Here is a 144,179-nt window from a genome sequence, read left to right on the forward strand (position 1 = left end):
TTATACATAGAGTCTAACTCACACACAGTCAACCTCGTATATGAGGTTAGAGAGAGGTTAAGAGATAAAAATGCCCTGACCCAGCAATACATTCACTTAAAAAAAACCCAACAAAAGTCACAAAGCAATAATTTTACCCAAAATACAGAAAATATATGAGGCTTACAGGGAGTTTTCCCACAGTAGCTTAAACCCAGTGAGCAAACATATGCTATGAGTGCTGAGTTCAAGTTTTCAATGAAGACTGAGACATTTTAGAAAACAAATATTATGTCGGATTTAATGTAACCCATTTAATCTCATCTGTCACAATACTGATCTGAGTTATATAAAGGTCTAAAACTATGTCGGAATTATATATCTATGCATTTTGAGCAGATATTGAAATAATAACACTTTAGCATAACTTGTCATATGACCAGAGAAGATGGTGGGTTCAAAGCCACCAAGCAAAAGGTTATTGATCACGGTAACTAAAAGAGGCTTATTTGTTTTGGTCATCATTATCCAGCACCCACTGAGAATGAGCGACTTATTGCTGGAATTGTGAAGCAGCAAACCACAACAGTTTGCTCAACACCCTTACTCCTGATTTACCTCCTACAAAACACAGGTAGACTGGGTGGGCAAATGTCTATGCACCTCAGGATGATATAGAGCTGGCCCACCATTACACAACCAGAATGAAAGCTGTTGTTCCTCCTGAATCTGCAGTTATAATAAACAATTTGCCCTTTTCTCTAGTATCTAGGAACATGCCTTTCTGAAGAGTGTGAGTAGAGTATACATGTTATCTCAGTAGTTTCAATTATGGCCTAACATAAAACAAACATTTCTACCTTATCCATGAAATAAAATAAAAATAAAAATAGGAGCTGCTCATTCCAAAAGGTGTTAATTGTATGCTTTGGGAAAATTCAGTATGAAATGGGATAATTACTCTGGGCTACATATTTACATACATTTGCACTTCCTATATTCTTTTTTACAGCCTCAGAAACATGTTCGACCTGTTCTGTCAGTATATATCCAACAGTCATTTGTTACCTTGCACATCTAAATTCAGCTTTGTGCTTCTCCATTCATGCGTGTATTACTACACTTGGAAGCAAAGGCAATGAATGCATACACTTGCCTAAGAAAGATACAACTTAAAGAATGCACTGTGGGCATTTTGTCTTGTGCGTCTGTTCAAGTGTGCCAGTAAACATTAAAATGCCTCGTGTGAAAAGAGGGCTTTTGGAGATATAAGAAAAGAATTAGTAAATATTTAAATAAATGCTTTTTTTTTAAAAATCAATCATCACTGCAGTTTCTCCTTGTTAGATGTGCACTTTTATTCCTGAGGGTGAAAAGGTCTAAACCAACAACAATAGCTGTGCTACAATGGCTTCAGTATCAAACCAACAGGCAAACAGGTCCGAGCAAAGATTTTCAGAACTGCTGAAACCTCATCACAGCTCTCTTTATCTGCTCGTAGCTCACAAACATCACAATGTTCCAGGAACCCAGGCGAAGGAATGAGGGCACAAAGCTGTGAAAGAAATCAGATGAAACAAGAATGTGTGTAGGAGTCACTCTGTCATGCTTGGTTTTCAAAAATACATTCCTTACCCCTTGTAGAAAGCTGTTGGTCCTTCTTTAATCAGCATGGTTATAGCACAGTTAACAGCACCGCTGTACTGCCCAGGCACTGAGTTCATGAAGCGTGTCTTTATCACATCCACAGGGGATGCTACAATCGTGGTGCAGAAACCGGCTGCACATGCTGCGGTGAAGTGGCACGGCATGTTGTCTGCAGGAAAAACTGATTTGTTATTTAAACAAACAAACACAACGCTGGAGAGAGCGTTAGAAAGATTTGCACTTACCTGTCATCAGGTTATACTTCAAGATGAGCTCTTTCATTATGTCATAGGTCACAAGCTCAGAGCAGTTTACGATGGCGTTACGAGTTATATTTGGAAGACAACCTGTAAGAACAGCAAACATATAGGAACACTTTTCTTTCTCTGGTGAACTCAGTCTTAAAAAACATCCTGCGCTGTCATCAAACAGTCATGAAAATCAGTCATGATTTTCACTTTGCTATAAAGAAGAAATTCTTCTACTGGCCTCAACAGTTAACAGCATCTCATTTTAAATCAGTTTCAGCAGCACACTCATGTCATTATCAGCAGAAATTTGCAATTTTTTTTTCAAAAAATGGAGTGAGAGGATAAAAAACAAAAGTAAATATAAGTTTAAATTTGTGGCATATTTGCTTATTCCTTAAAAATCTATTGTGTAACTTATTTAGGGCTTTCAGGGGAAAAAATGATCATGTAGAAGTTTCACTGGCTGCTAATTTATAAAAAATATCCACAAGTCCCTCTGGAAGCAAGTCTTGCCATTCAACAGCCATCGTGGTAACATCTCTGGGTACTTGCTGTATTTGGACTGTTGTTTTGAAGCATTGTCTAAATTAATTCTAGTTTTAATGGTTAAAGGACACAAAAAAATGCATATATTGAACTATTAACCCACACTGATTAAAAAAAGCACATAGAAATGTAATGACTTCACCGCCAAATAAGGTTTAGGGTTAAAAGTTAAAGCTGAGAGTCTGCACTCAAGAATGTAGAGTTATGAAAAATGTGTCACTGTCCAAAGATTTCTAGACTCTACTGTATGTCTTATTCACTAATAGAAATGGGAAAAATAATTGTCAATTGTGGGATTATACAGATTTGTCTTCCTTGGGGAAAACCTTGTGATTTGATTACCAACAATTCCAGGGAGTTTGTTCAGTTCTGTTATGTTGCAAGCAGCTAACGTAGTTTTAAGCCCTTTTTTTAATTAATCTTAATTTTCTTCACCAAAACAAATTCAAATCACTTGTTGTGTTTTTGTCAGTCAATAGAGGAAGCACTTTTTTTTCTGGAGCCACACAGTATTTTCCCAAACATACAGTAGTTTCATGAACACCTGAAAAAGACTCACATGTAAAATCACTGTGGTTCCCCTTTAGGAAGACTAATCTGAAAATGTGCTGGTTTATCCAGAGGTCATTGTGGGCTCTCTGTCAGATGCCTGAAGTAACGCAAGCGTCACATCTTTGTTTTGCAACATAAAATCTGCACATAAGGCAGCCGGTTTCTCTGAGAAATGCTCGGCCAACAGAAGACTCCGTAAAATTCTGGGGACAAGTCAGTTGAAGTCAGTCACCTGTGGTCTAATTTGTGACGTAACATAAGTGTTAGGCTGCAGAAACCATAAAAGCGCCACTAACTTGTGTAAGTATGATTTTTACTTTTGTTTCCCTCAGAGCTTATATTTTTAACATGACCCTAAACCCTTGCTTTTTGCTTTTTTCCTTTTTGTTGACCATGATGTTACAGCTCAGAGGCTGACATGAATCATCCCTGTGGCAATCTATGAGAAATATAATGATATAAGTCATAACTGCTACAAGATGACCGCTGCTCAGTGGTGTTAGGGATGTCATGTTGTGCAATAATAACACCTAAACCCTGTGGAGTGTATTTTAATATACCTTTCCAGAGGCCTTTAAAACCTTCGTCCCTGGCAATGGTCCTGTAGGCATCAGTCGTGCTGCTGTATCTCTTGACAGAGCCGCTCTCAGGCCGCAGGGCCTGAGCCTGGAACCTGACTTTCACCACGTCAGTGGGCTGAGCAAAAGCCACGGCCATCGCTCCTGTGGTGGAACCTGCCAGCAGTCGAGTCCCGAGTCCAGCATCTGTTACGCAAGCAATTGATTTATGACATGTTGGTGCCTCAAACAAAGACACACACAGCAATTAGAGATCAAACTTGGTGCAGTTCGGATAATCATAGTGAAACCTGGATGCACAAAATTTTTCAGTTATGCTTTTAATATGAAGCGAGTTAATATTTCACTTTCTATTTGGTAGATCCTCTTCTCTCAGGTTTCAAGCATCATTTCCTACTGGGGTAGACATACACTGTTTTCTTTGGTAGAACATTATTCATTCAAACTGGTTTAATTGATAATTTCACTAAATAAAGCAACAAGCTAGGCCAGAGATTATAGTTTGGAGATGTCCTCATCAAGGTCAGGCAGATGTCCTTATGCCTTTGGGAGAGTTTAAAAACCAGAGAAAAAGTGAAAGAGAGGGTTGGACATGGAAATGAGAACAAGCGGGTGTGTTGTTGTGTCTCTAATTTCTGAAGTTTTGTTGATCTGGGTGGAAATCTGGATTGCTTAATAATGCCACAGCGGCATAGTTAGAATAGGTGAGGCCTCCAGCATAAACACATTCCTTGAAAGAGGACATTTTTTCTCCATGGCTTACATCATGGAGGCATTTTCTGCAAAACAAGTTCAGGCGATTACGGTTTAGACTTATACTCATTTTAGTCTGAGTCTGATTTCCGGTTAGATGATCAGGACTTTTCAATTTCTGAAGTTTATTTTCAGATATTAGGAAGGGAGTGTTTGAGCTCATTAGCCCCTTAAGAAATCTTAAAAAAATCTAAACTAACCAGTTGCTCTAAACATCAGTTAAACGTCTCTTTCTGAACATAATTTCTTACATGTTTATACCTGCCGACTGGCATGTATTTCCTAAAAGCTGTGAAGCACTGACATCAAACTCACAGTAAAGGAATTTTTGCACATCTGGATCACCTGCAAGGATTTTATCTGTTTTCCATCTGTACCACCTTTAGCTGTGATAATTTTAATTATTAATCAAAACAATAAGACAGTGAGTCCTTCATAAAATAATTGTATTTGAAGCTCATTTTGGGTTTTTTTTTTATGTTTATTTTTACTTTAACCAGGAAGTGCCGTAAATTAAGATCTCTTTTACCAATGGAAACCTGGCTTTAAAAGTTCACCATTATAAGGTTTGTTTAAAAAAAATCTAAATTATAACATAAAGAGACATCGGACAGAAACAATAAATCCATCCAAACAAGGCAAATAATACAAAGTCCAGCTCAAGACCAGCAACAGGTTTAACAGGTTAAATTTGTTTGGTAGTTGTGAAACTCCTGAGGTACACTGGCTGTAAACTGCTGTGTACTGAGTTGTGGGATGTGGTTTTGATGCAGACATACTTTCTGAGCCTCGCGTGTAGAGCTGCTTCATGGTGTCATACATGCCGATGCGGATCGAGGCAAAGCTCATCTGCCTGTGCAGCCCTGCCACCAGGCCGCTGTACAGACTCCTCGGCCCCTCTGTCTTCACCATGGTGAAGATGGTGCCAAACACACCTCGGTATTCCGCCCTCTGGCCTTTCAGTAAGGGCTTGGATTCACCTTGCACCTGAAGAAACATAATAACAGGTTCAAGATGTGCCATCAGCCTCACTGCCTCACTTAGAGGGAAAATGTCCACATATGTCTGTGATCAGGCTGCTTTCTTAATTGTTAGGTTACATTCGTGTAACATGCAGCCGTGTTGAGATATTTCTGAGCATATGCTTGAACTAGGGGGTTGGACAACATGAAAAGCAGTTTATCTTCTAGTCAGCCAAAACACAGGTATTGGCTGACAACAATCTATATCTATAGTATCCTAAAAATGCTCATGTGGTAACATTATGAATAAATGTTATTTTTTATGCTCTTAGACAGATATGGCAACTTCAATGATTTTGGGAAAACTGACACTCACTGGTAATTTTGTTAGTTACGCCTGTAAAAACAAACAAACAAACAACATTGTTTTTAACAGGCGTTAACAGCCTGTTTCAAATAACTCCCAAGCATCTCAATAAGATTTCAGTCTGGAGTTTGATAACGCCAGTTCCTACTTTGACAAGGCCATTTGGGGTGGTTATAGCTCAGGTGCTAGAGCAGGTCATCTGCTAATCAGAAGATTGGTGGTTCCATCCCTGGCTGCTTTAGTCTACATGCCAAATATCCTTGAGCAAGATACTAACCCCAAGTTACTCTCCGATGCATCCATCGGAGTATGAATGTGTGTGAATTGTAGATAGAAAAAGCATAGCAAAAATTGCTTGCTTGAATGGGTGAATGAGGCAGAGTAAAAAAGCACTATATAAGAACCAGTCAGTTTACCATTTAGGAGCAGGATAAGGATCCAAAACACTAGTGTGTTTCTTGCATAACTCAAGTGTTTTTGGGTTTGAAGGGACAAACTTATTGCTGGACATTCTCCTTCAGGATGTTCTGGTAGAGAGCAGAATTCATGGTTCCATTAGCTACAGCAAGTCGCTCAGAAGCATCAAAGCAGCTCGACACCATCACATTCCCATCACCTCTATACCTCTGACCCTAGCTGAAGTGAGGCCTGCAGTTCTTCAGATGTTGTACTGGGTTCTTTTCTGTGGTTCACTGGAGTCCCAAAGCCTTAGAAATGACTTTCCATTTCCATTTCCATTTCCAGACTGATATCTTTCAGTGACTTTTTGTTTTACATGTTTTGTTTTGGTTTTTTGTTTCTTTGAATTGTGTCATATTTTAGCCTACTTCACTTTTTAGACTGGCAGTAATCACACCTGGGTGTGGCTAGTGAAATTGAACTTTGCTTTCTTAAAAATGTGAGTGGTCACAGTAAATTTTACATTTTCACACAAGGCAAGGTAGGTTTGGATATCTTGTGTAAAATGTGGCAGTAAATTTAAAGGTAATTTGATATACAAAAAGAGGTGTTTACAAGGGTTATAGAGCTAGTTATGCAGCTATTTGGTGGTTACCTGTTTTGGTATTTACATGTTTACACATTTGAATGTTTACACACGCATGTTCAAAGCAGTAATAAGTATGTGTTATATCTACCTAGTTGGTTTTTCTGCATTGATCTGAGTATAACATTTCCTGGCTTCTTAGAGCCCAGTGAAATATTGATGACGGCGGCACACAGGAAGTGTTGGTTTTTGTTGTTGCTGTGTGCTGAGAGTAAAGAGGCTGGTAAGACAGTTAACTGTCTCCATCGTGCTGTTCCTAATTATTCAGGGAGATTGCATCAAGTGAACCCTCACGTTACACTTGTTTCTTTAATAACTCAAATCATCAGTTAAAAACGGACTTTGGGGTTTCGGTAATTTGGTGATCTGAAACATTTGAGTGTGACAAATATGTTAAAAGAAAGAAAGAAAGAAAGAAAGAAAGAAAGAAAGAAAGAAAGAAAGAAAGAAATCAGGAAACAACACTTACACGATAAGCTGAGCCGGGTCGGGGTGAGGGGGGTGTCCCTGTGCACCAATTTTTCCACTTTTTTTATATTCTGAATTGTGTTACACTTTTTGTTATAAAATATAAAGCTCTTAATTACCGAGAATATTTTGAGGTGGCTATAGTTGCAAATACCATGAGGTGGGTGGGGCTTCCTGATGCCTCACCTGTAGCCGGACTTTGGCGGTGTCCAGTGGGAAGGTGACTAGGTCCGCCACGCAGCCTGCTGTTCCAGCTGAGAAGATTTTAACAGCAGTTGTGGGCACCAAATCAGCCGCTCTCCCTCCAACCATGATCAGTGCCTGAGCTCAACAGCAAGCCTCAGCAACAACAAAACTTAAATAACAAAGTGCGCATTGAAGGACTAATCATCATTTCATCCTTCGTGTACGGAAACGAATAAAAGCGATGTAGGTCAAGCTCCATGCAAAAGAAAGTTTGGAGTTTGAAGGGAACAGCGTCGTTGTGCCATTACACAGAAACGCTCACGACAAGAAGTCGAAAGCAAACTGAACTAAGTCGGTATCTTTGCATGTCAACAAACACCTGACTACGCAGCCGACGAGTGAAGCCTGGCCCACATTTACTGACTTTGAACGGACCTTCTGCACCGCCCTGCAGAACTCCAGATACTCATCACACACATGCGCGGAATACCCCGGATTGTTCTTTATCGGTGTTCTCTGTCATGATCCACCTGCTTTCAAATAAAAAACAATTTCAATGTCAGCGGACAAGAGCTGAGGCGTCATCAGGAAAGTTTTATGTATCTTAGTACGGATAATGTCCTCCCATTCTTATGGGAAATAATCCTGCTTTTGGTGTTTTTATGATGGCAATGGCGACCACCAACTCACAGGAGTTCACGTGGGTGTATATCTGATAAATGACCTGTATTTGTATAGCGCTTTTCTAGTCCCTAAGGTCCCCAAAGCGCTGTACACAACCAGTCATCCACCCATTCACACACTGGTGATGGCAAGCTACATTGTAGCCACAGCCACCCTGGGGCGCACTGACAGAGGCGAGGCTGCCGGACACTGGCGCCACCGGGCCCTCTGACCACCACCAGCAAGCCGGGGCTCGAACCGGCAACCTTGTGATTACAAATTGAGCCACGATCGATAACTATGAAGGGAAATAATATGAAATAATAGTCTTTTATTATAGAAATTGCACTTTCTCTTGATTGGCAGTGACATTTTCCTCTAAGAGGGACAAGAAGACTCAAACCATGGCAAAAAAAAAAAAAAAAAAATGCCCCCCAAAGTATAACAGAACCTCACAACATCCTCAGTACAGGAGTAAATGGTTCAGGATTAACTTTAACTGAGTTATGTTACTACATCCCCAAAACTACCCTGCAGTGTCATTTGGGTGTTGTATCATGGATATGTGGTTGTTTTTTTGTTTTTAGATCGATTCAGGTTTCATGTTTCTGCTATCATACATCTTAAGGATGATGTATTTAAACCCTCTATTTACAGGAATTGTAGGTGTGTTAATATTTCAGTAGGACCACTATCTGAAAATATTAAAGTCTGGAGATCACACCTCCCCACTCTTCCATATTTGTTTATCTTTTATATAGTTGTTTATTATCAACGAAACGTTCAACTTTAACTGCCACCACATATTCCATAAATATTCCCAGTTATCCTGACTTATGCCTCATTTTTGCATTTTTTTTATTTGATGCCAATTACGTGTATCACATTTCTCATATAAATACCCACACATATGTACAGGTGCCCTTCTGTTATGTCAGCTACTATAATGAGGTGAAGAGGTGATGTGGACTAGCAATGGCATTTTTAAACTGAACTTCAATGTTTTATTTCTTTAACAAATCAACATGATGGGAAACCCAAAAACATGAAATTAACATACACAGCTGTCTTATTCAAGAGAGAACCTGAAACAGTTACATCACCAAAACTTGTGGCCACCAGCCTGCAGACATTCAGCTTCAATAAAACATTTAAAAAAACAAAAACAACAAAAAAAAAAAAACTTCAGTAGTGAAAATGGTTAATATTTATTTATAAAAATACAACATGTTACATTTAATATACATGATTATTGTTGCAGGCTGAAACCAAACGTCTCTAATTAGTCTCATCAAAGTGAGCTGCAAAAATTTTTGCTATTCTCTCCGTCTCTTTCTTCATGGATGACGGTGACATGTTGGGACGCTGCCGAGGGCCTCTGGGAGGTGGGGCGCTGTGAACCGATGAGTTCTGGTCCTGAAAACATGAAGCGTTAAAGTAAAAAAAAAAAAAAAAAAAAAAAAAAAACACAAGACAGCTTAGTTGCAGGGGAGGCTGAAGACAAATAAGTTAATTGATCTGAATCTTTTTTTGTGATTATATGACTCACAATTCACACACAACAAACCTTTGTTTGGTTAGCCTTCATGTTGTGAGACTGTCAGCTGCATGTATCAGCAACAAATGGCATGCCTGAACTAGTTTTTTTGAAAGGTCTCGTCATCATGCAGGGAGGAGAGGTGGTGCCAACAGTCACACCACCTCTCCAAATAAGTTCTAACTCTCAACTTCTCTGTTTTATTGTGCTCTTCAAAAAGTTGTAAAATTAAAAAACAGGAGTGACAGTCATCTCCATTGATTCTTCTTTTTTGCATGTGACAGCATCTTATTGTATTGTACTGCAGTATTATATTGTGTTGTATATAAGACTTTTATTTTATTTTTATCTTTATATTGTTTTAGTGTACACTGAGGGCCGTGGGACCGTTTCAATTTCAAATTCTTGTGTATGGAATGTACATATGGTTTTTGACAATAAAGCTGTATTTGATTTATTATTTTTGTTTGTTTTAAATTGCATTAAAATGATCAATTACATTAGAAGAGAGATCCAATCAGTGGTTTTAGAATTCATACTTTTTACTTAATCACATCCAAAGTTTGCAAAAATACAAAAATGTGTTGTTGGTTTAAAAAACAAAACAAAAAAACCCCAACATTTAAATGCTGGGCAAACACTGTGAATGAGATCAGAGAAAGTCAACCTGTTAGTGCTGCAGAACTGAGTGTTAAATTACACCGAATGTCAGTCTGGCATCACGCACATCACACATCATGCGAAAGATTATTCATAACACTGTGTGTACAGAAGGTTGGGCAAGTATATTTGCAAAACCATTAAATTATGCAAACATGAACAGATACATCAAAGGTAAAGGTTAATCTCTAACACCACTGTAAAAGTAACAGGAGTGGAGAGAGTGAACATATAAGCAGGCGTGACGGCCAAAAGCACTGCCCGTGGACAAACACTCACCGGGTTGCTGGATGCCTGGGAGAACGTGGGTGCTAAACGTATAGCTCTCATCGACGCCTCCAGTTGGTGGGAGGGGAGGAAGAAGTTTAGAACCTCTGCAGGAACAGAGCTTAATGGATAAAGTTAAAGAAAACACGTTCTCAGTGTGTTTTGAGGCAGTTACAACTGAAGAGGAGGGGAACTGTGTTTAAACACTCCCCAAAAACATGAAAGTAAATGTTCAGAAAAACAAAACAAAAAAAAATATCTGTTTGACCTCCACGGGAAAACTATATTAAGGGGAAGCGCATCTGAAGGTTGCCGGTTCGATCCCCGGGCTCTCAGTCCTGGTCGTTGTGTCCTTGGGCAAGACACTTCACCTACCGCCTACTGGTGATGGCCAGAGGGGCCGATGGCGCGATATGGCAGCCTCGCTTCTGTCAGTCTGCCCCAGGGCAGCTGTGGTTACAACTGTAGCTGCCTCCACGAGTGTGTGAATGTGAGAGTGAATGAATAGTGGAATTGTAAAGCGCTTTGAGTGCCTTGAAAAGTGCTATATAAATCTAATCCATTATTATTATTCATTATTACACAGACTGTGAGCAACCACATGGGATTTAGTGTGTGTGAGTTTATGTTCAGCCTGCTCAGCAGGAACGTTTTCGCACTTCCACCTGTCAGTCTCCTTATGTCTAGATTGTTGAGATGAATGTTGAAATAAAACCCTAAAGACGCCACACAAGATGAAGCATTTACACACCTAACACAAGTTTTATAATGAATCACTGATTTGAACTGGCTCAGAAAAGCAAAAACCAACAGCATAACCTAACGGCCACAAATGAATCATGAAACACATTTAAAGATACCGTTGGAGGTGTGGCTCGTCTGAGGAGGCGGAAACACTGTGGGTGTCTGTGGTGTGCTGTTTGGCTGGTGATGAATCTGTGTCATGTGACCTCTTGTTAGGGCTGTTTAGTTCTTGTTGTTGTCTTTCACCTCCAGCATGTTGCGACGTTTCATCACCTCTCTCCAGATCTGAAGCATCTCCTGTGGAACCATTTAAGCTGCAGTCGTCTTCACTTTCCTCTTCCCTGTGCTTCCCACTGGGGTGACCCGATTCCATATCTACCAGCAGTTCCTTCTTGCCCTCATCTTCACTCAGGTCCAGGTGCTCTGGTCCCTCCAGGCTCTCCAGAGAGGCCAATTCAGGATCTGACAAGATGCTGGTCCAGGGACTGGTTTTGTCTGTTAATGAGGTCACCTCATTTAAAGGCCTCAGCTTCACTACAACCTCCTCATAATCCTCATCTGTCTGCTCATCCACATCATCGTCCTCTTCCTCTCTGCAACCTGTTTCTTCTTCATCACTCTCAGTCATTTTAGCCTTGCCACTTCGTCTGTCCTTTTCTTCCTCAGGCTCAGAGTCTGTGAGGTCCTCAGACACTTCTGCTGGTGTAAATGACAGAGGAGACGTGACTTCTGGGGAACAATGTGAAACTCTGTGAGGACTGGACGATCTCTCAGTGATTGCTTGTGTATTGCTGTCTCCAACAGGTGACACTGTTGAGCTACTCTGTGGGTTTGAAGGAATTGTTTCCAAGCGGTGTCGTTGTAGACCTGTGTAAAGAGACAGACAAAGTTTGAAGGGTTTGAGAAACACACATGCATGCAACATGTGTCTAAACCCAAAGCTGAATCTTTTTAGTTTTGTCTGGCTCACACAGAAGAAGTTAATAACATAAATGTAATTTGCATATAAAATAAATATAATGGGATATGAGAAAAACTGTACAATGAGCTCATTTAAATAACAAGCAGCAGAAGACTGTCAGTCTGCCCCAGGGCAGCTGTGACTACAACTGTAGCTGCCTCCACCAGTGTGTGAATGTGAGAGTGAATGAATAGTGGAATTGTAAAGCGCTTTGAGGGCCCGAAAAGTGCTATATAAATGCAATCCATTATTATTATTATTATTATTATTATTATTATTATAATAAATGGACTGGTTCTTATATAGGGCTTTTCTATTCTAAGCACTCAAAGCGCTTTACACAACTCGTTCATTCACCCAATCACACAAGCACTTTTCTCTTTTCTTAAGTTTTTTAGTTCTGTCTAACTAACATTCATACACACATCCACACTCCGATGGATGCATTGGAGAGCAAGCTGGGGTTAGCATCTTGCCTAAGGTTATTTGGCATGCAGACTGGAGCATACTAGGACCGAACCACCAACCTTCTGGTTAGGAGGTGACCTGCTCTACCAACTCTGCCAACTATGCATAAAAAAGCAAAACAAGAGAAATTAATAAAAAGCAGATTTAAAAAGTTTTGTTTTTAACTGGCTTTTAAAAGAGTCCACCGATCTTAAGTCTTGAGTCTGTGGGCCACTAAACAGAAGAATCTGTCTCCTTTTGTTTTCAGCTTAGTATTGGGCACCATCAGCAGGCCCTGGTCACAGAACCTCAGGGGCCTGCCATAGACATATGTTAGTAGAAGCCCTCTGGTATAACCTGGTGTCTGTCTGTGAAAAGCTCTCCAAGTTTGCCAAAGAACCAAGAGGTTCTAATTATTTCATTTTTCTCTTGATTTAGCTGAAGAGAACTGCCTGCCATCCACTGTTTAACAGTGTCTAGGCACTTCAATAAACTGCTAAGTTTTCAAATTTCATTTGGGTGAAATGAGGTGTAGAACCAATTATCATCTGCAGAGCAGAGATAAGAGATGCCCTTAAAGGTTGACAGAATGTGCCCAAGGGGGACCAAATACAATAAAAACAGCAGAGGCCCCAAAACAGAAACCTTGAGGTACACCAAAATGAACTGGATAAGGGGAGATCTGTGCTTTGAAGTAGCTACAGAAAATGATCTGTCAGACAGGTATGAAGAGAATCCCTCCAACCAGATACTGATATACCAACCTAGTACTTCAGCCTATTAAGCAGAATGAAACGTTCAGCTGTATCAAAAACTGAGGTAAGGTCCAACCTGAGCAGCAGAGAACAGTTTCCCCTGTTGCTCGGCCTCAAAATGTCATGTGATACTCTCAGAAGAGCCGTTTCAATTCAATGAAATCTACAAAAACCTGATTGAAAGTGGTCAAGAATGCTGTGCTGATCCAGAGCAGCAGTTAACTGGTTGACCACAACGTCCTCTAGGACCTTAGCAGTAAATGGATGAACTCACCACTGATGATGTTGTGGACTTCTCCGACTAACTGGTTTGACTTTAGTAGAAGCTGAGATGAGCTGTACTCCGAGTCCCTCCGTTTCTCATGTTTATTGTGACTTTCCTGCTCTGGCATAGGTGGGAATGTAGGAGTTGAAAGTTTGCGGCTGAAATATTTCTGAATGTTGTCAAGCTCGCTCAGTTTTTTCCTGTAAGAAAAGAAACAAAGCTCAGGCTCTGCATCAGTCATAAATGGTTAAACAATGCAGTGTCCATAAACTGGTACCTGAGTGCTGAGAACAGGATCGAGCTGGAAGGATTGATGTCACCTGCACTGCTGCTGTGAAAGGACTGAGACGCTGTTTGCTCCTGCAGACTTTGATGGTACAGGCGTACATTGTCCATGTGCTCAGAATGACGGTCACTCTCACTGGACCTGCAGCAGTCATTACAATAACATATAAATACAGTTGCAGACTTTATATTGTAGCATGTGGCAATGAATAAAACTATGCAAGGACCGGTTCTGCAAAGCACCAGTTCTGTGCCAATACCAATGTTTAAAATAATCTGATAGCAGACGCTTGTGTTCTTTTGTTTTGTTGACATTTTGTGACAGGAAAACGAATTAATCCCCATTGCACAAACACAGTATTATACACAGTACTTACACTACACTCATTTATTTGTATTTTGTTTCCAAAGGGGTCAGACTTGTAATTTTTTGAAGTGGTCTTGTGCAATAGTTCTCCAGACTTTCTGAAGGTTTTTGGAGGACATTGGCTGCTTTAAACTCATTTTCAGTCCATATCATTTTCAGAGACCAGTGTTTTTTTAATTTTATTTTTGTAAAATATTATTTTATTTTACACAAGAAGTGGAAACTAAACTAAACTGTGTCACCAATGTTAAAACTGTTTTTTTGCCTAAATGCTTAATTGTTTGTTTCCAGATTTATACGTTTCAACAAATCGCTGCACATATTTCTGATTTTCATGGCAAAATACAAAGAAATGAGGGGAGGCTTAAGGCTTACTTACTTACTGTAGATATACAAAAACCTGCCCTAATGTTTTTCAGTCCTCAATGTGTCTAAACTAAGTGATACACATTTATGAGACTGGATCTCAGGAATAAGGACCACAAAAATGATGAAACACAGCTGATGAACATCTTCCATTGCCTTACTGGCTGCAAATATTCTAACAGATGATCGGCACAACCATGGTGTGAATAAAAACCTTTCAGAGAACAGCCTGTCCGTGTGGTCGGGTGATGAGATCTTCTGCTCAGGGAACCTGCTGATGTGAGAGGGAAAGCTGCTGTATGTGGCTGTAGTCTGGTAGCTGAGAGGAAAGGCCTGGAACAAACCCTGCCAGACAAACACCTTCTGGTTTGTTTCAAATTTTGAGAAAGCCATCAAGAGTAAAAAAATCTGTTCAAGCAGTCTGAGTTCTCTCACCAATGAGTTTTTGGCAGCTTCTTCACTCACAGATAGTCTCTGCCAGCGTAAATCTTGGACCCCCTTCAGTGGAGTGATGGACACTTTAAGCTGGCCGTGACACTGGCCGCCAAAGTCTGTGATGTTGTACCAACCGCACACTGATGGGAAGCCACAGACTAAAGGGGACAGGTCTACAGAGGCAAATCCAATCACCCTGTCCAGCTCTATGGAAGCAAAATGAAAATGAATAAATTAATCCTTCAAAAACATTAAAGCAACACAAACAACGGGGTGAAACAGCTCCTGTACCTCCTTTATGCCAGACTTTAAACACAAGGGATTGTTGTGGATCAACCAGGAGCTGCTTTGATAGCCTGGAAATTTGAAACAAACACATTAGCCTGATGTTTGATCAGTAGGTTATTTAAGTTGAGGTCTGTGAAGTTATTCAACCTGCACTCGTGCTGATGGTCCCACACAGGGGAGTCTGTGTTAGCTATCACAGCCGTGGACACTGGTTCAGCAGAGTCAGCAGTGGCGTATGAAACACAGCAACATGGCATCCCTTCACTGCGTTCTGCGAGGGGACAGCCTGATGGAAAAGACAAACATGTTGTTGTTAGTGAACTGTACGTTTTGTTTCTGTTTTGCTTTCTTTTTTTTTAGAAAAAAAAAAGGCACAAGACATCAGGTCACACCTTTCAGGTTCAGGTGCATGGCCCGATCCACTGTGACTGTCACAGGGAAAGATTCATCTGTACTCTGTTCCGTGTGCTGCACAGATGAGATGTCTGGAGTGGCTCTGGAGGATTTATACTTGTGTTTGCTCTGTGCTGATGATTTTCTGAGTGTAGATGGAGAAAGGACTTGATCTCTTTCTTCCATGTCCTCTGATACCAGTTCTTCCTGACTGTCAGAGTCCACCTGAGTCTCAGCTCCAGTAGGTATTTCTCCTGGATCTGAACCACCTGTCAAGGTGATGTGTACCCTGAGAGCTGCTCCTTGTAGATCTGCTGCTGAGCGCCTGAACAGAGGGTACACTCCTGTGAAAATACAAAATTTATTACACTCTGAAATATGGAGACGATTTTACTAAAGCATTGCTGAGCAGTTATTTCATACCACTTAGCGTCAGCTTCTGCTTGGAAGTCTTTGCAAGCGAGGACAGATCGACGAATGCTGAGCCCACCAGTCGGTCTGTGTCACTGGGCCTTCTGGTTTTATTTTTCTTAAAGGCAACCCACACCTGCACCTCCAGCTTCTCCTCCCTTAGATACCACATTAAAGGCTGCGTACGTCTCAGTTCAACAGTCCTACTTCCTTCAAAACTCACTGTGGCCTTGTCTTCCCCTGCGCCTTCATCAGCAGATGGGTGTTTCAGGTGAGAACAGAAGGCGTCTCGGTCATAGAACTTGTACCTGATGTAGCAGTAGGTGGAGCGCAGCAGCTCACTGTGCCCAGGTAGCAGCAAACAGTGGATGGGTAGCCACACTCTAGGCATGGTAAAGGTCAGCGAGAGTTTTCTCATGCTCTCTTCAAACAGTTCTTCTTCATCCTGCATCATGGAACTGTCAGTCAGGGTATTTTCCCAGCCTAAACCCTGAGCAGCTTTAATGACCCTTTCTCTATCAGAGTGGTGAGCGAAGCTAATGGAAAGCTCTAGGCCTCCGACCAAGATGTGCTGGTGCTGAGAAGAACTTGCTTCAAGACTTATATAAACTCCAAACCAGCCAGAAATACCTACATATGTGGAAAAAGAAAAACTCTGACAAAGTCTTAACAAAAAATAACTGCTTTAACTATTTTAAGCCCAACATACCTGTTCTTTTGTTGATGAGCTCAGACAGAGGTATTTTCACAGTCCCCAACATTAAATCTTTAGATTTGGAAACGTTCACACCTACAAAAGAAAAAAAAAAAAAAAAAAAAAGGACAATATTAGAAACAAATACTGCTAATAAAATTTTTACACAAGAATGTTTCAAAAATTTTAAATACATGTTTGTTTGTTTTTTAACTTGACATTATGCTGCCAAAAAGCAAAGGTATCCTCCAATGTCCCATCCTGGATCAGCTCTTTTACAAACTTTTCCAACGCATTGATGTTTGTCTCACTGTTAAATGGTGTATAACGAAAAATATTCACAAACTAGGGCTAACATTCATGACGATTCTTAATATCTAGATCAGTCAGTTATTGCACGGGTGTATATGATATAATATAAAAAAAAAAACTATGACAATTTCTTTAAGGCTCCACTGATGGGTAAAGAAAAGATAAATAAAAAGTAAAATAAATGATTAATGGTCTCAAGTTAAACATAATCAGAAAACTGTAACATAATATACTTTAGGCAAGTTAAATGTAAGAGCAACCTCATTTCACAAGGAGTGCACTGAGCTCACTTAAACTTTTACGATTGTCTCGGTTCCACACAGTGAAGACAGCAGAAGCCTGTTCCAGCTGCTCAGCAAGGCTGAAGGTTTCTCCGCTGCTGGTCTGAGCAAGCAGATCACAGGACACCTCCATGTGGTGGTCGAACTCGGGGCAGAAAGCCTTTGCTGCTGTGCGGGTGCACCTCCTTTCACTCTCGGGCAAGAAAGAAAGCTGGACTGTGATGAAAGTGTTCAAACCAACGCCGACAAAGTAGCTGAACCTCTCATCTTGTTCTGATAATATCCTGAAATAGCAGAGGCAGTATTTCTAAATACTAATTTGGGCATTATGGTTTCAATACACATAAAGAAGAAATGAGCGAATACTTTTATTTTGATCAGATGAAATTTGCCACCAATCTCAGAATGAACAAAAATAAAACAGCAGAGTCTCAACAACTGTAGATTTGGTGCACATCATCAGCTCTTAATCCTACATCCTAACCCAAATATTTTTATCAAAGTGAGCAGGTGTACAGAAAATCTGTTCTAATTAATGAGCTTTATCATACATAGATGAAATAAAAAAGGCAAATTGTCCAGAGGTCAGTAATAGTGATGTACCTTGCGGCAGCCTTCAGACCACATGCTCTGTGCACTTGAACCACGAGTGTCACAACTCGAGAGGCAGCTCCTCTTCCAGTGTGTCCTTCAGGTCTCACAGGCCTGTGCTTGTATCGAATGCAAACATCTAACAGTCCTACAAAAACAAAAGCAATAACATTCAGATACGGCCTGTATCTATATATTCCTATTAGCATGCGTGCATAATTATGTGTGTATACCTGAAGGCTGAGGTTGGTGTACTGTGGGACTCTCTGTCCTGGGAATCAGGGGCAGAGAGAACATCTGAGCCTCATCAGGAGTTTGCCTCTGCATGGTAACCATGGCACACAGCTTGGACAGTGGAAGCATTCCTCTGGCCACGAGCTGATCTCTCACATTTGGATAGTAATATCTACAGAGAGACATTATATTGATCACAAAAAGAAAACAAGTTGAGCCAGTTACAATTAAGACTGATTACTTTCACATAAATTCTGATTTAAGTTAGTGGATCTCAAAATTCTGTCTGGCATGCCCCCACTACACCTGGTTGTCTGTACACACACATGCAGCTTGAGAATCACTTCACTAAAGACACTAAAGAGTAATGCTGCAGACCTGTATATCATTACCGTATGCACAACTGAGCATTTAGAAATAAAGTATTTTCCTTAACAGGATACAGTGTGATACTCACTGATTAAAAACATACAAAATGCACTAGATTTATGTAATGAAACAAAATTTACAAAAGCTGCCAAGGAAGTAAAGTTTTCTGTGCTCCTTGTACCTAATGAAACTTTAAGTAAAGTTTAAAACCTATTTTTACAGAGGGCACTTCAGCTAAAACAGGAAACCAAAACATTACCATTCCTGGGGTAAAAATATTAGGCTTATAATCAGCATTTTAACTGTGGTAAACATCATTTCATTATTTTATTAAAGTTTAAATGATACATGGATGACATAACAGCATCCACAAACCTGCACCACACTTCAAACTGGATGCCTCCACCGCTGCTGAGACCTTGACTTGAGAGAGAGCTGAGTAGCAGCCTCTGGACAGGAACTCCTTCAGGAGCCAGGAGCACATGAGTCTCTGTGTGACCAAACACCGGGTCAGGAACACAGAGCGTTGTGGTGGTACGAAATGGTTTCAGGTTCACAGCTGTTGGGATGTGATTAAGCTTGGAATGATTCAGAGGGAATAGAAACATCTTATGATGAAGATTTGAAATGATTAGGTGGCCTTACTGCTCTCTATGAGGTTTTGGTCCATGTCTGCAGCAGAGTTGCCCTCCTGACAGGGGAAGCTGTACTGGATGTAGCAGTCTGCCTCACCCCACACTGTGGACTGCAGAGGAGTCATCCTACTGACCCTCTCCACCCTTACCACAAAAACATGCTCTCTCATAGATTCTACATGTGCTGCAGTCACCTGAGGGAGCAGAGCAGTTAATGTTTGTTTGTTTTCATACCAACACATTAGAGAAAGAAAGGGAACAAACAAGTTGTGTTGAAGTTTGGTGTTAACGTTTTCATGAATATTTATTCTACCAAGTCACATTCATGAGTTGTGAGGTTTTAAGGATCTAAATTAACAAAAAACAACAACAACAAAAAAGCATTGCAGCGAGTTTCCATAAAAACTCAATAGGGACAAATGTAAATTGTGCAGATTTATTTATATTTATATTTTGGTCTGTATTGTGTGCCAGCACATATTTAAAGTGGAATTTTCTCTATACTTTCTATTAAAATAAAATAAAAAAAACTGCCAGACTAATCTATTTGACAAGTATTATGCAGCCAATGGTAACACCAACCTTTGTTTGTGAATGTGGATGGTGATCAAGCAGATGAACTGGTCTCACAAGATGAGGCAACGAGTCATATTCTTCATCTCTCGTACGCTGGAGGGAAACGATCTGCTCTGATTGGCCCATAGCCAAAACAACCCTGAGGTTTCCTTTACAGCTCCCTGAGAACACATCAATGACAGGCATGTAGCAGTCCACCCCTAAAACAGGGTACTGCGCCTGCAGGAGGAGGTGGGTGATCTTTGGATCCCTGAAGGGGACAGACATATTTTAGTAAACATGTTAGTATGTTCTATACTTTGTCATATATTTTAGGAATCCACTTAGTGACTAGAATGTAGGGTAACTGCCTTTTACAATACATTCTTGGTGTATGTAAACCTGGGATACTAAAAGTTTTCACTGCTCTTCCCTCTCAGATATTATTATTGTGATTCCAATTTATAGGACTGTCAGCTAAATAACAATTACAATTGTTAATCAGTGGATAACGTTCTCAAAGCGTTGGTATATGAACAGTCAAAAAAACTAAACATCAAAATATAATTCCCAGGCACAAATGGTGTAGCATTCACATTTAACTAATTCCTTCAGTCAAAAACTCAGAGATACTTTTTGCAAACAAATAAATGGTCAGCTGACCAGCTAGCAACTGTAATATTTCATAATTATCCTATATTATTGTTTACCTATCTTACCTGAATGACATGTAGAACTGATGAAGAGGCAATTTAACTAGGCCAAGGAGTCGATCCTGCCCTGAGCTTCTAGTCTTCTGCCACACTTCTATGACCATCATATTATTCTTCATCCTCTCCAGCAGCTTAGCTGTTAAGGCCACAGGTGTCACCTAAAACAGAGAAATGTAAAGAGTGTATTTAGATCAAGCTGCAGGCACTGAGAAATCATCAATGATCCCGACAACTAAAAATGCCAGACTAAAAAAAAAGGATTAAAGCCTGGAACATAAAACAGTTTTAAAGATAATAATAATAGTAATAATAAGTAATAATTATAATAATAATAATTATAATAATAATTATATTATTATTACTACATTTAATTAATCTACATTTACTTTTCACTAATTCTGAAGTGTCTGTTTGTTGCATCCATGTAGTTTTAATTGATTCAACAAACAGCTTCCAAATCTGGTAGCTTCTGGAATAAACAAATAAACAAAACGCCTGCCAGGTAAAACAGACTAATGTATGCATTGATTTTTATGTCAGATGCCTTTACTGAAGGAACCCCAAGAGGATTTGTTTCTCCTCCTGGTCTCCAACCAGGGATTTTTCCCATGATAGACAAACAGATAAACCACTACTCTGTGAAGCCACAGAATAATTTCTAATGCTAGTTTATGCTAATTTATTCTTATGTTAATTTTACTACTAGTTTCTTGTAGAATAGCACAGTATCACGTACATAAATAAAATATTAAAAAAACCATGTAACAATATGTAAAGCTTTTAAAACAACAGTCAAAAATAAAAAACTCATAATGCTCCCATATACTCCTTTATTACAAAAAACAGCTTTGTGCAAACTCTTTGTAGATCCAGAAAAAAGACTTAAGAGAAAAAGTAAGTTTTATGTCTTTTGTTTTGTGGATTCAGTTTGCAAAAACATTATAGTAATTTCCCTTCATAAATAAGATCATTCCAATGACGTACAAAGCCAGGCAGCAAACTTTAAATGTGGTGAGAATAATGGACCTGCAGCACTTACCTGAACAAAGTTAAACGTAGGGTTTGGCTGACCCCAGCTGACAACAGATCTTGCCGGCTCATCACACCAAAACAGTTTACAGTTCAAATAAACATTCGGAGCCTGCAGAGGCCCACAGTTGAAGTTCTTCCCATCTGGTACCATGAGTAAGGCATGCAGCAGGGCCTCAGGTTCCTCCTCCACCTGCTGCCACGATTTAGGGGGAGATGTTTGATAGCCGGAAATAGGAGCAGGTTCCCTGGAGGGTCTCTGAGGTGTCCAAACATTCAGCCTGGCTTCTTCAAAAGAACTAGCCGGTAACTCCTCTCTGCCATTGGTAGCATGCTGGGTTCTGAGGCTCACCTGTCTCTCAGGACTTTGTGACGGTGACATGTCTCTCCAAGTCACCTTGCTTTTACTTTTTTCAGAGGAGAAACCTTTACTGTGTGCTCCAAGTTCTAGTGAAACCTGCAAAACACATCAACATTACTTCTGTGACAGTTGCTTCCAAACATTACTTCCTGAGTAAAAGAAGCAAGCCAATGAAAATATATTGCCTTGAGAGGTCCAAACTCCCATGTTTCACTGTTGCCTTCTCTCTGAACAGGCAACACGACAGACTGACTCAGCTGCTCGTTCTGCAGCAGACTGCGCAATGGATGAATTGCCTTACCAATGGCAACAGGCTGCAACACAGGATATAGTGATTTAACACATAGTACACCCAAGCATTTAAAAGAAAACAGCAATGATCTTTTTTTATATTTAATGGAATCACAGCCATGTGTTTGTAGAACATGTTAGAAATACAATAACAGACTCTTCAATATTTTAATCACACTTGTGTTATTGTCTGAAAATGTGTATGTCAAAAATATTTTAACTTCAAAACAACCAGTTAATTAAAAATAATCATAACGTAAAGCCTTTGTTAAGAAAAACAGTAGCTCACATATCATGAAATAATTGACAAATTTCAACAAAATCAAATTACTAATAGTCAGCCTGAAGATACTTACTTTCCTTTGGTCACTCTTTCGTGAGTAAATCTTGAAAATCAGATCAGTTCTCCACCACTGTTCAACTGTGGCTGTACTGAAGTTGACAGGAAACACAGAGAGATGATGGAAGTTCACCACTAAAAAACATAATGTTTGTCAGTCACAAACCTGAAGCACCACAAGCAGCACTTTTCACTTGGGATGATTTCATTAAAGCAGATTCTCAATGGTCATACCTCTTCCTGTGACTTTACTGGAAACAACTCTGGTCACTTCCCCATCTCGGCTTGCCTTACTGCGATCATGTCGATTTGAAGTCACTGGGAACGAATACTCAACAAAATATGTACTAAAAGAAGAAAATGACATACGGTTTTGTCCCTAAATGTTTGTATTTTTTATAACAAAGTCAGTGATTTGCATCATTATCATTATTATTATTATTATCGTTATAATTATTATTAGCATTATGATCAACAAGATTTTAAATGTTTTCCTAACCATTTCCTGGCAATTAATGGCCGAAGTGGTTTTCCTTTATTTGAGGTTTTTCTGGGTGTTGTGGGTGAGCTGCCAGCTGGTACAGTCAGAGACTCAATCGTCACTCTTGCCAGCCGCACCGAACTCAGCAAAGTCAGCTGCTCTGCACTCAGGAGAAAATGGATATTCCCACCATCTCCTGACCGCTGATTCTCTGAATTGTGGCTGGACACAGAAAAACACAGTTCCCAACCATTTCATGCATCTAAGAACAACCTGAGCCTCTGAAAGAAGCTCTAGCTCTGACTTAAAAAGAATACGTAAAGGCCCTCACCCTTCACTAATCTTGGGTGCAGACTCAGTCAGCTTTTTTGCCTGATTTTTACTTGAAGACACGATCCCTTGGCACTCCTCCTCAGTGTCAGCTAATGTGGTACCTGTAATCTGAAAGAATGACAGTTATACTAGAAAATCTGTTAAACTGACAAAGCTTACTTTACCAAAATTTAAAAAAACAAACATATAAAAGTCATCTAGTTACAGGAGTTTTGTAGAACAAATTTTCCAGCAAGCTCTGATCATACTGTGGATCATTGAGCTCGCTATCGCTACAGACACTGCTATGACCAGAAAGAGAATCAGGGCAGGGGCCTTGTCCATCCCAGAGAGGAAAAGCAGAAGTAGAGCTTTAAAGAAAAGAGAAAAAAAGGGAAAACTTTAAGTAAAAATACAACATCGTACATCTGCATCTGGATATAAATTCAAACATGGATACCTGCCAAGTACCAGATCCACAGCTCTGTTGTCTATGTCAGCAGGTCCGTCCAAGCCACTGTCTGAGATTACAGTAACATCATCAGAGTGCTTCAGAGTTAAATCAGTGTGAAGGATATTTTCAAGAAACATCCCAGAAGGAGAAGACAAGGGCCTGCAAAGAAAAGAAGAAAGTCTTACAGAAAGTGAATTGGTAAGAGAGAGGAAGCACTATTTTTTTTCAACACTAACTTTGGCAGAGGTTGGATGTTATCCTTTGGTAGAAGCAGTGGAGTATCTTTCAGAGCCGCCGCACTATCGGTGTCAGATTTCAAAGCTGATATAACCATTGCATTTCTGAGTTTGTTTCCACGGTCGAGAATAACTGAGATGAAAGAAATAAAATTTCAAAATATAGATATGCGTTTCTGCAAACTGATAATGCATGGATGCTTAAACAAACCTGAAATGATATCATTAGTTGGTTGATTTAAAGGATTCACAGCTGTTTGACTGTTCTGAGATCTGTTTGTTGTTGGCATCTGATTTTCAAGCGTCTCTTCTTCGTCCCTCTGTGCATTTTGGAAATATAAGTGGTCCTTCCCTCTGAAAATATTATAGCAACGAATAAAGTAAGATCACTGTCCTCTGATTTAAAAATGGCACCGCGTATGCCAAGATATGAGATGCTGTGCAGGTGTTTGAATTCAACTCTAAACCTTGGTGTGTTTCCGCCACTGCTCTCGGCTGATTCTTTCCCGTTGTTGGCTGAAAGCAACCTGTGCTGTGAGGGCACGGTCATTGGGGTGACTTGTCGTCGCTCGGTGCTGAGGTCTGTGTGGGGACCGGAGCCGCTGCTGTCATAAGCTTCTGTCAGTGGCTCCAAACTAAGAGCTACCTGATGAGGGGTGTAAGAAAAAGCTTAGATGTGGACTGTCCTCAATGTCACAAACTGAGTGAGCAAAGCCCAATTTCAATACAGCCAATAATACTCAGATCCAAATAAGCACTTGGCAAGTAAATATGATTTTAAGTCTACACTCACCTGTAGCTCTCCCAGCTTTTCAGACGTTGGAGATACAAGAGTGTAAAATCCACTGATTGACTGTGATAGTGACAGGCGGGAGATGCCAGTGACCTGAGCTCGTGCAACTGGCAGATGATCTGGTTTAGTTAGGGCTTCCAGCACCAAAGAGCCCATATCTGTTGATGAACAGCATAATGGAGATTAAAAGGAAATCGAAGCAGCATAGCAAACTCAAGAGCATCAACCTCTCCTAACTACCTGTAAGGTAAGAGGTGAACTGTTTTGGGCCACAGCGGATGGGGAAGCGAGCTGTGGTCTTGATAGTTTTCTGTGCCAGCTGTGATCCATCTCTGGGAAAGAAATGTGTACCGTCGGACGACTCTCCCCACCAGCGCAGCCTGATGAACGTTGCAGATGGTGGCTTGTGAACTGTCCATAAAACTCGGCCTATGGTCACCTTCAGGAAGCATCTGAGCTGGCCCTCGACCAGAGGTGGGAGACTAGTGGATGGGGACACATCACTGGGGACTGCAAGAGATAAAGTGGAAACACAAAGAAAGTAATAAAAAGAATGGGATGTTCAGTTTACCTATATTTTCTTTTATTGCCTTGAAAAACATTGGACAAATATAACAGATTGGATATGACAAATTATATCAAGCCTTCCTCTAGAAAGAAAAACATGTACTGAAAGATTTTACCTAATGTTTTTCTTTAAACGAATGAAAAATATTAGGTTAAAGAGGGAAAATTTTACTGTCAAAGTTACTTTAACCCAAACTAAAAATCACACTGACAATACTGTTCTAACTTCAGCGGGATATAACTGGTTATATGGGGCTTTCAGTTAGGTCGTATGTTACAACATAGATCCACAGAGATTTAAATCAGACCTAAATAAATTTACAGCAAAAAACACCAATGCTTATACGTTCAATGGATATTTTATAAGTTCTTTTAATATCGCCCATTGCTCTATTAGATTGAGATCTAATGACTGTGAAGGCTAGTTACGTACAATGAACTCTTTGCCATGTTCAAGAAACCAACATTAGACAATTTGAGCTTTGTGACATTGTACCCATCAAAAAATGGATACAATGTTCAGTAAAGGGATGGACATGGCCAGCAACATTACAAAGGAAGGCTGTGTTTTGTTTTTTAAACAGTTCTCAGTAAATACATACTAAGGGGTTCAAAGTGTGCCAAAACAATATCCCCACAGCCTTACACCACCAGCAGCAGCCTAAACAGGCGTACTTTAATCTTACACCAACTTGCCATGTATTAGCAAGTATTTTGGTATCTCTTATGAAATCAATACAGTCTTGTTTATGCATAAACACCACAAAAACGAAAAAGGAATAAAACAGAAACCGATTGAAGGCGCCCGTTTTAAAGAGAGATTGTATACTTTGCCTTTAGCTTTAGCATATTTTGACAAAACCACAAACAAAGGTTGCATAAAGTTGACTGCTAGAGCTACACGTAAACAAACAAAAGAGATTTGTGAAGACCGGCGAAACAAACCGAAAGACAGTGCATACAAAACAGACAGTACATAGAGAAATGTAACTAATAAGTAAGTAAACATTTGAGGCTAATCTGAGGCTGACAGCTGTCGGTAACATTACAGTAGCTAACGGCTAGCTAAACTGAGTTTACCTTTCTTTTTGCTGCCTGCAGTTCTGGCGGACCTCTGCTTTCTGCTCTTCATCCCTCAGCTCAGTAAGCATGGACTGTAACTAACAGCCAGGCCAAAGCACAGTCAGAGACGTTAGCAGGCATGTTATCGCTCTGCAGCTAACTTATAATCCGTTAAACGCAGCTGAGTGAGCGGCACACACACACACCCACAGACACTCATAATACAAACAGCAGCGCGGAAAACTGTTCCCGAGCAACGAACTACCCCGCTTCCGCTGCCGCTGCTTTTCACAGAGGCATTCTGGGAAAGTGAGTTAATTTTTGCTGCGATGGTTTTTTTTTAGAGCTATTGAATAGATTCATTCATAATAAAAATGTGGAAAACTACGACTACACAATTACTGAGCAGCATGATAACCGCCACGAGGGAGGATTTATTACACTTATATTTATGGCATTTACATTGTGTTGTACTAATACAGTAACTAACAGTGTACAATGTCTATCTTAATTATGAGGTTTTTAAACCATAATGTTTAAATAATTGCTGAAATGGAAGCAGGAATACAGAGATTAATTGGGATGGGCGGGGGGGCAAATAATATTCTGTTTTAAGACTTTTCTCTGCCATTTGCTTTTTAGCCACAGTGGACACTTTTACTTTTTGCAGCTCAACCATTACATTGAATTGAAGCGATTCTAAAATTTGTGAAATATGTATCACAATGTATGTGACACACACATATGAAAGCTTTATTTGCAATCATTTTATTCAGAAGTGTATTTTATTGGCACAAAAGTGTTTTTTCTTGTACCCAGTGTCCAACAGTCCTTTAAAACAACCATAAGTGCAGCTTCAACAATGCATCCAAAACTGTTCAACTGTGTAAAAGCAAATAAACAATAGATTAAAAAAACAACCAAACAATATATATTACTGTGAAAAATTACAAATACACCTCCGAGCTGTCTACCAGTAGAGGGAAGCCCTGGTCTTTCAGTCAAAGCTGTTCACTAACACAAGTCTGTAATGCTCCCCCCCCCCCCCCCCCCCCCTTTCTTGAATCTGAGATTAAAAAGACTTGTTATTACCTATGATTTGCTTTTTATGTTGCTACTTATCTGTATTTTCCATCAGTTGTGCAAACTCACTGACTTTAAAAAGTGTTCGTTTAGTTCTCAAAACTTAGAAAGACCCATAAGGCTCTGAAGAATTTGTTTTGTGAGGAACAGAATCACTGTGTGCTCTTGACAGTGTGCCGAGGAAGACCTAAGCATGACCTGATATTATGACCTCTGGTTATGTGAGCTTCAAATAGTTTGGACTTTACGCTTGCAGAGCAGCAAGTCCATCTGCAGCTATATTTGCTGTGGAAACAGTGAGAACCAGTGATAATGAGTACATCCAGAGTGCAGATTAAAACTCCTTCAGTTCTAAAAGAAACAGTAAATTTTAAAACAGACAGAAAGAAATGATTACTTTAAACCATTCTGATTATTGAGATGTTTGATTTGATGGAATAAAAATAATCTTTTTATTAATTTAAAAAATAGATGATTTAGATGATTTTTATAGGTAAGAAAATGAAACTAAATACCTAACCCAGCTTGTAACTACAGTGTTTTTTAATATAGTAGTATTTAGTTATTCTTTAAATGAAATAAATTTGTGTTCTAAGATCTTTTTGCTTTGAGCATTTCCTGTGACTTACACATGACAAGCAAAGCGTTATTAGAGCTTCAGAGCAGTCGAGCCTGTCTATCCATCATCTCCCTGGGAAAACAATCCTGCTCTTTACTGTGCATGCAGGAATGTGAAACAGGCTGGTTTATATACTTGGAAGTACTGTCTGTGTACACTGCGGTGAGCAAAGGTATTATTCAGAGATCCTTTCCACTCAAGCAGCAGGGCATCTCCAAAATGTCACATACATCCAATCCTGCTTTTCCTACCTCATATAGTGAATTTCAGCACTGTTTTATGATGGGTTATGACCTACTTAGACACTCATATCTGAATAGTATGCAGTCAGGATTGTTCATGTGAATTTACACAAGTTCCAACATTAATGAAGAGCAGAATCTGAACCTCAACTCTCTACTCTTGCTGGTTCATTTGTTCCATGAGACATTCAGTTAAATCCAACCAAATTCAAAGAGTCTCCCACAGACAGCAATGACCACATCATTCAGCCAGCTGGGAATGTGCAGGCACATTCACAATTTCTACTTCCTTTGACTCACTGGCACCACCCTGAACTTCGAGCCTGAGCTCTGACAACATTAATCTCTGGTGACTCGGATTTTAACCTCTTGAAACCTGATTCTTTCTGAGACACTGATTATCTCTGTTGACTTAGTATTTATTATTAATTTACTATTTATATTTCAAAATAAAGTTTGATTTGTAAAAGCAGATCCCTGAGTGAGCCCAGTGTAGGAACAGGGCTGTATAAGATCTCTGTTTAAAGCTGTCAGGAGGTAAACAGCCTTGCACAGTGTACTAAAGCCAGCACAGTGTGCAAAGGCAAAGGCCTCTATCCATCTGCAGGAACTGGCCAGAAAGAGCATTTCGCCCTTGGGGGCTGGCTGCCAGATGCCCCACTCCTCCTCTGCCTCCTCCTCCTCCACCATGTCCACTGCAGCAGTGTCCGCTGTACACTCCAGGATCCCTGGGGCTTTAGGGCTCCAATCACAGATGCATGCTTCCCCAGCTCTCGCTGCCCTTGCTTGTGCATCAACTTTCCTGCTGCCTCCTTCTCTCTCCCTGTAGATGTGGCTCACAATTGCAAAGGCTTGCACTCCAAAGGGGCCCAGCAATGGCTCCACCCCTTCACTCTTGAGGATTCAGACTGCAGCGATGTTGGAACTCTTGACCATACTCATGGATCCATTTGTTTGCCACTGGAACACAAAGACAGACACAAATCATGTGAAATTATCTTCTACAGAAAAAAAAAACAGTATCATGAAAGTTTTTTTCTTTTTTTCTTTGCTGTTGAATATTTTCAACTTGTACTTGGAGTCATTGTACTTGGAAAGTGTAGCCTGGAGGTTAATATCTGGCGATATATATGGCTGCTAAAAACAACACCTTCACTAAATACTTCTGCAGCTGTTTTTCAATGATTAATATCTTTCTGTCAGCTTAACTGAGTCCTGAACACACGTGTGATGGCCTGGTTCCAGGCATCAGCAGATGTTTACATTCCAAGTGTCTGAACTGCTCTCTGCCACATCTCTAAATGCCTAATGGGGTACAGATGTGCACCAGCATATCAGGAGAGCTGAATGCTGGATAAGTGATGGTGACTGATTTGCTACTTTCCATATTTACGCTACTTTTTCACAGCCCTGTCACATCATAATGCACCTGGGTCTTACCCCATTTGTCTCCAATAAGTACGGGGCAGCCAGCATGCAGTGTGTCGTCGTTTCCTTCACCATTTCTGTGCAGGTTCCACCAGAAGATAGCAGCTTTCTGTGACATGAAAAACAAAACAAATCATTTTGAGTATCTTAAAAAAAGAAGTGTGGTTTAAACTATGGTCAGTAACTATCAGTTATTTTAAGTACTTAATAATAAGTTCTATAGTCTTAATTTTTGGCCTATATAATATTATTAAGTAAACAAGTTTAAAAAGTGGGTATTTTATTGCGTAAGTATTTTATTTTTCCTAAAAAAAAAAAAAAAAAGCACACTGGATTCTGCTGTTGTGCGAGGCAATTTGCTGACATGGTCCACTTGTCCCCTTAAACAGGATGTCTGCAAGTCAATACAGTCGCAGGAGGACGATATTACATCCTAGAGGTCAGTAAATGGTTTATTGTGTCTAAAAATGCTTTAAACCGTGCTTGGCATTCACAGTAACCACAGCAAACCAAATTTAAAACCTGTGGTAGATTTGGACTACCATGTTAGACCTTGTCTCCCCACGGCCATAATTAAAACACCAAAGGGGGAAATTTCTTTTCAAAGAGCATTTTTCAAAGACTTCCAGAGAGTTGAAGAATCAATGCCAAGGTGTTGGCATTTGAACACCTTGGCATTGAATATGCTGGCATTGTTTCCTAGTATTTTACTTTTTATGGTGGTGTTTCTTTTAATTTGTCACCAATGTGTATGGCTTCTCTTTCTTACTTTTTTTTTTCTTTTTTTGGTCACTTTATCTTTTTCTGAAGTTTGGACAAGAAATGAGTTCTAAGGTGAAAGGTTAAACCCCAGGAATGGCCTGTTAAACTTTACACTGCAGCTCATTTATCAACCAGAAAAACATACCAAAAAACAAAAGATAAAAAAAACCCTCCACTGACTTTGCAAAGTAAAGTAGTAGTGAAATAAAGTAGTAAATTCATCTCAAGGCTATTGTTTCTGTGATCGGACATTTAGTATTTTGACACCAAACTTATTTAAATGTGTAAAAGGGAAAAATATGAAATAAAAGTAACAGATACTAAGATATTTGCAGTGTATTTACCTCCACAACAGGAACGCTGAAGTTGGCGTAAATGAACGCTGTGGACCCACCTGCCTCCACCGGGCTGAGCTGTGGAAAAGGACATTCCTTCAGAGCTGTGTCTTGTGTTTACGTGCTCATGTTATGAAAAGCCGCTCTGTCTGCTGCAGTGTTTGAAGACTCATTCTTTTTCAATCACCACCCAGTTTTACTTTTATTGTAAGGACAAAAGCACTCAGCAGAAGGACAAATTGGTTACATGAACACAAATAAAGGTTCAAATAAATGTGTTCTCCCACCAAATATTTCCTGAAGCCACCGCATCAGGACAGATAAGAAGGTGACTGTGAGAGTTTGTTTCAAGTTTGTTGCGTGGCAGAATATCCCTAAAGTGTAAATGTAGTTACTGTTGTCAGTTTCTCAGGCTTGCTGTCCAAGTTGGCCAGGTTCTCCAAATGTGTTTATTTTTAATTTAGACTTTTGGACAGCTGAAAAAGAACTGCCAAAGAACTTTTAGCTACGGGGTCAAATAGGGTCAATAGATGGTTCGGCTTTACTCACATATATCATAAATGTAGCCACCCGATTCCCAGTTTTCAACTTGAACACGGGGCTTGAAGGTGACTGTTTTTACAGAAATGCAAACAGACATTATAAAGGCAATTAAAATATCCACGATCACCATGTAAATAAGCGCTAATCAACTAACGCAACAAACTTACAGTAGCATGGTCAAAATGAGGTTCATAATGGCCACCAATCCCATAATTCACCACCTGGAGGTACTCGCCGTATGGATGCTTCACATTCAGACCTGTGAGCAGTGAGATCCTCTGGTCCAACTTCCCAACAATAGACTGTGCTGAGCCCTTCAGCCATGCACTAGCAATAAAAGATATTGATTAATAAAATGATACGGTGACTGAAAAGAAATACCAGCTGCATGTAGTAGTAAACCTGCAGCAGATGTTTTTATTGTTATGGCAGTAGTAGAGTAACAAGAGGTGATGTTTGTACCTCTTACTGATCCGATAGTCTGCTGTTGCTTGTTTCTCTCCAGCTGCCACTACAGACCTTCTCAGCTTGTTAGCAAAGACAGAAAAAAGCATCTTAATTTTGCGAATGTTACAGCAGCCAAACTTTAATGCATCTAAGGATGGGTTTCCATTAATCCTTCTTTCTTTTTAGGGCTTTGGAGGAAAGTGAAGCAGAACCTGAGAAAAAAGCACCGCAAATATATTTGTGTAAACCACAGAGCTTCTCCGGTTTTCATGATTGTTTTCCAATTTTCCAACAGGTATACACAAACATTTCCATGCTGAGAATCAGTAGTGAAATATTCAACTCAATATATACAGTTCAAACAATTAATCACCAAGAAAACCTATTTAAACTGTTTGTTAACAGACCTGTATTCTGGGATCTAGCAACAGCAAGCTGGAAACCATGCTCCATTCCACTCTCTGCTCCAAACTAAGACCAGGGGCCTGTTTTCAATCAGCCCACAAGCTGACATAATGATGAAATAAGTACAGGGGTTTCCATCTGAGCAAGAGATGGAAAACCCACTGAACAATGCCAAAACCTCACAGAAACTATAGGGGCAGCAAATGTGTTATCCCACCAAATATTTCCTGCATCAGAAGACTGAAGAGCTCTCAGGACGATCCACTGCAGTAAAGTTTCACTTTACTCATTGGATATTAAGACTCAGCTATCGTGGACTGAACATTTATCGGCCCCAGCTCTGTTGGTTTATTTGGACAGTTTGAGGAATTCAGCCAAGTTTTTGTAGTAATGTATTCCTCTTTTCCTTAAGCTTTGCTAAACGTTTGGAAGCACGCCAACTCTTCCGCTATATGATCCCTCCAGAATCTTCCCAGTAGGACGCCAGCAGTCAGAGGCATTTTGTAACACACCTACACACGGTCTAGATTCAAGTCTCGTCTTTGCAAAATTAAAGAATGATCAGCAAAAAGCACTAAAATTAATAGTACTCATTATGACCTACATTTCTATTCACAGCATTTTATATACATCTATATTAAAATATTAGATTCCCTCTACTCATGCATTAATTAAGTGTACCAAATTTTAAAAACTAAATGTATTAACTGTTTATAACAATTCAGCATTTGATGTTTTTCACCATCAAGAAACATGACTTAAAAGTTTACTCTGAATCTTTATCTGTTATAAATAAAAGCTCCAAAGGCCGAAAGATGTGTTTCGTTAAAGAAAAAACTTGTCAAATGATAATGTTTGTTAGTGACACACACATATACACATATACAGTGGGGCAAAAAAGTATTTAGTCAGCCACCGATTGTGCAAGTTCCCCCACTTAAAATGATGACAGAGGTCAGTAATTTGCACCAGAGGTACACTTCAACTGTGAGAGACAGAATGTGAAAAAAAAATCCATGAATTCACATGGTAGGATTTGTAAAGAATTTATTCGTAAATTAGGGTGGAAAATAAGTATTTGGTCACCTCAAACAAGGAAAATCTCTGGCTCTCACAGACCTGTAACGTCTTCTGTAAGAAGCTTTTCTGTCCCCCACTCGTTACCTGTATGAATGGCACCTGTTTGAACTCATCATCTGTATAAAAGACACCTGTCCACAGCCTCAAACAGTCAGACTCCAAACTCCGCCATGGCCAAGACCAAAGAGCTTTCGAAGGACACCAGGAAAAGTATTGTAGACCTGCACCAGACTGGGAAGAGTGAATCTACAATAGGCAAGCAGCTTGGTGTGAAAAAATCAACTGTGGGAGCAATCATCAGAAAATGGAAGACATACAAGACCACTGATAATCTCCCTCGATCTGGGGCTCCACGCAAGATCTCATCCTGTGGGGTCAAAATGATCATGAGAACGGTGAGCAAAGATCCCAGAACCACACGGGGGGACCTGGTGAATGACCTGCAGAGAGCTGGGACCAAAGTAACAAAGGTCACCATCAGTAACACACTACAACGGCAGGGAATCAAATCCCGCAGTGCCAGACGTGTTCCGCTGCTGAAGCCAGTGCATGTCCAGGCCCGTCTGAAGTTTGCCAGAGAGCACATGGATGATACAGCAGAGGATTGGGAGAATGTCATGTGGTCAGATGAAACCAAAGTAGAACTTTTTGGTATAAACTCAACTCGTCGTGTTTGGAGGAAGAAGAATACTGAGTTGCATCCCAAGAACACCATACCTACTGTGAAGCATGGGGGTGGAAACATCATGCTATGGGGCTGTTTTTCTGCCAAGGGGACAGGACGACTGATCCGTGTTAAGGACAGAATGAATGGGGCCATGTATCGTGAGATTTTGAGCCAAAACCTCCTTCCATCAGTGAGAACTTTGAAGATGAAACGAGGCTGGGTCTTCCAACATGACAATGATCCAAAACACACCGCCCGGGCAACAAAGGAGTGGCTCCGTAAGAAGCATTTGAAAGTCCTGGAGTGGCCTAGCCAGTCTCCAGACCTCAACCCCATAGAAAATCTGTGGCGGGAGTTGAAAGTCCGTGTTGCTCGGCGACAGCCCCAAAACATCACTGCTCTCGAGAAGATCTGTATGGAGGAATGGGCCAAAATACCAGCTACTGTGTGTGCAAACCTGGTAAAGACCTATAGTAAACGTTTGACCTCTGTTATTGCCAACAAAGGTTATGTTACAAAGTATTGAGTTGTATTTTTGTTATTGACCAAATACTTATTTTCCACCCTGATTTACGAATAAATTCTTTACAAATCCTACCATGTGGATTCATGGATTTTTTTTTCACATTCTGTCTCTCACAGTTGAAGTGTACCTCTGGTGCAAATTACTGACCTCTGTCATCATTTTAAGTGGGGGAACTTGCACAATCGGTGGCTGACTAAATACTTTTTTGCCCCACTGTATTGATTTAGTCTATTAGAACATCTATTATATGCTTCAGTTTGGCAGTCCCACACCTTAATGTGACTTTGCAAAGGAAAAAAGTGTTCATTTAGTGCTTTTGTTGATTTGACTTCTTGTTGCTAAGTTAACATTTTGCAGATTCATGTTTTGTGAGTCCCATGTGGGAAACCCCCTCCCTTTGTTGACAAGATTCTCCAAAAGTTTGGATTACAAAACCATTCAACAATCTGACGGAATCAACTAAAACACAAGACGTTAAGACACTGTTTGTTTGTTTTTTAATTCCCAAAAATCTAACGTATTGAAGGCACATGGGTTGTTTGACCACATGCGATGAGCACTCACTCCTGGCTGGGCGAGGCTCTTGATGTCTTCAGCCTCTGTGTCAGTAACAAAGTCATGGTAGAGGACCACATACGGCTGCAGGCTCACCACCTCCCGTTTTGCAGGCATCAGTATCAGTGCAGGATTGTTGTTGGTGAAGTAGTCACAGAAGAGTTGGGAATTTGCAAAATGCCTGCGCTGTAAGAAGCAACGACCATATGAAGTCTATTAACAAGATCAAAACATGGATATCCATCTACAGTTACTCATATAATGGATCTTGTCACCACATAAAAGCTTAAAAACAAAGACGACATTTAGAGTTTTTGCGGTGCTTTTTAAAGCCAAGAAAACATTTTACAGACCTAAAAATGTAGAAATTAAATGAAGTTGTTAGAGTATGCTAGGAGCGAAGCTTTATGACTTCAGATCGGCACTTTGGTCAAGACTTACATTTGTAAACTAATTTGATGGATTCATGTGTTTTTGGGCAGAAATTAAGGATCCTCAGAGGATAAAATCAAATCAAATCACTGAGATTTTCCTCTGTTAGTACTGGTGGTGTTTTGGTTTTTTTTGTCAGCAGTATCTTAGTGTCAATTTCCATGTTTGTTGTTTTTATTTGATGTGAAGTTTGTGCTTGTGCTTTTATCTTGAAAGAGGCTATGTAAATAAATACGTATTTACTTTTGATGAAATCATTTCATGAGTGTGGCAGGCATGTTTCAGGTGAAAAAAGGTGAAAAAATAATTATTTTTATTGGCATACCGATGTGAAGATTTTAAAAAAGGCTCTCCAAAATTGCCTCAACTTTTATCTCACATGACATCTACATACACTGATGTAAATATTTAAATTGTAGTCCATGTAAAAATGAAAAAACAAAACATCCTCTTAAATAAAGTGCATCCTGAAACACTGAACATCCAGTGACATAAAACCCTGTAACTCAAGGCTACATTACTGTATATACATTTAAAAAGTTTGATGTGTTCCTGTCCTGATCTGCTCCTCATTATTGCAATACCTGAGAGCCTCGAGTCCGGCAGAGTCTCTCATAAGTGTCCCTGGTCCTTAAAAAACTGGAGGAGGGTCTCGTCAACCCAGTGCCTCTGGGTGGACCAGCAGCAACCAGGAGCTTCTCGTATTTTTTAACATTCTGCAAAACTCTTCCATTCATTGGATCTGAGAAAGAAAATGTGTAAACAGTCTGAGAGAGGGATGACACAGTTCACTGAGAAAAGGGGTTTTAAGAGCCTTACTGTGATGCAGTAACTCCTGAGATAGACTCAGAGCGTAGGAGACGTTTCCTGTCTGAGACAAGAAAAGGAATTCAGAGAAATCTAAATCATCAATCATGCAAATTTCCTCAGTCTGTCTGTTTACTTACTTTAAAGTGAGAAAAGGCAAGGTGATCCAAAGCATCCTCCAAAGTGCCTTCATTTTCAGGGCTCCACTCCTCTCCTGCTCCCCTGAAAAGGCGCGCAGACTCCTCCAACCACTGCACTGAGTGATAATAGTCTTCTTGTTCATAGGCCACCTGGGTACAATAACACCAAAAAAAACAAGTACTTCACAATTTAAACAGAGTCTGTCTAGAACTGAAGAGCTGAATACTGCATCCATGTCAGCCAGAATTTGTGAGGTTTTGTGGTTGCAGGGATGATTTCAGTAAGGATCACACTAACAACTGTAAGACCAGCCAGAGTCAGAGTCAGCAGCCAGAGTCAGATAGTTTCTCATGATAGTCAGCTGATATATGTTTGTGGCTGGCTGAGCCATTTTAGCCATTTCAGCTTGACTTGAATTCTTTTCTTTTGGATTTACTGGGTTAGGATCTTGTTTCATTTTTTTGCATATCACCGCCATCCTTTTTCTTAGGGTTTACTCTTCTGTGTGTCCTGTGGTGCCTTGTACCTCCTCAATTCTTCTATATGTGCTTCTTGTTAATTGCTTTCCTTTGTTCTTGTTCCACACCTTTATGGCTATTTTTGCTTTTGTTGTCTCTCCCTCACCTTCACCCTATTGTCGGCCCATCTGTTCACCCACCTGTGTTTATTCCTTGTGCTCTTCCACTTTCAGTTTTTGTTTAGTCCCCCCTTTTATCCTGCGTGTATCATGTAGCAGCTTATGTTCTACAGCTGCCATCAAGGCCCAGTTTCAGAAACCTTTCGCAGCACACTGACACCTGGAATCAAATCTCTGATAAACACACACAACCAAAATAAATGAATTCCTTCTTTGTTCTTTCAAAAACTGACTTTGTCTTTTGAATTTCTCTTTTCCTTGGGTCTCATGATTTTAAAGAAGCTCTGCAAAATCTGATAAAGTACTACAAAGTGGTGTCAGCTGAAAGATATAATTGGGAAAAAAAATCTAGGTTGCAGAGTCAATAAAGTAAACCTAACAGACCTCTGCAGCCTGATTCTCATCAGTGCCTGAAGCAAGTAGATAAAAAAATAATCTGGACATTTCTGTAACCGAATATGGGCGGTAGATTTGCATTACATGTAGGCATGTCTTCCACAGAGTGTGTCCCTGCATCACATTTTCATGTATGATGTGGAAATATAAAACTGGACTACAGCATTTTTAGATTTTGAAAGTCACAAACACTAAAGGTCTCCTTTACTTAGGTTCAAAGCAGTTTAGCAGTTGACCTGACTTGATGAAGTAGGTGCTGACTAAAGGGCTGACAGCACCCACACTGAAAGTGGGTTGTAAGAGACTCCTCCCGTCACAGATTACATCCACAACCACAGCTCCATGTGTGCTATTTAACCCCCACAAACACACACAGAAGCCCACCAACTCATCACACATGCTGAGTTAATCCACCACAGGTTTACACCCACATTTCACTCTTTAATTTAAGATCAGCTATTCTTAACAGAAATAGCCTAAAGAGCAATAAATGTGTAAAAATACTCAGCTGATGAGGTAATGAGCCTGAGGGAAGCGTCAGCTGGCAATTACCTTAAAGGGCCCTAAACCTCTCCCCACTAAAACTGAGACACTCAAATTTGTGTTAAATGTGTCTGGTTTTGAAGATCAGTTTAAAAACTACATGATAGCACATGCATGCAGGAGCTCTGTTATAGAGAAAACCCTAAAACTAAGCATCTCTGCTGACTGACCGCCTCACATAATTTCAGCCCTGGTACAAGTGAAGACAAGCTTCTGCAGCATGACTTAATGTCTTTTCCATACAAGAGTATGTCTCTCCCACACAGTGCCCTACCCTTACACATAACCACTGCATGAAAACAGTGGAATTTATTGTGGGGAAAATCTCCTTTTTTTCCCCCTTCTATAGAATATTATATTCATCTGCGCATGAAAAGAATTCCCAGGCACACAATGGAAAGAATCCCAGTTTTCTAGTCTAGGTTCCCACAACAGAACTATTAACAAGTCTGGGATAAAACTGCAGCCCTCTGGAATGGGATGTTAACCAGAGTGAAAACTTTTCAGGACACCAACTTCCAAATACGTTAATTTCCTTCAGTGACTCCTCTGTTACTCTGACAGCTGTTCCAGAAAGAAGACAGATGTGTACTTGCACCACACTTCCTTTGTTGTGCTTTTAAGAAATACAGAGTTGGCACAAATACTGTATACTCTACACTGCTTTCATTTTATGCTTCGTCACATTTTATTTGAAAACATTTATAACACAGCTATATTTTCCTGTTTAAAAGAAAACAATAATCTTGCATTGTTAAAGATTAAAGCGGGTGGTGCAGCCAACACATACAGCTGAAGCTAACAGCTGCCTGTTTAGATGTCATCTCTACTAAATCAAGTCACTGAACCTTCTCTCTCGACTTTTTTTCTGGTATTGATTTTGGAGGATTTTCACTGCAGTAATCGGACAAATAATATGGCCTGCTCTGTGGTTAACTGCACTAACAGCCTGCCAAGAGGTTTGTGCACCACTTTTATGGTTTTCTCAGTGTTTGCACTAACTGAAAGTTAAGTGCAATGCCCCTTTACAGTCCACAGATAATTTAACTTCAAATTCATTTGTTCACTTCTGGCTCAAAAAACCCCAATATGGAGATGGTCAAAATGCCAGACTCAAAGCTTTAAACATCAACCCGCCAACCTTTGAATGATGTCATTGTGGCTTTATCCATCTTTTATGTAGGCTTAGGTAGTTATTAGATTCACTGATGAATGGTTTGCCTTTCAGGCAATTTGGTAAAAATTACTTTTTGATCTAAAGTGTAAAACTTAGACAAATAAGACAAAATTGTGAACATGTATTTGTGTAGCAGTAGAAGATTTTCTTTCCCAACACATTAAGCATAGGAGGAGAACATACATGGCATCGCCCATCACATGACCAAACCCTGGGCTGGGAGCCAGACGTAAAAAAAGCTACATAGTAAAACAGCACCATTATTTTTGTTACTTAAATTTTCCAAATATTTCTGTTCTTTTACATGCAGGATTGTGTTTTTTCCAAAATACATAATTTTTTCAGTACCTTCCCAACCAGAAAGCAGTCATCACCAGAGAGCTGGACAGATACTGCAGGCATGTAGACATCCACAGACTCGCCATTAGTGACTCTCTGGAAACGGCCCCTTACAAGGCTGGAAACTTGCAGAGCATATACATCCTGCAGCCTCATTAGCCCCTTAGCAGCCCCTTGGAGGTCTTCCAGATTGGGGAGATCAGCCTCTTCCTCCTCGTAACTGGACCTGAGAGCTGGACAGCAGAGGGGCAAAAAGGTGAATGGTGAGGGGTTGGGTGGTGACAGTAGAGGGGGGTGGATGCTTAGATATCACCACCAGATGTGTCTTTGAAGAAGGCAGTGGGGCAACCTTGTAGGTTCTCGAGGGCTTCATTGCTGTAGACGACATTCAGCCACTCTGAATGAAGACGTTTGATCAAAGTAAAAGCCACCAGAGGGTTGGCCATTGTGACCGCTGGGCCTTTGTAAAGTTCTGTGTGCAGGTTGGATACTTTGGCATAAAAACTGTGTGAAGATACAGAATTATTAAACAGGGTCTTCAGACTGGAAACAATAAAAACTCAATAATTAAAATGGCATTTTATGCACAAAACATTATTTTCACCAGAAGAAAAATTAGAAGCAATTCTACAAAAAAACAAACAAACAAAACTACAGTTATTTGTATAAATTAGCGGGAGGTGACTTCGTTTTGTAACAGTGATCCTGCATACAACATTGTGAAATAAAGCCACGAAAACCTAGTCTATTTTTTCTGCTTTTTAATGACATACATATAAGGTTTATGTAGTTCATTATATGATCATTTCACTATCAAGCCTCACATCTGCAACGCTTGTTCTATTACTATTTACTATGTGTGTGTGTGCAGTGTCTCCCGGGTTAATTACCACCTCTGGAAAACTCGAACAAACCGAGATAACAATACCTATGGGGGTTTCTTTTAATTCTGTGTGATATTTTCCAAGATACACATCGTTTAAATCCTTTACAATCAAATCTGTTTCCAGTGTTTCACCATTACTCACCGTTTGATGTCTTCAAGTCTGTCCAACTCGTGGTCAATGTAAGTTCTCAGGTAATCGATCAGCTTCCGTTCAACTCTGACCGCCTGCTTTACGTTCAGCAGCGATGTATACATTTCCCCTCTAACGACACTCAGGAGGCCCGAGAGAAAGCAAACAAGAACACAAAACTTCATCTCCGAAAGTGAGCTGTCCGCTCTCTTCCTCGGCAGATTCACCAGTTCTAATTGCGTCTCTCAGTTTTGCTGAACAGCACCGCTGAGCTTCAGCATTTGGAGCAGGCTCTCAGCTGATCTGAGATCAGCCTTCGCCCTCTGTTCATCATATCATACGTACAGCCTGGATTCATTCAGAACAATTAGTTTGCGCTCATGTACTCACCAACATCATCTGATTTATGGGGTTTCGCGGATGCTGATGAAATGAGTTCAGTTTTTGCAAATAATGCGATGTAATATATTTGCAATATTTTGTTTAGTTTTACTTTGAAGTCAATTTTCTAAAATGTGAAAATCAACGAGAAATCATCTGCTCTTCAAAAACTGAGTTTGGAATCACAGCGACATCTGCAGGACAAAGCTCTGCGCAACAACCAAGCTGCAGCAGCGAAGTGCCACAGCAAGGATCCCTAAAAGACGGACTGCGCCTCCCTGGTGGTGATTTTTGATCAGTACAGTGGAGGAGGAAGAGGAGGCCAGGAAACTAGCAGTGAGAATGGAATAGATAAGGAAGTGTCAAAAGTGGAAGATGGCATGGAATATAATCTGTGCAATCTAGGCTAAAAAATAACTGATGAGAAGGAACTCAGTGATGAGGAGAATGGCTATGTTGAGGCTGTTGTCACTCAAAGAAGGGGAAATCCCCACCTGAGAATCAAGTTTGGCTTTCAGCTAAAAATGTCATCAGGATGATCACAGAACCAAAAAACCATGACGTATCCTGGACTGATGACATCAATTACTGCTTTGACCTATTCTTGACTGAGTCCAATAGTGTTTATTGCAATGAAAGTGGAGGGGAAACAGACTTATAAAGACAACTGAAAGCAAGTAAATCAGAAAGACATCAAAGCATACATGCCTCTTTTTATTCTGAGCAGTGTGTACCTTTCCAGAAATGAATCTACCAGCAGTGTACAGTATGGGATGCAAAGTCATTTTTGCAAAGTCCAAGATAAAGACAATGTTGGATAACACCTCCCACCCACTCCATGACATGTTGGTCAGTCACAGGAGCTCGTTCAGTGAGAGACTGAGATTACCGAAAAGCACCACTGAACGACACAGGAAATCATTCCTGCCTGTGGCCATCTCCCTGTACAACGCATCCACTTAACACACTGTTTGCTGCTACAGCTACACATGTTTCTTTTCCAAATATTTATTTATAAGTGACTTATGTATGTATGTATGTATATATATGTATATATTGTACTATTCTTAGTTAGCGTATTGTCTGTCTTGTCTTAATGTTGGTTTAAAATGGAGCACTGTAACAAAAAATAATTTCCCCCAGGGATCAATAAAGTATTCTGATTCTGATTCTGATTCTGATTTCAGAAATTTTATTAACACAACAAATAGTGATAAAATATTTATTGTTATAATTTCTCTAAAAAAGAAAAAAAAAAACAGGTCACCTGCCTAAAAAGATCATCAAAGAGGGAAAACACAATGGGTTTCAAAATTTCCATGCAAATCTCACAGTAGATTTTAGAACTGATCCTGTGTTTAAAAGTATGCATATTTATTTATTTTATCTCTGTTGTCCTCTATAATAAAATTATTCCCCATTTGTTTCTTTATTTTTTGTTTTTTGTTTTGGTGGGGGGGGGGGGGTTCTTCTAAAGTGAGATTATGTGCCGAAAATATGTATCAAACATGCTAAATTATTAATATTTTTTTAAGTTTGACATTGCTGTAAACGATCTATTTAAATATTCAGCCTGCAGTTAAAAATGAGTTAAACCGAACCAGAACAAACTCAAATGTATTTAATTCATTGTAAAGACTATTTTAGTCTTGTGTAAAGATTTTCTTTTATTATTAATATGAAGATATTTTCAGATTGCCATTGAATTGCGATGCCATGTGCAGCAAAAGTAACAAGCAGGAGACAATGACTTATTGTAAAGTAAGGAAGGCTGTAACTGTGATATTAATGATGAAGAGATTCATCTGAAAAAAGTTTTTTTTTCTCAGATTAAAAATTTGTGGAATTACGTTTTTAAGACTAATCTACAACAAATTTGTTGGGTAACCGAGAAGAAAATTTTTTATCTACTGCTGTAGACTTTCAACAGCTCTATTCTGTGTTCAGTTTTATTAACATCACGTGATAATCATCCTCAAAGAAATGCAGTAAACATCAAAGTCTGATAAGAAACAATATCATTATATGCATTCAAATGTTCTGCATCCAAATACTGTTGCAAGGATTTCTTTATAATACTGACAACATAAGATTTTAAACATGTGATTACTAAATGTCAAACTTATCAATAATGCTTAAATTAAAAGGTCAAAGCATTATGGTTCGCAAATTTCAGATTAAAACGGCAGAAAATGTTCACAAAGTACAGCTTTTTAAAACAGAGTGCAGTTTAAGATGATTTAATGATAATACTAACCAAAGTGTTTAAGAATAAAACTGAGATGATAAAGGCATTTTATCACAATTTTGTAGAATTTCCTTTCAGTATAAAGTGACATCTTTTAATAGTGCAGTTATTTTTTAACAAAAAAGTATTTTCTGAGATTCACTCTAAACTATTGTAGGTTAGAGATGTAATGGAGCTGTCAAACATTTATTAGTGCAAATATCACACTTTTAGTCAAACATGCAATCTGACACAAACACATGACCAACATGAGGAGTTTCTTATTAAGATTTTAGACACCTTTTATTGGCCTTTTTAAGGAAAAGAAGTCAAATCAATATTTATGTGCTCAAATTACCACTGGAATTTTTTTTTTTATTCACTGTAAATATTTACCTGATAATTACAGAGCCCCTTTCATGAGTCAGATTCCCTGTTCTGTGCAAAAATATGTGAAGGTAATATGAAGCTTTAGAAACATATTAATCAGACAAATAAAGTGGATATCTTAATTTAGCATTTATATATACATGTATATATGTTGAGCTTTAGAGGAGGAACAGTAATACAAAGAGTTTGTTTTCGCTTCAGTGTAACTTTTTCCACTTACTGTCACTTCATGATATTAGTTTGTTCCACGTGCAGTATAAACAGGAATCTGTTCATGGCCAGTGTGAATGAAAAAAATAATCACAGCATAAAAAATTACTCAGTGTTCATTTGGGCAACTGACAGACAGAGATGCAGATACTCTGAACAGGTTTTCTGCAGGAGTCTAAACTGTTTTTTTTTCAAGAAGCAGACAAGCTGTCCTGCTGTTTGCTTCTGAAATGGGGCTTGACTGTGTCTAAGCAGCAGAGGAATGTTTTCCCAATGTAGCCCCTCAGACTGTGATCTCTGAAGCCGTAGATGAGTGGGCTAAGAAAGCGTGGGATTAGGATAAAACAGAAATAATTGAAAAAGGCAATGTCTTCCACTGGCCAGTTAGTGTATAACAATGTGAGACTTTCAGTGATGGGGAGCGTGAAAGCCAACATGCACAGAAGCAGCTGAAAGCCGTGCAGCAGCACAGTGTGCTTGGCTTTATTCACAGATACTCTGTCCTGTCTCAGCTTCCTGGTTTCCAGCAGGATTCTCACATATGTGAAGAAGATGACAACAGCCACAACTGCAAAGAACATCACACTCACAGCAGTTCTGAATAATGCTTGGATTGGAGATGAGTTGATAAGTAAATATATGCAAAGTCGAGGTGTAGAGAGGACATCTACAGCAGGACGCTGCTTTCCGATGGAGTACTCGATTATGAGGAAAATGCAGCTTGTAAGCCACAGACAAAGATTAATGATCCAGATACGGCCTGAGCGCCAGGCGGCCGGGCGCTGCAGGGGATAGAAGATGGCAACATAACGCTCCAGGGACATTGCAGCCAGGATTAAAGGTGTGTTCTGATAAGTAACAGTGGATATGAACAGCAGAGGAAAACAGTAGAAAACGGGAAATTTTACCTGACCCATTACAAGTAGGAAAAGCAGCACAGAGGACAGAAGCTGCAGGGTGTCATTGATCAACATGTGGGCAAACAGGATGTAACGTGGAGTGTTTAGGAACTGTCTGTGAGATGCAAACACATGCAGCATGACAACAATGCAGTAGAAGAAGGTGCAGAAGAAGGGGATAACTGCACATACTTTGATGATAACAGACAGGCTTTTTTGGGAAGTTGCATTAAAAGGAAGTTCAGTCAGATTCTGCATTCTGCAGCTTTAAGTTGCAGCACACCTGTTAAAAAAAGCACAACTTAAACTTCAATATACAGAAGATAAAATAAAACATAATGCATACTATCATTTACATTTACAACAGAAATTAGCTGCCTCATGTTAATAAAGTAATCATTAAAGTCAAATCACCCTGTAATACAAACCATTTACCCATTAAAATGAGACAGTGCCTCGCTCACCTAATAACAATGACTTTGTCTGACAGAAGAGCTCAGATTTCTCTTCTTCTCAGCACACAACATGTTTTCAACAATCAAAGTGTCAAAGATGGTCTTCTCTTGTCTGATCTGTTTGGCATCGGTTATCTTATGTTTGACTCAGGGCTGATTCCCCAGAGATAAATTAATTTCATGCTATCGTCATTAAGCATCATGGTTCTCATTAACTACAGATTACTGTAGGGGAAAAAGATAAAGCACCTTTTATTTCAGGATCCATGAAAGGAAGTTAAACAAACAAGTGATTCTATATCGCAAGGCATCCAAAGCAGCAGTTGCAACAGTCAAATTAGGAAAAATGTTCTCAATTTGTATTTCTACAAATTGTTTTTTCCTTTTCAGAGCACCAAGCTCCATTTCCACCCCCAGTTTCATGCGTCCTCTTCTCCTCACCTGCAGTGCATCGTAAGTAATTAGCTCACCTGTATTTAGGACCAGCTCACACCTCTAGTCTTCGCCAGTTTGTCAGCTATTCTTTAGCAGTAAATCAGCCTCAATGCTTCGTTTAAACTTTGTAACATCCTGTGTTAACCTATTGTTCTCTTTGTCTTCAGTCTTTGGCATTTCTGGATCACTAACCCACACTAACCAGTTCTTTCCTCGGATTTCCTGGAGCAGATCTGCTACCCGTGACTACTCACCTGCTGCTGCCAACCCATTGCTCATTGGAAATCTGAAAAGGATCAAAGAACTCACCTGCCTGCCGTCCTGCCCGCCGTCACTCATCTCCATTGACACTCACCCAGCAAAAGCCCCTCCTGGATCCTTCGTACTTTATTCTTCACGCAAACTCTGACTCAACACTTCTCCCAGCAATATCCTCGATCTTTCTCAGTGCCTGCTTATAACCCTCCTCTCCTTCTGTTACAGTTGCTGCTGCACCTGCATGATTACCTTTCAATGCCCTGCTCTTATCCCAGACCTCTTTGTGATGAATAAAGATTTCAGTGTTTGGAAATCTTGGTCTGTTGTGTCTGCTTTTGGGGTCCAACTCTCTCTCTTGGCCCTCACATTACACTGACTTTGTTGAATGGACACCTTGCAAATGATCATGGTTAATTGGGCCAGCTGTTTCTTGTATAAACTGCTTGTGAACGTCTGGGCGATGGCATTTGACCACATTTATGTACAACTAAATTTTAAGAATGACTGTGGAAGTCAGTGTAGAGACAGTTTGTGATGTGGGGATGTTGGTGAGGCCTCTTTCATATTGAGCCTGTCAGTGTAGGGTTATTGAAAGGTTAATTTAAGGCAGACTTCTGTATCATTTTTTATAATTATTTTCTACACAGTACAAAGTATTTTTAATTTGTCTGTTCATAGTTTTTCCTTTTAGTTTAATCCAGCTTTTAGGTTTAGTACAAAACAAGTTTACTATATTATCATATTCACTCTGAGCTAAGAGTAAAACATGGGCCTTTAAGTGTTTCTTACTAACAATGTAATAAAGCAGGACTCATTTTGTGCCACATGCAGTGCAATTTTACCTGGACCAGCAAAGCAATTCCCTCATAATACTGTCAGTGTTATAGTTACAGAGTTTACATTGTCTTGATGCATGTTCAGTCATCCAGGTATGGAAACCCCCTCTAAATTATTCTGTTTATCTGGATGGGAGAAAAGTTTTGTTGCTCAGCCAAGTGACTTCTTCAGTCTCAGCTGACTGCAGGGTTCTCCAACTTTATAAACAGTACATATGCACAATGCCTGAAATGAGCACCACTGACAAACAATGGGCTGTACGGTCAGTTTCTTCATCTTCTGATATGCAAATTCAACAGTTGCTGTGAGTGCCACTTATATTACTCTGTTTCCTCTGCTTTCCAACCCCAAAACACACTGCAGCAAAATCTGGTCCAAGGATCTGGCCTCTAATATGGTAATATAGCGTATGCTGTTACAGTAAGTGCCAGGAGGATTGCAGTGATTTATACATCAGGGAAACCAAACGACCTCTGGCTAAGAAGATGGCACAACACAGAAGAGCTAACTCGTCAGGCCAGGATTCCGCAGTCCATTTACACCTACAGGCCAGTGGACAGTCTTCCAACGATGAGGATGGACACATGAAAAGAGAAGGACCATCTCTGAATCGAGGAGGGGCCTAAGGGTACATCTTTCACCATCTTACAGTACTGTGATTGCAGCCATTGAATACCAGTCACTCTCTGTGAATGGTACTCATGGCCATTGATCAGTGGTGACTAATCAATTTGCATTTTAATGATCAATAAACTGACCTTCCACCCATTATTAATCAGTGGTGCCGGTTTCAGTCATTATCCAAATGTTCTGTTTATAAAGTTGGGGAAACCTACAGTCGGCTGAGACTGAAGAAGTCCCCTGGATGAGTGACGAAATGTTTCTCCCACTGAAAATGTCACGACCAGATGAACAGACTCAACTTTTTGGGAAGACCTTTGGGAAAAGTCTTAAGGTCTTCCAGTTTCAAGATTAGCCTCTTCCTCATTGTAACTGGACCTGAGGACTGGACAGCAGAGGGGCAAAAGGTGAATGGGGAGGGGTTGGGTGGCAACAGCGGAGATGAGGGGACAGATGTGTCTTTGAAGAAGGCAGAGGGGCAGCCTTGTAGGTTCTTGAGGGCTTCATTGCTGTAGACAACATTCAGCCACTCTGAATGAAGACTTCTGATCAAAGTACAAGCCACCAGAGGGTTGGCCATTGCGCCTGCTGGATCTTTGTAAAGATCTGTGTGCAGGTCGAATACTTTGGCATAAAAACTGTGTGAAGATACAGTATTGTTAAACAGGGTCTTCAGACTGAAAATAATAAAAACTCAATAATAAAAATGGCATTTTTATGCACAAAACCTTATTTTCACCAGACGAAAGGAACAAAATGAAAAAAAGATACAAATTCTGGGTATAAAGTATTAAATTAACATCTGCCAAAGTCCTCCATGGGCAAAGTATCAATTAGAATATTAGACTGATTTCAGGAAACCCGTATCTCATATAAATACCATAAATATTGAGCTTATTCCAGCTCAAACACTGCAAAAATCCACCACAATCTGTCACGGCCAAGGCCGAACTCGACAACCAGATTCAAATACAGATCATACACAGAGGCACGGACGAGCGTAATAAACAGAACTTTATTTCCTAGGGCCTGACTACGGAAGAGGATTAGGGCCACTGGGGGAAAAAAAAAATAAAATAAAATTCTGAGATTAAAGTCAGAATTCTTTTTTTTTTTTCCTCTCCTCTCCAGTGGCCCTAATCCTCTTCCGTACCTGACAAATACTGTGAGCTATGAGGAATAACATGGGACTTCAATTACGGTGGTAAACAGGAGTGACGCTAAACTATGAGAAACACTAGATTTACGAAAGCACCAGAGAATTGTGACGAGGGGATATGTACAGGGGCAAGGGGCAGGAAACATGACCTGGAGGCTCTGAACACTAGAAAGAGAGGAGACAAGTTTTAGTGACTGAGTCTGTAAATCCTGGTGAGTGTGAACCATAAAGAAACATTCACCAGGCAGGTGAGTGAATCCGAGAGGTGCTGTGACGCAAAGAGCTGCCAAACTAGCTTCAGGATGAAAGTGTGTATTGCCAGGAGATGGAGGTGGCAGACAACAGGATAGCTGATGGAAGAAAAAGCACAGGTTGAAGATAATCCTCTTGCAAACAAAATCTCTTTCAGTGAACTACTATGGTGACCCGCACTAACTGTGATTAGCTGAAGACTTAGCGAAGAGGAGTGGTGACCGCTGGTCTTAAGTACTGGCAGCTCAATTGCCAGCAGGTGTGGAGACATGCAGGAAAGCAGCGAATCCACCCAGGGGTGGAACTGTGGCTCAGTGGAAAAACCCCAGCACTCACCCAGACCACGACACAATCAAGCCAAAGTTTGATTTCTCGTGACCAAAAGATTCCTTCACAAAATTAGAAACACTTCCACAGAAGAACTATTGAGTTATTTGTATAAATTAGCGGGAAGTGACTTAGTATGTTTTGTATCAGTGATCCTGCATCCAACATAGTGAAATAAAGCCACAAAAACCTTAAATCTATTTTTTCTGCATTTTTTTAATAATATCATACATATAAGGTTTATACAAGCCTCTCCATTGACTTTAATTGCGTCTCCCCGTTTTTGCTGAACAGTACCGCTTCTGCATTTGGAGCAGGCTCTCAGCTGATCTGAGATCAGTCTTCGCCCTCTGTTCATCATATCATACATACAGCCTGGATTCATTCAGAACGATTAATTTGCGTTCATGTGCTCACCAATATCATCAGATTTATGGGGTTGTCAAGGATGCTGTTTCTGATTAAATAAGTTCAGTCTGAGCAAATAATGCGATATATTTTTGCGATATATATATATATATATATATATATATATATATATATTTGCAATATTTTGTTACGTTTTACTGTGAAGTCAATATTTTAAAATCTGAAAATAAAAGAGAAATCATCTGCTCCTAAAAACAGTTTAAAAACCGTGTTTGGAATCACAGCGACATCTGCAGGACAAAGGCAGTGAGCCTGAATGAGCTGTGTGAGATAGTGCGTTGTTACACATTTGTACAATGTCTATACATTTGCAGTAAAGGCAAACTCACAAAGCTACACTGGTTTCAATTCATCTTAATATGTGAAACATATGCATTCAAAAGTTCTGCTAAATTCACTCCCACAATTGAGTAATCTTGTCTGATGGTTCTGGCACAGATTTTTAGTCTCTGCTGGTTTATGTTTAACAGCCTTAGATCTCTAAAACATTTGGGGTCATGATTGTTTTCACAAATTCAAATTCAAATTCAAATTTTATTTGTCACGTACACAGTCATACACAGTACGATATGCAGTGAAATGCTTGGACAACTGCTCGTGACCTAAAGAGAACAAAAAAGGAAAAGGCTATGAATAAGATAGGAAATAAATATGAAAATTAAAAAGGGTAAATTTAACTAAGAAGGAATAAAATATAAATTAAGGTTAAAAATGGAATAACTGTACAACACAAATTAGAATGAAGGGTAAATTTAACTGGGAAGAATAAGATAAAGATAAATATATAAATTAAAGTTGAAAATAAAATAACTGTACAACAAAATACAAAATACACAATACACAATATAGAACTATATAAGAATGTATGAAGAAATATAAATGTAAATAAATATATACACAATAACAGCAGCTGTACAAGTATTAACCGGAAATGAAGAATATAGTGACCAGTGTTGTGCAAAACCAAAGTCCAGAAAGTCCAGTGTGTGTGTAAGAACTGTATGTGTGGGTCAGTACTGTGTGGTGGTGTGATTGAGAGACCGTATCGCCTGCAGGAAGAAGCTCCTCCTCAGTCTCTCTGTGTTGGTCTTCAGGGAGCGGAATCGCTTTCCTGACCTCAGCAGAGAGAACAGTCTGTTGTTGGGATGGCTGAGGTCCTTCACGATCTTCCTGGCCTTGGTCCAGCACCGCCTGCTGTAGATTGAGTGCAGGTCAGGGAGCTCGGAGCGGATGGTGCGCTCAGCTGACCGCACAACCCTCTGTAGAGCTCGTCTGTCCTGCATGGTGCTGTTCCCGAACCAGGTTAAGATGTTTCCCGCCAGGATGCTCTCTATGGTGCACGAGTAAAAGTTCCTGAGCACCTTGGAGGGCAGTTGGAAGTCTCTCAAGCGTCTGAGGTGGTAGAGACGCTGTCGGGCCTTTTTCACCACGGTGTTGATGTGACAGGACCATGACAGGTCCTGCGTGATGTGAACTCCGAGGTATTTGAAGCTGTCCACTCTCTCCACTGGGCACTCGTTGATGACGGGGGTCTGGTAGTTCCTCTCCTGCTTAGTGCTGAAGTCCACTATCAGCTCCTTTGTCTTACTGACGTTTAGAAGGAGGTTGTTCCTCTGGCACCAGTTCTCCAGATTCCTAATCTCCTTCAGGTAGGCCGTCTCGTTGTTATCAGAGATCAGGCCCACCACGACGGTGTCGTCAGCAAACTTGATGATGGTGGTGGAGCTGGTAGTGGCCACACAGTCATATGTGTACAAAGAGTACAGCAGGGGGCTCAGAACACACCCCTGGGGGGCTCCAGTGCTGAGAGTGGTGGAGGCTGAGACATGTCCGCCCATCCTTACTGCCTGTGGTCTGCCAGTTAGGAAGTTGGAGATCCACTGACACATAGATGAGCTGAGTCCCAGATGCTCCAGCTTGGTGGTGAGTGTGGAGGGAATTATGGTGTTAAATGCAGAGCTGTAGTCTATGAAGAGCATTTTAACATAATTCCCCCTTCTAGTGTCCAAGTGAGTGAGTGATGTGTGGAGGAGATGAGAGATGGCATCGTCTGTGGAACGATTTGGACGGTAAGCGAACTGTAGTGGGTCCAGTGTGTCTGGTAGTGAAGAAATGATGAAGTCTCTGACCAGGCGTTCAAAACACTTCATCACTACTGAGGTGAGGGCTACAGGGCGATAGTCATTGAGAGAAGCAGGGTGGGGTTTCTTCGGGACAGGAACAATGATGGACTCTTTGAAGCATGTGGGGATCACCGACTGAGATAAAGAGATGTTGAATATCTCAGTGAACACAGGAGCTAGCTGGTATGCGCAGTCTCTTAGGATACGACCTGGGATGCCGTCTGGTCCTGCTGCTTTCCTGGTGTTCACTCTCTTGAAGGCTCTCCTTACTTCATGCTCGGAGATGACGAGCACGTTTCCGGTGCTGGCAGTATCTTCCTGTCTGCAGCTGTTAGCGCCGCTAACACTAGCATTGTTGGAGACCTTAGCTGCAGCCTCGAAGCGAGCATAGAAAGTGTTCAGCTCGTCTGCCAGAGTCACGGCCGCGTTCGTCATACCGGTTGTTGGTGCTTTATAGTCCGTTATTGTCCTTAGTCCCCGCCACAGGCTCCTAGAGTCACTCTGTTGGAGTTGTGACTCTAGTTTCCTCCCGTAGCGCTGCTTCGCCTCTTTCACCGCCCTCCGCACGTTATATGACGCGGCTTTGTACGGGTCCATGTCCCCCGTCATGAGTCCCGTGTTGTAGGCAGCGGTGCGGGATCTCAGAGCGTCGCGGATGGTTTTATCCACCCACGGCTTCTGGTTGGGAAACGTTGTGATAGTCTTTGTCTCCACGGTATCATCCGCTAGTTTCCCAATGAATCCCACAACCGCTTCCGTAAACACAGACAGTCCGAGAGATTTAGCCAGTTCATTTTTTAAATCTTATTTACATATTAAATTACTAATGTCAAAATTATCAATAAATCCTTCGCTCAAAAGGTCATTTTCACTAATTTCAGATCGGGAACATTTTCCCCAGTGCTGATCAAGACAACTTTTTAAACCAGAGTGCAGTTTAAGATGATTTCATGATAATACTAACCAAGGTGTTAAAAAATGAAACTGAGATGATAAAGACATTTTATCACAATTTTATAGAATTTCCTTCCAGTATAAAGGGACATCTTTTAGTGTTGCACTTATTTTTGTTAACAAAGTGACAAAATTGAAACAAGAATAAAAAAGTATTTTCTGAGATTCGCTCTAAACTCAAACAACTATTGTAGGTTAGGGATGTAATGGAGTTGTCAAACATTTATTAGTGCAAATATCACACTTTTAGTCAAACATGCAATCTGACACAAACACATGACCAACATGACGAGTTTCTTATTAAGATTTTAGACACCTTTTATTGGCCTTTTTAAGGAAAAGAAGTCAAATCAATATTTATGTGCTCAAATTACCACTGGAATTTTTTTTTTTATTTACTGTAAATATTTACCTGATAATTACAGAGCCCCTTTCATGAGTCAGATTCCCTGTTCTGTGCAAAAATATGTGAAGGTAATATGAAGCTTTAGAAACATATTAATCAGACAAATAAAGTGGATATCTTAATTTAGCATTTATATATACATGTATATATGTTGAGCTTTAGAGGAGGAACAGTAATACAAAGAGTTTGTTTTCGCTTCAGTGTAACTTTTTCCACTTACTGTCACTTCATGATATTAGTTTGTTCCACGTGCAGTATAAGAAGGAATCTGTTCATGGCCAGTGTGAATGAAAAAAATAATCACAGCATAAAAAATTGCTGTTCATTAGTGTTCATTCGGGCAACCGACAGACAGAGATGCAGATACTCTGAACAGGTTTTCTGCAGGAGTCTAAACTGTTTTTTTTTCAAGAAGCAGACAAGCTGTCCTGCTGTTTGCTTCTGAAATGGGGCTTGACTGTGTCTAAGCAGCAGAGGAATGTTTTCCCAATGTAGCCCCTCAGACTGTGATCTCTGAAGCCGTAGATGAGTGGGCTAAGAAAGCGTGGGATTAGGATAAAACAGAAATAATTGAAAAAGGCAATGTCTTCCACTGGCCAGTTAGTGTATAACAATGTGAGACTTTCAGTGATGGGGAGCGTGAAAGCCAACATGCACAGAAGCAGCTGAAAGCCGTGCAGCAGCACAGTGTGCTTGGCTTTATTCACAGATACTCTGTCCTGTCTCAGCTTCCTGGTTTCCAGCAGGATTCTCACATATGTGAAGAAGATGACAACAGCCACAACTGCAAAGAACATCACACTCACAGCAGTTCTGAATAATGCTTGGATTGGAGATGAGTTGATAAGTATATTTTTGCAGAGTACAGGTGTAGAGAGGACATCTACAGCAGGACGCTGTTTTCTGATGGAGTACTCAATGATGTGGAACATGCAACTTGTAAGCCACAGACAAAGATTAATGATCCAGATACGGCCTGAGCGCCAGGTGGCCGGGCGCTGCAGGGGATAGAAGATGGCAACATAACGCTCCAGGGACATTGCAGCCAGGATTAAAGGTGTGTTCTGATAAGTAACAGTGGATATGAACAGCAGAGGAACACAATAGAAAATGGGAAATTTTACCTGACCCATTACAAGTAGGAAAAGCAGCACAGAGGACAGAAGCTGCAGGGTGTCATTGATCAACATGTGGGCAAACAGGATGTAACGTGAAGTGTTTAGGAACTGCCTGTGAGATGCAAACACATGCAGCATGACAACAATGCAGAAGAGGAAGGTGCAGAAGAAGGGGATAACTGCACATACTTTGATGATAACAGACAGGCTTTTCTGGGAAGTTGCATTAAAAGGGAGTTCAGTCAGATTCTGCATTCTGCAGCTTTAAGTTGCAGCACACCTGTTAAAAAAAAGCACAACTTAAACTTCCATATACAGAAGATAAAATAAAACATAATGCATACTATCATTTACATTTACAACAGAAATTAGCTGCCTCATGTTAATAAAATAATCAGTAAAGTCAAATCACCCTGTAATACAAACCATTTACCCATTAAAATGAGACAGTGCCTCGCTCACCTAATAACAATGACTTTGTCTGTTAGAAGAGCTCAGATTTCTCTTCTTCTCAGCACACAACATGTTTTCAGCAATCAAAGTGTCAAAGATGGTCTTCTCTTGTCTGATCTGTTTGGCATCGGTTATCTTATGTTTGACTCCGTGCTGATTCCCCAGAGATAAATTAATTTCATGCTATCGTCATTAAGCATCATGGTTCTCATTAACTACAGATTACTGTAGGGGAAAAAGATAAAGCACCTTTTATCACAGGATCCATGAAAGGAAGTTAAACAGACAAGTGATTCTATATTGTAAGGCAGGGGTGTCAAACGCCAGGCCTCGAGGGCCGGTGTCCTGCAGGTTTTAGATCTCACCCTGGGTCAACACACCTGAATCAAATGATTAGATCAATACCAGGTCTTTGGAGAATTTCAGGACATTTCGAGGAGGAAATTTAGCCATTTGAATCAGCTGTGTTAGATCAAGGACACATCTAAAACCTGCAGGACACCGGCCCTCAGGGCCTGGAGTCCGACACCTGTGTTGTAAGGCATCAAAAGCACCAGTTGATACTGACTAAATGTTATCAATTTGTATTTTTACTTTTTTTCCTTAAATTCACTTTAATTTCACTGCTCATATTGACAACAAAGATCATTAAAATTTCACAATTACTGGTGCTAAAATATTAGCGTACATTAAAAAAGTAAATGTTCTTTTTTTTTAAACAGTACAAAACTGTTAAGGGTTCCGAAAGAGACTCAGGCGCAGGCCAGGGTTTCCCTTTAAGCGAAGAACAGTGCGTTTATTCACAGTGAACACAATCACCAAGTGGCTATGTACAACGTGCAGGGGAAACGGGTCCGGGTCGCCAGGGTCCGTGGGAAACAGGGTTAGGGGAAAAGGTGCTCCACACTTTCTGTACAAAAGCTCCTCCTCAGTCACTCCTCTCAGAATCCGGTTCCAAAAACGATCTAAACACAAAAGGTCGGGTTAGCGGGATAATAACAAAGGGCTTTCAAGATACAGGTTGGCAGATACACAAGTTTGACTGACGCTGATAGTTCAACGATCCAGCGAAGACTAGTGCAGACTCGCCATCTAAGTAGTGCAGTAATCAGCTGGGATCAGCGGCCGGTGTGGTGATGAGCAGGTGTGTGGGCCAGCAGCGGGAGCCCGCAGTGAGCATCGCCGTGGCGAGAGAGAGAGAGAGAGTGAGAGAGAGAGGGCGAGAGAGCAAACAAACCACAAACATATTGCCCAATAGAGGATTGACCAGCAGGGCACAGGGACCATGACAGTACCCCCCCCTCAACGGGAGCCCCCCGGCGACCCACCAGGCTTACCAGGATGAGACAGATGGAAGGCCCGCAGCATACGCTTGTCCAGGACAGCGGCCCGCGAAACCCAGGACCGCTCCTCAATGCCATAGCCCTCCCAGTCCACAAGGTACTGGAAGCCACGCCCGCGGCGGCGAGAGTCCATAATCCGCGTGATGGAATAGGCGGGCAAGCCGTCCACAAGCCGGGCGGGCGGAGGGGGCCCGGAAGGAGGGCACAGGGGGCTATTCTGGACAGGTTTGATTTGGGAGACGTGGAACACATTGTGAATCCTCATGTTGCGCGGCAGCCGGAGTTTCAGAGAGACGGGGTTGATCAGTGCCGAAACCTCAGAGGGACCAATGAAGTTTGGGTTGAGCTTCTTGGACTCAGTCCTGAGAGGAACAAAGCGCGTGGACAGCCATACCTTTTGTCCCACGCTGTATGCTGGAGCTGGTGTGCGGCGGCGATCTGCGGTCTGTTTGGTTCGGTCCTTTGTGCGCAGCAACGCCGTCCGTGCGGCCCGCCAAGCTCGTCGGCACCTCCGTAGATGGGCCTGGACAGATGGTACAGAATACTCACCCTCGACAGAGGGGAAGAGAGGCGGCTGGAAACCCAGTGAGACCTCGAAGGGAGACAGACCAGTGGCGGAGGAAGTCAGACTGTTATGGGCGTACTCAATCCAGGGTAGTTCATCACTCCAGATGGACTGGTTGGAGGACGCTGTGCACCGCAACATTGCCTCGAGCTCCTGGTTAGCTCGCTCACACTGACCGTTGCTTTGGGGATGGTAACCGGAGGTCAGACTGACCTTTGCTCCTAATGAGGAGCAGAATTCCTTCCAGACGCCAGACGTGAACTGGGGGCCTCTGTCAGACACAATGTCTTCCGGGATCCCATGCAAACGAAACACATGACGGGTAAGCAGTCGTGCGGTCTCCATGGCCGTGGGAAGCTTGGGTAGAGCTATGAAGTGGGCAGCTTTAGAAAAACGGTCTACGATGGTAAGTATGACAGTGTTGCCTGCTGATTGCGGCAGTCCGGTTACAAAGTCCAAAGCTATATGGGACCACGGCCTGGACGGAGTCGGCAGGGGATTGAGCTGTCCAGCGGGCGGCTGATGAGATGGTTTATTCCGGGCACAGGTCGCGCAGGCGGAGACGTACTCCCGAGCGTCTCTAGTCAGAGAGGGCCACCAGAAGTAGCGCTGGAGGAAGTTGATAGTGCGGTGGACCCCTGGGTGGCACGTAAAGCGGGCAGTGTGGGCCCATTGAAGTACTTGAGAACGTACTGATTGAGGGACGTAGAGCCGTTGGGCTGGCCCACCTCCCGGATCCGGTTCCGACACCTGAGCCTCCCGAATGGCTGCTTCGATCCCCCAGGAGATGGCGCCCACGACACAGGTGGCGGGGAGAACGGGAGCGGGCTCAGTGGTGTCCTCCGAGACTGAGAACTGACGGGACAGGGCATCGGGTTTGACATTCCGGGAACCGGGTCTGTAAGAGATGGAGAAGTGGAAACGGGTGAAAAACAGGGCCCACCTGGCCTGTCGAGCGTTGAGCCTCTTAGCTGATTGTAGGTATGCCAGGTTCTTGTGGTCTGTCCAGACGAGGAAAGGCTGAGCCGTGCCCTCCAACCAGTGCCGCCACTCCTCCAGGGCTAGTTTTATCGCCAGCAGTTCCCGATCCCCGACGTCATAGTTTCTCTCTGCAGGGGACAGACGGCGGGAGAAGAAGGCACAAGGGTGGAGCTTACCGTCCTTCCGTTGCGACAGAACCGCTCCAACCCCTGAGTCGGACGCGTCGACCTCGACCACAAATGGCTGCGTGAGGTCGGGTTGGATCAGGATGGGGGCTGAGGCGAATCGTTTCTTCAGTTCTTGGAAAGCTGCCTGAGCTTCTTTGTTCAACTGAAAAGGAAGCTTGGGAGAGGTTAGCTGGGTCAGCGGCAAGGCAACTCGGCTGAAGTCCCGAATGAACCGCCGGTAAAAGTTGGCAAATCCAAGGAAACGTTGCAGTTGGTGCCTATTAGGAGGTTCCGGCCACTCAACAACGGCTTTTACCTTCACAGGGTCCGGGCGGAGGTTTCCTTGGTCGATTATGTACCCCAGGAATGCAACGGTGGAGACGTGGAACTCACACTTTTCTCCTTTGACGAACAATCGGTTTTCGAGGAGTCGTTGCAGGACCTGTCTGACATGGGTCTCGTGCTCGGATTGGTTTCTGGAAAAGATCAGGATGTCATCTAGATAGACAAAAACAAAACGGTTAATGAAGTCTCTGAGCACGTCGTTCACCAGGGCTTGGAACACCGCAGGGGCGTTAGTGAGACCAAAGGGCATGACAAGGTACTCGAAGTGGCCGAGGTGGGTGTTGAAGGCGGTCTTCCACTCATCGCCCTCACGGATGCGAACCAGATGGTATGCGTTTCGCAAATCCAGTTTGGTGAAAACAGTAACCCCCTGGAGGAGCTCGAAGGCAGAACTGAGGAGCGGCAGAGGGTATTTATTTTTTACTGTGATGTTGTTTAATCCGCGATAGTCAATGCATGGCCGGAGGGTTTTATCCTTCTTTTCGACAAAGAAGAAGCCTGCCGCGACTGGAGAGGTGGAGGCCCGAATGAGGCCGGCAGCCAGGGATTCCGTGATGTACTTGTCCATAGCGTCTCGTTCTGGAAGTGAGATGCTATATAGCCGACTGGTGGGTAAAGGAGCTCCCGGGAGCAGTTCGATAGCACAGTCATAGGGTCTATGCGGAGGGAGTGACTGGGCGCGGGCCTTTTGAAACACCTCAGCTAGGTCGTGATAAACAGAGGGCACATTAGTTAAATCAGCTGATTCCAATACCCCAGAAGAGGGCGTTTCAACGCTTGGAGGCGAGGCCGCTTTAAGGCAGGTCATGTGGCAGTCCTCCCCCCACACAGTGACACGCCCCTTTAGCCAATCTATGTGAGGGTTGTGCTGTTGTAGCCAAGGATGGCCGAGAACTAGTGGAGTGCGAGTTGCTTTAAACACCAAAAAACAGATTTCTTCAGAATGATTGCCAGAGAGGGTGAGCTCGACAGGCTCCGTCACCAGAGTGATGTCTGGAAGGCGTTGACCTGACAATGCCGTAACACGTAATGCATGAGGCAGGGGCTCCAATAGTAACCCAAGTTGCCGGGCTAACTGACAGTCAATAAAGTTTTGTTCCGCCCCAGAGTCGATTAACACCGATAGGGAGCGGCTCTTAGAGTGAATGGAAAGCGTGGCCGGTAGTGTTAAACGGGGAGGAGCTTCTTCCTGGCTCAGCTCGCCCACCAGTACTCCTACCATCACTGGCGGGCGCGCCCTTTTGCCCGCGAAGGGCAGGTAGCCACAACATGTCCCCTGTGACCACAATAGAGGCACTCACCGGCGGTAATCCGGCGCTGACGCTCCGCCGCGGTGAGATGGGAGCCGCCCAGCTGCATGGGTTCCTCTCCGTCCCCGCTCTCGTGAGTCCGGGAGGGGCCGGCATCCGCCATGGCGCCGGTGCCAGAGACTCCCGCAGCCTCATGGAAGTTGTAGTTCCGCTGCGACCGGCGAGCCCGTAACCGCTCATCCACCTTAATGCACAGGGACATTAGCTCATTAAAGGAGGCAGGGAGATCACGCATGATTAGCTCGTCCCTTAATTCTTCTCTGACATTGTTCAGCAACGTGCTCCGTAGCGCCTCCTGATTCCACCCTGCCTCTTCTGCCAGAATCCAGAAGTCGATAGCGTAATCAGACATGCTTCTCCTACCTTGTTTGAAGTTGAGGAGACGGAGAGCAGCGGCCTCTGCCCCGGTGCCTGGGTTAAACACATTCTTAAACTTGGAGAGAAAGTCAGCGTAGGTGATGACAGGATCAGAGTTTAACACAACCTGGGCCCACTTTAGTGCACGGCCCCTCAGAAGTTGAACTAAATAAGTGATCTTCGCCCCATCGTTGCCATGAAAACGCTGCAGCTCGCGAAACGTCAGAGACACCTGAGCCAAAAATCCGGCGCATTTGTCAGACTCACCCGAGAATGGTTCCGGTGTGGGTAAAGGTCCGTCAGACGGCATACCGACCCGCGGTGAGCTACCTGACGCTACGGCGGGCGGTGCCGCCTGGGGAGCCGGGCTGGGCGGCTGGGGATTCCCTGGTTGCGCATTTCCCCCCAGCGGTATTAACTGCGCCACTGCCAGGGTCAATGCGGCGACATCCTGCCGTAGCTGCCCGAGCATTTGTTCATGGCGGACCAGCGCGGCTTCCTGGGCGGCCAGAGCCCGGCCCACGGGGTCCTGTCCTGCTGAGTCCATAATGGCTGGATCGTTCTGTTAAGGGTTCCGAAAGAGACTCAGGCGCAGGCCAGGGTTTCCCTTTAAGCGAAGAACAGTGCGTTTATTCACAGTGAACACAATCACCAAGTGGCTATGTACAACGTGCAGGGGAAACGGGTCCGGGTCGCCAGGGTCCGTGGGAAACAGGGTTAGGGGAAAAGGTGCTCCACACTTTCTGTACAAAAGCTCCTCCTCAGTCACTCCTCTCAGAATCCGGTTCCAAAAACGATCTAAACACAAAAGGTCGGGTTAGCGGGATAATAACAAAGGGCTTTCAAGATACAGGTTGGCAGATACACAAGTTTGACTGACGCTGATAGTTCAACGATCCAGCGAAGACTAGTGCAGACTCGCCATCTAAGTAGTGTAGTAATCAGCTGGGATCAGCGGCCGGTGTGGTGATGAGCAGGTGTGTGGGCCAGCAGCGGGAGCCCGCAGTGAGCATCGCCGTGGCGAGAGAGAGAGAGAGAGTGAGAGAGAGAGGGCGAGAGAGCAAACAAACCACAAACATATTGCCCAATAGAGGATTGACCAGCAGGGCACAGGGACCATGACAAAAACACAAATACCCTGAATATAAACTATATTATATTTAGTGGAGGGGTATGTGAGCCAGTGAGCTTTCCTGAGCAGCAAAATACAATAGCAAAAGTAAAAATGTATTAAGTAAAACCACAATAAATGTAGATCATTATCATCTGAGCTTTGCAGTATTTTTTGGTGTAGCAATGTCTTAGTAGGATGAGTTTTTTTACCTAATAAATTTTGCTAACAAAATTATATACAGTTAGACCTTAATCTGGGTGTGACTAATGAGGGTGTGGCTGCATTTGTTTACAGTACAAAAAAGACATAACTTCTATAGATTTTTCTAAATTGACTAAAAGGCACAGTTCTTACTCCGATTATAAAATAAATGTAGCTACCTTGACCTCACCTAGTGACCCAAAATGTGGTTTTGAAGGACTGATATATCATGCCTTCTAGCACAGATTGTATGAAAAAGATGGCTGTAGCTGTTGTGGTCCAATCCAGTGGTTTTAGATAATAGGAAGTCTCAGCATTAGCTTTTCAGTAGCTGCTATATAAAGACAGAAGAAATTATGCTGGGGTGTCAAGCCTGGCTTGCAAGCACAGGAACAAATGTCTACTAATAATGGTTAAGTAACAAACAGTATGCTGTCATCATTATTTTTTTACTGGAAAGTTTCATTTTAGCAACATGCTTTTGGGACTAGCATTAAGATCATCAGGCCTCAGTCCTACGCTATTTCCTTTAAATGTCCTCCTGAAAAGACTAGGGATGGGTATCGTTTAGGTTTTATCCGATACCGGTGCCAAACCGGTACTTTTGAAACGGTGCAGGTGTTGAAACAGTGCTCAAACCGCTGCTTAAAGAATGGAGAACACAAACTTTGTCCAAAAACCTCTCATGTTTAGCTGTTTTTTTGTAAAAAGATAACAATGTTAGCCTTTTCTGCAGCTATAGGGCATATATGGTATCACTTTTGGCTGGAAGCAGTGCTTAAACAATGGAAAAAAACACAAACTTTGTCCAAAAACCTCTCATGTTTAGCTGTTTCCCACTTTTTCTTTGGTCATTTTTGGCCAGGGTGAAGGGAGTATCTGCCATCAAACAAGAGGACAGCCGCATGTAACTACGATGGTGTTTGCTAGTTCACCTTACATGCATTAATGTAATAACGTGGTGAGCCTACTCAACGTAAATTACACACGAACAACATTAAGCTACTCACGCAGAGAAGAACGGCTGCTGCTGCCATCATCATCCGTCATCATTTCTGCTACACTGGCAGGGCTAGGGGCCAGGACTCTCCTCTTCGGGTTCTTGGGGGATGTTGCTAACTCCGGGTCCGATAACAGGCACCACACCCGCAGTAGATGCGCTCGGTGTGAGGTCTCGCAGCAAGCTATCAAATACGGTGCATTTCTTGGCTTTTAAAAAAACGCTATGCGTCGTCAGGTGTTTCATCAGATTCGAGGTGTTACCTCCTTTGCACAGTATCAGCTTAAAGCACTTGTTGCAGGCTGCTGAGTTTGCATCTTTTGCTGTGAAGTACAGCCAGACTTTTGACCACTTCGCCTTGGGCATTTTTAATCTGTAGCTCTGCTCTAAAAAGAATGTACGTACCTGGGCCTGCCTACTATCCTTGGAAAGGTAAAATGATTGGCTAGAATCCAAAGTGTACACAGCAAATCCAGCATGTCCATATTAACACTGTCGGATTTGATTTCAACACTATTAAAGTGTCTATATGGGTCCACACCAGAGAGTGTTAATTTAACTCTTTTTGGAGAGTTGGTACGTTAACTCTGATTTAGTGTTAAACACCAAATCTGTCTGGAGTTGATAATTTAACACTTGGTGTTAAGAGTTTATATATTAACTCTCAAAGAGTATTTTAGTTTAACTACGTAAGAGTTATCTTCTAATTCTGTCACGGCGAGTGAGGTGAGCCGTGTGGAGGCAATGAAGGAGGATCCAAACGCAGGCAGTCGTGAAGGTGTGAAGGTGGTTTATTGAGCATGAAAGTAAATACAAACGGCAAAGGGAGCTATGACTAACTAGACTGGGAACAAACTAACTACAGAACACGAACCTGAACATGAGCAGAAACACTTGGCGGTTGACAGCAGGGAAACACACAGATGACGCAGGGTGGAATACACAGACGGACCAGCAACTACAATGACGGCAGACATGACTTAAATACACAGAGAATCACAGGGGAATTACACACAGGTGGTGGACACAGCTGGGAATAATCAACAAGACGAGACAAAGGTAAAACTGAACACACTCACATGAGACGCAGACCATCACAATAAAACAGGAACAAGCAACCATCACACTAAGACACAAACTCGACATAGAGAGACAGACAGAAAATGGCACATGGAGCTAGACAAATACTAAGCAGACACAACTGAAGAACAAATCCTAAACACCACAGAAACATGAAACTCAAATAATAAACATCATCATAATCAACACTACAAGAGAACAAGAAAACAATCCCTGATGCAAACTAAAACCAAAACATAATAAAACTCAAACTACTGGGTCCGACGGACCCAGAACCGTGACAGTACCCCCCCTCTAAGGGCTGGCTCCCGACAGCCCCAAACAAAAAAACAAAAAACGAGGGCGGGCGGAGGGGGTCCAGGAAGGAGGGTCCGAAACAAAAAAACAAGGAGCACAAGAGACCAGAATAAACCAAAAACAGGCCAACACAAAACAAGACCATTCACGAGTCCACAGTAAAGTCCGGGGGCCGACAACACAAGAGCCGAAACAGTTCAGGGGGCCGACCCTGCACACAGCAACGGTGGCGACGGGCAAACAGTTCAGGAGGCCGACCGTGCACACGGCAACGGTGGCGACGGGCAAACAGTTCCGGAGGCCGACCGTGCGTGTGTAGCAGATGTGAAATGGTCGACTGCGTTGTGACAACAGACACGGACTGGCTGGAAACAGGGTTTATTCCAGTGTGGAGTCCGTACAGCTCTGCTTGCATCATATAAAAGAAAATACAACTTATCAAAATAATAATTTTCACAACCGCCACTTCAAAATCAAATATTACAGTGGGGTAAAACAGAGACAATTATGGAATCACTAACAATAACGTATAACATTCAAATTCCCATTAAAATAGGTCAATTGCATAATACATATTCAAACAACTTTTTAACTCTTCCCAACATGGCTGAAGATACTGCTCAGAGCACAGCCTCGGGACATGAGCTCATTATACACATAAAACAAAAACTACACATTTACACATACCTATAAAACAGAGTGCAGCAGCAAAATCAGTGTCACACAGCGGCAGCAGGCTTCTCCTCACCCTGTTTAACACAAGTCAGTTCCACACAAACGGATGATACAACAGATAAAGCGCAGTTCCAAATATCATTTTTCTCACTCAAAGCGATTGAAAACACTTTGAGAGCTTTTAACCCTAGGAGCCAATACTTAACAAAGACAAATACACCGAATTTATATGGATAATTTAGTACAGGGAGAAGAGCTACAGAAAGCGTGCCTCACCAGTGTGGAGTCCGTACAGCTCTGGCTAGGAAACCCCACACCCGCAATGTGGCTGCAGGTGGCGTTACACTGATTAATGTCCCACTTCAACAATAACACACGGAACCTTAGTTCCACAAAAATAAAGTTCACACAATAAAAAAGTATAACCTATGTACAATACAGTTTTGAGAATGTTCACAATTCGTACATTATATCTCAGCTACATACTCCCCCCTGAACTTCTCAAAACCCGTTAGGTAAGGGTGAGCAACTGAGCGTCACATATAACAATTCGTAACTGTCAGTGATCTGGAAATTCACTACCCGGTGATACGTGCAACAAATATGTTTCCCAACTCATGGGGAAAGTAAACAGAAGAAAGTTGGCCAGACCCCCTAATGTTTACTCGCAAGAGAAAGTGCCTTATACACTATCCTGAACAAACAACACGGTAACAGCTACTATATGATGAATAGTACTCTGAGCTGAAGACAATCTCAAAATAGGTGTTAACATCTGACATGAAAATCACCCAACATATAAAACAAGTAGCCCTCACAGAAACAAGTTCTTGGCAAAGCTGCTTACTACATTGCCTGTTTGTAGGTTTCTTTGCTTCATAGTCTGGATTAACCTATTCACAGGCTTCACTATTCGACCCACTCTCGTCCTGATCTGGCCTGCTGCATTACTTGGGGGTACACCACCATGTTTCACGAGGCTCCCAACCTCGCTGACTGGCTGACTTTCAGGGTAACTGATACTTGGTAGTGTTCCCTCCTCAACTGGGGTAGTGCAAGCCCTGCTGTTGTTGTCATCATCTACTTCAGGGTAAGCAGCTACTTCACTACTGGCACTGTCACTGTCCTGATGCTCCTCATCATCCAACTGCGCACAGACACTGTCTCCAATACTGTCACACTCTTGGGGTCCTCTAGGAGCCGGGACACAGTCATCCGTCATCTGAGCCACCCAACGGGCTGTGCGTTCAGTACAATCGTCCTCAGGATCAGCGACAGGGGATTCTCCATCAGATTGACTCTGCTCCTGGCCGAGTTCTGATTCACTGGCAAAAGACATCTCTGGTTCGCCCTCGGACTCTATGGGCAGGAAATTAGCCTGCAAAAGCAAGTTCCTATGGACAACTTTCTCCTGTCCACTCTTGACGTTCCTGATGCGATACGTGTGGCATGTGGGGTTCTTGGAGATCACAGTGTAGATGGTCGACTCCCACCTATCAGCTAACTTCCTACGACCCCGTTCGCCCTTGTTTGCCAAAAGGACACGATCTCCTTCCTCAATGTCAACACCTTTCTGCTTTTTGTTGTACAGGTCTGCTTGACGCTGCTGACTAGCTCCGGTGTTAGTCTGGGCCAATGCGAGTGCTTCTCTGAGGTCATCTCTCATCCTTTTTACATAACTGTCATAGTCTGTTACATCATTGTCCCTTGCAACATTGTGAAACATGACATCCACTGGTAACCTGGGGATACGCCCGTACATTAGGAAGAACGGTGCGTAACCAGTGGACTCATGAGCGGTGCAGTTGTAGACAAAGGTCAATGTCTGCAACATCTGAGGCCACTTGTGCTTCTCCCTCGGAGGTAGGGCTCTGATCATATTTCCCAAGGTCCTGTTAAACCTTTCGGTGTGACCGTTACCCATAGGGTGGTAAGGTGTCGTTCTTGACTTCTGCACCCCGGCCACTTGCAGCAGCTCTTGGATCAACTCACTCTCAAAATTGGCGCCCTGGTCTGAATGGATCCTTTGAGGGAAGCCATAGACACAGAAATATCTGTCCCACAACTGGCGCGCAACTTGTTTTGCCGTCTGATCTGAGCACTGGAAAGCATGGGCCATCTTGGTGAAATGGTCAGTCACTACTAGAACATCCACACTCTTGCCCCTGTGATCCTCTGCGGACCAGAAGTCTATGCAGACGAGCTCAAGAGGACCGGTAGTTTTAATGCTTTCAAGAGGAGCCCTCCCCTCAGGCTCGAGTGTTTTGCTGACAACACAACGTTTACAGCACTTGACATGCTCGCGAATGTCATGCTCCATGTTGATCCAGAAAAATCTCTGCCTGGCTAGGTACAGAGTTCTGCTTTGGCCCTGATGGCCAGCATCATCATGGACACCTGACAGGACTTGACTGATTAATGTGGATGGGGTCACGTACTGATGGCGCTTTTTGCCAGTGAGCAGGTCTTTGCTCACTCTGTACAGGATACCATCCAACACTTTCAACTTTTCCCACTGTTTCATCGTCTTTTGCGCTCTGTGCGACAGGTGAGCTCTTTCTCTACGTGATGGACGCCGACCACGTACGACGAACGGAATGACTTGAGACAGTGTCACATCTGCTCTCTGCTCCTCCTGTAGCTCCTGGAGCGAGAAGGCAGACAAGGTGTTCTGGCCTAGTGAGGGAAACCGATCTAGCTCTTGAGTCAACCAGGAGATTGCTCTCTGTTTTGAGCCTTGGTCCCACTCAGCGTGGCCTGCGAAGACTGCGGAAACTTCATCATTAGTCAGGGAACAACACCCTAGGCTCTCTGCAGGGGCCAAACACTCAACACTTTGGTGGTTGGCACTGAGCCTGAATGCATCCTGAACCGAGATTTCTTTGACCTGTTGCGACTCCTCTAACAGGGTTGCATAGGGTTCAGTCATGAGTCTCTGACTAACACGGTTGTGAACGAATGGCTGCCTGCTCAGTGCATCTGCAACGACATTTTTACTGCCAGGAATGTACTTGATGCTGAAGTCGTAGGGGGACAGCTTTGACACCCACCTCTGTTCACATGCATCAAGCTTGGGCTTCGTGAGAATATATGTTAGGGGGTTATTGTCTGTCCAGACGGTAAAGCTATGCCCTTTCAACCAGTGGCTGAATTTGTCACAGACAGACCACTTTAGCGCCAGAAACTCAAGGCGATGGGCGGGATAGTTTCTCTGTGCACGGGCGAGGGCCTTGCTGGCAAATGCAACGGGACGTGCTTTACTCTCGCCCTCTTGGACTTGTGACAGCACAGCACCCAAGCCGTCCTTTGAAGCGTCTGTCGACAAGATAAATGGTTTGTTGAAATCAGGGTGAGCAAGCACAACGGAGTCAAGGAGTGCAGCCTTCAAGCGTTCAAACGAGTCAACATGCTCCTTCTTCCAATCACTTGGGCTGAGCCTCCGGAAAGAAGCAGCACCTCGGGCATTTACTTTCTTTCCTTTAGGAGCGGCAGTCAGGGTAAAAAGGGGTCTGGCAATCTTAGAACAGTCCTGTATGAAGTGTTGGTAATACATTACCATACCCAGAAACGACTTTATCTTCTTCTGGGATGGCGTAACCCCGTCCTCCATCATGAGATCAGCCTCTGAGATAGCGGTGATCGCCTTAACCTTGTCAGGATCGGTCGAAACCCCGCCTTCAGTCACAACATGGCCCAGAAATCTCACACTCCTTCGGAGCAGATGACATTTTTTGGGGGCCAGCTTCAGTCCATGGGCACGTAGTCTGCTAAACACAATCTCCAACCTCCTGAGAGCCTCTGCTTCATTGGGTGCATAAACAAGCAGGTCGTCCAGGTAGCACAGCAGGGTTAGGAAATTCTGGTCGCCAAATATGCCCATCATGAGACGCATGAAGCTCGCCGGGCTGTTGCACAGGCCTTGGGGGAGTCTGTTAAACTCGTAGAGCCCCATTGGTGTTGTGAAGGCCGTTAGCTTTTTGTCCTCCTCTGCCATCTCAATATTGTAGAAGCCAGAGGTGAGATCCATGGCACTGAAAATTGCGTTACCTCCCAGGGCTGCCAGACAGTCTGACTGGTGGGGCAAGGGATGGGCATCCTTGACTGTGCGTGCGTTCAACCAGCGGTAGTCCACGCATATTCTGAGATCTCCATTCTTCTTCCACACCAGTACCAGTGGGGACGCCCACTCACTGTTGGATTTGCGGATCAGCTCTCGCTCCTCCATCTCTGTGAGCACCTGTCGCAACTTGTGGTACTGCCCTGGAGGGACGCGCCGATAGGGAAGTCTGAACGGCCTGTCGTCAGACAGATGGATGCGATGGACAAAATCCTTTGCCAGTCCACAGTCCAGCTTACCCTTGGAAAAGACATCCTCATACCTGTGGATCAGTTGCAGTACCTGAGCCTTCCAGTGGTCTGAGACTTCACAAGAGTCGAGGTCTAGGTCCTCCAACCCCATCTTCTGCAAGCTGTCACGCAGGCTAGGGCAGGAGGGAGGGCTACTCTGTGCGTTGCTACACACTGTCTGGCTCTGGACCCTAAGGGTCTCACTTGGGTTTTGGTCAGAAGCCACTTCGAGATCTTCAACAGCTACACAAGCGGAAGCATCTGCTACCTTAGCGTTTCGTCTCAATGTGATAGGCTTATCACATGTGTTCAGGATTCGAACAGGGACCCACCTATCGCCACTCATAGAAACCACAGTTCTACAGACAATGACACCTTTTTTATGAGTTTGCGATTTTGGTGGTTCAACCAGAATGGCGCTGCCCTCGGAAAGGGGTGATGACGCTGGCAGTCTGCCCCATACAAGGTGCTCTTGCTTGGGGAGTAGAGTCACTGCCTGAGCTAGTTTGACAGTGCCAATGACATCTGGCATTTTGTCACCCCTCCACCGGTTAATGCCAGACAGCATATTCAGAAACTGCACTATTTCAGGCGCTTCTGCTGATTCGGGTTTGCTCAGGACTTGCCAGAAATGGGGGGACAGCCTGAAGTGTCTGAGGAGGTGTTTGATAACATTTGTCCCTAAAATCAACTGATCTTTCTGACCGGGGACCACTAGGGCAGGCACTCTGAACGTACAATCATACACTTCCATTTTCAACTCGCATATACTCTTGGGTTTAACCTGAACTCCACCACAGCCCACTAGCACAATGTCGGTACGAGTGTCGCTTAATTCCAATGCGACCCCAGCGCTCTTTAACTCTCGATCCGCCTCTTCGCTCAAGGTACACGCCATGGAACCTGTATCAAGAAGGGCCTGCAAAGAGACTTTGTCATTCACCAATGCATTCGTGTAAAATAGGCTGTCTGCCTCATCAAGTCTTACTATATTCTGGGAAAGTACAACAGTACCAGGTGGGGCACACTTCAGGCTTTCTTTGTATACAGTCTGTATGTCATCACTGGGATTGAGGGTTTCACACTCTTCGCTCACACTGTCCCCTCTCAAGTGCAAGCACCCTAGTTTCCCTGGGGATTATTTTGCTGGGTAATGGGCTCAGCTGCTCTGGGGCAGTCTTTCCTCTGATGCCCAACCTCCAGGCAACCTAGACATCTCCTCTCTCTCATGCAGTGAGTGCGCGTGGAATGTGAGCTATTGCCACAAACCTGGCACGAAGGGAACCTGGCTGAGGCTAGAGGCTGTGGTCTAATTACGGGGTGGACAGGCTGGTTGGAGCGCTCTAACACCCTCTCCAGCATACTGAGCACGCGGTCTAGAGCACTTGGGTCTGAAGCGGCAGCTCCAGCAGCCTTACCCGGGCTGTCCTGGGAACATTTTACTGTACCTACTTGGGCATGGTTCAGTTCAAACTCAGGCGACTCGCTTGTGGTTGTCGCAGTGGCCACGAGGAGGGGATGGGGTCTGGCAGAGCCCAGGCTCTTCTTTTTTGCATGACACTCTCTTTGGTGTTCATCAATGGCTTCCTGAACCTCCATTACTGTCCATTTACTGATGGGCTTACATTTGAAAACACAGGCGAGGCTGGGATCAGGACAATTTCTGATAAACATCATGGCTATCTCTGCCTCCATGTTCTCCATTTTGCCTCCCTGACGCTGTAAATGCTTGTCAGCTGCCTCAGCAGCGATATTAAGCCTCACCCAATAGTCTACTGGGGTCTCTTTTGCAACTGCTTGGGTGGCATAGAAGTCAGCCAGTGGTTGACAGGAGCCAGGACTATCACTAAAATAACGCCTGAGTATGGCATAGATGGTCTCAGGGTTGGTCACTACACCAGAACATGAGTTACTTTTCAAACCCACCTTAACAATGTTTTTAGCTCTGCCGAGGAGGTGGTTTAAGACTTCATCCACCTGCACGGCTCTAGACAACCCTCTCTTCTCTAAGTACACTTCCATCATGTCTATCCACTCATGAACAGAGTACTTATCCGCATCATCACCTCTGTACATAGGTGGGTCTTTGATATCTTGTCGGACCACTAAGTTCACTTTGGAGAGGTCGAGAGTGGTGTCAGGGCTCTTAACTTTGGGGGACTCGGCTGGAGCTGTCTGGTTTGGACCAAGTGGGACTTGACTGGATAGTAGCCGGCTAGCGATTGATTCACCTATCTGGGTTCCCAATTCACCAATGAGCTCACGTAGCTCTTTGTGTGTGCTGTCGTCGCTCAAAGCAGGGGTTGAGGACTGGCGCTCATGAGCTTTATTTCGAATAATGTCATCTGACTCTGCTGGCTCATCACGCAACATTATAGACCTGTCTCTCACTTCATCTGCCCCAGACAGTCTCCAACCTCTCCCAGCGACTGGCGTGAAAAGGTTAAAGGAGTCTTGGCCCCTACCAGCCATGTTGCTTACAGGAGGTTAGCAATAACTACAAAGGGGATCAGAAACAAAAGGAATACAAAAATACCTATCACTCAGAAAAATACAACACAAGTAAACACGGCTCAGTTAGACTCTAACAGGTGTAACTGGGAGAAATGCCTACTAACAGAACACTGGAAATTTTTTGCTGACCCACAGAATAATTTTACTTATATTACAGGTGTCGGAAGTGTTCAGCTCAACCTCAGCGATCAGCAGCGGCTGATCAGATGCATCCGGGTCACGGCACCACTTTTATGTAGCAGATGTGAAATGGTCGACTGCGTTGTGACAACAGACACGGACTGGCTGGAAACAGGGTTTATTCCAGTGTGGAGTCCGTACAGCTCTGCTTGCATCATATAAAAGAAAATACAACTTATCAAAATAATAATTTTCACAACCGCCACTTCAAAATCAAATATTACAGTGGGGTAAAACAGAGACAATTATGGAATCACTAACAATAACGTATAACATTCAAATTCCCATTAAAATAGGTCAATTGCATAATACATATTCAAACAACTTTTTAACTCTTCCCAACATGGCTGAAGATACTGCTCAGAGCACAGCCTCGGGACATGAGCTCATTATACACATAAAACAAAAACTACACATTTACACATACCTATAAAACAGAGTGCAGCAGCAAAATCAGTGTCACACAGCGGCAGCAGGCTTCTCCTCACCCTGTTTAACACAAGTCAGTTCCACACAAACGGATGATACAACAGATAAAGCGCAGTTCCAAATATCATTTTTCTCACTCAAAGCGATTGAAAACACTTTGAGAGCTTTTAACCCTAGGAGCCAATACTTAACAAAGACAAATACACCGAATTTATATGGATAATTTAGTACAGGGAGAAGAGCTACAGAAAGCGTGCCTCACCAGTGTGGAGTCCGTACAGCTCTGGCTAGGAAACCCCACACCCGCAATGTGGCCGCAGGTGGCGTTACACTGATTAATGTCCCACTTCAACAATAACACACGGAACCTTAGTTCCACAAAAATAAAGTTCACACAATAAAAAAGTATAACCTATGTACAATACAGTTTTGAGAATGTTCACAATTCGTACATTATATCTCAGCTACACGTGCAGCAACGGCGGCGAGGAAGCCGGTCCGGGGGCCGACCGTGCGGACGGCAACGGCGGCGCGAATGCAGTTCTGGAGGCCGACCGTGCACACGGCAACGGCGGGCAAACAGTTCCGGAGGCCGACCACGTGGAAGGCAGTGGCGGCCACCGAGCAGGTCCGGAGGACGGCCGCGATGCCAGCGGCGGCGACGAACACCTTCCGGAGGCAGTCCCCGAAGGCCATGACGCCATCTTAGAGGCCCTGAAAACGGCCGGCAGAGGCGAGGCGGAACGGGTCGAGCTGGCACCGACGGCGGCGTGGCAACCACAGGACCAGACGAGGCAGGACCAGGCGAAGATGATGAAGACACGGAGGCAGGACCAGGCGAAGATGATGAAGACACGGAGGCTGGACCAGGCGAAGATGATGAAGACACGGAGGCTGGACCAGGCGAAGATGATGAAGACACGGAGGCAGGACCAGGCGAAGATGATGAAGACACGGAGGCTGGACCAGGCGAAGATGATGAAGACGGCAGCGGGACGGCTGCGGAACCTGACGGCAGCGGGACGGCTGCGGAACCTGACGGCGGTGATGCTGCAGAAGGTGATGTGGAGATGTGCTGGCTGGGTCCTCCAGGACCACCAGCAGATGTGAGGATGTGCTGGGTGGGCTCCACGGGCCCTCCAGCAGACGACGCTTGAGGCTGGCTGGGTTCTCCTAAACCCCCAGCAGACGACGCTTGAGGCTGGCTGGGTTCTCCTAAACCCCCAGCAGACGACGCTTGAGGCTGGCCGGGCTCCTCAGGCCCTCCAGCCGACGAGGCAGGACGCTGGCTGGGTTCACCTGAACCCCCAGCTAACATGACTTGAGACTGGACGGGCTCCTCAGGCCCTCCAGGGAAAGCAGTCTCTGAAGCAGCAGGTACGGAGACCTCTGCCAGTGTGGACACTGGCTGGGACTGAGCAGCACCGTGGCTAGACTCAGGCAGCAACAGTGGGATACAGTCCTCAGAGGGCTGGAAGTGTTCCCCAATACACTCAGCAGAGGACTGAGGCGGACGGGTGAACTCACTTGAGCTCTCAGGGGGTGCTGAGAGCCGAGACTGTTCAGGTGAGTTCTCCGGTGAGGCTGCTGGTGCTGGTGTCTTGACCTCTAGGGGTCCAGAGTTGGCTGGTGACTGACACCCAGCCTCTGGGGAGGCCCTAGAGGGAGCAACTGTCTCTGAGATGGCCAGCTTAAATGAACCAGCAAAAGTTTGTGTGGAGTGTGTTCCCTGCTTGTAATGAGGCTGTGAGGATAAAGGCTGGGTAAATGAGTGGACAGGCTGCTGAACTGGTGGCAACTGAGCTACAGGTAGCAAAGTAGTAACAGGTGGTGGAGTGGCTGGCTGAACTGATAAGGCTGATGACTCTCTTGCCAACTGAGCTATTGACTGGGCTATGGACTGTAACATGGTGTCTACTGGGTCTGACTGTGACTGTGATGGAGGTGATGAGTGAGTGGCTGACTGAGTTAGCGACTGCTGGGAAGCTAACCGAGCTACCGGCTGAGCAGCTGACTCAACGAACACAGCCCCGGTATAAACAGTCATATGAACTGGTGAAACAGACAGAGCGTCTTTTCCACTCACCACAGCCGGCAGTTCTGAAGTCCTATTCTCCAGCTGTGGGGCGACGCGCCGACGGCGCGATCGTCGCTTCCTCCCGGGCAAAACCTCCGGCGGGCCGGGCAAAACCTCCGGCGGGCCGGGCAAAACCTCCGGCGGGCCGGGCAAAACCTCCGGCGTCCGGCTGGGTTGGGAAGCGATAGCGGCTGGTGGGTGTAGGTGAAGTTCGTGAAGGATGAAGTCTTGCGCGAGTGGGTGTAGTGAGTCCAATAGCCAGGGATAATCCGTGAGCAGCTGTTGCAGTCTGGCTTCCAGAACGTGGAGGAATGCTTCTCCCTCATGCTCTAGCCACAGGTTGATTATTTGTGAAGCGGAGTTCGTGATGAGGTCCCGAAGCTCCGTGGGTGGGGTGAATGCCGCTGGATCCATATCTGGCTGGTCCGTACTGTCACGGCGAGTGAGGTGAGCCGTGTGGAGGCAATGAAGGAGGATCCAAACGCAGGCAGTCGTGAAGGTGTGAAGGTGGTTTATTGAGCATGAAAGTAAATACAAACGGCAAAGGGAGCTATGACTAACTAGACTGGGAACAAACTAACTACAGAACACGAACCTGAACATGAGCAGAAACACTTGGCGGTTGACAGCAGGGAAACACACAGATGACGCAGGGTGGAATACACAGACGGACCAGCAACTACAATGACGGCAGACATGACTTAAATACACAGAGAATCACAGGGGAATTACACACAGGTGGTGGACACAGCTGGGAATAATCAACAAGACGAGACAAAGGTAAAACTGAACACACTCACATGAGACGCAGACCATCACAATAAAACAGGAACAAGCAACCATCACACTAAGACACAAACTCGACATAGAGAGACAGACAGAAAATGGCACATGGAGCTAGACAAATACTAAGCAGACACAACTGAAGAACAAATCCTAAACACCACAGAAACATGAAACTCAAATAATAAACATCATCATAATCAACACTACAAGAGAACAAGAAAACAATCCCTGATGCAAACTAAAACCAAAACATAATAAAACTCAAACTACTGGGTCCGACGGACCCAGAACCGTGACAAATTCATTCTAAAAAGCGGGAATTTTACTGTTCTGAACTTCTAGAAATTTCTTTTGGAAATAAACATTTACTAAAAAGATGCAATGGTTTTTGAAAAACATTTATTCTGAACTGTGCACCACAATTTCAAAACATTTTCTGAAAGATGTAACAGTATACATGTTCTCACTTCATTAGAATTTTGTTTATCAAAAGGTCTGACATGGTAAATGCAAATAACAGCATTCTCATCACTTATTTCTTCAATACAATATGCATGTCCTTCATTCATCCCTTTGTGGAACTTCAACACACTTCTGCTCTCCCCCATATTCCATCTTCACAAGCATATCCTGTGCGGAGATTGAATAAAAATTAGTTGACACTAATTAATGGCACAAACAATCCAGTAAACAATTGCAGCACAGTAAAAAAAAAAAAAAAAGGAATCCTCTTTGAGCCATTACTTGTGTAAAGTATTTTCCCAAAAGACAAGGACACAGGCAACAGGTACTATCCGGTGCATACTGGTACCCATCCCTAGAAAAGACTGTAGGGTCAAAGAATTTAATGTATATGTTAACCTTCATAATCAAGATATATAAAATATTTAAACCAACAGCCAAGAATTAAAAAACACCTAAATGATCATAAACCAGAACAGTAATTACCTTCCTAAGCTCAGTGTTTTTCCATCCCACAGGCTTAAAAGTTTGCTGAACTTGGCTCCATGTTGGAAGCCTCTTATGCAATGAAGGTTCATGTGTACCAAAAGCTGTACTTTGAGGGCACGGAAAAAGGCTCGAACACAGTAGAAAAGCCACAAATGCTGATACTGATGAAAATGCAGATGTAGGTCCAAAATGCACACCACTTTGTTCTTAAAATTTCCACATTTTGTAAACCATCCACTATGACAGATTGGACATTTGGTGGGCCAGTTCTGGTTATATGTTGGACATAATTGTTAGAGAAAATGCAAGAAAATGTAGTACAAGAATCTAATGCTTTAAGATGTTTTTTTATATTTAAAAAAACATTTGATAAAATGTATAGTTAGCTGCAAGTTAAAAATAATTTGCTTGATTATCAATAAAATAAAATGTTTTAGAGTTTGAACCCCTTCAGTCAGTATTTTTAACAAAGTGGAAAATGGAAAATGGTTGGTGGGCTAGATGGCACACTATTGCTCACATTTGGTCTGGCAGCTCTAAATGCAGTATCACTGGTAAAGAATTTAGACATCTAGCTAAGATTTGGCTTTGGGTTTTTACCAGAATCTAAGTTTACTCTACCTGGTCATACTATCTTAGTTTGTAGTGGATTGTCCAAAACTGTCAATGGCTCAAAGCTACTTAAACAGACCATCAGACTCTTGATGAAGTCCAGGATTATGTTCAGACATGTGATTAAGTGTTCAGTAAGGTTTTAACGATGATAATTGCTGGTATCATATGAGAAGTAATGTTTTTGCCAGATAGGAGGACAAATATGTGGACCTCTGTATATCAGAACTCCAGCAGGAATGGCCTGAATGTTTTGAACACAATGCACCATTTAATTTTTGTTTATCCTCCAACTGTGATTTTCAGGTCTGTACTAGTATATGCTGCTTAGATTTTTGTCCTGGTCTTGTAAAAATGGCAAACACCCTACTGGCACAAAACCTGTGGTATCTTTGACATAGTGCATTATCTTTTTGTGACAATGTTTAACATTCTTGCACAACATCACTCAAGTTGGTAATCAGAGCATAGAGCTGCAGGTGCAACAACAGTATTGTTTTTTAAAAAAAGGTGATGAAATCTATTAAGAGGTTTTTCTTCATTGAGTGTTGAATCTCCAGAGGGCCGTTAGAGGGCATGTCCCAAGTCCCCCGCTTAGTAATTAACAGACTCGCTGATTATTAACACAAAGCTCTCGAGTCCCATTGAGCAACCCGAAGTTTTCTTTTGTTTGGCAAACCAGTTGACTCTATAGAGAGCAGCTCATGGGGGTTTGTCAGCTGTTTACGTAAGTTCTGCGTCAGTAATGAGGACCCCAGAGGACTGGGCCACAGTTCTGTCCAAAACAAACTTTCTGTTTTTTGAACCCAGCTCAGCAAATAACTTTCATTGCATCAGACAAAGGGCAATTGCCAGACTTTTGGCCAGTTGAGTTTTAGTGGAACATTAAATGGCACACAGAGAGAAACGCAGAGAAGGTGAAGTATGTGTGTAATGCAGATTTGACGAAGAAATGATGCATTATTTTGCTACAGTGTTGGCCCAATTGTATGACCATCCAATGTGCTCATCATGTTGTAAAGTTTTCCTGAGATTCAACACCTAAGTATATAGTTTCTCCAGTCATTTTCCTCAAAGTAGTTTTAAACCTGTTGAAGTCAATTTATTATCTGATCATATCAGCTTATTTAATGCAGTTCTTACAAAGAAAAAAAAAATTAAAACCGAAGCTTATGACATCAGCAGTTCCTCATTTCCCAACTGAGGCCCTCTTTCTCCACCATAAACAACTGTAGTCTCTTTTTGGATTCCAACACAAAAAGTTTATTTTGGAAAAGAAAACATTTGTAATGTTTTGTGCATCATTTTGAAAAACTACCTGCCAAAATTCATCTTGGCATATTTGATATCTTAAGATTTGCATTAGTAATTAAAACTTTCTATTTTAACATTGTTTGTTTTGAACACAGTTTAGATGACTTGTACAAAACAATGGACTCAGTGCTGCACTTATGTCATATTGTTCATACAAGATTAACTTGATCCAAAAGGGGGGGGGGAGGCGAGAAAGTGTCTGAAAATAGTGCAGCAGAAATAAACCAAATATCTGTTTCAGTTATGTTCTGTATTTTTTTAATCGTTGATGTTTTTGCATACTTTTCACATTCTTAGTGAACTTCAATATTGCTCTCTTCCCTATTTCAGTCCATTTGTCAACCGTTCGACTGATGTATAGGCCATTTACACTCAGTGACATGCAGTTAGTGAAAACCCCTCTCCCTATGAGTCTGTATGGAAATCTGTATGCAAAGTGATAGATTTGCAGTACCATAAATTACACACAACATAGTGATTTTCACAGTGGTAGTTGATGAAGAAATGCTGACGTTAGGCACAGACAGCAAATGCACTACATATGCACCACAGTCTACCCGAATTGTGACAAATCTACCTCTTCAAGGAGTATAGTGTGCCATGACCAGATGTGGTACACAACTTACAGTCACTTCCTTCTATTTTGGAAACTTTCCCTTATGCATCTTTTGTTTTTTTCTTGCTACCTTTGTCTTGCTTTACCTGTAATTCCCTAATTATTTTCACTCAATCCTTGGTCTCTCCTGTCTCATTTCCTCACCAATGTGAGCATGCACAACAGCCCTACTTCCAATCTTTGGCTCTTGTGTTAACCTGGGGTGGTTTCATTTGAAGTTACTAGCTTCAATAAGCCTGTTCAAAACACCTATATTACCCACAATGCAACTCCCAGTAGTTTGTTGTTCTAGGTAGTGGCTACTGACTTTCGTTGTAGTTATGCAACATTACAAAAAATGATAATGAAAAATGAAAAACAGAGTTTGGCCCTTGTGCTTTATCAATCTTCTGCTCTGCCCTAACCCTAATTGTACATTATGAAATAAAAGCCCCTTTTCAGGTGTGGGAAATTGTATGAGTAAAAATAGTTGTTTTGCTTTTTTTTTTTCAAATTAAAATGTAATGAAAGTTGGTAAACTTTTTGCCATTAACTACATCTAGCCATACATATAAACCCTAAGCAGTGATAGACATAGTAAAAGATAGAAAGTCCACAACCAGCACAAATGGTCTCTAACCTGCACGTATCTACAGGGTTTTAGAGATAACACCAAATACGCACATTTGCAGGGACAGTCAACAGATCAATGCCTTTTGCGTAATTGAGTGGTGCTGAGTCACTATAAATACTGACAAGACATGATAGTTTTTATTCACAGAGCAGATTCAAACCTCTCTAGCAGCAAGTAAGACTTTTACTAAGGAAAGGCAACAGTGAGAAAAGTGCAAGGTTTAAACTGAACAGAAAAACCTCCAGCCAGGAACTTATTTTACAGATTAGATAAATAGACTCTGTAAGTGCAGCAGATCAAATTAATCTGCAAAATGCAAGCTGTTCGTCAGTGTTCAGTGTGTGCGAGCCGTGCCGCTACAGGACTTGTGCGGAATCAGATAGATATTTCAGTGCTGCGGACCAGCAAGAGCGTGCTGAGGAGAGGAGCAGCCTGCATTCGTTTCCTCGGGTAAGTTAAGAATAAATATTCAACAAAATGCTTTGCAAAGTTAAAGCCGGACTTTGATCTTTGGTACTAATTGATATTTACCACAAGTTGGTCCAAATCAGATCATAGGACAATAACTCACAGCATTTCAAAATGAAATATCATTAATTTGTTTGCTGGTCCTACTCCTAACGTTCTGCACTGTTTCTACAGCAGCTCTGAGAGCAGGATACCTGGAAACCAGAAGTTTGGGGAACCGATAAAGCCTTCACACATGAGCATAGCATCTTTAAGCGTTGCCCGTGGGTTTTGCACTGTCCGTTTTACACAGGTGGGTGAGTCTCCAAAAATATCATAGAAGTATGAATTAGTACAGTCACCTACAACTAGCACTAATGTTGACTCTTCAGGAAAATTTCTTCTTCTTATAGATAATATACATATGGAGAAATTAAAGAAAAGACTAAAAAACACTGATTTGTTTGCAGCAAGTGGAAAACCTCTCACATGACTCTCTGATCAGAAGAGCTGCCTCAGTGATTACAGACAGCTCATGTACTTTCCTCTCCCAGACCACCTTGGCTTACTTTGATGCCCTTGCAGACTATTCAAAGGTAGCTTTTTACAGTGTGTAAGACATGGTTTGTAAAATTTCATATCCCAAAAGATTTAAAAAAGCTTCTTTTAAATTCAACACAAATATGAGAGGACAAAAACATCTGGACACATCTATTCAGTAATATACTGCAGCAGTTTTCAGCCTAATATTAAATATGGTGACAATAAACTTTGGAATTTAATTTACTTGGACCAATTTACAAAAACTGAGAGACAATGGATAAAATTTGCAAAAAATCTAAAATAAAGTCTTGTATGTCTGATTTGAATTTACACAAGTAGCCCGAAATACTTTTCAGTGTCCTACAAACTCTTCTGAGTTTGTAATTCAAATGTTGCTGTGTACTGTAACTGACTGCTTTTGTTCCCTCTGTTTACTCACAGGCTGTGCACTCACGCATTGCTTTTCAAAGACAATATTTGGCCTCACTGGGAAAAATTACCCCAGCAGAGGAGGATTCACTCCAGCAAGCGATCAATGGCTGGCGTGCAGAGGTTGGTGTGTGTTGTCCTCTTTGTTCTTAACCTCTTAAGCCCCAAGCCTACCTGATCGCCTGCCTTTTGCCCCCGTATCAGCGGGCGTTGGGGCTTAAGAGGTTAAAACAAATGTTTAATGTACTTTTGTGTTGAGTTTATATTTTGGAAATTAGCTTTTACACCACAAAATTATTGAGTTTGTCACTTCTCTCTGTCTTAACAGGCTAGTGAAAGACTAGTCGAATGCAAACGTTATGAATCAGCTTGGATCAATGCCATCAGCCTGTGTAAAATGGCAGCTGAGGCAGCGTGCACTTCAGGTGAGAAGAATATTTTCCTGAATTATGGATGAATGAAGTCATTACAATCAAATTTGAAACATGTGCTGTTACTTTATAAAGTTCTGAGAATAGTTGCATACACCTATATTTTTACTTAGAAATCTGACAAAATGAATCTGTGTTTCCAGGAGCTCACCAGGCATCCATCTCAATGAGGACAAACATCCAGGTGGCCCAGTCGCAGGTGGAAGAAGCACAGAAACTTTCTGCAGAGGCAGATAAGAAGCTGGCTGAGACAAAAGTAGAAGAGATCCAGAGGATGGCAGAATATGCTGCCTTCCTTGAGGATAGTGATGGGCCTGAGGTGCATGAGGCTTATCTACGAGAGGACTAACACAGACATATGGGAAAACAGGAAAACAATGTGCAAGTGCTATTGATTTCAAAGTAATATGAGCTCAACTTTTTCTACTCTTTTTGCTGTAATAGCTTTCCTGCTGTGAGATATTTACATGTTTACTTTCACAGAAGAACAAAGCACAAAAGGCTAATTTTGAAAATAAAATTAACAATAAACCACTTGCATATATTTTTATTTAAGACTATTTATTAGGGTTAGTAAATGTAGGAAAACGATGGAATCACTAATATTTTGTTCCAGTGATTCTTATCCATCAGTGGATTACAATATATGTTTTGCTGTAACAAAGATTTTTTTTAAATAAAATGACTGTGTCCTCCTCCTTGTTTTTAAAGATTTAATTTCAATTCAATTTTATTTATAGAGTGCCTAATCACAACAACATCAAGGCTCTTTATATTGTAAGGTAGGCCCTACAACAGAACATACAGACAAAAACCCAACAATCATATACCCTATTATCCCCTATTATAACTATCACGACAGTGGGACGAAATACTCCCTTTGTGGAAGGGAGCCAGAGATTAATAGTAATTAATGATTCAATGCCGAGACTTCTATTAACAAATGGTGAATGAGAAAGGTGACTGAAAAGGACTACTCAATGCATCATGGGAATCCCCCAGCAGCCTATGCCTCTTGCAGCATAACTAAGGGTGGATGGGGATCACCTGATCCAGCCCAAAATATATGCTTTAGAAAAAAGAAAGGTTTTGAGCCTAATCTTAAAAGTAGAGATAGTGTGTGTCCCCCGAATTCAAATTGGAAGCTGGTTCCACATAAAAGGGGCCTAAAACTGAAGGTTCTGCCTCCAATTTTACTTTTAAATACTCCAGGAACAACAAGTAAAGTGCTCTAATGTAGTCATATAGTAGGGCTGCACGATTTTGCATAAAATGAGAATCACAATTTTTTGGCTTAGAATTGAGATCACGATTCTCTCACGATTTTCTTTTCCAGTATAAATATTTATTGCACTTATTAACTGCACATCAACTTCGTAACAGTTGAGACTGAACATAAAAACAATAAATAAACATAAAAACAACAAATGTCTCACGTTTTGTTGTTGCCGCAAAATGTTGTACTGCTTGAAATTCCGTCTCCACCGTTGCTCGACACTGCATGTATAGAGCAGGTAGTGCAACAATAGAAAAATAGTTGCGGGACGGCACTGTGTAGCGTTTGTCTAGGGTGTTGATCATTTTCCTAAATCCCTCGTTTTGCACAGTGTTGATGGGAGCCGTTAGCTTCGAGCTAGTGGGTGTCAGATCTCCAAAAACGTCGGAGCACTTTTGCAAATATGTGATGTCTTGTAAACTGAGCAGGTATCTGACGTTTACACAACTACATTCACGCCTCAAAATATCTTAAAAGTGTATTTTGTGACCCAGAAAGAGTAATATTAAAACTAAGTAGCTGCCGCCATTGTTGGAATTCAACTTTTGCGAGATCTCGCAAAACTTTTGCGAGATCCCGAGTTTGTTTTGCGAGATCTCCCAAAAGTCCGTCTTAATTTTTTTTTCTCCCATGTCCCCTGCGGGGCTCCGTACTAAACCAATGTTGTCTGCAGTTTTGGTTGTAGCATGCAACAAAGTTATACTGATTTTGATGATACTGCTAACAGAACTTCAGCTCTTTGCAAACATCTGCAAGATGGCATGCTAACGCAAAGCTAGCCAAGAACCCCAAGTGATAAGATAAGATAAGACTTTATTGATCTTATGGCGGGAAAATTTATGCTTTACCTCAGCTCAGGTACAGAAGAAAAATACAAAAATACAAATAAATACAAACAAATACAAAATAAGTAAGATAATATTATAAACAGTAGTATACACAGTATGTGATTATGGATATAGAGTTCTGGAAATATGCAAGACGTAAATGATATTAAAGCTGAGTGTATGGACACCACTGCCCAGCAGCCAGAGCCTGATTGCTAACAGGTAACAAAGGCAGTAATGAGCAGTCAGGCTTGCAATCTCCATTTCTACCTGTTCATGTGTCTACAGTAAAATCATTGTGGTGTCTTTAAAGTCTCTTTGAGCTGGTTTTCAACTTCGCTTGCTGCATTACTTTTAGGAAAAGTAACACAAACTCACCAACAAGCATTTATTTCATTTGTTTACTTGAGGTTTGATACAACCTTTAATGAAGCCAAGTGTATTAATGATGAGTTGAACCAAGAACTTTCTAAGTTGGATAAATCGTTACAGCTTGTTACTATTAACTTTCAGTCCCATTCTTATGTAATTTGGCATACTTCAGCCTTTTCTTGCTGTTTTTCTTCCTTAAGAATGACTTCTTGACAGACACCATTCTATCTAATCCATAAGTGAAATATAACACGTGTTTTGCTTTAATAATATAACAAAATTATTGTGTGTTCCATTGTTTTATGACATCTACATAACAGTAGTAAAAGAAAATGTGTATTTGTTACAATTTATAATTGTTATGATATCGGTTGTGCATCCACATTTGGTGCCCTATCACATAATGCCAAATTGCGATGACATGATTCAGGTGTTTTAATAATGAACATATTAGATCCTGGAAAATTCCATTTAGTTTTATTTATATTGTGATAAATAATCATGAAGTGTTTGATCTTGCTGATTAAATATGTCTATGCCTAAAGACATTAGAGAAATTAATTTGTTCAAAAAGACATTTATTCTTATTTAGCCTCTTATGTTAGACTTGATAAGTGGAAAACACCACACATACTTATTATTTTGTTTATTGTTCCACATATTGTGTAGATATTCTACAGTAAATTCTGTCAAATGAGATGAACTAACTCTTATTATTTACATTTTTTTTTAAACCTCAGTGTAAATTGTACCTGTTAAAATATATGAAGTTAATCATTACATGCTTGTCGATATTGTCCAAATTAATGAATGTTTTGATTAAATATGGATGTTACCATTATTAATAGTAGTGATGTACTTTGTCAAATCACATGTTTTTTTGAACAGGATGAAGTAGGCATGAGATTTTTCAAAGAAAGAAAGAAAGTTTCATCCCTGAGGCCATAGATGAGAGGACTCAGACACCTTGGAACAATACTAAAAAATACATAGTTAAAATATCTGAAATCTCTAAACAAGTTGACGTCAATCTGAAGGACAGCTGTTTCTATGAATGGACTCCACAGCTGAACAAGACAGAGAAACAGCTGGAAAGCATGAAGGATCACTGTTCTCACTCCTTTTTGTGTTGACTTCTTACTCTCTCCTGATGCAGCTTTGGCCACTTTCATTATTTGAACATATGAAAAAACAATAGTGATGCCCATAGTCATGAAATAAAACTGACTTACAGCTGAGCGAGCATGATCCTGCCATCTATAAAGCATAAACATTTCAACAGAGCAAATAGTGTATTGATTGTAGAAGCTAAGTGAAGCAGTAGCAAAGAACATGGAAATGATAACAATGCATGGCCCAGAGCTGAGGCCATGAATAATCAGGATACAGTACATAGTGCTGCGTGTGGAGCACAGCTGTCCATGACGAAGGGGCATACAAATGGCCACATAGCGCTCCAGAGTCATTGCTGTCAGAGTAACTGGTGTGACAATAGAATACACAAGCACAAAAAGACAGATAAATATACACAACCAAACTTGCACTGAACATCTGGTTAAAATAAGCAGGATATCGGTCATGAGTAACAAAAAGCTGTCTGACAGTAAAGTGACAAAAAATAAAATGTAGCGAGCAGATGTGTGAAAACATTCCTTTTTTACAAAGGTCACAATGAGCAACATGTTGATACAAAGAAAGATTATGACCAGGGTGTGCACAATCATGACCCGGACTGTCAATAGTTGGTGCAAGAAAGCACAAATTAGTGAGCTGTTACCTGCCATTGAGAACAAACACGAGTATTTAAATAACTTCTAAGAGTCAATCATTGTCATTATAAATGTAAGATTTACTCTAAAGACTGAAACCAAAAAATCAGTCTAGTGGAGAAACCTTTCGTCCTTTTCCAAACACAAATTTCCTCTTCTGACCGCTGCAGTTCTCTTATAGATGACAGTGGAACATTATTTTAAAGGTTATATGAAACTGAAGTTGTCATATGGTGTCATCATCTTTCCTAAGAGATCATTCCCCTTGATAGCTGTACACTGTTGATAGATGGAGCACTCAGTCAGGAGAGTCTACAACTAATTAAAGTTTTGAAAACTTCGTTGCTTGTTGACAAGTTAATCAATTGGCATGGTTATTGCCAGAAGCAAGACTACATCCCATTATTTTTTTAAGGTATGTCTTATTATGCCCTACAGTGACGTGACTGTGACAAGCAGTAGGCCTATTTTGTGCAATATTCAAACAAGTCAATAGGAAAAATTATTTTCTTCCCTACTTATTGCCTTTAAGGTATTTATTGCACACTGGGCAGCGTAAATGATTTGTTGTTGTTTTTTTAATAAATTGCCAATACGTAGGGAATAGGACTCAGACACCTTGGAACATATCCAATAAATACACTATTCTCTTACATGTTTGTCTGAAATACCCTTATCATGGTGGCGGGGTTTGTGTGTCCCAGGGGATCCCAGGGGTTATGTTGTCTGGGGACTTCTGCCCCCTGGTAGGGTCTCCCATGTCAAACTGATCATCCTCTGTTGTTGACTTGGCTGTCTCTGACCACTACTGTGTGTTTTTTAACATCACCGGTTTTATTCAGCGGGAGACCTCGGTGCGAACTGTGAGGAGGCGCTATCTAACCTCTGAAGTGGCTGCAAATTTTACCAGGGTTTTAGACGAATGCCCCCCTGTGATTTTATCTGCACCCTGCGATTTGATTTTTAATCATTTCAACAGCAAACTGAAGAAAAGCCTTGACTCCGTTGCTCCACTCACCACCAAAAAGATTAACGTAAAACACGTATCACCCTGGAGAAACGAAGAAGTCAAAAAACTCAAAAGAAATTGCAGGGCAGCAGAAAGGAGGTGGAGGAAAAATAAAAATACTATCAACCATCAAATATTTTGCGAGCAACTTAAAATGTACAATAATACATTAAGGAATTCAAGAAATTCATACTTCGCCAAAATAATCAGTGATAACAAAAATAATCCCAAGGTCCTCTTTTCCACCATAGATCATTTATTTAACCCTGATTTTAACAGCTCCCAAAGAACCCCCACAGACTCACTCTGTGAGCAGTTTGCAAACCACTTCAGGGGAAAAGTAAGCGCCATCAGATCTTGATATTTTATCTAATCGCGATATGTTTGTATCTGAGGGCTCGATTGTACCTGAGGAGACACTGGACAGCTTTGTCCTGGTTAATGCTGAGAACCTTCAGAAAGTTTTCTCCACAGTGAGACCCACCACATGTCTTTTAGATCCAATCCCTTCTTCACTCTTTAAAACACTTTATGGATTTTTTGAGGCTGAGCTTTTATACATGATGAATTGCTCTCTTCAGTTGGGTGTCTTCCCTGCTGCCTTTAAAACGGCGGTGGTGAGGCCCCTTCTGAAGAAGAGCAATTTGGATTGTAATGATTTTAATAACTACAGACCTGTATCCAACTTACTATTTTTAAGTAAAATCTTAGAAAAACTTGTTTTTACTCAGATTAATGATTTTCTAAATGATAGACAGATCCTGGAGATATTCCAGTCTGGATTTAGGGTGAACCACAGCACAGAGACTGCTCTCCTAAAGGTTTTAAATGATCTTAGATGTAACTGGGACTCCCAAAAGCTCTCAGTCCTGGTGCTACTGGATCTAAGCGCAGCCTTTGATACAGTAGACCACGCTATTCTTTTAAACAGACTGAAACACATGGTAGGCCTCTCTGGTGCTGTACACAACTGGTTCACTTCCTATCTCTCTGACAGAACTTTTATGGTGAGTATGGATACATGCTCCTCTAAGATCCATAAAATGACATGTGGTGTGCCTCAAGGGTCGGTTTTAGGCCCTGTACTTTTTAATTTGTATATGCTCCCTCTCGGCGGTGTCATCAGGAGGCATGGAGTGAACTTCCACAGTTACGCTCATGACACGCAGCTGTACATCTCCGTGTCTCCTGATGACACCAGACCAATGGATGCCCTTTTTAACTGTATTTTAGATATAAGATCTTGGATGGCAGAAAACTTTTTACAGCTTAACCAGGACAAAACTGAAGTTTTAATCGTCGGTCCTGAGGCTCAGAGAGAGAAACTCTTGTCTAAATTAGAGGCATTTTCACTATGTCCTTCGCTACAAGTGAAAAACCTGGGTGTTATTTTTGACTCTGAGCTTGGCTTTATCCCACATATTAAACATGTAACCAAAATTGGATTTTATCATCTAAAGAATATAGCCAGAGTCCGCCCTATTCTCTCTCGGGCCAACACGGAGATGCTGATGCATGCTTTTATTACCAGTCGCATTGATTACTGTAATGCCCTGCTCTCTGGTCTTCCTAAGAAGAATATTTCAACTTTACAACTTTTGCAAAACTCGGCAGCTCGTGTGCTGACGAAGACCAGAGGGCGGACCCACATTACACCGGTTTTAGAATCGCTGCATTGGCTCCCCGTGTGTTTCAGGATCGATTTTAAAGTTCTTTTATTGGTTTTTAAATGTCTTAATGGTCTTGGGCCTTCTTATCTCTCAGATCTGCTTTTACCATATGAACCCTCGCGGACCCTGAGGTCCTCTGGTACTGGCTTTTTGATTGTCCCTAAAGTCAGGCACATACTCACGGAGAGGCAGCTTTTCAGTGGTATGGTCCTCGTCTGTGGAACAGCCTGCTGGAGGAGCTCAGGGCCGCAGAGAACGTACATGTTTTTAAGAATAGGCTCAAGACTCACCTTTTTAATTTAGCTTTTACTTAGCGTTTATTTATTTTATGCTTATTTATTCTATCCTGTTATTTTATTATTAATTTAGGCTTTACCTAATATTTATTGATTTTATTCTTATCCATTTTTTAATCTTCTTACTCTATTTATATTTATATTGTATCCCGTTCTTATTTATTTTATCATTTTACCCTGTATATAGCCTATTGTGGCATATCTCCAGTGTTTCCTCGGAGGGGGCTCTCTGCACCGGGGCTGTGATCGACCGTGGCTGCTGGGTCTCCGGGGGTCCTCTCAGCCTGGCTGGGGGGCTCCTTTGCCTCCCTCCTGCTGTGTGCCCAGCCTGGAGGCTGCGGTCTGTGACCGGCTCTCGGTGCAGACGGCTCCCTGTTATAGTGTTTCCTCACTTGGCTCATGTGAACCCAGCCCAATTTTTACTCTTTAAGTGTGCGCGTGTGTGTGTGTGTGTGTGTGTGTGTGTGGGTGGGGTGGGGGGGTGGGGGGGGGGAGATATGTGTGTATTCACATCATTTATGTTAATGAGAGTGTGGGGAGTGAGTTGGAGGGTGGGGTGGGCTGCTTTTAACTATGTAAAGCACTTTGTGCTACATTTTTTGTATGAAAAGTGCTTTATAAATAAAGATTGATTGATTGATTGATTGATTCAGAAGACCCCTATGAGCACAACACCAAGGAAACCGTTCACCCTGCCTGGGAAGGGTGCCAAGAGTGAGCGTCTGGTGGCCAGTCCTTAGTCCATGGGAACCGGCTGGGCAAAGCCTGAAAAAGGCAGATTCGGCCATCCTCCTTCAGGCCCACCACCCACAGGAGGCACCATAGGGGTCGGGTGCACTGTGTGCCGGGAAGCGGCCAGGAGCAGAGGCCCTGGCGGGCCTACCAAGACTGGCAATTAGGACATGGAATGTCACCTCTTTGGTGGGGAAAGAGTCTGGTGGGGAAGGTGCCTGAGTTAGTGGTGAGGTTGAGAGGTACCAGTTAGATATAGTCGGGTTCACCTCAGTACATGGCTTGGGTTCTAGAACCAGTTTCCCGGAGAGGGGCTAGACTCTGTCTTAGTCTGGAGTTGCCGCTGGTGAGAGGCAGCAGGCTGGGGTGGGTATCCTAGTATCCCCCTGGATTGCAGCTGTTATTTTCTTAACGTGTTTTGTAAGTTTAAGTCTGCGTCCATCACTACACCCAAATTTCGTGCCTGGTTGGTGGTTTTTAGGTGTATAGATTGAAGTTCTCTGGTGACCTCTACTTGTTTTTCTTTGGCTCCAAAGACTATTACTTCAGTTTTGTTTTTGTTTAGCTGGAGAAAATTGTGGCAAACCAGTCACTAATTTCCTCAATGCATTTACCAAGAACCTGTACAGGGCCTTGGTCTCCCGGTGACATTGTGATATTTATTTGTGTGTCATCTGCATAGCTATGATAGTTTATTTTGTTGTTCTTTATAATCTGTGCCAGTGGGAGCATGTAAATGTTAAACAGAAGAGGTCCCAAGATGGAACCTTGGGGAACCCCACATGTGATACTTGTCTGCTCAGATGTGAAGTTACCTATTGATACAAAGTATTTCCTGTTTTCTAAGTATGTTTTGAACCAGTTTTGTACAGTTCCTGAAAGACCTGCCCAGTTCTCCAGTCCTTTGAGTAATATGTTGTGGTCAACTGTATCAAATGCTGCACTGAGATCCAGTAAAACTAAGACTGACATTTTTCCACTGTCTGTATTCAGACATATGTCATTAAACACTTTGGTCAGAGCAGTTTCAGTGCTGTGGTTCTGTCTAAAACCTGACTGCAAGGTATCATAGTAGTTATTCTGTGTTAAGAAGTAATTGAGCTGTTGAGAAACTGCTCTTTCTTTTTTTTTTTTCTTTTTTTTTTTTTTTCTTTTTTTTTTGCCTGTCCCGTTTGGCTCTTTTGCCATCAGAATTGTTGTCTAAAGGCAAAGAAAGATGCCCAACGGATTTACTTTACCAAATTGACCATCCCAGCCTTGCCATAATGGTCCATTTGATTCACCTTTTATTGTTTATTTTATTTTCACTTACTGAACATGGGACAGACTTGACTGGGGGAAAGAAGGGGAGAAAGAAAGAGGGAAAGAGAAACAGCTGAGAAGAGGGACGGGGGAGAAGGGCAAAAACCAAAAACCAACAGAATGAGCAGAAAAAGAAAAAAAAGAAGAAAAAAAGAAAAAAAAATGCATATATCAATCACCTGGGTCACCTGCTGAGAAAGAAAAAAGAAAACAAGCAGAAGAGAACAAGAGTAATAGAATAAACAACATCACAATGATATATGGGAATATGACAGTAAATACTAAATATTAAACATTATTGTGCAGCACATAAGATCAACAGAACCAACACGTTCTCACTCCCAACTCGTCAAACGTGTGACGCATGGTCAGGCTCCCTCTGCTGCACTTATGGACGCGCAGGGTACCCCTCTCGCGTCGGGAATTGACGTGAAGGGTCCTCCGATTGAAGAGATTGCCGCGGAAGTGCCTTTTGTCGGTATATTTAGACATTTTCCAAATCACATTGTAGTGACGTATACAGAACACAATAAATTATATAATGTAAACAACTACCTGAAAAACAGGTAGAACGATACTTATGTATGGTTTATTGCATTTACGGAGGGAGTGATGTATGCTGGGTAATGGCACAGCTAGCTACTGGGTGACTTTATTCACCCGCTTCGGCTGTTATCAGTCCATACAATGGGCGTTATTAGCACAAATCAGTCCCATAGATATGGGCCATCTCCTGCTAGATTGTTCAGAAGGTTGTTCTCATCCATCCAGATGGAGGATCACTAACAGGAGCGTGGAAGACTCCAGAATCCACTCTGGCTGCAATCCGGTGGATATACAGTGTTTACAGGTAAGACCATTTAAACGGACAGCATTTATAGAATGACTATTAAAAGTCAGCGAGTGTCAGTAATGTTAATGTGGTTATGTTAGTAATACACAGAGTGCTAATATAACAGCTTTAAGATGCATTTGTAGATATTATTACGTGTTTTACCGTCTTTATGGTGCTAGCTTAAAGTTACGGTGTAAACGTTAGCCTATATTGGAGTAAAGCTGTTGCTGGTTAAACGATGTTAGCACAGAAATATTAGCTTCTGTCATGACTGATGAAGTTACTAGTTAATAAAGTTTCCAGTAAAGTGTTTAATCGCAGCCACAGATTGACAGCAAATATCTCGATTAGCTTCAGTGCATCTGTAATAAATATGTGCAAGTTTCAGTGCTTCGTTTAAACTGTATGATACTTATACTGACCCAGGGTCAGTGTAAAATACAATCCTAGCTGTGTGAACAAAGCCTGGCTCCTTTAATCCTGCATGACAAACCTCAGGATGCAGGCTATTATTACTCTTTACTGCTGGCACACCTGTCACACCTGAGAGTCAGCTAGAAACTTACAGTGACGTGGACATCATGCAAAGACTGCCAGACTCTGTAATACTGCAAATGATCAGTGACTCAGGTTATCACTAAACTTTAAACGGTACCTCTGTGTCTCTGTGTGCTGAACATCTAGGATTGGGTCAGGCTGCATCAGCTGAAGCTGTTATTTGTATATATCAGTATTTTTTATTCAGGTGTGGGGAAAATACGTAAGACTGCAGTGAAGCGATGCACCAGATTAATCCCTGGCCAAAGGTATCGTACTTAAATCAGACTACTGATCCAGCCACATCAGCCTTTTGTGAGGTCTGTTTAAAGTAGACTAAAAGTGAACTTTTGTTTTAGATAAATATTGAAATATCTTTCGAATTAGTTAAATGTCAGAATAAAGAGAGACAGAGCTGTCTATTTTTTATCACTTTGATCAAATTTAGGAGTACATATACACTAAGTTTATTGTTAATTAATAAGAAAACTCCAGACGATTCCATTCTGAGCTGAAGAAGCTTCTGATAGGTTAGTAGAGTCCATGTGAGTAAATTGGTGGCACAGCTGTGGATGCATATAAGGCAAAACACAGAGTCTGTTTCTGTGACATGGGAAAATCAAGAGATGTCAACCAAAACACCAGAAAAAGAACTGTGGAGCTCCATAAGTGTGGCTCAAGTTTGAATACAATTTGATACCATTTGCAATTAAGAAATACAGATAGTTTCTCTCTTTACTCTTAAAGTTAACAAATATGTTTTTTATATTTAGCAATCTAAAAAAATAAGCATTTAGTCTGATTTGATGTTACAATTAAAAAAGTGTTTGTGTTTTGATCTGAAGAGTACATAAATATGTGATTTCAACTGTATATTTGATGATTGTCAGCACAGAGAGGGAGAGAGAGGAACAGAGAGGGAGATGGAGAATGAGGACAGAACAGAGATGGAACAAGAGCAGGTGAGACACACATGTTAGTCAAATGGTTGTTTAGCAAAAGTATCACCGTATCATAGGTACTCATGTATCTAGTACCTAGTGTTTCTTTTTAGGTTTGCTATTTTTCAAATTCGATATTTATTAAGTTATGCAGGCTTGTTTGCACAACAAGGCTAAATAATTATATGAACTTTTCTCAATCTAAATAGTGGACTTTGGTAGAATTAAAAAAATAAGTGTAGTGCAGGCCTATGATGATTTTTAGTGCTACTATCATCTAGTTCTGATTCTGGTTCTGTCTTGGTTAAATACCAAGTAGTCCTGATTTTGAACTGTTGTAGTCCTGTTTTCATTCCGGATCAGTCTTGGGTCTGGTTGAATTGGGGTTTAGTCCTCATGTCTTGATAAAGCCCCGATTTTGTTCTGCCTTGCTGCTTAATTAAAAAACCAGTTTAAGGTGTCCTGCACATGTGATATATATTTTTCTCTATATGAAGTCATTCTTTTTTGAACAAAACTCAAAACGGAGCCAATTAATCTTTCAGTCATTTCTAACCCCCCCCCCCCCAAAAAAAATCCCACATACATACTACCCTTTAGGGCATAGGTGTCAAACTCTGGCCTGCGGGTCAAATTTGGCCCGCAGCCTAATTACATTTGGCCCGCGAAGCCATACCAAATTACTATTAGAGCTGGCCTACTGGTATTATACAGCTAATATATATATTGTTTAGTATTAAGCTTTGCTTGTTCCATATTCAGTTTTTCAGCAAAACTTGTTTGAGTCCATAAGAAAAGATTCATTCTTATATCTGGAGGAAGATTTTTTTTTCCCCAATAAATATTAACGTTAGCCCGCGACTTTGTTCCAGTTTTGAATTTTGGTCCACTGTGTATTTGAGTTTGACACCCCTGTTCTAGAGTAATTAAGATAACCAAAACACACTGAAATGTTTTTTTCAGCCAGGATTTTACCTGTCACGTATGTCTTGGGATATTTTATTTTCTTGAAACTTGCAAATATAACTTCAGGACTGTTGTGTTTTTAAAGCTCATCAAAAATTGAGGATGTTGCAAAATGTCTGCTGGAATATTTACTTTTCGTTTTAATGTGTTTGACATTTCAATCCCGGGTAAAGGCCATAATTTTAACACTTTACTGTTGGATGCTCATTATGAGTTTTATAAGCAAGACCAGTGTGTATGTAAGATACTAACCCCGTGTTTGCCTACTGGTGGTGGTCAGAGGGCCCGGTGGCGCCTGTGTCCGGCAGCCTCGCCTCTGTCAGTGTGCCCCAGGGCAGCTGTGGCTACAATGTAGCTTGCTATCGCCAGTGTGTGAATGTGTGTGTGAATGGGTGAATGACTGAATGTAGTGTAAAGCGCTTTGGGGTCCTATGGACTAGAAAAGCGCTATACAAATGCAGGCCATTTACCATTTACCATCTGGAGGAATAAATATATTTCAATAAATATATTTCAATAAATATTAACGTTAGCCTGCGACTTTTTTCCAGTTTTGAATTTTAGCCCACTGTGTATTTGAGTTTGACACCCCTGCTTTAGGGCTAAGCCCCGGGTGTTTCAAATGTCTGGCTCCGCCTCTGGATGTGTCCTCTTGCCACTGCTCTACTCCCTCTACACCAACGGTCCCCAACCCCCGGGCCTCGGACCAGTACCGGTCCGTGAGTCGTTTGGTACCGGGCCGCGAGAGTTGAGGCTCAGGTGTAAAAAGTGTATGGTTTTCAGGGTTTTTATCGGTTTTCAGCGTTATTTTGTTATCGTTTTTATCGTTTACTCGGTTTTCCTGGTTCTTTTCACGTGTGTTATGAATAAATTTTCTTTTTTTCGGTACCGGTACTAGTTTTATTTCGTTGTATTTATCCGCGACACCTTAAAGGCATAAACCGGTCTGTGACGCAAAAAAGGTTGGGGACCGCTGCTCTACACTTCAGACTGTGTAGCCGCCCATCGCTCCAACAGCATTGTGAAGTTTGCTGACGACACAGTGGTGTTGGGCGCCATTCAACAATGAATGAATGTATATGAATAGATTAGATTAGATTAGATTAGATGAAACTTTATTAATCAACAACACACAAATTAGTGTGTTGTTACCTGCCATAGAGAGCACTTCTAAGAGGGCATCGGAGTGTAAATGTAAGACTTATTCTTTTCAGGTTTCCTGTTCTGGTTTTCTGAGAGATGACAGTGGAACATTAATTTAAAGGTCATATGAAACTGAAGTTGTGAGATGGTGTCATCACCTTCCCTTAGCAGCCATTCCCCTTGATGGCTCCACATCAATGATAGATGGAGAACTCAAGAGACTCTACACTGAAGTCTAGTTCTGAAAGTTCTGAAAAAGTTTTTGCGTGTTCAGAATTTAACTGTCATAGTTATTGCCAAAGAGAACAAGCATATCCTGTTATTTTACATTTGTATATTCCTACCCTCATATGTCTGTAACAAATAATAATCAAAACCTATTGCCTCTTTTAAGGTATTTACTGCATGCACAGCACTGTAAATTAGTAAAAGAAAATTGTCTTCTCTGTTTCAGATACTAATTAATTTTTTAAATTGTTCAGTTTTATTGTGATAATATGTAACATGAAGCATGCCACATGCCATGACATTCCAGCAAATTTGCTGCAATAGCCCAGTATAACTCTAGATCTTAACCCTGAAATGCTGAAAGCTAAAAAAAAACAAAACAAAAAAGCATGCATGCTTTCTATTATAGGATGCACCAAAATACTATAGATGTGGAAAAGTCTGTACAGACTATCCCAGAAGGTTGTTTCTGTTCATCTGAAAGTAGTGTTTTCAATGGAAGAAATGTTTCATCACTCATCGAAGTGACTTCGTCAGTCTCAGCTGGCTGCAGGTTCCCCCAACCTTATAAACAGTACATTTGCACAATAACTGAAACCAGCCCACTGAATGAAAAATGGGCTGGGAGGTCAGTTAGTACAATTAGTTAGAACAAGACAATGCTATTGACCAGACCTCATACCACAGGCTATACCCAGGCGAATCTACACCTAAACTGAATGGTTTACACAAATAGGGTGTTCCTTTAAGAGCAATTGTCTGTATGATAACTTGGTCACCTATAGCATCTCAAAGTTTCTGGCCTCAATCTTCAACCTGTTGGTAGACAGCTCTGAACACCAGATCCAGAACACCTTGGACCTTGCTGAGAAGGTGAGAGATGACATTATGGAGGCAGGTGAAACAATGGACTTGCATGATGTTACATCACTCTTCATTTGCGATCCAGTCACTGAAGCGTTGGAGATAGTCCTTGAGAGATTACAGGATGACCACAACCTCAGCAACAGGACTATTATGACATGCATAGGTTCTTTCTCTTCAGCACCCTCTGCTGGTCATACTGGGAATAGTCACCAGCTTATATTTTGGTGGGGTTTTTCTGTGTTCCTGTGGGTAGAGGAAACAGGAAGCTGGTCGCTTGTTAACCTGCAGAATATGTTGTTGCTCTTTAAAACGTTTTATTACTGTATTAATGTACAACATGTTTACAAGTTTATTTGGTGCATTTCTATTACAGAGATTTGTTTAGAAACCAGTTATTTCATCTGTTATGTTTATCTTTGAGGAAGCTAAACTCACTAAGTTGTATTGTGATCAATACTGAGTCGCTGTTGATTACACATACTATATAACAGTACAGTTCATATCCTAGAAGTGTGAGTTAAAAGGAAAAGACATCTTGTAACATTTACTTTGCGTTTGTTTTTAGTTTTACGGAAAGAAAAGGATGTCAATCATTGAACTACTGACGAAGTAAAAAGCCTTAAACTTACTTCCGCCTCCAATGTTCATTGAAACCGTTAGCTGTCTGTCAAGTTGGGCAAAGGGACGCACAATAAGGACAGAGCAAGGACTGTGTCTTAATTCCACCTACAATGGCTTGCAAAAGTATTCGGCCCCCTTGAACTTTTCCACATTTTGTCACATTACAGCCACAAACATGAATCAATTTTATTGGAATCCCACGTGAAAGGCCAATACAAAGTGGTGTACACGTGAGAAGTGGAACGAAAATCATACATGATTCCAAACATTTTTTACAAATAAATATCTTAACAGTGGGGTGTGCGTAATTATTCGGCCCCCTGAGTCAATACTTTGTAGAACCACCTTTTGCTGCAATTACAGCTGCCAGTCTTTTAGGATATGTCTCTACCAGCTTTGCACATCTAGAGACTGAAATTCTTGCCCATTCTTCTTTGCAAAACAGCTCTAGGAACTAGGTCAGTTTTAAAAACAACAACAACAACAACAAAAAAACCTTCCCTCAACAAGTGAGCTTCTGTAAATACTGTTCACAAAAATACAATAAAAAAGAAATCATTCTTATTATTAATGATAATAACAATTTATTTACTGTTAAATATCGTTAATATTTTTGTTGTCATGATTGTTATCAACGGATTATGATCAGTACTGAAGATGTTTTTCAAAATAATATTATTCCAACATTCATCATTGTTCACCGCAGCAATAAAATGATAAAAGTTGTATTTGTTGTATATGTATATATCATTTGTGGATCTGTATTTATTACCCTATCAGATAATACTGAGTTACAATGATATTCTTTAGGGCTGCCATGTAACACATACTAAATCATTTGTATATTTCAGATAAAATAAATGTATGTTGCACCAATTCATAACAATAGATCAAGCTAAACCGATCAAGCTCCAACATTAAGAAAACTCAACAATTCATTCTGAGAAAAAGTTAAGCATCTCATATTAGGGGAAAAAAATTCTCTTGGACAAATATCGTAGATAAGTACAATAAACAAATCCCTTATTTAAAAATACGATAAACACAACATTTATTTTAATTGTATTTTCTGATTTTAAGATTTTGTGTAATTTGCACCCATACAATTCACTGTTCACTGCACCTGAAATTGCTGTTTACATCTCTTAGCAAAAAGTCCCTGGAGCGCTTGCAGATTTTCCAAAACGCTGCAGCAAGGCTTCTGACCAAAACATCTAAGAACTCTCAGGTGACACCATTGCTAATACAGCTGCACTTGCTCCCCATGGAATTTAGAGTCCATTTTAAGATTCTGGTTCTGACCTTTAGAGCTCCAGCCTACATCATTGAACTTCTACAGCCCTATGTCCCTTGCAGGCCCCTGAGGTCATGTGATCAGGGCCTACTTGTTATTCAGCATACAAGGCTGAGAACTAAGGGAGACAGAGCTTTTGCAAATGTGGCTCCCAGACTGTGGAACTCCCACTGAGCTTAAGATGTGTGGACTCAACAACTAAAAACACATCTTTTAAAAATTGCATTTTGTTAACTTTTGTCTGTTTTTGATTTATACTTTGTCTTCCCTGTGTGAAGCACCTTGTCATCTTTTATCTAGAAAGGTGCTATATACATAAAAATTTGACTTTACTTATTCACTAAACAGTGACGTAATACACAAAGCACAGTTTGTTTTAAATAAAAAAAATGCAACCACACAGAACATATACAGAAAAAAAACTGGAAAACTGGAAAACTACAAATAATTTAATCATCCATACATTTTAACATGAAATATAAATGACAGCATTTATATTTCTATTGTGATTCAAATTACATTTATTTTGAACAGGATGAAGTAGGCATAAGATTTTTCAGTACAAGAAAAATATTTTCATCCCTGAGGCCATAGATCAGAGGACTCAGGCACCTTGGAGCAATGTTAAACATGATGTAGTTAAAATATCGGACATTTAGAATTAAACTGAAATCAATCTGAAGCACTGCAATTTCTATGAATGGGCACCACAGTTGAATGAGACAGAGCAGCAACTGGAAAGCATGAAGGATCACTGTTTTGAGTCCTTTTTGTGTCAACTTCTTTTTCTCTCCTGATGCAGCTTTGGCCACTTTCATTATTTGAACATATGAGTATGCAATGGTGATGCCCATAATCAAGAAATACAATTGATACACAGCTGATCGAACATGATCCTGCCATCTGTAAAGAGAAAATGTGTCTCCACTACATATCATGGATTGCTTGTAGAACTTAAGTGAGCCGGAGGCAAAAAACATGGACAGAATAATTATACAAGGACCAGAGCTGACACCATGAATGATCAGGATACAGTACATAGTGCTGCGTGTGGAGCAGAGCTGTCCATGACGCAGGGGCATACAAATGGCCACATAGCGCTCCAGAGTCATTGCTGTCAGAGTAACTGGTGTGACAATGAAGTAAAGAAGTACAACAACAGAGATAGTTATACACAACCACACTGGCATTGTAATTTCAAAATGGGTCAATATAAACAAAATATCTGACACCAATAACAAAACACTGTCTGACAGCAGTGTTACAAAAAACAAGATGTAACGTGCAGATGTGTGAAAGGATTCCTTTTTAACAAAGATCACAATGAGCAACATGTTGATGCAAAGAAAAATTATTACCAGGATCTCTACAATAATGACCCGGTAGCTGACTGGTCGTGGAAAAAAACCATAATTCACTGAGTTGTTACCTGCCATAGCAAACAAACCTGTTTGAAGTACTTCTAAGAGTTCATTAAAGTTTTGTTTGATAAATGTAAGATTGTCAAAACTCAAAATCAAATCCAGTGGAGAATCAAATCCAGAGCCAAATGTCTTCTGCTGCGTTCCCTGCAGTTTTCTGAAAAATGACCGTGCATCATGAAATTGAAGCTTACAGCAACTAAGAATAACAATTACACATGAAACTTCGTTCTACTGTGTTGTCATCGTGCTCTAGTACCCAATCTCCTCTGATCAATGCCTCTAAATAGGTAATTGATGGTATACTCAGGAGACTTTGCAGTAAAGTCAACATAACAGATCTGAAAGAACTGAAAAGTTGTTGTTTGCTGTGAAGGTAATCAATTCTGTAATTAGTGCAACAAGTGAGACTAAATCCCATTATTTTAGTTTTATTTGCTTGCATTTTATTTGCTTATTTTGGCGCTCATCTACATCTACTATCTGACTCCTGTTTGAGATTTGAAGGTATTATTTTGAAGGCACGACTACCTGTAAAATTGTTGTCTGTGCAGTTATCGGGCAGTTTGGAGGAGAGTGTTGTAACGGAGCACGTGGAAGTTTATTTTGTCATTAGCAGCCCCCTTGATAGAGGCAAAAAGGTATGGTTATGATGTAAATAAGTACATCTTTAAATATTTTGAGTGACAGAAACGGCAATTGTTAAGTTTGTCATTGTGGGAAGGGATGCTTGTGTGATATGTTGATTATGTACTCATGATTTTATATACAGTGGCTTGCAAACTCATAACACATCTATGTCTTTGCCTGTAGAAAACTTCCTCATATTTGAAATACAGTGGCTTGCAAAAGTATTCGGGCCCCTCGAACTTTAGAAGACTAGCAGCTGTAATTGCAGCAAAAGGTGGTTCTACAAAGTATTGACTCAGGAGGCTGAATAATTACGCACACCTCACTTTTCAGTTATTTATTTGTAAAAAATGTTTGGAATCATGTATGATTTTCGTTCCACTTCTCACGTGTACACCACTTTGTGTTGGTCTTTCACGTGGAATTCCAATAAAATTGATTCATGTTTGTGGCTGTAATGTGACAAAATGTGGAAAAGTTCAAGGGGGCCGAATACTTTTGGAAGCCATTGTATTTTCATTGTAGGCAAGATTAGAGAGCTAGATTTAAACTTGGGTGATTTTATTTATAGTGCTGAGATGAGGAAGACCGGAGGCAGGACAGGACAGTGTAAGGGGGTGGTACAATGGGCGGGTTGTGACCTAGACCTCAGTAGACGTAGTTGAAGCAGGCTAGTTAGCTCCAGATGAATCTGTATTTTATTGTGAAGTGTAAACACAGATGTCTGACTTTATAAGTAAAAGTTTCCACCTGATCGCTACCATCATAAAGAATCTGTGAAGTCGGTGTACTTCAATATCACGTAGAGTCATTGGTTAAGTTATTTGTTCTAAATGTTTACAGTTGTAAGAGTATGGACTTTTAACTTACACGCTGTTTTTATGTACACTTTCCCAGCTCTTACGGTGAAACTGAATGGTTATTACCAATAAACCTGAGGATTCATCATTAAAGTGTCATCCTTCATTCTACAGCATTAGTTTATGGTAGCTAACTAATAACAGAACCAATAACTCAGGGGAAAACAATGGGATTTATATTAAAAGTGAGTCTAAGGGGGGCACTTTCGCACTGCCACTAGCTGTAACAGTGAGGTTTATGTTAAGAAACCAAGGATATACTGTCCACTCTGATTGGTCTCATTGATATGCTCTTCCCTGGGCACTGTAAGTTCCAGATCAGATCAGATCAGATCAGGGGCCCGTTCTTCGTACGTCGCTTACTACATCCAAGATCAAATGACACATCCAAGACCAAATCATCGCGCTAACCGTGAGCTCGCTAATCCGGTTCTCCGAACACACCTGCTGTTGACGATTGGATGAAGTAATGTGAGATCACTGGGTGTCGTAAAAGGGGCTACGCATCGATAGTAGAAACATTGATCGGCAACCCTCTGATTGGTCGGCGAAAATGTCGAAGGAGCGCGCTCGGTATTTTTCGGCAGCAGAGCAAGAACTCTTGAGTGAGGGATTTCAGGAGTTTCAGAGTTTAATTAAAACGCAAGGGAACACTGCAAAGGCTGCAAAAGCAAGGAGAGAGGGCTGGCAGAAAGTTGCTGACAAATTAAACTCATAAGTAATTTAATAATGACAATAATAATGGAGTGGATTGATATAGCGCTTTTCAAGGCACCCAAAGCGCTTTACAATGCCACTATTCAGTCACTCTCACATTCACACACTGGTGGAAGCAGCTACGGTTGTAGCCACAGCTGCCCTGGGGCAGACTGACAGAAGCCAGGCTGCCATATTGCGCCATCGGCCCCTCTGGCCAACACCAGTAGGCGGTAGGGTAGATTTATCATATCACACTATATTATCCAATATTATATTACATTATAATATGTTATATTATATCCCCTTTCACATTAGAGCCACAACAGGACCCACTAGAACATGGGAACAAGTAAAAGTGAAATAAGAATATTCTACAGAATGGTAATATTTATCACTTATATTGCTTTTAGTCTCTTGGAATGAGACCCTGGAATACTCTGTTTGTTGGTTCATAACAGCAACCAAGAAAAGGGCAGAGCAAAAAAAGACAGGTGGTGGTCCTGCACCCCCTCGTCAACAAGTTGGTTAAGTGAATAATACCCTCACGGGAATATCGATATCTCTCAATGAGCACACTGTTGCGCTGAGCTGAGGGATCCTGTCTGTCCCGCAATATACGCTGAATTCTGAGGACTCTCCTTATCAATCTTGCACCTTTCGCAATGGGTTGCTCGCGTAAACGGACAGGACATGGCTGCGACAGGCTTCCCAAATCCACCTTCGCTTTTATAGCCGTGGTCTCCCATCTTGATTGCACAAAGTAATTTGCAATTACTACTCTGAAATATGAATTACATCTGTAATAATCACATACATGTAATAGAATGTTAATAGTACATTTCCCTTTTTTAGGAAATGACCTGTATGTATCTGTGTGAAATCAATAAATGGATCAAGTGCTGCATTATCTTTAGTTACATTGATGTTATTTATTTATGGTGAAACAGTGGTGGAATATCGCTGTTGCTTTCGTATAAATGAAGCGGACATACCTGCGTGGCCGCGATCTAATCCTGTTTACATAAAGTAAACCTGCTCCCGAGCAGGTTTACGCTTATGGCTCTGTTGCTATGGCAGCAAGTCCCGGATGAGCTTCGGGGAACCGAACGATCCAAGATCACGCGAAATCGTCAACAATCAAATCCAGCTAACTTACTTAGCGAGGTACGAAGAACAGGCCCCTGATGTGCTGGTGGGAACTTTAGCTGTTTACTCCGCTCAGCCTGTAGCTGCCAATCAAGTTGAGCAGGCTGGTTGTTAACCGTGGCCACACCTGGGGTTTCTCTTGAGCCTTAATGAAAAGAAGTCTCTTCTTCGGAGCATGATGGCGCTTGCTGGTGCTCATTGCTGGGGCAGTCTTCTCAGCAATTACTCTGAGCACCTGGTTGTGACGCCAACAATAACGACCATTGGCCAGGGCCTTTGGGCAGCTGCTGAGGATATGTTCTAGGGTGCCCCTTCCAGAGCACAGGGGACAGGCCGATATCTAGCTTTTCCACGACACATGGAGGTGTACTGGGCTTGGTAGGGTATACTGCCTGCACGAGGAATCGGACATGGTGGAAGTCTGCCTGCATGATGTTTGACCAGGTGACTTAGTGCAAGGTGCTCTTCCACCTTATCCACACTCCCTGCGACTTGAGTCCTACGGCCCTGTTTACTTGCTCCTCCTCCTCACCTGCTAACGGGGGAAACATCTGGGTTGACTATTCTTCACCTGTAAGTTGAATGCTGAACATTTGCCTGTTTAAGTCATAATAACTGTCACTATACAGAGATGTGCTTCTGAATGTGGACGATGTGTCTTCTGATTCTGTAATGCAGTTCTGCTTGTGTTGAGTGATGTAAACAACTGATCGATCTAAACTCTTTAAACGTCAAAATTGATCATTCGATTTTTTATGACACAACAGTGGTGAGTGTTACCACCTTCTCCTCTTTGTAACTTAATGTGATCTTTCCGTTTTCGAGTTTTGGACATGATTTTGGAGTATATCTTCGCAGTAGCGATTGACCGCAAAGTAAAGCTACCAGAAATGTACAACCCCACATCCGGTCTCAAACCAGGAAGTTAGCATTTTCTTGTGCACAGGGTCTATCTGGAGTTAAATTCACCACAAAACACGGAATACAATACACACTTCACAGAGCAGGACATTGATCCAGAATTGAACTTTTTTAACATCAGTGACACCTGCTGTTATTATACTGAAGAACAATTCAATAAAACTGCCAAGGCTGACTGCAAAATTTCCACAATCCACTTTAATAGTCGAAGTTTATATGCCAACTTTCACAACATAAGAGAATATTTATGCAAATTTGCACATCCATTCAGTGTGATTGCAGTATCTGAGACGTGGATTAATACGGATAAAAAAGTGGACTTTAAAATAGACGGATATTAACTAAATTTTATGAACAGAAAGAATAAGAACGGTGGGGGTGTGGCTTTGTTTGTGGACAAAAATTTTAAATACAGGGTGGTGGAAAAAATGACGGTGGTGGTGGACAACATGTGTGTAACAATAGAAATTCGTATGGAAAAAAATAAAAATGTCATTGTAAGTTGTATATATAGAACACCAGGTTCTAATATTGAAATATTTAAGGAGTGGGTAGATAAAAGATATAATAGGACAAATCAAAAAGTTATGTTCATTTGTGGGGATTTCAACATAGACCTATTAAATCCAAACAAACATAGTATGACAGATGAGTTTATTATGTATAGCATGGGACTCTGTCCAGTGATCACTAAACCCAGGACAGTCGGCAACCTGAATAGACAATATATTCACCAATGAAATAGAAAACAGATCTATAAGTGGTCTTCTAAATAATGACACTAGTGATCATCTACCTGTTTTTGTAGCGTATGACAGCAATTACAGGAAGGTCAAACAGGAAAATACAATAAAATACAAACAAGTGAGAACAGAGGAGTCCATAAATGCATTTAAAGGTGATTTACTAAAGCAAGAATGGGAGATGTTGTATAAGGAAAAAAATATTGATAAAGCTTATGAGACTTTTTAGGAACATTTAAACTGTTATATGATAGCCGCTGCCCAGTAAAGAAATATAGCAAAAAACAAAAATATGCAGCGTGCCCATGGATCACAAAAGGATTACAAAATGCATGTAAAAAGAAAAATACCTTATATAGAGAATTTATAAAGAGTAGAAGTAGTGAAGCTACATTTTGAGGTGATGTAAAAAGGAATATTATGAGAAATTATTAAATATGAATAAAAATAACATTGAAGGGATTTGGGAAACATTGAATGCCATCATTAAAAATGGTTCCAGGCAGTTAAATTATCATTTGTATTTCATTAATAATGATAGAAATATTAGTAACATGAGTGATGTGGTTAATGAGTTCAATAAATTCTTTGTAAGTGTTGGACCAGATTTGGCTGATACAATTCATGATATAAGAAATTCTGCAGAGAAAGAAACTAAACCTATTGAACGTAATCCTCATTCAATGTTTTTAATGGTGGTAGAAGAAAAGGAAATCATTGATATTGTTGGGAAATCAAGAACAAAAAAATCTACTGACTTTGATGACATTTATATGGAATTGTTAAGAAAGTTGATGGCATCTCCAAACCCTTAACATACATTTGCAATTTGTCTCTACAAACTGGTGCATTCCCAACACAAATGAAACCAGCTAAAGTTTAAAAATGGAGATAGACACCAATTCACAAATTACAGGCCTATTTCTCTACTTTCACAATTTTCAAAAATAGTGGAAAAGGTTTTCATTAATAGACTTGACAAATTTATAGATAAACATAAAATAATAATGGACAGTCACTGTGGTTTCAGACCAAATAGATCAACATCCATGGCATTAATGGAGGTAATTGAAAATATCACCAACAATATAGATCAAAGACAATGCACAGTTGGTGTTTTCATTGACCTAAATAAAGCTGTTGACACAATTAATCATGAAATATTACTTGATAAACTGGAGTACTGTGGCATTAGAGGAGTGGTGCTAGAGTGGGTAAGGAGGTATTTGAGAGACAGGCAACAATTTGTGAAGATTGGTGAATATCTGTACATTGTTTGTGGAATTCCACAGGGGTCAGTATTGGGACCAAAGCTGTTTATCCTGTACATCAATGATCTATGTAAAACATCTGATATATCACAGTTTATTTTATTTGCAGATGATACAAATATTTTTGTGCTGGAGAGAATTCACAGCAGCTTTTGGAAATTGTCACAAAAGAAATGATTAAACTGCAAACATGGTTTGGCAGAAACAAGTTATAACTAAATTTGAAAAAAAAATAACAACATTTATGTTATTCGGAAATTGTAAAAAAGATGCTGGAGCAAAATTGTTAATAAATAATGTTGAAGTAGAGCAAGTTTCTCATACAAAATTTCTGGGTGTGATAATAGATAACAAAATCTGCTGGAAACCTCACATAAAGCATATACAAGCTAAACTGTCAAGAAGCATCTCTGTACTGAGTAAAGCTAAACATTTTTTGCCTTCCAAATCACTCCGGGTACTTTACTGTTCACTTATATTGCCATATTTGGAATACTGTGTGGAAATCTGGGGAAATACATACAAAACCTCACTTCAACCATTATGTAAAATTCAGAAAAAAGCAATCAGGATGATTACTAAAGCAGGATTTAGAGACCACACTATCATTATGTTCTTGAAATGAAAAATTCTGAAATTTATGGATCTTATAAAATATGCAAAATTTGCAAAAATTATGTACAAAGCCAGATACAATATGTTACCAGGAAATATACAGAGGATGTTTTTGACAGAGAAGGGGACTATGAATTGAGGGGAAAAATGAATCTGAAGACTCTTAAAGCACGGACAAAGGTTAAAACCTTTTGTGTGACCATTTGTGGGCTAAAACTGTGGAACAGTTTTACTGTGGACCTACAGCAATGTTCAAGCATTAGTCAGTTCATAAAGATGTTTCGAAAACTGCTTTTGGAAGAATATGAAACTGATAAAGTTGACGACCCATTGTATATATAACTATGCTAAACTGTATCTAAATTATCACTGTAGCTATGTTTATACATGTCCTCCTTGTTTATTGTGTAGGGCAAGTGATGATGGGAATTAGGGGTAACAATGAATAGTTGGATTCAATAGAATGTTGAACATGGGGTAGGGATTAATAAGTATGTTATACTTCTTCCTACTCCATTTAAGACTTAATAAGTGTCATTTCATGTCATTTAGACTCCTTTTTATTTTACTTATTTTCTTTTTTTGTTTTGTCTGAGCACATACGTGTGTGTATTTACATATATATTCGTATTTGTACATGTAAATGCAAGTATGTGTACTTGGGTATACATTGTTTTTTCTGTATATGTCTGAAATAAAGACACAATAACAATTAGCAATAAAATATGCTAATTTCCTAGCTCTCTCTCTCTCTCTCTCTCTCCCTGTCTCCTGTGCCACTCTGCTCTGCTTGATGGTGGTCATTGCTTCAAGCCTGCTGTCAGCATCTCTTTTGGCTACGGCTTGTATTCATTTTTAACCTTAATTTATATTCTATTCCTTCCTAGTTAAATTTACCCTTTTTAATTTTTCATATTTATTTCCTATCTTATTCATAGCCTTTTCCTTTTTTTGTTTTCTTTAGGTCACGAGCAGTTGTCCAAGCATTTCACTACATATCGTACTGTGTATGACTGTGTACGTGACAAATAAAATTTGAATTTGAATTTGAATTTGAATGATGTTGGCCATATCCTCATCAAACTTCTGCTAATCACGCCGTTTGATGGCTGAGGGCCACTTATTCCCTGCTGTGGAACTACTCTATTTGGATTGGAAGACTCTGGTGTGTGGAGGGACTGGGCCCTATGGGGTGCGTCTCACCAGGTTCAGGGCCTGTGCATTGCATCTCACTCTCCCGCTCCAAACATTTCATTCTCGCCTGATGGACCTTTATTCCACGCTGGTTCTTCCACAGCTTGCCACGGACGCATGTCTTACTTATGGTCCTATCCATTACATTGGTCATTAACCTTGACTCTCCTAGGGAAATCTCTAGCTTGTTGGGGTGTCTTACAATTAGAGCTGTCTTTCTGAGCCGCCATTTGTAGTAGTTATCAAACTGTTCTTGGTCGTCACCTTGTCTCTTCCTACACGTCACTGGCTCACCAAGAGCTTAACTATGCAAGAAACATATCCTGGATGAATCTAGAGTATGTTGAGGAGCATTAGGGACAAAACATAAAATACTTTTTGGCCACTCTTCAATGGCAGAATGACAGGGAGCGATAAGTGATTAATTGTGCTAACAGTGTTGAACTTTGATGACCACACAGATGCTCCCTGAGCAGCTCCCCTGTGCTGTGCTTTGCTCAAGGTAGCAGGAAACTGTTACCACCGTTACGTATTTAAATTACAAAATACGTGTAACTGTATTCCATTACAGTTACTGTTTTAAAAGGTGGTATTCACAATACAGTTACTTTGTTGAAATGAATGGATTACACGGCAGTATCACCTGGCAGTGATGTGTAGATAAACACAAAGAAGCAGAGCTTTTTTTAATACAAGAAAAAAAAATGCAGCCTCACGGAATATATATACAGGAAAGCAAATTTCCTGTATGTGTTCAGGAAATGTATGGATGATTAATAATTAATAGATGATTAATAATTTAACCATCTATTAATCCATTAATTCATCCAGTCTCTTCTGCTTATCCCTTTCAGGGTTGTGGGGGGCAGGGGGCTAAAGCCTATAAAAATAATCATTGTTTATTGTTATTATTTTTATTGCATATTGAAGCAGTATTTTCCTGTGTGGTTTGATAAAATATGAATCGGAGAATGTATATTTCTGATGTAACTCAAATTATGTTTATTTTGAATAGGATGAAGTAGGCATAAGCTTTTTCAGTACAAGAAAAATATTTTCATCCCTGAGTCCATAGATCAGAGGACTCAGGCACCTTGGAGCAATGTTAAACACAATATAGTTAAAATATCGGACATTCAGAAATAAAGTGAAATCGATCTGAAGCACTGCAATTTCTATGAATGGGCACCACAGTTGAATGAGACAGAGCAACAACTGGAAAGCATGAAGGATCACTGTTTTGAGTCCTTTTTGTGTCAGCTTCTTTTTCTCTCCTGATGCAGCTTTGGCCACTTTCATTATTTGAACATATGAGTATGCAATAGTGGTGCCCATAATCAAGAAGTAAAATTGATACACAGCTGATCGAACATGATCCTGCCATCTGTAAAGAGAAAATGTCTCTCCACTACATATTATGGATTGCTTGTAGAACTTAAGTGAGGCGGAAGCAAAGAACATGGATAGAATAATTATACAAGGACCAGAGCTGACACCATGAATGATCAGGATACAATACATAGTGCTGCGTGTGGAGCAGAGCTGTCCATGACGCAGGGGCATACAAATGGCCACATAGCGCTCCAGAGTCATTGCTGTCAGAGTAACTGGTGTGACAATGAAGTAAAGAAGTACAACAACAGAGATAGTTATACACAACCACACTGACATTGTAATTTCAAAATGGGTTAATACAAGTAAAACATCTGACAGCAATAACAAAACACTGTCTGACAGCAGTGTTACAAAAAATAAGATGTAACGTGCAGATGTGTGAAAGGATTCCTTTTTAACAAAGATCACAATGAGCAACATGTTGATGCAAAGAAAAATTATTACCAGGATCTGTACAATAATGACCCGGTAGCTGATTGATCGCTGAAAAAAACCATAATTCACTGAGTTGTTACCTGCCATAGAGAACAAACCTGTTTGAAGTACTTCTAAGAGTTCATTAAAGTTTTGTTAATAAATGTAAGATTTTACTTTTAATAAAAATCAAAACTCCAAATCAAATCCAGTGGAGAAACCACCCATTCTGTTCCAGAGCCAAATGTCTTCTGCCTTCCCTACTTTTTTCATAGAAATGACCGTGCATCATTAATTTGAAGCTTACAGCAACTAAGAATAACAATTATACATGAAACTTCCTTCTACTGTGTTGTCATCGTCCCCTAGTACCCATTCTCCACAGTATTGAAGCCTCTAAATAGGTAATTGGTGGTATACTCAGGAGACTTTGTAGTAAAGTCAACATAACAGATCTGAAAGAACTGAAAAGTTGTTGTTTGCTGTGAAGGTAATCAATTCTGTAGTTAATGCAACAAGTAAGACTACATCCTATTATTTTAGGGTTATGTCTTAAAAACTCCTACACTAATGTTACTGTGACAGGTACGAGGCCTGTTTGTGAGGTATTCAGTTAAGTTAAAACTGTGCTGTCTTTCTTTTCTCAGCGTTGTCTCTTTTAATCTGTTTATTATAAATGTAACGTGAGGGTTCACTAGATGGTTTGGAATCTCTCTGAATAATTAGGAACAGCAAGATGGAGATGGATAACTTTTTCAGCAGCCTCTTTACTCTCAGCACATAGCAACAACTAGCACTTCCTGTTTACCACCCACATAAATACTTCACTGGCCTCTCAGAATCCAGGAAATCTTATACTCAGATGAAAACTGGGAAAACAACTAGGTGGATATAACACATACTTATCACTGCTTTGAACATGCATGTCTAAACATTCAAACGTGTAAACATGTAAATATCAAATCACGTAACCATCAAATAGCTACATAACTAGCTTCATAACCTTTGTAAACACCTCTTTGTACAGTATATCCAGTTAGATTTAAATTTACTTCTACACTTTACATTTTCCTCCCCCCCTCACATAAGTAACGTCCCCGTTTCCCTACAGAAAAGGAAAAACAACATGCTGTGAGCAAGGGGATAACAATAAAAGAACAGCAAAACCAAAAACAAGTTCAGTTCAAAACATAGTCCTTGAGGTATCTGGGAGGCACAACTTGACGTCTCCCACATCGTGAAACACCAGATACTCGATGAGGAGTTGAGGGGACAATGTCTGATTGGTGTATCACCACATGGCCAGAGGGGGAAGTCGTTACAGTCTCAGACAGAGGAGAAGGGGACAAAGGAGAGTGGGAATGGGGTTGTGACTGGTTTAGAGGTGGTGGCTGGCAAACCTGAGGGTCTGATGAGGTTGCAGGGCGGCCCTGAACATTCCAGCTCCCTTTAGCTCCAGATTTCTAAGCTGTGAAGGGCAAAGCACCTGATAATGCAGTCAATTGTGGAATCTGGGGCTGTACAGGTATGTCACCAGCAGGCGAGTTGGTTCCACCTTTAGGGACAGGTGCATTGTAAGGCCTGAGATGATTGTAGTGAACAATTTGAGTCTTGTCTGATTGGTCCAGGAGGTAACAAATCTTGTACATGACACCAGAGTTTTCTCCATCTGTTCCAAGGCACTCCAATATCTCAAAGGGGTCCTTCCAATGTGGAGCAAGTTCTTGCTTTGCTGTAGTGGGGTCATTTAACCACACCAAGTCACCCGGAAACATAAGGAGTGTGTTTGATGCCCCTATCGTACAGTTGTTTCTGCTGGTTGCGGGCCCAATCTCTGTTCCATGCAGCAGTGTTGAAGGCAGACTGAAGTCTCTGAGTCAACTGGACGTAGTCAGCAGGAGAAGCAGAAGTAGATGATGCTGGCATGGTGGTAGGCAACAGCATATTAGCAGGCATCTGTGCCTCATGTCCATGTGTGAGAAAGAATGGCATGAACCCCGTGGTAGAGTGAGGACTGGTGTTGCCAAGCAACTTGATTGAGGCAGTCATCCCATTCGCCAGGCTGCTGAAGGAGTAACTTAGCTAACTGGTCAATAAGTGTTCAGTTGAACCTCTCGACCATCCCATCACATTGAGGGTGATATGGGCTGGTCCGTGTCTTCTGGATGCCTAGCAGCTGAAACAGGTGTTTCACCACGTCAGATTCAAATTGACGTCCTTGGTCAGCATTTCAGGGACGCTGTGCTGACAGATGAAGTTGTCAAACAGGCATTTTGCAACTGTTGTGGCACGTTGGTCTGGGATAGCATAGAGGTTGACATATTTCGAGAAACAGTCTTGAATTCCCAGCGCATACCTGTTGCCATGACTCGTAATGGTGAGTTCAAGTATGTCAGCTGCCACCTTTTGAAATGGTTCCGCTGCAACAATTGTTTTCATTGGAGCTCTGTGATGAGGTGTGGGATTCCATCTGGCATCACATGGAGTGCATTGTGTGCACCATATTCTGATGTCCTGTGACATGAATGGCCAGTAATATAGCTGCTGAGCACGTTTCAGGACCATCTCTGCTGATACGTGACCGGACACTGGGTTGCCGTGCAGCAGCTGTAGGACAGTGTCTTTTAAAGATTCAGGAACAACCAACTGATGCAACACTGAATTTTGGGATGGGTTGAAAGCTCTACGACAGAGTAAGCAATTGTGAAATGTAAGTCTAGAGTACTCATGCCATAGCACTTTTTTCTGAGGTGGGCATTTTTCATACACCAGTAGGGTGGTTTTCGACCCTTAGCTTTCCAGCCAATGACTTCTGACAGTACAGGATCTTCTTGTTGTTCACTTTTGAGATTATCTTCAGGCAGCTCAAGCACAAATGTGGAAGACACAGATAGCACTGCACACAGCAGTCGTGGATCAGGAAAGTCATTGCATGGAATGTGTTTTTCGTCAGTAAGGCAAAGGCAAAGGCAAATTTATTTGTATAGCACAATTCAACAACAAGGGGATTCAAAGTGCTTTACAGAGACATTAGAAACAAAAACAAATAAAAAGCATGATTTAAAATTGATTAAAACAAGCAAACAAACTAACTAACTAAACACACACATTTCACACCTGTTCGCGCGATCTGAACCCTTATCGTAAGGGGATCTACCAGTCCTTCTGTGGACGAGCTACTTTCTATTTTAAATTCCCTGAATTTAAAATACTCTCTAGACCCAGTCTAGACCCAGCTGGGGAGCTACCCAGAGCTCTAAACCCACTTAACAAACAAACAAACAAACAAAACAGTATATAAAATCAAAACAGATAAAATCAGAACAGTAGATAAAATCAGTAGTTAATGTAAGTTTTGAAATTTAAGCTTAACAAACAAACAAAACAGTATATAAAATCAAAACAGATAAAATCAGAAATAGATAAGATCAGTAGTTAGTGTAAGTTTTGAAATTTAAGCTTAAAAGTGTGGATTTGGTGCTTTATTCAAATGCAGCTGAGAATAGGTGAGTCTTCAACCTGGATTTAAATAAACTGAGTGTTTCAGCTGATCTGAGGCTTTCTGGGAGTTTGTTCCAGATATAAGGAGCATAAAAGCTGAATGCAGCTTCTCCGTGTCTGGTTCTGACTCTGGGAACTGATAAAAGACCGGATCCAGATGACCTGAGGGATCTGGAAGGTTCATACTGGGTCAGGAGGTCATTGATATATTTTGGTCCTAAACCATTCAGAGCTTTATAGGCCAGCATCAGAACTTTAAAGTCTATCCTCTGACGGACAGGCAGCCAGTGTAAAGACCTCAGAGCTGGACTGATGTGGTCCACTTTTTTGGTCTTAGTGAGGACTCGAGCAGCAGAGTTCTGAATGAGCTGTAGTTGTCTGACTGATTTTTTAGGTAGACCTGTAAAGATGCTGTTACAGTAATCAAGCCTACTAAAAATGAATGCATGGACTAGTTTTTCCAGGTCCTGTTGAGACATCAGATCTTTTATCCTTGAAATATTCTTGAGGTGATAGTAAGCTGATTTTGTTATTGTCTTAATGTGTTTTTCTAAGTTTAGGTCTGCATCCATCACTACACCCAAATTTCTCGCCTGGTTTGTGGTTTTTAGATGTATAGATTGAAGTTCTCTGGTGACCTGTAATCGTTTTTCTTTGGCGCCAAAGACTATTACTTCAGTTTTGTTTTTGTTTGTTGTTAGCCTGTCAACTGTAGAAAATAAGACCCGAGCATTATGGCTGTTTTTAGTATTTGGGGTACCACTTGGGAACCTGGGAGGTGCATCCACAGATGGATAAAACTGCAGCCGTCACATTCTGATTGCACCCCAAGTCCAAAAAACACATGAGTCGGTTCTTGAGACTGGCTGGTTACTACCCTGGTTCATGCCAGGCTTTGCAGACCTGACCAGCTCCTTGACTGATCTCACCCATAACAGTGCCCCATATCTGATCCGATAGACAGAGCAGTGCCAGGCGGTGTTGTGGGGAACCCCTCCTCTACATGCGCCGACCGACACCTCGCACAGAGGGCTGTTTTGTCCCAGCAGGTAAGGGGGGGGTCGACCGACCAATTCCGCATGAAAATAATAAGAGCAGGAGGCCAGTGGAGAAAGATGAAGATGATGAAGAAACTTTTATTTATTTGTCACTTGCAGTTGCCTGCAAGAAAGAGTGCCTGGCCATCCGGTGGGCAGCCGATTCTCTTCATTATTACCTCCTGATTCTAGACAGAATGTGCTGATGTTTTGTCACCTTTGTTGTGCATTTTACATCTTACAACTTGATAGTGTTCATCCAGCTGTTCTACTATGCTAAGCCTACTAGAAAGGTGTAACTTCATGCTACTGTCCATATGGCTACAGCTAGTTTATTTTGTGTTTTGCACTTTTCTGTTAAGTGCTTTAAGTGGTGCACACTCGAGGTGGTCCAAAATGTACTGATACCAGAAGGCATTCCTCACCCATGTCTAATTAGTCAACTGCGCTTCCCATATGGTGTGCTGGAGAAAGTTAGTATATATGCTCTCCAACAATTCATGGACTGCTGCTGAATATTCAATTTTCAATGGTCAGGTCCAAGCACTTTATTCTTTCATTTGTTTTGATAAACAGCCTTAATATTGGATGTTGCCATAAATAAACAACTGAATTTAACTTTTCTATTACAACAGCACTTGAATTTGCTATCCTCAGTCAAATGTGCCTTTTCTCTTTTGGAGGACAAGGGTGCCTTCAATGTGGCAATGTGTAAATGGCATTGTACTATCCAATCAAATACGTAAATGAGGCATATTGTCCCTGCCGGTAGACCTGCCTTTTGTGTTCCTGTATAGTTTTTTGTGTTTTCTTCTCCTCCCCTCCCTTCCCTGTGTCTCTGTTTTGATGTGGGACGTTTAGGACCAGGACGTTTGGGCACCGAGTGCTGTTCACCCTGGAAGTGCTCCCGCGCTGGAGATTGCCCCATCTGATGCCCATCAGCCACTGCCACGTGTAGCTGATTAGAGTCTTCAGGGGCATCCCTTTTTATACTCGTTAGTATGGCCATGGCTGGCTTTTTGTAAACATCTTTTTTGTAACGATGTTTTTGATTTGTTTTCACTAAGAGTCGGGAGCGGAGTGTTTCACGGGAGAGGAGCCAAAGCTGGGCATTGGAGTTTATTGTTACCATGATACATGCCACGCACACTTGCACTGTGAGTGATTCAGGAGGCATCACCTTGGGAGCCCCAGTGCATTGCATCCAGCACATTGTTTATTTATTGTTGTTTCATTTTCAATCATTTTCACTGTTCATAAACACACTGTCTTTTGAAGAGTTCAGCATTTGGGTCCTCTGCATACCTCAGACGTTACACATACGTTACACAGACGCACACACCTGCCTATACATACAAACGTGGACACAGACAGCAGAACAGTGCAGCAAAAACACATAATAATAATTGAGTGGCCACTTTCATGAGTAACTCCTATAAGGCTTACATGATTTACTCATGAAAGTGGCCACTTTCTCATTACTTTCATATATTGTTTTAGTAAGTATCCAAAACATACAAGTTTCATTTATATAATTTTTCAAGGGATCTTATATCTGTTTTCAGGGGATATAAGATCTGGGGGCGGGGGGTCTGCTTTAGCTGGTACAATGACCTCTAACCTCTAAAGGTTGGTAGAAACAAGAAAGAAACTGTGTGTTTTTAAGAGCACAACAGGCATCCATCTCAGTTACTATAAAAAACATTCACGTGAACCAGTTGAATGTAAAAGAAGCACAGAAAATTTCATTGGCATTAAACTTTGTCCAGAAGATGGAAATTATGCTGCCTTTCTAGACTATGGAGAAAAGCGTTAGGTGCAAAAAATGAAATCTTTTTTGGCAGCCACTCTTCACGTGTACTATAGGTGGCTGCTTCCTGTCATTCTGCATTTCTGCATTTGGAATATATGTACACTGTGCCAACTGTGTTGAACTTTGCAGAACATGCAAATCCTCACTGAGCAGCACCTTTGTGCTGTGCTTTGCTCAAGGCAGCAGGAAATTGTTTTTGTGTGGTGGAAGCAGTAGAAAACAATAGACTTCAATGGACAGTTATTTAAGACAAAAAGAAGAAGAAGAAAGAAATGGGAAAAGAGTAGAACGAAATGCAAGCACTGTTGATCTCATAGTTATATTTACTGTATACTGGTTCAATTATATTTTTTCAACAGTGGTTCCTATAACAGCTTTCTTATCGCATTCTATTAAATGCAGAAATAGTCGAAAGCAATTGTGATTTTTTTTTTACTGTGGTAAATACAGTAAAATAAAAATACAGTTTTTTAAAGAAATTATTATTAGTATTATTAGTAGTATAGTTATCACTAATAATAGTAACAATTTATTTTATTGTTAAATATCAGAACAGTTATAAAATACATTTAGAATTCATATTTTTGTTGCAGTGATTCTTATCAGTGAATTACAATCAGTACCAAATATGTTTTTAAAAATATTAATTATTCCATCATCCGTTCATGATAGTAATACAATTAAAGTTGTATTTGTTGCTATATATTGTGCATCTATGTTGATTGAATTCTGAGGAAGTTAACCATGTCATATCAGAGAAAAAAACAATTTTGGTCAAATTGAGCACATACCCTAAAATAAGTGAATAAATTATAATAAAAAAAATAATAAACACTTGACAATTATTTTCATTTAATTTTCTGGGGGGGGAGGGGGGGTTAATGCATAACAATATAGCATCATAGAGCATGGAAAGCAAGTTGCACAATTACTAATAAATTGAAATTCATCATTATTTACATGAAATTTTTCTTGCATATTGAAGCAGTTTCCCTGTATAGATTTAGAATTTAGTATTTATATTTCTGATGTAACTCAAATTATGTTTATTTTGAACAGGATGAAGTAGGCATAAGACTTTTCAGTACAAGAAAAATGTTTTCATCCCTGAGGCCATAGATCAGAGGACTCAGGCACCTTGGAGCAATATTAAACACGATGTAGTTAAAATATCGGACATTTCGAAATAAACTAAAATCTATCTGAAGTAGTGCAATTTCTATGAATGGGCACCACAGCTGAATGAGACAGAGCAGCAACTGGAAAGCATGAAGGATCACTGTTTTAAGCCCCTTATGTGTCAACTTCTTTTTATCTCCTGATGCAGCTTTGGCCACTTTCATTATTTGAACATATGAGTATGCAATAGTGGTGCCCATAATCAAGAAATAACATTGATACACAGCTGATCGAACATGATCCTGCCATCTGTAAATAGTAAATGTCTCTCCACTACATATCATGGATTGCTTGTAGAACTTAAGTGAGGCGGAAGCAAAGAACATGGACAGAATAATTATACAAGGGCCAGAGCTGAGAACATGAATGATCAGGATACAGTACATAGTGCTGCGTGTGGAGCAGAGCTGTCCATGACGCAGGGGCATACAAATGGCCACATAGCGCTCCAGAGTCATTGCTGTCAGAGTAACTGGTGTGACAATGAAGTAAAGAAGTACAACAACAGAGATAGTTATACACAACCACACTTGTATTGTAAATTCAAATTGGCTCAATACAAGTAAAACATCTGACACCAATAACAAAACACTGTCTGACAGCAGTGTTACAAAAAATAAGGTGTAACGTGCAGATGTGTGAAAGGATTCCTTTTTAATAAAGATCACAATGAGCAACATGTTGATGCAAAGAAAAATTATTACCAGGATCTGTACAATAATGACCCGGTCATAGACTGGTCGCTGCAAAAAAACATCATTCACTGAGTTGTTACCTGCCATAGAGAACAAAAATATGTACTTCTAAGAGTTCATTAAAGTTTTGTCAATAAATATAAGATTTTCTTTTTAATAAAAATCAAAAATCAAATCCAGTGAAGAAACCGCCCATTCTGTTCCAGAGCCAAATGTCTTCTGCTGCGTTCCCTGCAATTTTCTGAGAAATGACTGTGCATCATGAAATTGAAGCTTACAGCAACTAAGAATAACAATTACACATGACACTTCCTTCTACTGTGTTGTCATCTTCCCTTAACACCCATTCTCCTCAATATAGATGCTTTTAAATATGTAATTGATGGTATACTCAGGAGACTTTGCAGTAAAGTCAACATAACAGAACTGTAAAAGAACTGTAAAGTTGGTGTTTGGCGACAAGGTAATCAATTCTGTCAATCAATAAGACAACACCCCTCTATTTTAGGTTTATGTCTTAAAAACTCCTAAACTGATGTGACTTTGACATGTACTATTTCTGTTTGTGAGGTATTCAGTTAAATGAAAACTGTCCTTTTGTTTTTTCCTCAGCATTTTCTCTTTTAATGTATTTACTATAAAGAAGGAAGTTTAAATTTCAAGAAAATTTCTTGTATTTCATTTTTTTCCCTTTTATTATTTTAAAATGTATAGACAGAAGTTAGTAACACATGACATGAAAAACATCAGTTATTTATATCCTAAAACTGACCACATACAGATTGGCCAGTTGGTAGGTTTAAATATAAGTGGCTACCTCAGATCATCAGTAATCCACCCAGCAGAGACTTCATGGTCCCACTGCACACACTGTTTGTACGGTATGTGACTGTCTGTACTCAAGTAAACTACTCCAACACATGCATTTGTGACTAACATGGGTTAAAAAAAAAGTCATTTAAGACACCTTTGGCATAAAGACGGGTAGGTAGATCGGGGTCATTGACCCAGTATTTCAAGTTTCTGTTTTGGACACTTGCAAGACTTGTACTTTCATCCAAAATAAATGGTAAATGGCCTGTATTTGTATAGTGCTTTACTAGTCCCTAAGGACCCCAAAGAGCTTTACACATCCAGTCATCCACCCATTCACACACACATTCACACACTGGTGATGGCAAGCTACATTGTAGTCACAGCCACCCTGGGGCGCACTGACTGAGGTGAGGCTGCCAGACACTGGCGCCACCGGGTCTTCTGTTCTGGTTCTGCTCATTGTGAATGTTACTGCATTGATTTCTTAACTGAAGATAAAAACATTGAGAGTTAATTCTGTAACTGAAAACGGAAGTGATAAATAGTTATATGGTAAAATAATAAATGAAATTATTATTTTAGATGTGCATTATTTATTCAACTGGAATATGACTATATAATTACAAAAAACTTAGTTTTATCATTGTGCATATTTTGCTTAAATGGCATAGATACACTACACTAAAGGATATAAACCAAAAAATTACAAGATCGCAATCGTTTGTAGATATTTGTAAATTCTCCCTTACAAAAAGGGGTGGGTACCGGTATCCGGTGCCATTATGGCAACCGGTAGTAACCAGAACGAAAAAAGCAGCGCACATTTCGGTGCTTTATTTCAGTGCTTTTTTTTCCCCTGAGATGTCATACACTTTGGATTCCAGCCAATCATTTTACCTTTGCAAGCGTAGTAGGTGGGCCCAGGTACATACGTTCTTTTAGAGCAGAGCTACAGATTAAAAATGCCCAAGGCGAAGCAGTCAAAAGTTTGGCTGTACTTCACAGCAAAAGATGCAAACTTAGCAGCCTGCAACAAGTGCTTTAAGGTGATACTGTGCAAAGGAGGTAACACCTCGAATCTGATGAAAAACACCTGCCGATGCATAGCGTTTTTTTTTTAAAAGCCGAGAAATGCGCCGTATTTGATCACTTGCTGCGAGACCTCACACCGTGCACATCTACTGCAGATGTGGTGCCTGTTATCGGACCCGGAGTTAGCAACATCCCCCAAGAACCCGAAGAGGAGAGTCCTGGCCTGTTGCCCTGCCAGTGTAGCAGAAGTGATGACTGATGATGATGGCAGCAGCAGCTGTTCTTCTCTGGGCGAGTAGCTTAATGTTGTTCGTGTGTAATTTACGTTGAGTAGGCTAACCACGTTATTACATTAATGCATGTAAGGTGAACTAGCAAACACCATCGTAGTTACATGCAGCTCTCTTCTTGTTTGATGGCAGGTACTCCCTTCACCCTGGCCAAAAAAGCTAAAATGACCAAAGAAAAAGTGGGAAACAGCTAAACATGAGAGGTTTTTGGACAAAGTTTGTGTTTTCCCATTGTTTAAGCACTGCTTCCAGCCCAGAGTGATACCATATATACAGTGTTGGGAAGGTTACTTTTAAAATATATTCCATTACAGATTACAGAATACATGTCCCAAAATGTATTCTGTAACGTATTCCGTTATGTTACTCAATGACAGTAACGTATTCTGAATACTTTGGATTACTTAATATATTATCATCTTTTTTACAACTACGTGAATATACTATTGCTGTGATTTATTACTGTTACTGAAGGTCCGAACCGTAGTAAAGGGACCTCTGGCTAATACGTCGGGTTCTGTGTAGGGCTGTAGCCGAAAAATAGCTTTACTTTGTTGTGTGGAGAGGCGTTGAAAGGCTGTTCCAACGGAACTTATTGTTTCGGAGGAAAACACGAACACAGCGTACAGTCGAGTCTTAATAGCTTACTTACAACTGGGCTCGTCAGGCACTCTTCTTGGCTGCAGTGGTTATTATTATATTTACATGCTTCCAGCTCCCGTTTCTGCTCGATGACAGCTTGTACTTTTCCACTCCCCTTTTTCTCCCTCCTCGTGCTCACAGACACATAACGTGTATGGCAGTCCATTCTCCCTGCAGCACGGACTACAATGCCCATGATGCTACATTCTTTAGAGCAGTAGCATTCTGTTAGCATTCAGCTTAGCACAACAACAACAACAACAAAAAGACGCTCTCTCACCCAGGAAACACACAGAGAGAGAGCGTCACCCTGTAATCATGGCAACCGTAACGCTGCCGCCTGGAACAACAGAACATAGCTGTCAAACAAAACCCAAACAGTCCTGACCCGCCACAATATGAAACAGGAAAGTACCGCCGTGTAATCCATTTATTTCAACAAAGTAACTGTATTCTAAATACCACATTTTTAAATGGTAACTGTAACGGAATACAGTTACTCATATTTTGTATTTTAAATACGTAACAGCGGTACATGTATTCCGTTACTCCCCAACACTGCATATATGCCCTATAGCTGCAGAAAAGGCTAACGTTGTTATCTTTTTACAAAAAAACAGCTAAACATGAGAGGTTTTTGGACAAAGTGTGTGTTCTTCATTCTTTAAGCACCGGTTCGAGCACCGTTTAAGCACTGGCAGAGTTTCAAAAGTACCAGTTTGGTACTGGTATCGGATAAAACCTAAACAATACCCATCCCTACTTACAAATAGTTTCTGATTTAAAAGTCAGATGCAAAAGGGTTTCCTCTTTTTACAATATAAAAAGAGGAAACGGGCATGATCTTTTGGCCAGGATCTTTTTTTACGTCAGCCAGCTCGGTTCCCATCAGGCGCCGTTCTGTGGAAGTGGCCCCCACAATGGGAGTAAATACCTGGCTGGAACATTCTGTCAGGTTGGAGGGCAAGAAAAAGACCCAAAACACAGGGCTTCCTGGTTAGCAACAGCAAATTTATTTATGCTTGGACACATCTTTTGTAAATACAATATTCAGTTTCACTGTTATGCTGATGACACCCAGCTTTATCTGTCTACTAAACCTATTTTTGCTTTCCCTCTGTCCTCTCTCACCCTCTGCTTAGCTGAACATCATGGTTCAATAGTACTAAACTCAATAGTAACAAATCAGAGCTTCTCCAGGTAAATTAGCAGATGTTGGTTCTCTGAGAAAGGCAATCTCCAAACTGTATTATGTGCTTCTTCAGGCAAGGAAGCATATTAAATGGGAAGGGTATAACAAACAAAAGCTGAGAGAGGATTTGTAATTTTCATTGGTACTCAGCAAGTTCAATATCTTGGAGAGACCACTGCTGGAAGAACATTATTAGATTTTTCAAAACCCCTCATCAAACTAGATATAAAAATGGGACAGTGGAATGCTGGAGAAGATGTGTATCACAAGTGGCACATCATTACCATATCTTTTGGGATTGCCCTAACTTAAAAAATTACTGGCTGGCGATTCATAAAACTCTGTGTGAGGTCTTAAATATAAAATTTGATATTAATTTTGTAAATTTGTACTTGGAACTGGTTGCTGGTTCGGTCCGGGGAGGGAACACATAGCTCTTACAAGCACTATTAGCGGCCAGCTAAAAATTAATAACCAGAAAGTGGCAAAATCCAACTCCGCCAACACTTGAGGATTGGTTTCATGTGATTTTTGAGATATTTAAAATGGAAAAATCGACATTCTCCATAAAAATTTGAAAAGACCAATTCTACAAAATATGGAATAAATGGACTTGCTTGTCCCCCCTCCACCCTGAATTTAGATAATACCAGCCCTGAATTGGTGTATCTCCCATGCACTGTACAATGTCAGGTCAACCCTCTACTTCACAATATGTATTAATTGTACTTTATGTAAATAAGTTAAACATGCTGCACTTTGTATACACTGTCAAGCCACCGAGTTCACTTTTTGTTATTTGAATGAAAAACAAAAGGACTAAGAAAAAATTCTTTTTTTTTTGACTAAATAATATCAATGCCCTTTATTGTAACATGTTCTTTTTCAATAAAAATATAATTTAAAAAAGAAGGGGCTTTTTATTATTATTATTATTATTAGTAGTAGTAGTAGTAGTAGTAGTAGTAGTAGTGGTAGTAGTACAGTGAGCAAAGAACAGTGAAGTTTCAAAAATGTGATCCCTTCCATGGCAACTCCTGACTCTGTTCAGTGTTCTTGATCTGTGGTGTGTGAGGTGAAATCCAAAACACAATATTTACAGCTGTGCACTGCTCCTGCCAGCCCTCTCCTTCCCAGGTTCCTCACAAAACAAGACACGACGATTAGTTAAATTTTTTTCTTAGGCAAGGGATAAAGACAGACTCACCCTGGAGCTGGGGCTGTACTCATTATGTCACCCAATGAGCCAGCATTGACGAAGTTCAGCCTCTCTGTCAAGTAGTAGGCTAGATGATGAAGATCATCAGCAGAGGCCGGTGAATCTTGATTGGCTTTAGCGCAGAACCTCCAAAGGCCTGGTATGACTCATACACTGGCACACAGACCACACACACACATACCCACATAAAAGGAAGCAGGGGAGTTTCGACGCAAGGCTGTCCTTGGTGGAGATTCTTCACCGAGAATTTAAATGCTTGCGAGAATCCCTGGAGTACAGCCAGCAGCAGGTGGAAACGCTTGCTGCTGAAAATGCCACGCTAAGGGAGTCGGTGAAATGTCTCACAGATAATGTTACCCAGCTCAATAGAGAAAATAAAAAAATAAAAGAAACAGTTATCGATCTACAAGCTCGTAGCATGCGTGATAATCTGGTATTTTCTGGTATTCCAGAAGCCGCTGGAGAGGACGCGGAGACCACGGTAAAAAGCTTCATCAAAACCCACCTGAAGCTGCCGGAGGACACTGTGAAGAACATCGTCTTCGATCGGGTACATCGCCTCGGCCCCATTGGGGCTACGGCCGGGAGACCACGTCCTATCGTGGCCAAATTCGGCCACTTCAAACAAAAGCAACATGTGAAAAGCCGCGGCAGGGAATTAAAAGGAACGGACTTCAGCGTGAACGACCAGTTCCCCAAAGAGATCTTGGAACGACGCAGGGTCCTCTTCCCAATCCGACACGGCTTCATCCAGAAGGGCTCCCGCGCTGTCATCGCTGTGGACCGGCTGTACGTGGACGGACAGCTCCACCGCGACCCCAACATCACTCCGTGGCTGTATTAACCTCACACCAGATAAGAATCAGCTACACCATTTCCCTATCCACTCACACTAACTTGCATTAACATCTGTTTAACTTACCAGTATCAAATCGCATCTTAAAGTGTGATTTCATAGCAGAATTAACACCGTCACTCTCCGTCAGTGATTTAATTGGAATGTTTACGTTTTGTTTCTGTTTTTTTTTTCTTCTCGTTTTTTTTTTTTTTTTTTTCCCCTCCTCTCTTTTCCCCCTCTTGGTTTTATGCTGCTCACCCCTGTCCTTGGTTTCTTTCTTTATTCCTTTCACTGCCTCGATCACCTGCTTCGACACTCATCCACAAACATCCTTTATTTCGACACATACGCACCATGCGCTCAACGGCAGCACATTTACATCAGTCAGACAGCGCACACAGTCATATAAGATACACACACACTTAAGCCAAGCCTACTCATATTAGTAACTATGCATACACAAAGTCAGACTCAGGGAGCATCTCGCCACACATTTTTTCTCTCTCTCCTTCTCTTTATTTATGAACAAGTGACGTATTCTCTCCACCTGTCTAAGCGACGCACACAGCATACATCCCTAGTTATACACAAACATCTATGGGTACACTGAGGTTCATTACATGGAATATAAATGGAGCTGGCTCCAGAGAAAAGAGGTTAAAAATATTTAACCAACTCAAAAAACTACAGGCAGATGTTGTCCTATTACAAGAGACCCACAGACCTCTTAGAGGTTCGAATGAACTTAAAACACCTGAGTTTCCCAATGTGTTCTCAGCTTGTTATAATTCTAGACAAAGGGGAGCAGCAATTTTAATACATAAAAATATTAATTTCACAGTACTCGATACAGTTATAGATCCAGAGGGCAGATTCTTAATCATTAAACTATCTATACGTGATAAAAAGCTATGTATTGCAAGTGTATATGGTCCAAATGTTGATGATCCCTCATTCTTTCACGGTTTTTTCAGTGCACTCTCTGAACACTTAGATGGCACACTTGTTCTTGGAGGTGACCTCAACCTTGGACTAAATGAAGACATGGATAGGCTCAATACAGCGGGAACTCAGCGTAATTGGCAGTCCACAAATATAATCAAACAGTATATGAGCGACTTTGGTCTTTGCGATGCATGGCGCTCCCTTCACCCCACCAGTAAGGAATATACTTTTTTCTCACATGTCCATCACTCCTACTCTCGTCTGGATTATTTTTTGGTCAGCAGCTCACTGCTGAACGACATTTCAGACACTGAGATTCACCCTATAGCTGTCAGCGATCATGGTCCTGTATCTTTAACACTAATGCACAAGAATAATACTACGCCAAGAAAAAACTGGAGATTTAATATATCACTACTTAAAGATGAAGACTTTATTAAATATTTTAAAAAAGAGTGGACTTCATATTTGAACTATAATGACACTCCCGAAACATCAGCTTCTGTTCTATGGGAAGCAGGGAAAGCTGTGATGAGAGGTAAAATAATTTCTTTCTCATCACATAAAAAGAAAAAAGAAAACAAAAATATTCAGGAATTAGAAAAAACATCAAATCACTAGAAGAAGCCTACGCGTCCCACCAAGATCAGGAAACATTGAACAAAATACGCAAAACAAAACTAGAATTAAATGAGATAATTGATAAAAAAACAAAATTCTTAGTACAAAGACTACGCCTACAAAATTATGAACATGGTAATAAATCCGGTCAATTTCTAGCAAACCAGCTAAAAATAAATAAAGAAAAAACAACTATATGTGCTGTTCAAGATTCATCTGGGAACACATTATATGAACCGATACAAATAAACAACATTTTCAGGGATTTCTATAAAACGTTGTATTCACCACAAATAAACCCATCTAAAAAAGAAATTGATCAGTTTTTGGACAACATAACTCTTCCAAAATTATTGGACACTCAAGCAATGGCACTGGATTCACCACTGACACCAGGTGAACTCCAGGAAGCCCTGATAAGTATGCACAATAATAAGGCTCCAGGTCCAGATGGCTTTCCTGCAGAATTCTACAAAGAATTCTGGTCGATTCTAGCACCAGTTTTCTACAGAACGTTGTTGGAAATTAAAGAAAAGGGCAGACTTCCATCAAATATGAATTCTGCAAACATTAATCTCCTGCTAAAACCAGGCAAAGACCCTGTATATCCCTCAAGCTATCGTCCAATATCCCTTATAAATGTAGACCATAAAATAATCTGCAAAGCTCTCTCAAAGAGACTGGAGAAAATAACCCCCCTCTTAATTCATCCTGACCAAACTGGTTTCATAAAAGGTAGGCACTCATCAACAAATACACGTAGATTACTTAATTTGATAGACTCATACAGTAAAAACCTAGAAACTACAATATTCTCTTTAGACGCAGAAAAAGCATTTGACAGAGTTAACTGGAAATTTCTATTTGCAACTTTACACATATTTGGTTTTGGATCCTCTTTCATAAACTGGTTAAAAATATTATATAATTCCCTAACAGCTTGTGTTAGAACAAATGACCAGACATCCTCCAGCTTCTGTCTCTTGAGGGGCACCAGGCAGGGATGCCCACTCTCCCCTTCACTATTTGCAATTTTTATTGAACCACTAGCAGCAGCAATTAGACAGAATTCAGTAATTAAGGGCATAAAATGCAAGAACGTGGAACATAAAATCAGCCTTTATGCGGATGATGTGTTACTCTTTCTCCAAAATTCACAAACCAATATCTCTGGGGTGATTGAATTGATAAACTCTTTTGCAAGAATATCAGATTACTCAATTAACTGGTCAAAATCTACAGTCCTACCGATTAATTGCTCCTTCCATAATTCCTCTTCTACACCACTGCAATCGGGAAATATAAAATATTTAGGTATTAATGTTTCTCCCAAGCTTGCAGATCTAACTAAATTAAACCATATCCCACTTTTAAAGAAGGTAGAAGATGATCTGGCTAGATGGAAATGTCTACCCATATCACTCATGGGAAGGGTTGCCGCTATAAAAATGATGGTCTTACCAAAAATAAATTATTTATTCTCAATGATCCCAACTAAACCGCCACAAGATTGGTTCAGATCTCTAGATTCATGTATGTCCAAATTCCTTTGGAAAAATAAACCCCCACGTATAAGCTTAAAAACACTACAAAAGACCAAGGATAAAGGAGGACTAGAACTGCCTAACTTTCAGCACTACTTCTTAGCCAACAGGCTTCAGTTTATCTCAGGATGGCTAAAACACACCCTCTTAGATGAACCTTGGCTAGATGTAGAACAAGCACTCTGCAATAATCTAGAGATCTCAGACCTACCATTTATCAGCTCAAACATCCAACGACATGAATGCTTTAAAAGCATCAACATCAGCTCTTCTCTGACAGCATGGTGGGAGTTTCTAAAATTGACAGCGTCTTCATTAATCCCATGCAAACGTACACCTATCTGGAACAACCCTGACATATTACAAAACAATAATATGATAAACTTTTCAGATTGGAGTGATAAAGGAATCAAATATTTAGAACATATACTAGAAGGAACAGAATTTATTTCATTTGACGGACTAGTTACACAATATGGGATCAACAAGAAAAGATTTTTAGAATATCAACAAATTAAATCCATAGTAAAAAAGAAATTTAAACCGGGTCAAGTTGAACTACAAACACCACCAAGTGTGGTTCAATTTCTTACTCTTAAACCCCCCAAATTACTATCCAAAATATACAGAATGCTTTCTAAAACAGATGAATCAATATCACTTCCTATTGCAAAATGGGAAGCGGATTTATCAGTTAACTTAGACCTAAACTTCTGGTCTCAGATTTGCTTAAAAACCTTTCATCTAATTAGAAATCCCAGTCTTCAATTAATTCAATACAAAATATTACATAGAGTACACTATACAGGTCATCGGATGTTCAAGATGGGCTTTACGTCTACCAACAACTGCTCACACTGCCAAACCAATTCACCGGACAATTATATCCACGCTCTTTGGTTCTGTCCACCAGTTCAGAAGTTTTGGCGCGAGATATGTGAAGACTTATCGAAGTGTCTGAAATGTAACATTCCAACTTCCCCCTTAGTGTGTTTGTTGGGCAGCTTAGATAATGTCACTTCAGAAAAGAATATCGCCCATATGGTTTTCACTGCCCTATGCATAGCCAAGAAAACAGTCCTCATGAACTGGAAAAATAAAAATAATCTTAATTCTAACCAATATAGAAATTATCTATTAGATTACATTAGTCTTGATACAGCCTCTGCCACCACATCAGATCAATTGCTCTGGGCCCCTTTTATCAGCTCCATCACCTAGTGGGGGTGGGGGGTCATAGTTTGGTCCCGCCTTCACTGTTGTGATTGGTGTGGGGGTAGGGACAGGCTTAGGGCGTCGGGGGGTTCCCCGGAGGCATCTTCCTTGGGGGGCTCAACCCGGGGTAGCGGTCATGTCCGGTTAGGGGCTCTGTTGGCTCTCAGGTGACTGTTTCCTCGCGGCTGCGTGCAGCGGGGCTAGGGGAGGGTCTGTGCTGACGGACGTGGGTTACTGACCTGGTAGCCTGGCTGGCCCTGGGTGGGTCCGGGATGGGCGTGAGGTTCTGGGGGCGCTCCGTCTCTGGGCTGGGACCCGGACCGGGCCTCGGGGGCTTGGGTCCTGGTTGGTGTGTTGCCGGGGTTGTGGGCGGATGGGTGCATGGGGGCCCAGCCCGGGAGCAGGGTGCCGCCGGTGCGTCGAGCCACCTGGGGGGCTCTTCAACTGGTGGGGGAGATTGTCACATCTTGCAGGAGCTTTCCTCTCCTCAGGAGCTCCCTCTGCAGGAGGGGGAGATACAGGAGAGGTGGAGGAAGATCTCAGCCTGGGTGTTTATTGTCTTATGTAGTCTGGAAGATGAGTGGATGGTGGGGTGGGTGCAGTTTTCTCTGTGGTGGGGTTGGGTGGACTGTCCCGGGCTCTGTGGGGCCGGGCGGCGCTGCTGCACTGGGCCCGGTCTGGATGGGCCTGGGCCCCCTTTCCCTGGCGGGTCGCGGAGTATGGGGGTGCCTACTGGGGTCAGCGGGGGAGCTGGCCCCAGGGAGAGGTCACTTGCCCCTCCCTTCCTTCCCTCCCCATCTCCAGCTGCCTCCCTCTTCCCGCTCCACCACAACCACCCACACATGCAGGGCCTTGGAGTAGGGGTATGTCACCAGGGTGCAGAGGAGGCTACCCCCCCCCCCCCCCTGTCCCCTTCTGGCTGCCTCTGCCTCAATTTTATACATATAGGATCTTGGGGGTGGGCACGATACACGGAGTCCAAAGTACCATCAGGGTGTACACCCCACCCCTGGCATCGTTGCCCACCTCTCAATTTTAAATACACGTAGACATTGAGGGCTAGCAGGAGGGACCATGCGCTTACCTGCTGCTCTCTGGCAGGTAGCTCCATGCCCTCCTGGGTTTTAAATGCACCTTAGAACACACATGCATCAACATTACAATGAGCGGGTGGAGGGAGGTTTGGAGTCTTCTCTCACCCCCGTTCTCTGCGACCTGCTGGAGCAGGGGGGCTAGGAGGAGGAGTTGGCCGTCCGACTGCGGTCTGGAGTGTGGAGCCTTCCTGCTGCTGCGGAGTCGGGGCGGTCTGCCTCCCCCCACCGCAGGGAAAAGGGAAACACCACCTGGGTCTGGGTGCAGTTCCCCCCTCCAGGGGCGGGGGCACCTAGACCCGGTTTGTAGAGTACGCTTGGGGAGTGTGATCGTGTGTACAACGTCTCTTTATGTCTGTCTCCACGTTGGTTGAGTGTGGAGTAAGTGCATATGAGAGCATGAGGGTGGGAATGGATGTTTGTATCTGTGTGTGCCTGTATGTCTGTGTCTATATGTCAGGTTGGGTGTCAGGCGCCACCTCTCTGGGGACATCTCAGGCCCTCCAAGGTTTGGAGGCCTATCTCCCCCTACCACCACTTCCCCTGCCAGTGGCGGACCCCCTCAGACATCGGTGCGTTGGTGGTTCTTTGTGTCCGGGGATGGGCGTCCAGGTACACACCGGCTCACTCCTTGGCGGCCGCTTATCGGGGCCTGGAGCCTGGGGCTCGCTCGGGCCACTTCGGAGGTGGGGTGCCCCCGGCCTCTCGGCCTGGGGCTCGGTCACTCAGGCGCAGCTGGCTGCCGGCGGAGCTCACGGGCGCGTCACTGCAACTCCCCCTGGCTTCTGCTCCGCGGCTGCTGAGTGAGCCCTCATCTGGGACTCTCCTCAGCTCTTTCCGGGACAGTGGCGCAGCTGCCCCTCTGTTGGTCTTCCTTGGTCTCTTGTGTTCTGGGGGCCTCTGGATGTCTGGAGTTTTGATCTCCTCCACACCTGCTTCAAGCCCTGGAGGACGGGGCTGTGGCCCCCCCACACCCTCTAGCAGATTATTACATGAAGGAACCTTTTAAAAAAACAAAAAACAAGCGCGTCCATGCTCACAGGTGTACACACGGGTGATCACACCCACAAACTACACCCTTTTTGGCTCCTACCTCAAAGCACACTGTGTTCTGTTGATCTTATGTGCTGCACAATAATGTTTAACATTTAGTATTTACTGTCATATTCCCATATATCATTGTGATGTTGTTTATTCTATTACTCTTGTTCTCTTCTGCTTGCTTTCTTTTTTCTTTCTCAGCAGGTGATCCAGGTGATTGATATATGCATTTTTTTTCTCTGCCCGTTCTGTTGGTTTTTGTCTTTTGCCCTTCTCCCCCGTCCCTCTTCTCAGCTGTTTCTCTTTCCCTCTTTCTTTCTCCCCTTCTTTCCCCCAGTCAAGTCTGTCCCGTATTCAGTAAGTGAAAATAAAATAAACAATAAAAGGTGAATCAAATGGACCATTACGGCAAGGCTGGGATGGTCAGTTTGGTAAAGTAAATCCGTTGGGCATCTTTCTTTGCCTTTAGACAACAATTCTGATGGCAAAAGAGCCAAACGGGACAGGCCAAAAAAAAAAAAAAAAAAAAAAAAGAAAATTAAATAATTTTTTCGGGAGCCACTCTTCATGTGTTCTTCAGGTGGCCGCTCCCTGTGATTCTGCATTTATGTTGGTCACTCGAATATATGTCACACTATGTTTACTTTGTTAAACGTTGCAAAATGCGCAAATGCTCCCTGACCAGCACCTTTGCGCTGTGCTTTGCTCAGGGCAACAGGAAAATGTTTTTGCATGGTAGAAGCTGTAGAAAAGAATGGATTTCAGAGAACAGTTTTCTGAGACTAAAATAAACACAGAAAAGAGGAAAAAATGCAAACACTGCTGATCTCATAGTTATATGTATACTCATTCAATGACATACTTTAATAATAATAATGGCTTTCTTATTGCGTTTAAATGATATTTATAAGTTTGCATTTACATGCAGAAATAGCATGTCCCTCTATAAACCACCACTTTATATACATAACATATATTTTTTATTTATATTTGTACATTTTATATATTTTTTCTCTTAATACTGTTCATTAGTATGTAGTGCTGCAGATTTGTGCAACTGTGCTGTCCCCTCTCCTCTTCACCCTGTACACCTCTGACGTCTGCAGTAACTCTGAATCATGCCATATTCAGATGTTTGCGGACGAAACAGCCATCATGGGGTGTATCTGGGATGACCAGGAAGAGGAGTAGTCTGGTGAGGAACTTTGTCACATGGAGTCACACAAACCACCTGCAAAAAAATAAAATAAAATTCAAAAATCAAAATTCAAATTTTATTTGTCACGTACACAGTCATACACAGTACGATATGTAGTGAAATGCTTGGACAACTGCTCGTGACCTAAAGAAAACAAAAAAGGAAAAGGCTATGAATAAGATAGGAAATAAATATGAAAAATTAAAAAGGGTAAATTTAACTAGGAAGGAATAAAATATAAATTAAGGTTAAAAATGAAATAACTGTACAACACAAATTAGAATGAAGGGTAAATTTAACTGGGAAGAATAAGATAAAGATAAATATATAAATTAAAGTTGAAAATAAAATAACTGTACAACAAAATACACAATACACAATATAGAACTATATAAGAATGTATGAAGAAATCTAAATATAAATAAATATATACACAATAACAGCAGCTGTACAAGTATTAACCGGAAATGAAGAATATAGTGACCAGTGTTGTGCAAAACCAATGTCCAGAAAGTCCAGTGTGTGTGTAAGAACCATATGTGTGGGTCAGTACTGTGTGGTGGTGTGATTGAGAGACCGTATCGCCTGCGGGAAGAAGCTCCTCCTCAGTCTCTCTGTGTTGGTCTTCAGGGAGCGGAATCGCTTTCCTGACCTCAACAGAGAGAACAGTCTGTTGTTGGGATGGCTGAGGTCCTTCACGATCTTCCTGGCCTTGGTCCAGCACCGCCTGCTGTAGATTGAGTGCAGGTCAGGGAGCTCGGAGCGGATGGTGCGCTCAGCTGACCGCACAACCCTCTGTAGAGCTCGTCTGTCCTGCATGGTGCTGTTCCCGAACCAGGTTAAGATGTTTCCCGCCAGGATGCTCTCTATGGTGCACGAGTAAAAGTTCCTGAGCACCTTGGAGGGCAGTTGGAAGTCTCTCAAGCGTCTGAGGTGGTAGAGACGCTGTCGGGCCTTTTTCACCACGGTGTTGATGTGACAGGACCATGACAGGTCCTGCGTGATGTGAACTCCGAGGTATTTGAAGCTGTCCACTCTCTCCACTGGGCACTCATTGATGACGGGGGTCTGGTAGTTCCTCTCCTGCTTAGTGCTGAAGTCCACTATCAGCTCCTTTGTCTTACTGACTTACTCAACACCTCGAAGACCAAGGAACTGGTTGTGGACTTCAGGAGGTCCAGACCAGTTCCACTGCCAGTTCGGATAGAGGGAGAGGAGGTGGAGGTGGTCAACACATAAGTACCTCGGGTTGCGGGTGGACAACAAACTGGACTGCTCATGCAATACACAGCACCTGTATAAAAAAAAGGTTAAGGCAGACTGTACTTCCTCAGGAGACTGAGGTTCTTCAACATCTGCAGGAAGCTCCTGAGGATGTTTTACCAGGTTGCCGGAGTACTGCTCTATGCTATGGGGGAGCAGCACAGCAAAGAAGGACGTGTCCAGGCTGGAAAAACTAATCAGGAAGGCTGGCTCTGTGGTTGGCATGAAGCTGGACACTCTGGTGACAATAGGAGGACACTAAAGAAACTGTTGGACATTATGGACAATGCTGGGCATCCTCTGCACATGGACAGTCTGTTCAGTGACAGGTTGCTTTTCCCAAAGTCAAGGACCAACAGACTTTTTTTTTTTTTTTAACATTTATTTATTGGTTTTAACCGGTTTTACATGGTGCACTGTGAATATTACAAAAAAAATAAAGTAAAATTAAAAAATAAATAAATAAATAAAAAACAAAACCACAACAACAACAGAAACAACATAGTAATAGAAACAAAAACAAAGAAAACCATAACAGAAGGGAAGGACAGATATACAAATCAAGTTAGAGTCTCAGGCTGTTAAGTCCACAGTGTATACGTTGCAGTTCTCCAGAAAGTTGTAGAATTTTGACCATATAGCCCAAAACTTGTCCAGTTTATTTCTTAATGTATAAGTTATTTTCTCCATAGATAGTATAGATGTCAGTCCATTAAGCCATTGCGATAGTCCACATATTTTTTGATTTTTCCAACACAGCAATACAGCGCTTGGCTTCCAAAAGTCCAATCGTTAACAGAGGTCTATTGTTTGCAGCAGGTATAAAATTATTTGGGTATATATTTAAAATACATATTTTAGGATGAAGTGGAATCACATCACCAATAATTTGACTCAACAGATTTATTAGCTTTTCCCAAAAGATTTTCACATGTGGACACTCCCATATACAGTGAAATAAAGTGCCCCTGTCCACTCCACACTTAATACAGGTGTCTGGGATGTTTGAATTAAAATAATGCATTTTTGACGGAGTAAGATATTGTCTTGTTAACCATTTATATTGAAGTAGTCGAGATTGCACATTAACTGTCTGACTCTGGGCCAAGGAGCATGATTTATACCACTCATCATCAGATATATCCATTTGCAAGTCATTCCTCCAAGCCTCTAAAATAGACTGTGTTGATTCTTTGGAATTTTCCATAACAGACTTAAAAACTCCTTTGTCCCACATGCCATCAAACTGTTTAACTCCTCGCTGGAGGGGAGAGGGAGGGTAAACGGGTACAAAGGAGGGTGGGAACAACTAATCTTTAGTGCCTTTTTCATTGTGCAGTATTTATATATATATTATATATTATATATATTTTTATATCCAACGGTGCAATTGACTAGCAATAGTTGAAAGCTGAAATGTGCAATTCCCTGGTATTCTTATTCCTATTTATTCTTATTTATCCTTATTGTATACTCTGTATATGTGTATGTATGGTATATTTCTGTTCACATTCCGCAACTTCTGTCGGTGCTGTGCTACTGGAAACTGAATTTCCTGGAGGAACCCAACTGAGGGATGAATAAAGTTTCATCTAATTTAATCTAATCCAATCTAATCTAATAATCAGTAACAAAGCTGTTTTCAAAATAACATTATTCCATCTTCATCATTCTTCCCCATTCACATAACAGCAATAAAATAAAAGTAGTATTTGTTGTCATATATCATTTGTTTGTCACATAATCCTGATTAATAATTATATTTTTAGGTCTTGTCATGTTGCACATACTCAATCATTTATAAATTTCAGTTAAATTATGTTGCAACAATTCATAACAGATAAAGCTAAATCAATCAAGCTGCAACATCATAAAAACTCATCTCCTATCAGGAAAAAAAAATTATCTTGGACAAATTGTGTAGATACACTTAACATTTATTTAAATTTCGTTCTCTCATTTTAAACTTATGTGTACACTCTACCTGAAAAGTGACATGTAACTACAAACGGAGAGTTGTTTTTAAATGTATAACAATATAGCATCACTGAACATATACAGGAAAGCAAGTTGCAAAACTACTAATAATTTAAAATTAATCATTATTTACATAAAATTACTCCTGCATATTGAAGCAGTCATTTCCTGTATGGTCTGAGGAAATATGAATGGCAGCATTTATATTTCTGATGTAACTCAAATTATGTTTATTTTGAACAGGATGAAGTAGGCATAAGATTTTTTAGTACAAGAAAAAAATTTTTATCCCTGAGGCCATAGATCAGAGGACTCAGGCACCTTGGAGCAATATTAAACACAATGTAGTTAGAATATCTGACATTTTTAAATAACCTGAAATCAATCTGAAGTACTGCAGTTTCAATGAATGGGCACCACAGCTGAATGAGACAGAGCAACAACTGGAAAGCATGAAGGATCACTGTTTGCATATGAGTATGCAATAGTGATGCCCATAATCAAGAAATAACATTGATACACTGCTGATCGAACATGATCCTGCCATCTGTAAAGAGTAAATGCCTCTACATTACATATCATGGATTGCTTGTAGAACTTAAGTGAGGCAGAAGCAAAGAACATGGACAGAATAATTATACAAGGGCCAGAGCTGACACCATGAATGATCAGGATACAGTACATAGTGCTGCGTGTGGAGCAGAGCTGTCCATGACGCAGGGGCATACAAATGGCCACATAGCGCTCCAGAGTCATTGCTGTCAGAGTAACTGGTGTGACAATGAAGTAAAGAAGTACAACAACAGAGATAGTTATACACAACCACACTGACATTGTAATTTCAAAATAGGTCAATATAAGCAAAACATTTGACACCAATAACAAAACACTGTCTGACAGCAGTGTTACAAAAAACAAGATGTAACGTGCAGATGTGTGAAAGGATTCCTTTTTAACAAAGATCACAATGAGCAACATGTTGATGCAAAGAAAAATTATTACCAGGATCTGTGCGATAATGACCCGGTCATCGACTGGTCGCTGCAAAAAAACATAATTCACTGAGTTGTTACCTGCCATAGAGATTATGGCAGGTAGCATTTGTTTTCATATATCATTTGTTTGTCACATAATCCTGACTTTCAATGATATTTTTTAGGTCTTGTCATGTTGCACATACTTAATCATTTATAAATTTCAGTTAAATTATGTTGCAACAATTCATAACAGATAAAGCTAAATCAATCAAGCTGCAACATCATAAAAACTCTACAATTCATTCTGAGAAAGTGAATCATCTTCTATTAGGAAAAAAATCCCTGGGACAAATTGTGTAGATACACTTAACATTTATTTAAATTTTATTTTCTCATTTTAAACGTATGTGTAAACTGCACCGGAAAAGTGACATGTAACTGCAGAGTTTTGTTTAAATGCATAACAATATAGCATCACTGAACATATACAGGAAAGCAAGTTGCAAAACTACGATTAATTCAAAATTAATCATTATTTACATAAAATTACTGTTGCATATTTAAACAGTCATTTCCTGTATGGTCTGAGGAAATATGAATGGCAGCATTTATATTTCTGATGTAACTCAAATTATGTTTATTTTGAACAGGATGAAGTAGGCATAAGACTTTTCAGTACAAGAAAAAAATTTTCATCCCTGAGGCCATAGATCAGAGGACTCAGGCACCTTGGAGCAATACTAAACATAATGTAGTTAGAATATCTGACATCTATAAATAACCTGAAATCAATCTGAAGCACTGCAGTTTCAATGAATGGGCACCACAGCTGAATGAGACAGAGCAACAACTGGAAAGCATGAAGGATCACTGTTTTGAGTCCTTTATGTGTCAACTTCTTTTTATCTCCTGATGCTGCTTTGGCCACTTTCATTATTTGAACATATGAGTATGCAATAGTGGTGCCCATAATCAAGAAATAACATTGAAACACAGCTGATCGAACATGATCCTGCCATCTGTAAAGAGTAAATGTCTCTACACTACATATCATGGATTGCTTGTAGAAGTTAAGTGAGGCAGAAGCAAAGAACATGGACGGAATAATTATGCATGGTCCAGAGCTGAGAACATGAATGATCAGGATACAGTACATAGTGCTGTGTGTGGACCACAGCTGTCCATGACGCAGGGGCATACAAATGGCCACATAGCGCTCCAGAGTCATTGCTGTCAGAGTAACTGGTGTGACAAAAGTATACATAAGCACAAAAATAGTGATGATTATACACAACCACACTTGTATTCTAAATTCAAAATAGGTTAAGATTACCAGGATATCACTCACAAATAACAAAATGCTGTCCGACAGTAATGTTACAGAAAATAAGATGTAGCGTGCAGATGTGTGAAACGATTCTTTTTTTATAAAAGTCAGGATGAGCAACATGTTAATACAAAGAAATATTATTACCAGAATCTGCACAATAATCATCCGGTCATTAGGTCGCTGCAAAAAAACATTATTCACTGAGTTGTTATCTGCCATATAGAACTGAAGCACTTCTCAGAGTTGACAAAGTGTCATTATTAAATGAATTTTAAAAAACAAAACAAAAATAAAGTGCAGTAAAGAAATCTTCTACTGTCTTCTGTAGCCAAATATCTTCTGCTGGACTGCTGAAGTTGTCTGACAGATGACTCATTATTTTTAAAGGTTGCAGCCTTCGAGAATAACGATCACACAAAACCTTGCTACGCAGTGTCATCATCTTCCTTTTACACACATTCCCCTCGATGCCACAATACTATTGATAGATGGAGCAGTCAAGAGAGTTTTTTTTTCTTGTTGCCTGTCCCGTTCCATACTTTAGTAATCAGAATTGTTTTCTGAAGGCCAGGAAAGATGCCCAACGGATTTATTTTTTCAAGTGGAGAAAATATGGCAATGCCATATTGGTCCACTTGATTGATCTATATTATTATTGTTTTTTTATTTTATGTTAAGTTATTACAATTGGACAGACCATTAGACAGTAAAGGAGAAAGAGAAAGAAAGAAAGGGAGAAAGAAAAACGGGTGGAAAGGGGGACTGTAGGAGCAGACAGAGAAAATCTGTTGTATCACCTGTTAAAAGAAGAAAAAAGAAAACAAACAACCAGAGAACAACACAATACAGAGATCAAAGCAACAACCTAGATACATGTAAGTAACACTAAATACTAAATATTAAATGTTACTGAGCAGCACGCAAGACTGACAGCGCACATTATGCGCACGATATGCTAGCAGTGTCCAAGAATGCTTGGACACTGCTAGCATAATGAACATGTTTTTGGACTGGGCTCCCACACAAACACAAAGCAGAGGTTGAAGCATTGCCAAATATGTTTCCAAACCAACTTCCTTGCCAGCCAAAATCTAGAACACATAATGAAACATATCTTGCATTTGGCTTCACCTGCACAACACCTGTCATGCCAAGGATGGTATCCCCGACAGGATTTGTTTCCTCTTTGTCCTTGGAAAAAACAAAGGGGGGCCTAGCAACAAAAGTTTGGGAACCACTATGCTAGAGAGCGTAGGGAGCCATAGCCCTGCACCCCAGAGCATGAAGCAGACATGGAGGGTACCAGGACCGAACATCCACAGGCCTCCCAGAGTGCGAAAGCCTAAAGACGACCACCGGAGAAGCAACCGCGCCACCTTCCTGGAAAGAGCTGAGGAGAGCACCAGATGTGGGGTCACCCTGCAGCCTGTAGGAATGTTTAGCTTATTTTAGAGTTTAGAAATGTGTTAACATAGAATGTAGAATTATTGTAGAGACACTGACACTGCCCTTAATGTAATAAAGGCCTGATTGTGTCATGAACTTAGGAGTATAGTATAGGAGACCCTCCCTAGTTGAACTGTGAAAGTAAAACAGAGAGGAGTTAATGCTGAGTGGAAATTCCCCAGAGAATGTTTGGGTGGGGGTCTCAACATTTGTAACTGGAGAACTGTGGTCTGGAAGGGAGATGGGTTTTTTATGACCTCTAGGGAGTTACCTACACCCACAGTGTTTTAACTGTCACGAACACACATCCACACCACACTCACTCATGTGCACTCACATAGGCATTCATGTGCTCGTGCACATAGACACAGACACAGAGTTTGCAGCACACCGTGGGGGGTTTTATGATGGGGTCGCCTCTATAAAGCTGGCTGTAACTAACAAAGGGGTGAAGATTTTGCAGAGGGACACACCGGCCTCGTCTTCCCTTCTAGAAGTGGATGCTTAAATGAAGATGAATAAAGGTTTTGTGAAATAACTACTGAGTTCCGGTGCCATCTCTGGATGCCTTGACGAATAAAAGAACAGGGGTAAAACTGATTTCACAACAAGCCACAGTGCAGAAGCTACAGGGATCTGCGGTGATGAGCCCGCAGGCTCTGCCAGCAGCCAGTCGTGCCAGAGCGGACCGAGCCCCGGTCCCAGAGGCACTAGGTCTGAGGGCACCCAACCTCCCGAAGGGACCCGACCCGGCCACGGGTGATAGGCCCCGTCAAGCTTCCGCTGGGAGTGCATCAGGTACATACCTGAGCGCTCAGCCCCGGACACCGAGAACCAACAACGTACCGACAGCTGAGGATATCATCCACCAGTAGGGAGTGTGGTGGGTGGAGACAGGCCTCCACACCTAGGGGGCCTGAGATGTTCCCAGAGAGGCGGTGTCATGTTGCTGCTTGCTGTTCTAAAGTGCATTTAAAACACGGGAGGGGCATGGTGCTTCCTGCCAGAAAGCAGTAGGTGTCAGCACGTCCCCTCCTGAGAACCCTCAATTTCTACATGTATTTAAAATTGAGTAGTGGGCACCGGCCCCAGAGGTTAGGTTGGATATACAAACTGTACTCTGGATACCGTACTCCCAAAGCCCTATACAGTGGGGCAAAAAAGTATTTAGTCAGCCACCGATTGTGCAAGTTCCCCCACTTAAAATGATGACAGAGGTCAGTAATTTGCACCAGAGGTACACTTCAACTGTGAGAGACAGAATGTGAAGAAAAAAAATCCATGAATCCACATGGTAGGATTTGTAAAGAATTTATTCGTAAATCAGGGTGGAAAATAAGTATTTGGTCAATAACAAAAATACAACTCAATACTTTGTAACATAACCGTTGTTGGCAATAACAGAGGTCAAACGTTTACTATAGGTCTTTACCAGGTTTGCACACACAGTAGCTGGTATTTTGGCCCATTCCTCCATGCAGATCTTCTCGAGAGCAGTGATGTTTTGGGGCTGTCGCCGAGCAACACGGACTTTCAACTCCCGCCACAGATTTTCTATGGGGTTGAGGTCTGGAGACTGGCTAGGCCACTCCAGGACTTTCAAATGCTTCTTACGGAGCCACTCCTTTGTTGCCCGGGCGGTGTGTTTTGGATCATTGTCATGTTGGAAGACCTAGCCTCGTTTCATCTTCAAAGTTCTCATTGATGGAAGGAGGTTTTGGCTCAAAATCTCACGATACATGGCCCCATTCATTCTGTCCTTAACACGGATCAGTCGTCCTGTCCCCTTGACAGAAAAACAGCCCCATAGCATGATGTTTCCACCCCCATGCTTCACAGTAGGTATGGTGTTCTTGGGATGCAACTCAGTATTCTTCTTCCTCCAAACACACGAGTTGAGTTTATACCAAAAAGTTCTACTTTGGTTTCATCTGACCACATGACATTCTCCCAATCCTCTGCTGTATCATCCATGTGCTCTCTGGCAAACTTCAGACGGGCCTGGACATGCACTGGCTTCAGCAGCGGAACACGTCTGGCACTGCGGGATTTGATTCCCTGCCGTTGTAGTGTGTTACTGATGGTGACCTTTGTTACTTTGGTCCCAGCTCTCTGCAGGTCATTCACCAGGTCCCCCCGTGTGGTTCTGGGATCTTTGCTCACCGTTCTCATGATCATTTTGACCCCACGGGATGAGATCTTGCGTGGAGCCCCAGATCGAGGGAGATTATCAGTGGTCTTGTATGTCTTCCATTTTCTGATGATTGCTCCCACAGTTGATTTTTTCACACCAAGCTGCTTGCCTATTGTAGATTCACTCTTCCCAGTCTGGTGCAGGTCTACAATACTTTTCCTGGTGTCCTTCGAAAGCTCTTTGGTCTTGGCCATGGCGGAGTTTGGAGTCTGACTGTTTGAGGCTGTGGACAGGTGTCTTTTATACAGATGATGAGTTCAAACAGGTGCCATTCATACAGGTAACGAGTGGGGGACAGAAAAGCTTCTTACAGAAGACGTTACAGGTCTGTGAGAGCCAGAGATTTTCCTTGTTTGAGGTGACCAAATACTTATTTTCCACCCTAATTTACGAATAAATTCTTTACAAATCCTACCATGTGGATTCATGGATTTTTTTTTCACATTCTGTCTCTCACAGTTGAAGTGTACCTCTGGTGCAAATTACTGACCTCTGTCATCATTTTAAGTGGGGGAACTTGCACAATCGGTGGCTGACTAAATACTTTTTTGCCCCACTGTATGTATGTGTGGCACCCCTGTGAGGGAATGACCACATTAATATTATTTTGTGTAAAACATCCATGTAACGGGACATTTTTCATTACTATATGTATTTATTTTCAGTTTCTTTAAAAGTCCAAGTAACAGGGATTCATTTTATGTTAGAAAGCAGTGAGGGCGGAACTTTGGTGGTTGCTCCGGGGTTTCGGGGTGCAGTAAGTGGAGTCCACCTTCCGCTGCTTCCTCAGACACGTTCTGGAGGAAAGCAGAGATGCATCGTGTCTTCCTTACTCTGCTCTTCACCTGCTTTTACAGGTCGGTAAATGGTGCTCGCACCGAAAATGTTGTTTATTGTTACCATGGTTACCCACGTAAATGTGAATGAGAGAGTCCGCCCGAGTTATTTATATGTAAACACGGGAGAAACCAGAGGGGTGTTCCGCGCAGCCGCACTGCGAGCCCGCTCGTTAGGTGGAGCGCTCGTGAAGCAGAGTCCGTGCGCTCCTATGCTCTGTGCAAACGTGTTGTAATGCTCCAATCAAATCAGTTCTGTGAGATGTGAATGTTAATAGTTATGTTAAAGTGACTGAGTAGATTAGCTAGTGTAACACAAGCACTCTGAGCAACTCTGTGTAGCTAAATATATGGATCTCATTTTTCTCCAAAAAAAAAACTCAGATAAAAAAAATCACGTAATTCTTTGTTTTTACATTAAGCAGGTCCCAATCAGCCCAAATAGCGAAGAGAAATTAAAAATGCATGCCATGAAAGAGTTTGCGTCCCAGGAGGTTAAATCTTTAAATACACAGTATGTACCTAAATTATGGTAAGATGATGTGGTAGTTCCAGCTCTAACTATAAGCTTTATAAAAATGGAGACTTTTGAGCCTAACCTTGAAAGTAGAAGGGGGGTCTCTCTCCCAAATCTAAACTGGTCCTGATTTTGCAGAAGAGGGGCCTGAGAGTTTAAGGCTTTGCCTCTCATATAACTTTTGAATATCCTAGGAGCCACAAGTAAGCCAGCAGTATATGGGAAGAGCATTGTGCTCTTTTGGGATGATGTGGTACTGTCATGGTCAGGCATGCCTTCCCAGGGTTCATCAGCTGGACTATTGTTTTTGTTGTTGTTCTCTCTCTCTCGCTCTCCCACCCCTCTCTGCCTGGGTGGAACTTGTTATGGGTTCCTGCCTTGGCCCAACACATGTGCGAGTCCTCGACTCCAGCGGTACCCAACCTTTTTTCGCATTACAGACCGGTTTATATCTGACAATATTATCAGGGACTGACCTTTAAGGTGTTGCTGATAAATAAAACCAAATAAAATCAGTACCGGTACCAAAAAAAGATTTATTCATAACACACACCCAGGGAAACCAAGTCAACGATAAAAACAATTAATAAAAAATAATGCTAAAAACTGATTAAACCTCTGAAAACCATACATTTCACACCTGAGCCTCAACTCTCGCAGCGCGGTACTAAATGACTCACGGACTGGGCCCAGGGGTTAATCTCCAGCTGATCTACTCCACTGCTGCTTATTATCTCCCTGTTCCTGCAATGAATTGGTGCTACTAGGGCTGCACGATTTTGCATAAAATGAGAATCACGATTTTTTGGCTTAGAATTGAGATCACGATTCTCTCACGATTTTCTTTTCCAATATAAATATTTATTGCACTTATTAACTGCACATCAACTTCGTAACAGTTGAGACTGAACATAAAAACAATAAATAAACATAAAAACAACAAATGTCTCACGTTTTGTTGTTGCCGCAAAATGTTGTACTGCTTGAAATTCCGTCTCCACCGTTGCTCGACACTGCGTGTATAGAGCAGGTAGTGCAACAATAGAAAAATAGTTGCGGGACGGCACTGTGTAGCGTTTGTTGAGGGTGTTGATCATTTTCCTAAATCCCTCGTTTTGCACAGTGTTGATGGGAGCCATATTTGGTCAGGTGATAAGTAATAGCCTCCGTAATTTCTTTGTGCCTGCGGGAGTTAGACGGGTATAGGGAAGCGCTGTATAAGGTTCCCGTTATTGATGTTTGGGTGGTTGACCGGGACGGATTTCCTCCTGTCACTTTCTCGTCATCCCTGACGTGCTCTCCTTTGTTTTTTCCCTGCCAATTTTAGCAGCCAGCTTCTGTATTACGTGGTACAAGGCTCCGCCCTTGTCATTTGTTGAGCAGGAAGAGTGAGCGCTTGTTTTCATGTAGATTACGTCCCGGATCAAAATGCAGTACAATCGTCATCGTCTTTTTTTTTTTCTTTTTTTTTTTTTTTTAATCGTTGTCATTTGGAAATGAGATTTCACATAAGTATGAATCGAGATCGTGATTTTCTAACGATTAATCGTGCAGCCCTAGGTGCTACTCATCGCTGGATTGTTGTACTACTCTCATCAGTGTAGTCCTGGCTCCAACTAAGCTCTTTTCTTCCATCAGTGTTGTCTTCAGTCTAACCTGTGGTTCTCTTTGCGAATAGACCTCCTGGATCCATCCCTCTTCTTCCCTGGAAGTGAACGTGAGTGAGTTTGTGAGGGACCAGCAGATCACAGTGTGTGGCTGACCTACCCTGTTTCCCTGGATTCCCTGGAGCCCCATCCGCTTGCACAGTTCCTCTCCAGATAAGCAGTTAGCTGTTTCACACATAGTCTTTCTAGATTTTTTGAGATATAGAAAGTTACCAAAAGGCAGAATGAGGAATGTCATTCAGCAAATACTTATCAAAATATTAGCCCATTTGGATTCCAAAGTATGAGTGCAGTGTTGTCTGTTAGTCAGAAAAAAAGTAAAACAGTAAGTAAAAGATTGTGATGTATGTGAACGAGAGATGGTGTAAATTGGGGTACATCAGTGTTAAGGAGTAGTGCTATACACGAGCTGTGGCGCTGTTAACGGTTAGCATCCGACCGTATTACCTGCTGCGGGAATTCTCGCAAGTCATCGCAATAACTGTTTACATTCTGCAAGCGGCAGATGCGGCAGTAGCATGCGAGACAATTCACACAGTAGTGTCCCAGCTGGAGACATCACACCCCCAAGCTTTCCTTTTCATCCTTGGGGATTTTAATCATGTTTCCTTGTCCTCAACTCTTCCTACTTTCACCCAGTATGTGGGTTGTTTTACCAGAGAAAACAAAACACCGGACTTACTGTATGCAAATATGCAAATACCAAGGGTCCATATAGATCATCACCCCTCTCCCCACTAGGTCGCTCAGACCATAACCTGGTCGATCTGGTTCCCTCATACATAAGCTGGTGTGTAAATAACCCCCCACCTCTTCAGAGGTAAAGAGGTGAGCATGGCACTGAAAGACTGCTTCCAAACTACAGACTGGGAGGTAATATGCAGCCCACTTTTCTGCTGGAGCAGAAAAGGAGGGGTTTCAGATCTGGAGACAGAGAGGAAATGAGGAGAGTCCAGAGGAGCTAACGAGAGAGATAAGGAGGGGAAAGGACAGCTACAGGAGGAGCATCTCCAGCAGAGCAACACCAGAGGTGTGTGGAGAGGACTGAACACCATCACAGTGAGCAGAGGGGGTCCAGAGCCTGAGGACCTGGATAGTCAGGTTTGGGCTAATAGATTTAACCAATGTTAGTGAAGTTGCCACCCACCTTCTTCAAATCTAACAAAAGTGGTATCAAACATTTGTGCTATGTTTGTGCTGCAAAAATTTTCGTTTGTGCCGCTTTCATTTTAAAGATATTAATAAACATTTCTAGAGGTCATCAGAGGTCAACCAGCCCCCCCGCATTGATGGAATCAAACAAAATTGATGTCAGTCAACTGTGCTATGTTTGGGTTGTGCTGCAAAGATTGTCGTTTGTGCTGCTTCTGTCTTAAAGATATCAATGAAAATGTAAAGGTCAAAAGGTCAACCAGCTCCCCCACATCACCCAAATCAAACAAAATTGATGTCAAAACCTTCAACCACTACTGCCTCCTCTGCCCATGCCAGTCACCAGGAGCCACCCACCCACACCCTATACTACAGCCTCTCCATCACATCTGACCAGGTGCGGAGTCAGTTGAGGGAGATGTAATCTAGGAAGGCCAGGGGTCTGGATGAATTCAGCTCCAGACCTCTGAGGGACTGTGCAGATCAACTTTGTGAGGTTATTACATACATCTTTAACCTGAGTCTCAGTCTGGAGAGAGTCCCCATTCTGTGGAAGACCTCCTGCGTGGTGCCAGTGCCAAAGACAATGCA

General features: G+C 41.5%; 6 protein-coding genes, 2 long non-coding RNA genes and 6 pseudogenes across 11 annotated transcripts; 1 reads left to right on the forward strand and 13 right to left on the reverse strand.

Moving 5' to 3' along the window:
• Positions 1-1,312: 1,312 nt before the first annotated feature.
• Positions 1,313-7,797, reverse strand: LOC146560044 (dicarboxylate carrier UCP2-like). Its single transcript, XM_085243871.1, has 6 exons — positions 7,335-7,797; positions 5,086-5,293; positions 3,536-3,739; positions 1,872-1,973; positions 1,615-1,795; positions 1,313-1,534 (listed from the first exon to the last, which is right to left on the reverse strand). Exons 1-6 carry the CDS (start codon positions 7,458-7,460, stop codon positions 1,435-1,437), a joined length of 921 nt encoding a protein of 306 aa, XP_085099997.1. The 5' UTR covers positions 7,461-7,797; the 3' UTR covers positions 1,313-1,434.
• A 1,392-nt stretch (positions 7,798-9,189) lies between these two features.
• On the reverse strand, positions 9,190-26,736 carry c2cd3 (C2 domain containing 3 centriole elongation regulator). The gene is made up of 33 exons (XM_085243872.1): positions 26,507-26,736; positions 25,100-25,369; positions 24,860-25,017; positions 24,534-24,712; positions 24,278-24,420; positions 24,067-24,199; positions 23,837-23,989; positions 23,603-23,747; positions 23,396-23,505; positions 23,083-23,286; positions 22,818-22,930; positions 22,600-22,718; positions 22,138-22,266; positions 21,602-22,048; positions 20,569-20,720; positions 19,877-20,120; positions 19,305-19,488; positions 19,035-19,218; positions 18,290-18,462; positions 18,069-18,204; positions 17,475-17,749; positions 16,888-16,968; positions 16,191-16,808; positions 15,767-16,111; positions 15,522-15,660; positions 15,378-15,442; positions 15,087-15,292; positions 14,866-14,996; positions 13,911-14,060; positions 13,643-13,833; positions 11,322-12,072; positions 10,474-10,582; positions 9,190-9,413 (listed from the first exon to the last, which is right to left on the reverse strand). The coding sequence occupies exons 1-33, from the start codon at positions 26,556-26,558 to the stop codon at positions 9,276-9,278; spliced, it is 6,627 nt and encodes a 2,208-aa protein (XP_085099998.1). The 5' UTR covers positions 26,559-26,736; the 3' UTR covers positions 9,190-9,275.
• Positions 26,737-27,559: 823 nt separating this feature from the next.
• Positions 27,560-40,911, reverse strand: p4ha3 (prolyl 4-hydroxylase, alpha polypeptide III). The gene is made up of 13 exons (XM_085243873.1): positions 40,681-40,911; positions 40,002-40,156; positions 39,662-39,885; positions 36,560-36,709; positions 36,432-36,483; positions 36,197-36,354; positions 35,190-35,366; positions 31,963-32,027; positions 31,668-31,827; positions 31,507-31,569; positions 30,967-31,035; positions 29,873-29,969; positions 27,560-29,392 (listed from the first exon to the last, which is right to left on the reverse strand). The coding sequence occupies exons 1-13, from the start codon at positions 40,851-40,853 to the stop codon at positions 29,322-29,324; spliced, it is 1,614 nt and encodes a 537-aa protein (XP_085099999.1). The 5' UTR covers positions 40,854-40,911; the 3' UTR covers positions 27,560-29,321.
• Positions 40,912-43,692: 2,781 nt separating this feature from the next.
• On the reverse strand, positions 43,693-45,033 carry LOC146560047 (odorant receptor 131-2-like). The gene has a single exon (XM_085244963.1). The coding sequence runs from the start codon at positions 45,031-45,033 to the stop codon at positions 44,068-44,070; it is 966 nt and encodes a 321-aa protein (XP_085101089.1). The 3' UTR covers positions 43,693-44,067.
• A 7,672-nt stretch (positions 45,034-52,705) lies between these two features.
• Positions 52,706-55,891, reverse strand: LOC146560048 (odorant receptor 131-2-like). The gene is made up of 2 exons (XM_085244964.1): positions 55,650-55,891; positions 52,706-55,567 (listed from the first exon to the last, which is right to left on the reverse strand). The coding sequence occupies exon 2, from the start codon at positions 54,402-54,404 to the stop codon at positions 53,439-53,441; it is 966 nt and encodes a 321-aa protein (XP_085101090.1). The 5' UTR covers positions 54,405-55,567; positions 55,650-55,891; the 3' UTR covers positions 52,706-53,438.
• A 6,867-nt stretch (positions 55,892-62,758) lies between these two features.
• LOC146560049 (uncharacterized) lies at positions 62,759-64,355 on the reverse strand. Its single transcript, XR_014888300.1, has 2 exons — positions 64,050-64,355; positions 62,759-63,767 (listed from the first exon to the last, which is right to left on the reverse strand). It is a non-coding gene; the product is annotated as an uncharacterized LOC146560049 (long non-coding RNA).
• Positions 64,356-74,754: 10,399 nt separating this feature from the next.
• On the reverse strand, positions 74,755-75,383 carry LOC146560050 (uncharacterized). Its single transcript, XR_014888301.1, has 3 exons — positions 75,319-75,383; positions 75,115-75,197; positions 74,755-75,000 (listed from the first exon to the last, which is right to left on the reverse strand). It is a non-coding gene; the product is annotated as an uncharacterized LOC146560050 (long non-coding RNA).
• A 3,222-nt stretch (positions 75,384-78,605) lies between these two features.
• Positions 78,606-81,024, forward strand: LOC146560051 (diablo IAP-binding mitochondrial protein-like). Of its 4 annotated transcripts, none has more exons than XM_085243874.1 (6): positions 78,606-78,926; positions 79,119-79,236; positions 79,394-79,519; positions 79,908-80,018; positions 80,224-80,320; positions 80,470-81,024. In XM_085243874.1, the coding sequence occupies exons 1-6, from the start codon at positions 78,790-78,792 to the stop codon at positions 80,673-80,675; spliced, it is 795 nt and encodes a 264-aa protein (XP_085100000.1). In that variant the 5' UTR covers positions 78,606-78,789; the 3' UTR covers positions 80,676-81,024. The 4 variants fall into 4 exon arrangements, with proteins under 4 accessions (XP_085100000.1, XP_085100002.1, XP_085100003.1 ...); XM_085243876.1 differs by having other exon boundaries at positions 79,122-79,236; XM_085243877.1 differs by lacking the exon at positions 79,394-79,519.
• Positions 81,025-83,389: 2,365 nt separating this feature from the next.
• Positions 83,390-84,585, reverse strand: LOC146560052 (odorant receptor 131-2 pseudogene; annotated as a pseudogene).
• A 12,936-nt stretch (positions 84,586-97,521) lies between these two features.
• Positions 97,522-98,447, reverse strand: LOC146560053 (odorant receptor 131-2 pseudogene; annotated as a pseudogene).
• Positions 98,448-107,513: 9,066 nt separating this feature from the next.
• On the reverse strand, positions 107,514-108,428 carry LOC146560054 (odorant receptor 131-2 pseudogene; annotated as a pseudogene).
• A 7,278-nt stretch (positions 108,429-115,706) lies between these two features.
• On the reverse strand, positions 115,707-116,632 carry LOC146560055 (odorant receptor 131-2 pseudogene; annotated as a pseudogene).
• A 17,067-nt stretch (positions 116,633-133,699) lies between these two features.
• Positions 133,700-134,549, reverse strand: LOC146560056 (odorant receptor 131-2 pseudogene; annotated as a pseudogene).
• Positions 134,550-135,072: 523 nt separating this feature from the next.
• LOC146560057 (odorant receptor 131-2 pseudogene) lies at positions 135,073-136,047 on the reverse strand (annotated as a pseudogene).
• Between the last annotated feature and the right edge of the window lie 8,132 nt (positions 136,048-144,179).

The sequence above is a fragment of the Mchenga conophoros genome, linkage group LG14 (genome assembly GCF_057382185.1).
Source record: "Mchenga conophoros isolate Kocher_MC1m ecotype Shallow Benthic linkage group LG14, M_conophoros_male_GT1.1, whole genome shotgun sequence".
NCBI lineage: Eukaryota > Metazoa > Chordata > Actinopteri > Cichliformes > Cichlidae > Mchenga > Mchenga conophoros.

Bases quoted from the DNA above. Each gene is read 5' to 3' on its own strand.
- LOC146560044 (XM_085243871.1), bottom strand. From the start codon at position 7,460: ATGGTTGGAGGGAGAGCGGCTGATTTGGTGCCCACAACTGCTGTTAAA. The intron at 5,294-7,334 runs GTGAGGCATCAG...ATGTTTCTTCAG, and splicing joins CCGCCAAAGTCCGGCTACAG to GTGCAAGGTGAATCCAAGCC. The intron at 1,796-1,871 runs GTAAGTGCAAAT...TTTTTCCTGCAG, and splicing joins GAAGTATAACCTGATGACAG to ACAACATGCCGTGCCACTTC.
- p4ha3 (XM_085243873.1), bottom strand. From the start codon at position 40,853: ATGAAGTTTTGTGTTCTTGTTTGCTTTCTCTCGGGCCTCCTGAGTGTC. The intron at 39,886-40,001 runs GTTGCCCCACTG...TCTGCTGTCCAG, and splicing joins AGCCCTCGAGAACCTACAAG to CTCTCAGGTCCAGTTACGAG. The intron at 36,355-36,431 runs GTAAGGCTCTTA...TTTCTTTCTCAG, and splicing joins TCAGGAGTTACTGCATCACA to ATCCAATGAATGGAAGAGTT.
- LOC146560047 (XM_085244963.1), bottom strand. From the start codon at position 45,033: ATGCAGAATCTGACTGAACTTCCTTTTAATGCAACTTCCCAAAAAAGC.
- LOC146560048 (XM_085244964.1), bottom strand. From the start codon at position 54,404: ATGCAGAATCTGACTGAACTCCCTTTTAATGCAACTTCCCAGAAAAGC.
- c2cd3 (XM_085243872.1), bottom strand. From the start codon at position 26,558: ATGAAGAGCAGAAAGCAGAGGTCCGCCAGAACTGCAGGCAGCAAAAAG. The intron at 24,713-24,859 runs GTGAGTGTAGAC...ACCCCTCATCAG, and splicing joins AAAAGCTGGGAGAGCTACAG to GTAGCTCTTAGTTTGGAGCC. The intron at 19,489-19,876 runs GTTGGTGTTACC...CTGCTCCCTCAG, and splicing joins ATCCACATTCACAAACAAAG to GTGACTGCAGCACATGTAGA.
- LOC146560051 (XM_085243874.1), top strand. From the start codon at position 78,790: ATGCAAGCTGTTCGTCAGTGTTCAGTGTGTGCGAGCCGTGCCGCTACA. The intron at 79,237-79,393 runs GTGGGTGAGTCT...ATTTGTTTGCAG, and splicing joins GCACTGTCCGTTTTACACAG to CAAGTGGAAAACCTCTCACA. The intron at 79,520-79,907 runs GTAGCTTTTTAC...GTTTACTCACAG, and splicing joins CCCTTGCAGACTATTCAAAG to GCTGTGCACTCACGCATTGC.